The 144,179-nt window shown below is 43.8% G+C and overlaps 2 protein-coding genes across 3 annotated transcripts in view; one reads left to right on the plus strand and one right to left on the minus strand.

Annotated features, from left to right (window-relative positions):
- The first annotated feature begins 654 nt into the window (after nucleotides 1-654).
- On the plus strand, nucleotides 655-95,993 carry TRIM14 (tripartite motif containing 14). 2 transcript variants are annotated; one of them, XM_040417376.1, is made up of 6 exons: nucleotides 655-1,437; nucleotides 36,547-36,642; nucleotides 72,436-72,669; nucleotides 76,878-77,040; nucleotides 79,385-79,477; nucleotides 94,069-95,993. In XM_040417376.1, exons 1-6 carry the CDS (start codon nucleotides 832-834, stop codon nucleotides 94,602-94,604), a joined length of 1,728 nt encoding a protein of 575 aa, XP_040273310.1. In that variant the 5' UTR covers nucleotides 655-831; the 3' UTR covers nucleotides 94,605-95,993. The 2 variants fall into 2 exon arrangements, with proteins under 2 accessions (XP_040273310.1, XP_040273311.1); XM_040417377.1 differs by lacking the exon at nucleotides 72,436-72,669.
- A 3,024-nt stretch (nucleotides 95,994-99,017) lies between these two features.
- NANS (N-acetylneuraminate synthase) overlaps nucleotides 99,018-144,179 on the minus strand; it is a 56,336-nt gene continuing 11,174 nt past the window's right edge. Inside the window, exons 2-6 of the mRNA XM_040417378.1 lie at nucleotides 122,557-122,772; nucleotides 120,949-121,048; nucleotides 109,443-109,597; nucleotides 108,323-108,589; nucleotides 99,018-99,552 (exon numbers count right to left, since the gene is read on the minus strand). Coding sequence (XP_040273312.1) covers nucleotides 99,343-99,552; nucleotides 108,323-108,589; nucleotides 109,443-109,597; nucleotides 120,949-121,048; nucleotides 122,557-122,772 — 948 coding nt within the window. The 3' untranslated portion in view covers nucleotides 99,018-99,342. The remainder of the gene's footprint in view (nucleotides 99,553-108,322; nucleotides 108,590-109,442; nucleotides 109,598-120,948; nucleotides 121,049-122,556; nucleotides 122,773-144,179) is intronic.

Below are 144,179 nucleotides of genomic sequence, written 5' to 3' on the forward strand. Positions count from 1 at the left end.
ACATGAACAATCCCACCAAATAAACTGGCTGACCAGGAAGTCAGTTTTTTTTTTAAAACGGACTCACTGGTAATTGAGCACAATGGCAAGTGATCGGCTGAATTCAGCCAATCATACCATCAACATGCAGTTTCGGCCAGCGCCAGTTCTAAATGTAAGACAGCTTCCTAGCTGTCTTACATTTAGACCATTTTCTGCGCCTATCAAATGAATTTATGTAGACCTAAGGGAAAAACTGAATCGTGACTGGATTGGAAAAGATTATATCAAATAGTCTTGACTCATAAGGAGCCACTTCCAATTGGTAGCACTGGCAAGATGGTTCTCTTTCTTGGGAGATATCTCTTTGCATATTTGTTTCCCATGGAGCATTGCCAATAAGTCTTCATACCCTGGAGTTCTTCCAGTAAGTCTCCATACAGGACTGGTCTCTTCAAGGAGATTCAAATAAAAAAATAAAAGTGCTACAGACATAAGTCAAAATGATCACAAAAAAAACCCTCAACAACTAAATAAAAAGCAATGCAATCAAATGCATCTTAGCTGTTTAACTGTAACATGGTAAGAATTGTTCAAGTGAACCTGGTCAATAAAGGGTTATCCCAACCTATCACGTGCAAAAGAGAGTCTAGTTTCATTTCCTGGTGACAGAAATCAGTCCTCCTTTCATCAGAACAGCACAAAGGCAAAGCCATCGTTTTCAACAGAGGTGATTACAGGTTTTTCAAGACTACCTAGAAGACTGTTGATATTGTAAACTGGCTGTAACATTCTACTAGACCTTCATATTTTTACCACCTGTGAGCAGAACATGAAGTAGGAGGAGAAGTAATGGACAAGCAGGAAGAAAGTGATATTTTACAGAACTGTTTTTGCAGGACAGATTCACATATGATGCCCACAGATACCTCCAGCTCAAGCCGACCAGTTGATCAGTGTGGTATATGTGATTCTAGATGTCCATCACCCGTGTTAATGGTGTCTTGTGGGCACCGCTTCTGTTTAAGCTGCCTGGAGGGTTTCTGGCAGAATCTTCCTAATTGTGAAAGGCCATGCCCCTCTTGCAAATTGCCAAGGGAAGGAAAACCAACAGAACGCCAAAAGCCATTACAGTGTGACTTGTGCCCACCTTGTAGCCCTTGCATTGCCCAGTGGAGCTGTTTGACTTGTGGGGAGTCATATTGCCCTGACCACTTTCAGCCACACATGCTGGAGGAAGATAAAGCCAACCACCAAGTATGTAATGCAGAAAACGAAGATGCTAGAAAGATGGGGGAGATGAGGAGAAGGACACGCTGGTGTCTGGAGCACAGGGAAAGGCCATTGGAGCTCTTCTGCAAGGCATGCAGAGTATGTGTGTGTACACTTTGCCCCCTACTTGGAGCACACAAAGGACACCCAGTGACACTCATACAGCAAGAAGCCACACACAAAAAGGTACACTATTTTATTTACAAAATTTCTTTAACAGATTAATATAAATTATAATGCATACTTTATCTAAGTGCTTGCTAGAGATGTAACCATTTTCATATCTGTAAGTTGTATCAAACAATACTGGAAATGTGTTTTATATTGTTTCCATCTTTGTACATTATGAAGTGCCATACTGGTTTACTGCTGTAATTTAAAGGGGTATTCCAGGGTATTACTATCTATCCTCAGGATAGGCCATCATTGGGTCTGACACCCCTCACTCCCACTGATCATCTGTTCCTGAGTAGCTCCGGAGTCAGAACTACACAGCTCCATACATTGTGTACTGGACAGAGCTGGTTACTGCAGTGGATGGAACTGTGTAGTTCAGGCACCATATCTACTACAGAGAAGCTGAATATCCCTTTAATCCCAGACAAGGTTGTCCAGATTAATAAAATGCTACTCCAGTGGCAGATTGTTAAAGCCAACGCGTTTCGATAGGTACAACAATCTTAATTATAGCATGAATACAATTATTGGAGTGATCTGTATAAATAGTATCATAATCACCCAATACTATTTATACAGATCACTCCACTAATTGTATTCATGCCATGATTAAGATAGTTGTACTGATCGAAACGCATTGGAAGTAACACAATGTGCCAATGGAGTTGTATTTTACTAATTTGTTGAAATAAAATGAAGAAGGATTTATCTTCTGAGTGGTGGCCAACCTTATCTTGGACTAATAATCACGATTGCTGGAGCCCGTCTTGTGCACCAGAACTTTGCTTCCTTTCTGGCAGGTGGCATAAGTCTGACACAGTACCCGGTTAATGTCATACATTAATTGCAAGTGTTGGTAGTTGATCTCTAAAGTTTCATTTATATGTCATGTAAGTCAATAATCCATATGCACATGAAGGACAACAATTATCAATAGATCTACCATCACTGACAGATCTTGATTGTGCATCAGTAAAAATGCAAATACCGTAGCTTTCTCCAACATATATATTAAGAACACATATGGCACTGCACTTGAAAATGGTGGCATATGTTCGATGATTGTACTGAGGGAAATATCCAACAGATCTTCATAACAATTTTGAAGCCAATGGGCATTCGTCTTTGGTTTGAAGAATTGCAACATGTAAATAGACCTTTGCTCTGAAAATGCCCTTATCTGTTTCAGTCTTTTCAGCCTTATCATAACACAGCTGGATACTTCCCAATAGTTGAATTCAGACATGCTCAGAACACCTCTCTACCAAATCACATAGACCACACATGTAATATAACAAAACATCACTTTATTGAAATACAATGTATCAATGACAATAAACACATAGATAAAATCATGCGGATGAGTACTGTGATAGAGACCCCACTTGGCCAGTAAAGTGCATCTAACATTAGATAAAGTGACCAGTGCAAAATGGCAAGAACCAGGAATTACTGTGGGGAAAAGAACTCGGACTACCAACTGAGCAAAAGGTTGAACCCACATTAGTTGGCCCATACGGGTATCAGAATTCAAGTACTGATCAATACAGTCTACTGGTGCAGCCATAATCAATGCATAAATACAAAAATAGACATAAATTGATGCGCCATACTAACATACTGCTGACAAATATGAGAGTAAACATAGTTTTCTTCCATTCAGAGCAGAATAGTTTAAGCAAACAATTCTCATGCTTTTCTCTACCTTAACAATGAACATGGGAGATCCCTGTCGCTCAAGCATTTGCAATAATTTGTTTTAAGAGAGTAACATGGCTCACATTCATGTCAACGCACCTATGCTCTCAACCTGCGAGTATGTACAGTGTCTTGCAAAAGTATTCACCCCCCTTGACGTTTTTCATATTTTGGTACATTACAGCCTTAAGTTCAATGTTTTGTTAATCTGAATTGATGGATCAGAACACAATAGTCTAAGTTGGTGAAGTGAAATGAGAAAAATATATAAATAAAACTACTGTTTAGAAATAGAAAACAGAAAATTGTGCTTATGTATTCACCCCCTTTGTTAGGAAGCCCATAAAAAGCTCTGGTGCAACCAATTACCTTCAGAAGTCACATAATTAGTGAAATGATGTCCACCTATGTGCAATCTAAGTGTCACATAATCTGTCATTACATATATACACCTTTTTTGAAATGCCCCAGAGGCTGCAACACCTAAGCAAGAGGCATCACTAACCAAACACTGCCATGAAGACCAAGGAACTCCCCAAACAAGTAAGGGACAATGTTGTTGAGAAGTACAAGTCAGGGTTAGGTTATAAAAAAAATATCCAAATGTTTGATGATCCCCAGGAGCACCATCAAATCTATCATAACCAAATGGAAAGAACATGGCACAACAGCGAACCTGCCAAGAGACGGCCGCCCACTAAAACTCATGGACCGGGCAAGGAGAGCATTAATCAGAGAGGAAGCACAGAGACCTAAGGGAACCCTGGAGGAGCTGCAGAGTTCCATAGTAGAGACTGGAGTATCTGTACATAGGATGACAATAAGCGTACGCTCCATAGAGGTGGCCTTTATGACAGAGTGGCCAGAAGAAAGCCATTACTTTCAGCTAAAACCAAAAAGGCACGTTGTGAGTTTGCGAAAAGGCATGTGTGAGACGCCCAAAATGTATGGAGGAAGGTGCTCTAGTCTGATGAGAACTAAAATTGAACTTTTCGGCCAAAGAAAACGCTATGTCTGGCGCAAACCCAACAAATCACCCAAAGAACACCATCCCCACAGTGAAACATGGTGGTGGCAGCATTATGCTGTGGGGATGTTTTTCAGCTTCCGGGACTGGGAAACTGGTCAGAGTTGAGGGAAAGATGGATGGTCCTAAATACAGGGATATTCTTGAGCAAAACCTATACCACTCTGTGCGTGATTTGAGGCTAGGACGGAGGTTTACCTTCCAGCAGGACAATGACCCCAAACACACTGCTAAAGCAACACTTGAGCGGTTTAAGGGGAAACATGTAAAATATGTTGGAATGGCCTAGTCAAAGCCCAGATCTCAATCCAATAGAAAATCTGTGATCAGACTTAAAGATTGCTGTTTACAAGCTCAAACCATCCAACTTGAAGGAGCTGTAGCAGTTTTGCAAGGAGGAATGGGCAAAAATCCCAGTGGTAAGATGTGGCAAGCTCATAGAGACTTATCCAAAGCGACTTGGAACTGTGATTGCCGCAAAAGGTCCCTCTACAAAGTATTGACTTTGAATAGTTATGCACATTGACTTTTTCTGTTATTTTGTCCTATTTGTTGTTTGCTTGACAATAAATGAAAAAAAAAAACATCTTCAAAGTTGTGGACATGTTCTGTAAATTAAATGATGCAAATCCTCAAACAATTCATTTTAATTCCAGGTTGTGAGGCACCAAAATACTGAAAAAAGTCAAAGGGGTGAATACTTTTGCAAGGCACTGTATACTCTAAAGTTGCCAATACACCTTCAATAGCTGTTTCGCCAACAGATATCTCTCCCAGCCTCCCATATACATATACCTTTGGCCGTGTCAGTTGAGAGAGAGCAGAAAGCCACTGCCAAGAACAGAGTTAAACTGCACTCCAGACTTTTTCCCACCAATACTTAATCCATTTATTCCATCAGGGTTTCATGATAGTGACAGTGAAATGGTAGCCAGTAGCAACATTTTGGATCTAATGGTCCTTCTTCAAGTTAAGCTAAGTGCTAAGGAGGGTCATGTGGCAACTCTGTCCCCACAGGAGCTAAAGTAGTACAGTGTATTATAGAAGCGATAAGAGGATCGCATGTCAAAGTCCCCTTCTGGGACTAATAAATAGTGTTTAAACAATAAAAAGCAATCAAAAAGTTTTATCTACTGCAAAATAACACCAATGAAAAATACAAGTCTTGCCTCAAAAATGAAGCCCTCAGCTCTGCAGAAAGAAAAATAAAAAAGTTATGGGTCTTGAATTGCTGCAATGCAAAACCATATTTTTTTAAAAAAAAGGGGGTTTTATTATGCAAAAGTCTTAATACTTAAAAAAAACTAAATGTATTTGGGGAAAGACGTAGTCAGGAAATCTGAAGTCAGGGCAGGCAGAAATCAAGTAAAATCTGTTAAATCGAGAAGCAGGTTCTGGAACACAGAAAAGCAGAAACTTCCAAACACCTTCACACAATGAACTAGATTAGCTAGTGACCAAGATTGCTCAGGCACTTTTCTGGGGCAGGAAGGACCTTTAAATACTTCCTACAACCCAGCCATAGTGCTGCCTCACAAAAGAGGAGAGTCACGCCCGTGCACGCCCTAACAAGCAGTACAGGACTCAAGCAGGAAGTAAGCTCCGGTATGGAGCACAGATGCAACAGTTTAAGCTACCTGCTGCCCCCGCGGCACATGGCAGCAGGAGAGAATGAGTGAGCCTGGCCCGGCTGTAGGGACAGCAGCGCATGTATGGAGTGCTGGGATAACAGCTGGAATGGTGAAAGTGGTCAGATATTAATCTTGTGGTTGTGGTACGCAAGTCACCATATGAAAATTAGTTGTCTGGTGCAGTCTGCTTTGTTTTTTAACACATTATTTATGCAGCACTGTCTCTGTACAGCATTAAAATGTATTGCCTCTGGGTAGGTAAAATTTGTTTCACCCAAAATTCTGTATTCATTTCTACATCTTTAAAAACATTCAAAATTTGCAATCCAAAGTCTGGTTTAGTACCAGCTGATACCTTGGTATCAAACCCAACTTCGGATTGCAATTTTGAAATGTTTGTAAATACGCAGAAGTGATTACCAAATTCATTCACCGAAGTCTCGCGTTACTTCAGCTGAAACCAATTTTGCCTCCACGGAGGCAATACATTTTACAGTTTAACTGGCATTTTATTTTTAATTGTGTAATGTGTAGGAGCAGTGATGCTGACCATTTTTGCAGTATACTTTAATTACTGAAATTATACATTTCTATTAATAAATTGCTCTAAAGTGGCCCATTTTGAGCCTTAGCAATGCTCCTCTGTCTTCTGTTTACATATCACGGTCAGTGCTAGCAAGTCTCCACTGTTATGTAAACAGAAGACCGAGGAGCGTTACTAACACTGACTGTGTTATGTGAACAGAAGACAGAGGAGCGTTGCTAAGGCTCAAAATGGGCCACTTTAGAGCTAGTTTTTAATAGAAATGTATAATTTCAGTAATTAAAGTATATTACAAAAATGGTCAGAATCACTGCCCCTATACATTACCCAAATAAACATAAAATGGCAGGTCTCCGGACAGCATTAAAACGAAGTGTTTTTGAACGTATCGACTTCGGATCTATGATTTAAAGCTTGATTCGTTCAACACTAATGATAACTTTCACACATAGACAGACAGACACACACACACAGGCAGACACTCACTCAGTCAAACACTTAAACACTCACCTCCGTGGGGTCCAGTGTGGTGCAGCTCCTCAGTCCTCCAGTGCGCCGTTTAGTATGCCGGGGCCGGAATGACGTCACATTCCGGCATCACGTGGGCGCGCGAGGGAGTAGTGGGGAGCTGCTAGAACAGCCTCCCTTGCCGCCCGCCTACTCTTCTCCGGTAATTTACTGGCAGAGCAGGCACCTGCCATCAGGGTAAGCAGATGCCTGCTCTGCCATATTTAAGAAGGACCTCCACCTCCTGGCCCCACTGTAACGCCACTGGGGGCGGCTCAAGAACCGTTTGCCCAGGGCTGCAGCCCCATACAGGGGGAGCCCACCAGGGCGCCCCCAGCAGGCCGGCGCCCTAGGCGAATGCCTAGTTCGCCTAATGGTGGCACCGGCCCTGTTTGGTCCATATACATTAATTATGGTCAACTGTCCTTCGTCAGTATCTAGTTTTACCTTCAGTATTCTCCCATTCTCATCCCTGTCAGTGGAAAGAACTTCATGCCTCAACCTTTTGTGTATTAGTAAAAGCACCCCTGCTCTTCTGCCCTCTGAGGGAGAGCCTAATACTCGACCCACCCAAAGACGCTGCATGCGCCAGAAATCTACCTCCTCCAGGTGCGTTTCTTGTAACAGCGATATGTCTGCGTTCATTTTTTAAAGATGTTTAAGAATCATTAGTCTTTTCTGAGGGGACCGTAGTCCCTTTACGTTCCATGTAATAATCTTCATAATTTGAAGGGTAGAGAGATTGGTTAGAGATTGCTCCCTGGAGGAGGTCATCTACCTGCATACATCCAATTTCCCATCTTGAAGCCGTAATCATGGAATATGACTAGATTAAGAACCAATAACTCCCCCCTCAATCCCATAACATAAACATTAACAAAGTGCCTCGCCTCGTTAGGTCGTGGCAACCAGCCTAAAGTCTGTTTGGACTTCTCCTTTTTCGCACTGAACTGGTTAAGGCAGCCGGCATCCACTATACCAGATTCTTCCAGTTTTAGAGTCACCATGACCTTGCTCTTCTACCTCAGATTAATTTACCTCCGTAGTCCCCCCTCATCCCCTCCCCCTTGTTCTAACATATTTACCAAAATATAATCTTGTCTAAAGTCCCCTTTCAACCCTTTTAACCCCCAGTTCTCACCCCAACCGAAGGACCCGATACCTTCAGGCCTATGGCCGTGAGTCACTGCAAAAGAGAAAGTTCGCTGCCTTTAGAACTAGACTCAGGGTTAACAGTTCATTCCCATTCCGGACTTGAAGCGTGGGTCTGGTCTCTCTCAGATGATCGCTAGGAAATGCCATCGGATCTCCTGCACAACTTTTCTCCATTGTGGCTACCCCGTGGCGATGGGCGTCCTCTAAGTGGTGTTTCCCCACTCGAGCTTCTAGGGGATTCCGCTTCATCCAATGCTTCTGATGCGTCGCTGGGTGATAGATAGGTGTCAATTCTATCGTCTTGTCTGAAGACTCTCAGAATGGCTGGGTATATGAGGGCAAATTAGATTTTCTTTTGTACCAACTGTGTACATATGTGTGAAAACGCCCTCCTCTTCTTGGCCACCTCCACAGAATAGTCCCCAAAAAGCAAGATTCTATGTCCCCTGATTAAGACGTCTGTATTTAAGCAGAAGGGATTCTTTGTCAGCATAGTTAAGGAACTTGACTATAGCTGGTCTCGGTCTCATCTTGGGGCCCTCTTTGGGAGCCTCTCTCAATGGGCCAATTCTGTGTGCTCTTGCGGCAATTCTATATGGGTCAGCTGATGCGCTGGAATATTTTCAGGTAAACCAATAATCCGCAAATTGCTCCTTCTGGAGCGGTTTTCCAGGTCTTCCACTTTATCTTTCAATGCCTGGTTTAAGTGTAGCATTTTTATGACCTGAGTTTGAGCCTTCTCCAGCTCATCTTCGATGACCCCGACTCTTTGCTCCAACTCCTGGATACGTGCTGAGTTTTGGGTCACTTCGCTCTGCATTTGCTTCATAGTGGCGGCTATCGTCGCTTCCAAGGTGGCCTTTATATCTGGGGCCAACAACTGTGCAACCGCTATCGCCAACTCTTTGCAAGGCATTTCCAGCCCTGGTATTTGCTGGTATCCATCTAGTCGAGTACCCCCGGAGTCTCCCGCTTCTGGTGGGTGGGGAGGCTGGGGCGAGGAACGGGTTGCTCTGCTTCTCACGTCGGCCATCTTGCCTTTCTGCTGCACTCCAGTCTCCCACGGCGGGAGAGGAGAGTCTGTCTGCGGGGAGCTGCTGCGCACTATGAATTTTTCCATGAACCACCAGGGAATGTCAGGAGGTAGGATTTCAGCTAGCTCCCGCGGTAAATAGCTGGGCAGACGGAGCTCACTTACTGCACCGCTTTACATGTGCGCGCCGGAAGCCGCCCCTGTTGTTTTAATAAAATAAAATAAAAATTAATCTAGCCTTATTACCCTGGTGAACAGAACACATCACCCCCACCCCGACTTGTTCTCTTTCCTGCTCAGATCAGCAGGCACAATGACGTTGTTTTTGAGTTTTTACTTCAATTTCACTTTTTTTACATTATTATTATTTACAAGCTATAGCATATTAATAATATAGAAAATATAGATACAAAAATATTTTTTTCATTACTCTTAAGGCTACTTTCACACTACCGTTCAGAGCGGGTCCGTCTGATGTCTGCACAGGCGGATCCGCTGCTATAATGCAGACGTTTGGATCCGTTCAGAACGGATCCGTCTGCATTATACACTGCTCAAAAAAATAAAGGGAACACTTAAACAACACAATGTAACTCCAAGTCAATCACACTTCTGTGAAATCAAACTGTCCACTTAGGAAGCAACACTAAGTGACAATCAATTTCACATGCTGTTGTGCAAATGGGATAGACAACAGGTGGAAATTATAGGCAATTAGCAAGACACCCCCAATAAAGGAGTGGTTCTGCAGGTGGTGATCACAGACCACTTCTCAGTTCCTATGCTTCCTGGCTGATGTTTTGGTCACTTTTGAATGCTGGCGGTGCTTTCACTCTAGTGGTAGCATGAGACAGAGTCTACAACCCACACAAGTGGCTCAGGTAGTGCAGCTTATCCAGGATGGCACATCAATGCGAGCTGTGGCAAGAAGGTTTGCTGTGTCTGTCAGCGTTGTGTCCAGAGCATGGAGGCGCTACCAGGAGACAGGCCAGTACATCGGGAGACGTGGAGGAGGCCGTAGGAGGGCAACAACCCAGCAGCAGGACCGCTACCTGCGCCTTTGTGCAAGGAGGAACAGGAGGAGCACTGCCAGAGCCCTGCAAAATGACCTCCAGCAGGCCACAAATGTGCATGTGTCTGCTCAAACGATCAGAAACAGACTCCATGAGGGTGATATGAGGGCCCGACGTCCACAGGTGGGGGTTGTGCTTACAGCCCAACACCGTGCAGGACGTTTGGCATTTGCCAGAGAACACCACTGGCGCCCTGTGCTCTTCACAGATGAAAGCAGGTTCACACTGAGCACATGTGACAGACATGACAGAGTCTTGAGACGCCGTGGAGAACGTTCTGCTGCCTGCAACATCCTCCAGCATGACCGGTTTGGCATTGGGTCAGTAATAGTGTGGGGTGGCATTTCTTTGGAGGGCCGCACAGCCCTCCATGTGCTCGACAGAGGTAGCCTGACTGCCATTAGGTACCGAGATGAGATCCTCAGACCCCTTGTGAGACCATATGCTGGTGCTGTTGGCCCTGGGTTCCTCCTAATGCAAGACAATGCTAGACCTCATGTGGCTGGAGTGTGTCAGCAGTTCCTGCAAGACGAAGGCATTGATGCTATGGACTGGCCCGCCCGTTCCCCAGACCTGAATCCAATTGAGCACATCTGGGACATCATGTCTCGCTCTATCCACCAATGTCACGTTGCACCACAGACTGTCCAGGAGTTGGCAGATGCTTTAGTCCAGGTCTGGGAGGAGATCCCTCAGGAGACCACCGCCACCTCATCAGGAGCATGCACAGGCGTTGTAGGGAGGTCATACAGGCACGTGGAGGCCACACACACTACTGAGCCTCATTTTGACTTGTTTTAAGGACATTACATCAAAGTTGGATCAGCCTGTAGTGTGTTTTTCCACTTTAATTTGGAGGGTGACTCCAAATCCAGACCTCCATGGGTTGAAAAATTTGATTTCCATTTTTTTATTTTTGTGTGATTTTGTTGTCAGCACATTCAACTATGTAAAGAACAAAGTATTTCAGAAGAATATTTAATTAATTCAGATCTAGGATGTGTTATTTTTGTGTTCCCTTTATTTTTTTGAGCAGTGTAGTTTAAAAAAAAAGTGTGAAAGTAGCCTGAACGGATCCGTCCAGACTTTACATTGAAAGTCAATGGGGGACGGATCCGTTTGAAGATTGAGCCATATCGTGTCATCTTCAAACGGATCCGTCCCCTTTGACTTACATTGTAAGTCTGGACGGATCCGCTTGCCTCCGCACGGCCAAGCGGACACCCGAACGCTGCAAGCAGCGTTCAGGTGTCCGCTTGCTGAGCGGAGCGGAGGCTGAACGCTGACTGATGCATTCTGAGCGGATCCGCGTCCACTCAGAATGCATTAGGGCAGTACGGATGCGTTCGGGGCCGCTTGTGAGCCCCTTCAAACGGAGCTCACAAGCGGACACCCGAACGCTAGTGTGAAAGTAGCCTAAGGCCTCTTGCACACAACTGTATTTTTACCACCATGCCTTGACTGAATGAAGCCATGACCATTATGCAGCAAAAATACTCCATATACTGGAAATGGAAAGCATGCCACCCAGTCATAACTCATGAACACAACGATGCCCCCCTCCACCAGCTCCACATTGAGCTCTTTCTCCTCCACTTGGATTCCACTTGGTCATGACTGCACTTCAGACAAGATAGCTGACGTTGGCTCTGATGTACAGTATATACCATTTGATCATCGGCTCAAGAGACTTGAGGCACATGACTCTGACATCACTGGCTTTATAGTGGGTAAGCTGCTTGTGTCCAGATGTAATGGGTATGTGCAAAGATTCTGTCCGTGTGGTCGTGTGCACTAAGAGCCCAAGGATCTCAAAATTGTGCCCTTTTGGCTTTCCATTCAAATTCCCTCAGCATGTAATATGGATCGGATGAGAAAAAACATGGTTGTGTGCATGAGGCCTTAGGCTGTGTTCACACTTGCTTTGAGGTTTCCATTCTTCTGATGAAAAAAATAATTATTATTTTGAGCATTGGTTGTGCTCAGTTTTCCTTATTTTTTCTGACTTCCATCAGTGTTCGATTATGCCCATTCAACTGATCTCCATTCAAACAAATGTGGATTAAAACAGATCCATTTTCTATTTATTTTGTTTTTCTGATGGATCAGTAGATCCGAAAGCTCAACTCAAGTGTGAACACAGCCTTATGCCTCATTCAGACATCAGTGTTTGTTGCCGTCAGTTGCTCCAGCCGCAGATCACTCTTAAAACCCCCTTTAGTCCTGGCCTTTTGTCTGACATTTCCTGACCTTCAGTTTTTGTTTGGGGCAATTTTCACTAGAGCACTCTCACCAAGCTATTTGTCCCCCTCCCGTTGAACTCCAGGCTGCTGCCAGGACAAATGTTGGCAACCATACACCAAGGGCATTAACTAACCTACAGCAGAAGAACTCCATAGCAATACAGGAGTCCTGACACCCATGTCTGACAGCCACATGGCATTCTCGGCATCTCTTCCGCTTCACCATGTTGCCAACCCTAACAATACAGTATACAAACATTCACAAACATTTCATTTTACACCATGATTAACACAAAAAAAGATTTCCCACCTCCAGCTTTTCTGTCCATCCCCAATCTGCAAGGGCCCTATTACACATTATTCATGCCAATTATCAGGAACAAACAAGCGTTCATATGATCGCTCATTCCCAATATTTGGACCATATGGTCGAGCAGCAGATGAACAAGTAAACATAATAACATAGTTTATAAGGGTGAAAAAAAAAAAGTCTGTCCATCCAAAATTCCTTCCCGACTCCAATCAGGCAATCAGAATAACTCCCTGGATCAACGACCCCTCTCTAGTAGCTATAGCCTGTAATATTATTACGCTCCAGAAATACATCCAGGCCCCTCTAGAACTCTTTTAGTGAGTTTGCCATCGCCACCTACTCAGGCAGAGAGTTCCATAGTCTCACTGATTTTACTGTAAAGAATCCTCTTCTATGTTTGTGACTAGTATCTAGTAAGCGATAGATTCATACTTGCCCTCTCCCTACGGCTTCAGTCCTCCGCAGTGGCTCCAGTGTGTCCATAATGTGTAATAATAAGGCCGGTGAAAACGATCGCCGATTAATGTGTTATCCACTGCACTGGGCAGTGTAATAGGGCATTAAAGGGGTGGTATCACTTCAGCAAATGGCATTTATAATCTAGAGAAAGTTAATATAAGGCACTTACTAATGTATTGTGAATATCCATATTGCTTCCTTTGCTGGTTGGATTCATTTTTCTATCGCATTATACAATACTCGTATTCAGGAATGGGGGCTCTTCACATGCGTGCCTATGTGCATTCCCCATGGTCATGGCCACCAGAGAGGCCAGTACTTTTTCCTGTAGTGTGCAAGCACAGCCAACACTGCTGGGTTGCAAGGTGGTCGCAACCAGTCTTCCCTCTAAGCCTTGGCAGTTGCTGAGCGGGGTCGGCTCAGAGCTGGGCACAGCGCCATCAAAGGTGGACGATAGGAAAACCTAAGATAATTGTCACATCAAAGAGCATACAATGTAGCCCCTGTACCATCCCATACAATATAGTATAATCCCTGCACCATGCTGTGTAATATACAGTATAAACCCTATACCATGCTGTGTAATATACAGTATAATCCCTATATCATGTTGTACAGAATACATTATAATCCCTGCACCATGCCGTACAATATATAGTATAGTTCATACATCATGCTATACAATATGCAGTATAACCTCTACACCATGCTGTGTAATATACATTATAATCCCTGCACCATGCTGTATAAAATATACAGTATAATCCCTGCACCATGCTGTACAATATACAGTATACTCCCTGCACCATGCCGTATAATATACATTATAATCCCTGCACTGCTGTACAGTATACATTAGCCCTGCACCATGCTGTACAATATACATTATAAGCCCTGCACCATGCTGTACAGTATAATTATAATCCCTGCACCATGCTGTATAAAATATACAGTATAATCCCTGCACCATGCTGTACAATATACAGTATACTCCCTGCACCATGCCGTATAATATACATTATAATCCCTGCACTGCTGTACAGTATACATTAGCCCTGCACCATGCTGTACAATATACATTATAAGCCCTGCACCATGCTGTACAGTATAATTATAATCCCAGCACCATGCTGTACAATATACATTATAATCCATATACCATACAGTAAAATATACAATATAATCCATACAGCATGCTGTACAATATACATTATAATTCCTGCACCATGCCGTACATTATACATTATAATCCATACACCATGCCATACAATATACAACATAACCCTACAGGGTAGGTATTATATTGTATATTGAACGGCATGGTGTATGGATTATAATGTATATTGTATAGCATGGCGCAGGGATTATAATGTATACTGTACAGCAAATGTATGGAGGTTACACCATGCCGGACAACATAACCCCTGTGGGATAGATAGATAGATAGATAGACCTATTGTGGGGATTCGCTCTGGTAGGCAGGGTAAGCAGACGCAGAACAGAGGCAAAAAAACAAAACTTCAGTGTTTATTCACACACAAGGCAAAAACAAAGCGACATTTTTCAGTTTTAGTGTTAGTTCACACAAAGGAAAGTCCAAAGAACAAAACAATCACCTTGTTAGCAGTTTTTCACCAGCGGTCCACAACAGGTTTTAGGGGGCCTGTTTACCCGCGTGGGGCTCTCAGCCCTCTAGCACGGCACCATACCTCAGATCCCAAAACAGAGACACCTTGCTGCTAAGCCCAGCTGTCTTTTAAGGACAGCTAGGTGTTGTCAAAACCCAGACCCTACCTGGCTGCAAATCAGCCCAGCAGCACACACTGGGAGGAAAATACCTGTCCTCCCAGACCATACCCTTCACTGTGTCACATACCCCCCCTTTGTTCAACTCAGAGGGGGTGAACACTCGCCAGACAATGTACTCGGGACAGGGCATCCACGTTTCCCTGTAACTGGCCTGCCCTGTGTTCCACTGTAAATGTAAAGTTCTGTAGGGACAAGAACCATCGGGTGACCCGGGCATTTCTGTCTTTGGCCTGGCTCATCCACCTGAGAGGGGAGTGGTCGGTCACCAAGCAGAATTTTCTCCCCAACAAATAATAGCGAGAGACTCGAGTGCCCACTTGATAGCCAGGCACTCTCTCTCCACTATACTGTACCTGGTCTCGGCTTGGGTGAGCTTACGGCTGAGGAAGTCAACAGGATGCTCCTCTCCGTTGAATTCCTGGGACAGTAGAGCACCGAGGCCCACCTCGGAGGCATCCGTTTGTACTATAAATTCCCGCTTGAAGTCGGGCGTCACCAAAACCGGGGCTACACACAGGGCTGACAAAGCTGAGAACGTCTCTTCTGCCTGATCATCCCAGCGAACCATCACGGACTTATGTCCCTTCAAAACTCCTGTCAATGGCGCGGCTATCGTAGCAAAGTGGGGGACGAATCTCATGTAATAGCCCATCATCCCCAGGAACGACTTTACTTGCCTAGAGGTGACAGATCAGGGCCTATTCCGTATCGCTCTATTTTGTTTACTTGGGGTTTGATGACTCCGCGCCCAATGACATACCCTAGTTATTTAGTCTCTTCTAACTCTATCGTGCACTTTTTTGGGTTAGCGGTTAAGACAGCCTTCCTAAGGGAGTCCACCTCAGCCTGTACCTTAGGTAGGTGACTTTCCCAGTCGGTATTGTGGATAACTATATCGTCCAAGTATGCTGAAGCGTACCGATAATGTGGACGGAGTACAATGTCCATTAGCCTTTGAAACATGGCGGGAGCGCCATGTAGACCAAAGGGTAATACCTTATACTGATACAGCTCCTCTGGTGTGATGAAAGCCGTTTTCTCCTTGGCAGCCTCCTGCCAGTACCCTTTGGTGAGGTCCAAAACAGAGAAGTACTGGGCTTGGCCTAACTTCTCAATAAGCTCATCCACTCAGGGCATGGGATATGCGTCAAACTTGGAAACCTCATTAAGTTCGCTACAGAATCGTAACGTCCCATCCGGCTTGGGTATTAAGACTATTAGACTGGCCCATTCACAATAATTGCTGCGCGGCCGCGCACCCGCGCAACATAGAGGGAACACTGGTCGCAATGCCCCCATCCACATATCTCAGCACAGGTCCTATTCATGTCTATATTTGTGACTGAGAATAGCCCTTAGGCCTCGCGCACACGAGCGTTGTGTGTTTTGCGGTCCGCAAAACACGGATGGCGTCCGTGTGCGTTCCGTAATTTGTGGAATGGCACGGACAGCCATTTATATACCTGCCTATTCTTGTCCGCAAAACGGACAAGAATAGGACAGGTTATATTTTTTTTGCGGACCACGGAACGGAGCAACGGATGCAGACAGCACACGGAGTGCTGTCCGCTTTTTTTGCGGCCCCATTGAAGTGAATGGGTCCGCATCCTAGCCACAAAAACTGCGGCTCGGATGCGGACCAAAACAACTGTCGGGTGCATGAGGCCCTACTATTAATGAGAAAAAAACTTGATTGCACACAGAAACTATCCATTTTTTGAGGATCCATTTTTTTATGCACCAAGATATAGGATAAGGTTGTGTATAAAGATCAGCGAATCGAAGTTGACGAAGTGGAATTAGATCCGAATTTCAGGAAAAATTTGAGTCGCACTGAATCCGAATTTTCTCACGTTTTGTGGTAACAAATCACATTATTTCCTAAAATAGCTGCTGCACGTGTGAGGACATGGAGCAAGGAACTCTGGGAATGCGGGATCACCCATAATGCCATGCATGCAGCCAATTAGCAGCCAGCCCTGTGATGTCACAGCCCTATAAATAGCCTCAGCCATCTTGGATTCTGCCATTTTCCAGTGTACTTAGTGCAGGGAGAGATGTCAGCAGGCGCTAGGGACAGTGCTAGGAAAGACTTCATTGTGCTAAAAAAAAAACGATTTACAAGTTCAGGGAAAGATTATTCAAGGTGTAGGGAAAGGATAGGGAGGAATCATTCCACAGCATTTATGTAGAACAGGGTTCAGTAGGGGAGGTTACAGCCTGGCTAATAGGAACAATCCTATTACACCTTGCTGCACTGACTGGAATCCAAATTGCTATTGTACAGCTCTGTAATTCCAGCAAACCGTTTTTGTTTTGTGTTTTGTTTGATACAGCCATTAACAGGGTTTATTACAAAGAAATATTTCTACGCCTTATTTGTAGTGTTGGGCGCGAATAGCGTTTGAATAGCAAATATTAATTGCGAATATCGGCACTTCGAGAATTCGCAAATATTAAGAATATAGTGATATCTATTCGTAATTTTGAATATTCTAGATTTTTTTTAATCAGTAACCTCCCTTCTTGCTTGTGGGCCAATGAGGAGGCTGCAATGTCTTTGTCTGAGCTTAGCAACATCCCTAGCAACCAATAGGAAAGTTGCCTACCTCTTACTATATAAGAACCTCCCCAGCAGCCCTTGTATGCAGTATTTTGCAGATCTGAGAGAGGCAGTAGTGTTATTGCGGTGCTCCATGCTTTCCTGTGTCATTACATTAGTTATTTAGCATATATATATATATATATATATATATATATATATATATATATGTGTGTTTGGGATCATTGTCATGCTGAAAGACCCAACCACGTTTCATCTTCAATACCCTTGCTGATGGAAGGGGGTTTTCACTCAAAATCTCACGATACATGGCCCCATTCATTCTTTCCTTTACACGAATCAGTCGTCCTGGGCCCTTTGCAGAAAAACAGCCCCAAAGCATGATGTTTCCACTCCCATGCTTCACAGTAGGTATGGTGTTCTTTGGATGCAACTCAGAATTCTTTCTCCTCCAAACATGACGAGTTGACCCAAGCCTGTATTTAGCGCGCATTACGCGAATATTACATTGCCAATTTTTTGCGATCAAGAAAAGAATCTCAAATTCGCGAATATATGACGAATATTCTACCAAATATTCATGAAATATTGCAAATTCTAATATTGCCCCTGCCGCTCATCACTACTTATTTGCCCTTGTGTGGTGCATTTATATGTTCTAAAGCATTTTTTGGCTTGTATTAATGGGAAAAAGGGCTTATTAGCCATTGTGTGGTGAAGTTAAAAAAAATTACAGCCCTTTTTGGCGTGAATTAGTGTCACAAAAAAATATAATTTCAGCCGTTCAGCGGTGCCGTTATATGTTCTAAAGCCTTTTGTGGAGTGTATAAGTAGAAAAAAGAAAAATATAAATGCCGTTCAGTGGTGTGCAGTTATATATTCTAAAGCCTTTTGTGGAGTGTATAAGTGGAAAAAAGAAAAATATATTTGCCGTTTAGTGGTGTAGTTATATATTCTAAAGCCCTTTTTGTTGTGTATTAGTGCAAAAGAAAAAATATACTTGCCGTTCAGCTGTGTAGTTATATGTTCTAAAACCTTTTGTGGAGTGTATAAATGGAAAAAAGAAAAATATATTTGCCGTTCAGTGGTGCAGTTATATGTTCTAAAGTCTTTTGTGTAGTGTATAAGTGGAAAAAAATAAGGGCCTTTTTGTTGTTCAGCGGTACAGTTATATGTTCTAAAGCCCTTTTGTGGAGTTTATAAGTGGAAAAACGAAAAATATATTTGCCATTCAGCGGTGCAGTTATATGTTCCAAAGCCTTTTGTGGAGTGTATAAGTGGAAAAAAGAAAAATATATTTGCCGTTCAGTGGTGCAGTTATATGTTCTAAAGCCTTTTGTGAAGTGTATAAGTGGAAAAAAATAAGGGCCTATTTGCCGTTCAGCGGTGCAGTTATATGTTCTAAAGCCCTTTTTTGCGTGTATTAGTGGCACAAAAAAAAGTATTTGCCGTTGTATGGTGAAGTGAGAAAATTACAGACATTTTTGGGGTGTTTTAATTTCCGTTTTATTTATTTATTTGATCTAACAGTATGTCAGACAGAGAAGTGTCAGGCCCTGCACAGGGGAGTGGCAGAGGCCTAAATGTTTCTGGCGCAGGCACAGGTCTCAGCAGAGTAAGGGGATGTGGAAGCAGGAGTCGCAGCGAGAAGCCTGAGCTCCCGGTGTCATCTAGCGGTTGTGTCTTGACCAGCAACCCAGCGGTTCTTGAATGGTTGACTCAGTCATCCACTTCGTCCCAAGTGACATCAGACACCCCCAACCAAGGGTTTGTCAGACACAACCCTTAGTTGGCATGGCCCGGGAGCAGGCCCCGTACCCTCACATGTCCTCAACCTGACTCTGTTCTTTTCTGTTCCCTCAGCCAGAGAAGTATTATATGATGTGGGCTCAGCCCCACTATACAACGAGGACGAGCTACTAGAGGATAGTCAACTGCTACTGGCCAGCCAAGATGTGGATGAGACATCCTCCGCTAGGCAGGCAAGTAGTGATGAGGAGAGAGGCGTGGGAGCTGGTGTTGCGAGCGTTGATGCTCCTGACCCAGAGATCGTTAAGGAGGATATCAGTGATGTGCACACCGTACTCGATGATGATTATGTAGCTGATCGCACTTGGGAGCTGGGTGAATTAGGGGCTTCATCATCATCGGGAGAGAGAATTGCAGCTTGCCCGTGAGGCAGCGGCGGAGCCTGCAAGTCGCTAGTGTGGCCGGGAGTCAGCAGGGTGGCAGCAGTGGGGGGTTGGTATCCAAACGTGCCTAGGGTAGACCACCCGCTTCGCAGGAGCCTACCTTCCCGGAAAGTAGTGGTGCACGGGTTCACAGAAGCAGCGGCGGTAGCAGTCAGTGTGGAATGTTGTGGGTAAAATCACCTACTTGGCGGTGTGGCAGTTTTTTGTTAAGCCGCCGGAGGAGGTGAACATAGCCGTAGGTAGAACATGTGGGCAGAAGGTGAAGGCTGCCAGGGTGCCAATGTTGGAACCACGGCTCTGTGTCAACATATATAGCGTCAAAGTGTCACCATAAAGTGACCTGGGAGAACCGTGGCTCTGATGTGGTAGTCCAGCCTGCAGTAGCAACCGCTGCATCACCCAGTGGCACGCACCCGATTTCAGGCAGTCAAGGCTCCACCATCTCAGCGGAAGGGAGCTGTCTGTCCTTCCCATCATCTGCTGGTCCTGATTCACCAGCTCCTTCTTCTCCTACTCCTCATCAGTCCTTCCGTCAGCAATCGTTCACCGAAGCGATTGCCAAGAGACAACAGTATGCGTGCACTCATCCAATGGAGCGCCGTCATTTCATTGCCAAAAAGGCAGTATCAGCCCTGCACACATATGTAGAACAAAAGGTGGGCCATTCCTTGAGCCTGTCGGTGTCTGCCAAAGTGCACGGCAGTACCGACGTGTGGAGCTGTAACTACGATCATGCACAGTACATGTCCTTTACGGCCCACTGGATGAATGTGGTTCCTACACAGCCACACCAGCAACTTGGCCAGGTGATGCCGCTTCCACCTCCACATTGTCATGCCGTTGGTCCTGCGACAATGTCCGCCTCTGCCTCCTCATCCTCCACCGTGTACTCAGCTTCCACTGCAAGGACAATTCACAGTGCCCCTCCAGCATACCACATGTGCAGGGCATGGCCGTGTCATGCTGTTCTGCACCTCGTTTGCCTGGGCAAATGGAGTCACACAGGGGAGGAACTGCTCCGTGTCCTTCATCGAGAAATCGAATCCTGGCTGTCTCCACAACAACTGAAAATCGGAACCATAGTGACCGACAACGGGAAGAACATAGTGTCGGCGCTGCGTCAAGGAGGGCTGAGCCATGCGTCCTGCATGGCACACGTGTTCAGTCTGGTTATCAAGTGGTTCCTGAAATCTTCCACCCATCTGCAAGACATCCTAAAAATGGCCAGGAAACTTTGCATGCACTTCAGCCACTTGTACACCGCAAAGCACACCCTCCTTGAGCTGCAGCGGCAGAACGGCATCCCCAACATAGGCCCACCCTCCATATGTTGGACCAAAAATACGAACAGAGACAGGCCATAAACAATTTCTTGATGATCCAAGTGGACAGAAGAACTCCTCTGTGTAACTTCGATGTCAGCCAGTGGCAGCTCATGCTTAACAGCTTCAGTTTGCTCAGGCCCTTTGAGGAGGCCACGTTATTTGTCAGTCGCCAGGACTATGGGATGAACAACGTCATTCCACTGCTTCATGTTCTGGAACAGATGCTGGTAAATCTGGCTGCTCAGGGGACTGGAGACGTGGTGCCTAGATCTCATTGCCACATGAGCCCTGTGGGGGCTGAACAGGAGGAGGAGGAGATTGGAGCACAAGCGAAATTAGTGGTTTTTACACACAGGTGACAGGAGAGGAGGAGCAGGAGCAGCCAGAGGAGCTACAGGGCGATGCGGAAGATGAGGCAGAGGACCCAGATACACCGTGGCAGTATGCGGTGGAGATGGAGGCAGGGAGTCCCTCCGAGTCACTTGCACAAATGGCCCGATGCATGCTCACTTGCTTGCGTAGTGACAGCCGGATTGTCACCATTCGGCATTGGGATGACTTCTGTCTCTCCACCTTTTTTGACCCTCGCTACTGGTCCAAAATGGGGGCCTTTTTTACACCCACTGAGAGGGAGAACAAACTGAACTACTATAGAGACATCCTATGTAGTGAGTTGGCCGCTGCCTATCTGCGCCATCGTCCATCCTCTCGCAGGTCTGACCGGGGGGCCCTCTGCGCTCACGTTTCTCTGCCATGGCTGCTGTGGCAGGGTGGGGGGGGGGGTGGTAGGAGCAGTTCCAGCTCCATCAGAAGCAACTTGGGTCTAGAGTCGCTGATGAGCAGCTTTCTTCACCTGCCTAGTGAAGAAACTACTCACCAGCAGCAGCAGTTAGACCTGGAGCAGGACCTGAACCAGCAGGTGGTGGCATACTTGGACAGTACCCTGCCACCCCACATTGAAGATCCGCTGGACTTCTGGGCAGCCAAACTGGATTTGTGGCCGCAACTAGCAGAGTTTGCCCTGGAAAAGCTGTCCTGCTCAGCCAGTAGTGTGGCATCAAAGCAGGTGTTTAATGCGGCGGGGGCCATAGTTACCCCAAGAAGAACTCGCCTGTCCACCCAATATGAATCAGGCTAGATCATCCATGGTGCCACACCAACACTTTGACAAAAGAGACTGGTTTCCTCTGGCTACCTCCCTCAGCTACTATTCTGAAGCTGCCACCCGCCTGATGCCACACATCTGATGCCAAGTGCTCCTTCTTTCACCCACCATCTTCAGCTAGTACTCGTATTGCCACCCACCTCCCCACTCTGTCACCGGGTCACTCTGTGGTCTCCTGATGCTGCTGCCACCTCCTCACTATGTCGCCCTGCCACTCTGTGGTCTCATGATGCTGCTGCCACCTTCCCACTCTGTCACCAGGTCACTCTGTGGTCTCCTGATTCTGCCGCCACCTCCGCACTATGTCACCTTGCCACTCTGTGGTCTCCTGATGCTGCTGTAACCTCTACACTATGTCACCTTGCCACTCTGTGGTCTCCTGATTCTGCTGTCACCTCCACACTTTCACCTTGCCACTCTGTGGTCTCCTGATGCTGCTGCCACCTCCCCACTCTGTCATTGTGCCACTCTGTGGCCTCCTGATGATGCTGCCGCCACCTCCACACTGTCATTGTGTCACTCTGTGGCCTCCTCCTGATGCTGCCGCCACCTATAGACTTTGTCATTGGGCCATTCGGTGGTCTCCTCATGCTGCTTCCACCTCACCACTGTCATACGGCCACTCTGTGGACTTCTCATGCTGTTCCCACCCTCCCCACTTCCTGACTGGGCCACTATTTTGCCTTTCGGCCTGGCTGACATCATCATTTATTTGACCCTTCTTCTGATCTGTCAGAAGGAAGGAAAAATGAGACGCACAACGGATCCTGTCTGTGTAGCAGCTGTAAGGTCTCTATGGTCCCATCAGAATTGGCTTATGATTTGGTAGCCAAAAAGCAGGAGTGGGTACAAAACACAGAAGACATGCAAATATTCCATTGACATGTCATCTCTGTTTTGGATCCACTCCTGTTTTTTTTTGGCATTAGCAATACTGATAGATTACTGAACAAATGCTGACCGAGTGAAGGCGGATGCTCAACAGACAGGATCCGTTTTTTTGGGTTATTGTTCTGACGGATCAGAGGAAGGGCAAAATAATCAGTGACGTCAACACAAACTTACTGCTGACACCCTCTCCACTCTGTTGGGAGGCTCTACTTGTATTTAGCGTTTAATAGAACAGGTTATGTAGACATCTATGCGGAATCAGCTGACGACGGTGTAAAAGGAGTGCGCTTCTTCTTGGCGCTAACATCGACCTGTCAGGCTGAGTTCATACTTAAGTTATTTGGTCATTTTTGGCCCCGTGACTGCCCAAATAAGTAAAGTGTATAGTGATTCTAAGAGCGATGTCTGTCATCTGCATGTGATACTGACTCACAGTATTATTTCACTACCACAGCAGACTCCCTATGCGTGTTACTGCAAGACACAGTGTTCTATACCACTATAAAGGCTCTCTGCAGCCAGGAAATAGCCGTTTTTTAACGCCATTTGCCGAAAATAAGTTCAGATCGAACTGAATTTTTTCCAAAAATTCGGCGAACTGGCCAAATCGAATTTTTTAAAAATTTGCTCATCTCTAGTTGTGTGCATGAGACCATTTTCATGTCAATTCTTTATAAATGGTACAAGAATGGGGTAGATTAAAGTAAGGCAAAGAGACTAAAAGCTTGCTCAGGATAGGACATTCTGATATACCTTACTGGATGTTATACTAAGAGGCCATGCTCTGGTGCCTGCATTGAATTTTGGGCCTCCTTGCCAATTCTTCCAGAATGTCTAGAGACTCTCAAAAAGGGGAGCTTTTCCCAGATTCCTGCAAGAGCAGCATCAGAATGTAAGCTGCGGCAGTGCCCAGCATTTTATGATGGTATAACCCAACACTATATCAAAAAGAGGCTGGGCACTCGCTATATCTGGAGTAAGGCTACTTTCACACCTGCGTTCAGGTGTCCGCTCGTGAGCTCCGTTTGAAGGAGCTCACGAGCGGTCCCGAACGCAGCCGTCCAGCCCTGATGCATTCTCAATGGAGGCGGATCCACTGAGAATGCATCCGCCTGCCAGCGCTCAGCCTCCGCTCCGCTCAGTGAGCGGACACCTGAACGCTGCTTGCAGCGTTCGGGTGTCCGCCTGGCCGTGCGGAGGCGAGCGGATCCGTCCAGACTTATAATGGAAGTCAATGGGGACGGATCCGTTTGAAGATGACACAGTATGGCTCAATTTTCAAACGGATCCGTCCCCCATTGACTTTCAATGTAAAGTCTGAACGGATCCGTTTGCATTATCATGAAAAAAAAAATGAAAAAAAAAATTATTTTTTTTTTTTGTTCATGGTTATGCAAACGGATCCGTTCTGAACGGATGCAAGCGTTTGCATTATAGGAGCGGATCCGTCTGTGCAGACACCAGACGGATCCGCTCCTAACGCAAGTGTGAAAGTAGCCTAAGTGGTACTTTATTTAGTAACTATAAAACCATAAAGATTTGGGGCAATAAATACATATGTGAGGATGAGTCTGGTTTTGGATCCTCCTGCTAAACATAAAGACCACCGTTATTTACAGCAACGAGTATTCTGGGTAGAAAAATCGCAACCAGATTCGAAAGCTTGTGTCATCCTGAGAACCGGAAATACGTAAAGAAGTCATTGGCGCCAGCGAGATACATTCACATTCGTTAAAAGTGGATGATAAAGAACATCACAATCGAGACGCCCTCGACAACAGTTTTTCGATTTACTACATACCTCTGGTGAAATTCGATACTCACGTGAGTAAGCAGGAGTGGGGGACCTGGTGTAGTTACCACGCGGGACGCCGCGGACCATTCACCGGATTCCGCCCATATCGACCTGGGTTGTGAGTAGATACATTGTATAGAGGTTAATCAAAATAACTGTGTCGGGGGTCTAATCGATTGTTTAGCTCAATTCGAACAATATAACTCAACATATAACCGAATGATACGGTTCTGACAACATTCAAATTTTGATGGTGGACATTGTAGAAATACATTAAAATTTAATTGCGAACATTTACTATCGTGGAAACATACAAAACTGTAAGAAAATTTTTCTGCGAATATTGCTACAATAGTACTAATGCAAGAAAACTTATGTGAAAAACAAGCATATGTGATTATTTGATCGAAAGTTATATTGCAGTAAGAACATATCAATTCCTCACAGATCGGAGAACCTACACAATTTTAACTCTATAATTGTATTGTCTATTTATATTATTTATTATTTATTTATATTATCACTTTTCAGTCTGGCCAGACTCATCCTCACATATGTATTTATTGCCCAAAATCTTTATGGTTTTATAGTTACTAAATAAAGTACCACTTACTCCAGATATAGCGAGTGCCCAGCCTCTTTTTGATATATTTTAGCATTTATAGATTGGGTGAATCTGTTGGCTGAGAGCACCCATCCGGGGAACCTGATGCAGTAGTGCTACCTATTTTTATTTAACCCAACACTATATAACATATATTATCAGACCTCCCAAGTGTCCCTTTTGGAGGGACATTCCCCATTTTTGACGCAAGTCCATTTGTCCCTCTTTTCTCCTTAAATGTCCCACTTTTTGATCTGAGGGGTAGATTTGCATTATTACATTTACAATATTGATCCAGAAAGTTTTTGGTTCCTGTCTGTATATTAGACCCCACCTTGTATTTCATTATTTGATGCAATTTAGATTTTAGAAACGTTTCTATTCAAATAATTTTTGCACTATTGTGCACTAACAAAACTATTAAAGTCTATAAATATGCTGGAAAAATTGACTTTCATGCAATAAACAATAAGTGTCCCTCTTTGACCATCCAAAAAGTTTGGAGCCATGTATTATTACTATTGACTATATGTTATTTACGAAAGATCCACTAGTGCACCCCCTCTTTACATACATTATAGCCCTAGCACTTTTAGGATTACATCATGGTACAGGGGTTAAGCAGTTTTATATAATAGTGTATAAATACTGTATATATGTTTGTGTATCAGATAGGGAAATGGGACATTGTCGGTGAAAGCAATACAGCACTGAACCCCAGTAATAATGAGTAGGTGGCAAAACTGAACACAGAAGCAGGTCTTGTCCATTCTGTGTGATAGTTTTAAGAATGCTTGTGTAAGCAGACTGATGTTCTCAAGGCTACCGTGCAGAGCTTTGGCGGTCTACTGACATCTGCTGGATCTTTTGAAATATGAAAAACAAAGATTTGAAAGATCTGACACCTAAACTGCGCACGGTATTGGCAATTTGCCATAGTCTCCCATTATTATTTAATTTTAAGTTTGTAATTAATGACCGCCACATGCTAAAAAAAAAGGAACCTGCTTGAAAATGCTGACAAATGTGCAGCGGGATAGCAAAACTCCTCCTGTTAATTGGCATGCTTAACATACTTTCAGTACAAGTATCTTCGTTAAAATAGATTATCTCACAAAGAAAATGCTAATACAGCAACCTCTTTTTCTAGGAAGCTATTTTAATGGATTTTCTCTTATCATAGATTACAAAAGACTTTTTTTTATGGATGAAGTTTACTTTTGGCTTTGAAGCTAAGTGCCAGAACAGTTATGGAGGCTCACTTCCCCTTTCACCTTTCCATGATTTAAAGCCTTGTTAACAAGATTGCAATGACAAGTAGAGATGGCCTTGCGGTTCGCCCGGCGGTTGTTTCATGGCAAACTTGCGTGTTCACGATTCGCCAAACATGCGAACATATGGAGAAATTCGCGCCCGCCATATTCTTTTACATTGTGAAGAACTTTGACCCATGACACATCCATCAGGTGGTACAAGACAGCTAATTAAGACATTTCAGCACATGGACATACCCCCTACCTTATAAATAAACCAGATCTGGCCGCCATTTTACATTCAGTGTTTTGCCAGTGTAGGGAGAGGTTGATGTGTGGAGCAGGGACAAGCTGTTAGGGACACCAAACGCTAGCTAATAGGGCCACAAAAGTCATTTTAAGCACTAGTATAGGTGTGCTATCGATAGGTGTGATACACAGAGGGGTGCGATATACTTATAATATACTTTTTTATTTCAATCATTTTTATTGAATGTTTTTCAACAATCAAAAAATGAACACCATCATTACATTGTAGGTAATCAATCATACATATAGGTACTCATAGATGGCGGTGCTTTACATTTAGCAGTAGGTAAGTTAATACATGTAAACAAGTATTAAGATAACAGAAAGTAACAGAAAATAAACATTGCCTTGATACGAAATAACACAACTGTCATATAATGATCAGACAGTACTATAGCGATACGTCATAGGGTTGGCTGGGGGACCTGGGCATGAACAACATCCACGACTCCCATTGATACAGGAACCTATCCATTCTATGCTCCTTATATGCCATTACTTTTTCATACGCAGTGTTGTTATGGACTCTGGCTAGTATTTCAGCCACAGATGGGACAATTGCTGATTTCCAATATTTAGTTAACGCTAATTTAGTAGCAAATGTGCCACCGGGATTCTGCACCTAGGTGGGACATCTCGAATACCCCTGAAAAACAGAGCTGTGTACACATTTTTATTGACCGTAATACCACAAAATCTAGAGGCTACCTCGAACATATCTGACCAGATTTTTAAATATCAAAGGGCACTCCCAGAGGATATGTAGCAGTGTGCCAGAGCAACCACATCCACGCCAACAGAGATGAGACGTGCCAGGGTAGATTTAGCTCAATTTGTCAGGGGTATACTTATAATATACTTTTATAATGAGTCAAAAACACATAGATCTATATAGTGATCACCTGGAAGTCAGGGGCCTAGGGGCTAGGGGCTTACTAGGGCCATTTTTATATAGGGTAAGGTTCCGGACGGGTCGCTCTTATCAGGGCGGGTGGTCTGTGGTTCGGCTATCAGGGCCAGAATAGCACCCCCCTGTAGGGCAATATCAGGGACAGTTCTTTGCCCACCCTGTCCTTCAATACCACATCATCATCTAGCCCAGGGATGGATGTTTTTTTGCTTTCCCTCCTGGATTCATCGATGTGCACTGGAACCCCCCGGATTGTGGTAGGACATATGGTTTCTGATTTGGTGCCGCCGAGCACCTGATTTAGTGCCGCCAAGCACTTGTTATTGCCTACTATGCTTTTTGCTTAACTTTAAGGGTTCATTCACACGTCTGCAACCGTTCCGCAATTTTGCGGAACGTGTGCAGACCCATTAATTTTCAATGGGGCGGGAATGTGCTGTCCGCAACCGCATTTGCGGATCCGCACATCCGTGCTTCCGTTTCCGCAAAAAAATAGAACATGTCCTATTCTTGTCCGCAATTGCGGACAAGATTAGGCATTTTCTATTATAGTGCCGGCGATGTGCGGTCCGCAAATTGCGGAATGCACATTGCCAGTGTCCGTGTTTTGTAGATCTGAAATTTGCGGATCCGCAAAACACTTACGGACGTGTGAATGGACCCTAATAATTTAATTTATTTTCATTTTGAGGGAAATCTTTTAGGGCTCATTCAGACGGCCGTATGCTGTCCGCAAAAATGCGGATCAGATTTTTTGCGGACAGTTCAGCATGTCCGTAAAAAAAACGGATAGTATTCATTATTTTTGCGGACCCATAGACTTCAATGGGGCTATGTCCTGATTTTCACGGACAAGTATAGGACATGTTTCATTCGTTTTGCGGAATAGAAAAGTGCTCCATAGAAGTGAATAGGTCAGCATCTAATCCGCAAAAAAACGGATCTGCATTTTTGCGGATAGCATACGGCCGTCTGAATGAGCCCTTAATAGTAACATTATTAAAGGTTACATTTTATCTTCATGTATATTCTAATGGATTGCCTTCCTTGTACAATGTTATAATATACTTTCTAACATAGAAAGTATATTATAGTGCATTTGTATTGTGCGGCAGTTGTGTGCGGTTTTGCTGTGATATACCAGTCGCCCCCCCAAAAAACTGATTGAAGCAGGGGTGGTATATACCAATAATATACTTTCTATATAGTGCATTTAGGTAGCGCAACAGGGCACATTTAAGAGAATTTCCTTTTAAGATGCATAAAAATGTCCCCTGATTAAAGGGTTTCTACCACCACATTTTCACCTAATAAGCTGTCTGACACTAGCGATCTGCTAGTGTCTGCTGTACCTAACCATGCTATTGTAATCCCTTTCTGTGCAGCGGTTACCCTAAAAAACGTAGTTTTATAGCTATGCTAATGAGCCTCTAGGTGCTATGGTCTTTTCAGCACCTAGAGGCTCCGTCCACTCACTATTTCCGCCGCCCAGCGCGCTCCAGCCCGCCCCTCTCCTCTAGATTGACAGCCCACTCGCGCCTGCGTCATGTGCCTCTGTATTCGGCGCAGGCGCAGTGACTGTTGGACTGCTCCCTGCGCCGTAATCAGCACAAGCGCAGTGAAGATGCCGGCGCAGGGAGACAGTAACTGCGCCTGCCCCGAATACAGAAGCACACGACGCAGGCGCGAGAATTCGGCCAAGATGCAGAGAAGTATCGTGTCAATCTAGAGAAGAGGGGCGGGCTGGAGGGACGAGCTGGGCGGCAGACATGGTGAGTGGACGGAGCCTCTAGGTGCTGAAAAGACACCCCCATAGCACCTAGAGGCTCATTAGCATAGCAATAAAACTACGTTTTTTAGGGTAACCACTGCAGAGAAAGGGATTACAATAGCATGGTTAGGTACAGCAGACACTAGCAGATCGCTAGTGTCTGACAGCTAAATAGGTGAAAATGTGGTGGTAGAAACCCTTTAAGACACATTTTTTGTGGGAATTTTTGCCATTGATCCCCCTCTGGTATGTCACTGTCCATGTTTTGGGACTATTTGTGCACTTCTACTAAGTATTTGGTGGCTGCAAATATGAGCAGAAGGTTTTTCAGGTTCGCCTGCCATTAAAGTGAATGAAGCCCGCCGCAAACTTTCGGTTTGCGAACATTTGATCGCGTTCGCGAGCCATCCCACCCGATGTTCGTCCATCACTAATGACAAGGGCATAACAACCAAATGGTTAACTAATAGTAGGCAATGTCCCTATAGTGTTTAGGTATTTTTATATAGTTTAATTCGTAAGTTTAGTTACACCTTAGCAGTGGTCCATTGGGCCCACCAGAGAAAATCATTCTTGAGACTTAACCCCTATATCATCAATAAAGTCTAATGGTTTTTTTATTCCTAGAAACAGAACCCAGTGGCAAATTATTGGCTTCAAAGGAAGCTCCAACCCTTGGGTATGAGAGCCTGGCCCAATGGAGGATCCTGTGGTACATTGGTAGGCCATTCCAATGCTGCACCTAAGGCTACTTTCACACTAGCGTTCGGGGCTCCGCTTGTGAGTTCCGTTTGAAGGGGCTCACAAGCGGCCCCGAACGGATCCGTCCAGCCCTAATGCTTTCTGAATGGATGCGGATCCGCTCAGAATGCATCAGTCTGGCTCCGTTTGTCCTCCGCTCCGCTCAGCAGGCGGACACCTGAACGCAGCTTGCAGCGTTCAGGTGTCCGCCTGGCCGTGCGGAGGCAAACGGATCCGTCCAGACTTACAATGTAAGTCAATGGGGACGGATCCGTTTGAAGTTGACACAGTATGGCTCAATTTTCAAACGGATCCGTCTCCCATTGACTTTCAATGTAAAGTCAAAACGGATCCGTTTGCATTATCATGAACAAAAAAAAAATTTTTTTTTTTTTTGTTCATGGTAATGCAAACGGATCCGTTCTGAACGGATCTAAGCGTTTGCATTATAGGTGCGGATCCGTCTGGGCACATACCAGACGGATCCGACCTAAACGCAGGTGTGAAAGTAGCCTTAGTCACACTCATTAAAACTTAGTTTCTCCCAATCACTGACATTTATTCCTAGTACACGTTCCTTCTCTTAGGTCAGTTAGGATGACTACTATCCTAGATCACTACTATATATAATACTAGAAATATTAAGATTTCAGTGACACAGAAGGTTACATACATATACAATAGCACTGCATTAACCCTTTGGCTACAGGAGGTTTTTTCATTTTTGCGTTTTAATTTTTCTTCCCTATTTTCCGTGAGCCATAACTTTTTTTTTTTTCTGGACACATAGCTGAATGAGGGCTTGTTTTTTGCGGGACAAGTTGTACTTTGTAATGCCACCATTATTATGGCATAAAATGTTGTTGGAAGTGGTAAAAAAATTCCAAATGGGGTGTAATTGGAAAAAAAACGCAATCCCTACACCGTTTTACGGGGTTTGTTCCCACGGTGTTTTGTTTACGGAAAAACTGACCAATGCCCTACATTCTCTGCATCAGTGCAATTACAACGATACCCCATATGTATAGTTTCTTATTGTATAAATAGTGTAAAAATAAATTTAAACTTTGAGAAATTTATTTTTTTAGATCAACATATTCTGAACCCCATAACTTTTTTAGACTTATGTCTACTGAGCTGTTTAGGGGCTCATTTTTTGTGGAACAATCTGTACTTTTAATTTATAGCATTTTGGAGTATGTGTGACTTTTTGATCACATTTTGATCACATTTTGACCCTTTTTTCTGTTCCGCCATTCGCCATATTAGATTTTTTTTTCTATTTTAATAGTATGGGCATTTTTGACCACGGTGATACCCATGATGTTTATATTTATTGTTATTTAGGTATTTATTTTTTAATTATACGGAAAGGGGGGTGATTTAAACTTTTATATTTTTTTATTTTTAACATTTTTTTTTTTTGATCATTATGTGCCTCAGATATGAGCTTATTACATTTTTATTTTATTTTTAATTTTGGTTTATCAGGAATTTATTATTAGCTTATTTTGCTTACTTTTGCTCATTTTTTATCCTGGCCTGCCATCTGGTGGTCAAAATAAGAATAGCAGTTTGAATACTGTTAGCCTACTCAGTAAGGCTACCAGTATTCAGCACCACTACCTATGCCCTGATTGGACACACAGTTTTTGCGCATTTAGGTGCCGTGATCTCACTTGATCACGGCTACTAAAGCATTTAATTACCACAATCTTCATTATTGCCGGACACGGTGCGAGCGGGCGTCATTTTTACACATCGCACCAGCGCCGTATATGTACGGCACTGTTAGCCTTTGTCGAATTCGGGTAAAACATTTTGGGTAGCCAGGGGTGCACCTAGTCTTTCTGTTCCCTGAGGCGAAAACTAAAACGCCCCCCCCCCCCCTTCCATGCCAATTTCTTAACCTAACCCCTTTGCCACAATTAAAGCACTCATTGCCCAAGGCCATTCTGCTGCCCCCCTTTTGCCCCTTCCTGGTGCTGGCTGAGGTGATCGCCTCACCAAGCTTCATTGGTGGTGGACCCCTGTGGGTAGCCTTCTTTAAACTACTCACAATAAGTTTTTGGAATTTTGGCCCATTGTTCATGATAGAACTGGTTTGTAGGCCTCCTTGTTCAAACATATTTTTCCAGTTCTGCCCATAAATTCTCTATGGCATTGAAGTTAGGGTTTTGTGATGGCCACTTCATTACCTTCACTTTGGTGCCATCAAGCATTTTTTGACACAAGTTTGAAAGTATGCTTGGGGTCATTGTCCATTTGAAAGACCCATTTTTGCCCAGGCTTTAACTTCTTTCCTGATGTCTTCAGATGTTTACTCTACGTAATCTTCCTTCCTCATAATGCCATCTGTTTTGTGTGCACCAGTTCCTCCTCCAACAAAGCAGCCCCACAACATGATGCTGCCAATTCTGTGATTCATGGTTGGGATAGTGTTGGTTCCTTGGCTTAAAAAGCATCCTGCTCTTTCCTACATACATAACAATAGTCACTATATCCAAACAGTTCTTTTGTTTCATTTGTTTCATCAGACCTGAAAACATTTCTCTAAAAAGTAAGGTTTTCCCTATATGCATTTGCAAACTGTAACCTGGCTTTTTTTGTGGTTTTGGTGCAGTGGCTTCTTCCTTGCTGAGCAGCCTTTCAGGTTATGTTGATATAGAACACATTTTACTGTTGATATACATACTTTATTATCTGTTTCCTCCAGCATCTTCACAAGATCATTTGCTTGCTGTTCTTGGAATGATTGTATTTTTTACACCAAAGTATGTTTAGCTCTAAGAAACTCCTACTTGAATGGAATGATGGCTAAGTGGTTCCATGGTGTTTAAACTTGCATATTATCATTTGAACAGATGCCCATGGTACCTTTAAGTGTTTGAAAATTGCTCCTAAGGATGTACCAGACTTGTGGAGGTCTACAATTCTTTTTCTGATGTCTTTGTTGATTTCCTTTTATTTTCCCATTATGTCAAGCACAGGCAAGTAGATCTTGAAGGTACGCCATAAAATATTGCAGTGGGTACACCTCCAATCAGAAGCTTCTTTCCAAGATGTTTAAAGGCACAGTTAACTTTTATTCTGATGTTTCACGTTTTTTAAATATAGTAGTGGTCTTAACTCAGAGAGGGAACGGACAGGGGCGGACTGACAACTCATGGGGCCCCCGGGCAATAGGAGATTATGGGGCCCCTGTGTCCCGCCCACCCTCAAGTCACACCCACACACAGCCCCACCCACATATTGCACCGCTCACATAACCTACACTTGGTACAGAATTTCTCTTTACCATCCCCCCACCTTCTCCAACCACCCAGCACCCTTACTCACATAAAACAAGTAATATATATATATAATATAGCTTACAGTGAATTACTGTAAATACTTACAGTTCTGAAGACTCCAGCAGGCTCAGGATCAGTGGGCACCCAGCTGGGCAGGGGGCAGCTGGGCTCAGGGTTGGAAGTGGGCACCGCTCTACAGTTCAGGAATGAGACCTATAAGACGCACCTAGGTTTTAGAGGGGGACAATAAGAAAAAAATATATATTTTTCATTACACCTCAAGTCAGACCAGCAATCAGACCCCAATGTTAATCAGACTTCAGCTGACAGCCCCAATCAGACCCCCAATGTAAATAAGACCCCAATAAGACCTCAAATCAGACCTCAGCTCAGACCCCAATGTAAATTACCCCCAATCAGACCTCAGATGAGAGCCCTATGTCTCTCATCAGCCCCCATTATGCACCTCTCAGCCCCCATTATGCCTCTCAGCCCCCATTATGCCTCTCAGCCCCCATATTATGTGCCCCTCACAGTAGATATGCCCAGATATGTGCCCCCTAACAGTAGTTATGTCAGATTATGTGCCTCCTCACAGTAGTTATGCCAGATTATGTGCCCCTCACAGTACAGATGCCCAGATGTGTGCCCCCTAACGGTAGTTATGCCAGATTATGTGCCCCTCACAGTAGTTATGCCCAGATATGTACCCCTCACAGTAGTTATGCCCAGCTATGTACCCCTCACAGTAGATATGCCCAGATATGTGCCCCCTCACAGTAGTTATGCCAGATTATGTGCCCACTCAGAGTAGTTCTGCCAAATTATGTGCCTCTTCACAGTAGTTATGCTAGATTATGTGCCTCTCACGGTAGATATGCCCAGATATGTGCCCCCTCACAGTGGTTATGCCAGAATATGTGCCCCCTCACAGTGGTTATGGCCAGATATGTGCCCCCTCACAGTAGATATGCCAGACATGTGCCCCCTCATAGTAGTTATGCCAGATATGTGCCCCCTCAAATTAGTTATGCCCACAACCCCCTCACAGTAGTTGTTGCCCCCAGTCTGCAGTTTTATAAAAAAAACACAAAAAAAAACACATACTTACCTTTTTTCCTGATGACGCTCTCCCACACTCACATCGCACTGCTGGCTGTACTGGAGGCCGATTCCCGGGCCTTCAGCAATCCTCCCACAGCCAGCAGCGCGATGTGTGGCCAGCAGGGGGAGCACTCAGAAGAACAGTGAAGCAATGAACAGAGAGCGCTCTCTGCTTCGCTATGGAAACAACAGCCCGTCAGTGACAAGAACTGCCGGGTGAGTGAGTGCGCAAAGCTGTACTTCATGCCGGGCCCCATCAGAGCGCTCCATTACATGTGAGTGCAGAAGAGGACCCTGACGGGGCCCCCTAGTGACCGTGGGCCCGAATGGTCAGTCCACCCCTGAGAAAAACTGTGTTTCAATGAGTGTGGCTGCTGTGGAATTAATGTTTTGAGTTTTCTTACTCCCCTTACATTCTGCTCAGTTCAAGATCCAGATCCCCAGGATGTGGGTAATGCATATCAAGGGAGGCATGCATGTATACATGTTTTTTTTTCCTAATATAGCTACACAAAAAAGATCATATCACAATCCATCTGAAGCCATGTCTCAGACCGTATTCAGCCCTAGACCTCATTCAGACGTCAGTGATTCACATACATGTGCTGTCTGTGGAGTACCCATTGATTTTAATGTGTGTATTTATATATCTGTGATTTTTCCATTGATTGTGGCTTGGTGAAAAAAAACATGGAGACATTCTCTATTTTGGTCCGTGTTGTGGACCAAACATGCCCATTGAAGTCTATGGGTCCATGAAAAGTCCTGGGTCAGTGTTTCACAGACTGTTGGTAGGAAATGCTCTGATAGTTAATTTTCAGCTGAGCAATCTCAGTGGACTACAGATGACACAAGGAGAGCAAACACAGATCCTTCATGAACATCTTCATGGATGAACCAATGACCATCTTGTCACTGATCTCATCACATGAGAATAAGGCCTTAGAAACACTTACTGCTTCTAGGGACAATACATATGACTTGATCCTCTAATGACTTATTGTATTAATGGTAAGACCTGTGTGCATAACAATAACAGCACCATTTTGAATGTAACTAATAGTGCACAGGTCCATATAGATTGATGGTAGGTCTTTAGAATCAGATCAGGTAGTAGACTCAGAGTGCACCAGCTCTACGGTGGAGGTACAGCTACATTGCTTGTTGTATTGTTTCCCTACTGATTCCCATTTGCTCCACATGCCTTCTGGAACTTTTCCAGCACGTTGCATGCTATATATACAACAACTGTCTACTTCTTCATCTTGATTTTCAGTGTAGTATTAGATGGTAGCTCCATGATGATTTTGACCAGGAGACATGTGCTATGATATTTGCCCATGCAAGATATGTTATGGCCAAGATTGCTAGGAAGCCCCGACCTTATGATTTTTTTGCATAAACCACAGAATACAGAAATAATGTCATATAAAATGATCCGCTTATAGCTCTATAGACGTATGCATTTGGTTCATTCTTCCACATGGATTTTTCTGCCTGAGCCATAAGGGTAGGCACCGACATGATAATTTCATACCTCAGTCAGGTGTGGGATGTACAATAAGACATACAGTACAGATATTTATTTCATCTCTACCTGTGCATCAAAACCTACATAGTTCTCAAGGATTCTCTCTCCGTCCCTTTTCTACATGAAAAGTAAGGCACAGTTTGCTATGCTAATAAACTCCTTCCCATTTCTTCTTGCAGATTCTGACAAGCAGATGCCTGGAGCAGCTTGATCAAAAGAGAAACCATGTACTTGGCAACATCCATCATATTGAGCAAGCTGCCACGGATCTCAAGGTATGGGGCATATCTGAAAAGCAAGAAACACTACAGGGTTACGTTCAGGACACAAATGTTTCGAGCACTGTAATTGTTTAGCTCTAAGTTGAGAGATATGTGTTCCGGGGCTCTCAAATGCAATCAGTAAAATCCACTGACTGCGCCTGACACAATTCCTAATTTGTTGTAATGAATGGTGGAGTCTTTGATCTCCGTTACTCAAGTCACTGATCTCTTTCCAGGAAACTGACAGGAGTTGTCTTAAATTCCGCTACTGCCAACACACATTACAATGCAATATTTCTGCATGCATATGCAAAGTTTACCAATGACATCTGTAATCCGTGTATAAGTAAGAAGTAAATTAGGCGGCACTCACCACTAAAAAGTAAATGAAGTCCTTTATTCCTCCAAAACATAAAAAATACAAGGCTGGGGCAAAGACAGCTCATACTCAAGCAGAAAAATTAGCAGCAGCAACGGCCGTTTCGCGCTCGCGCGCTTCCTCAGGCCACTGACATCATCACGCACTCACGTGCCTCATTTATGCATCACCACACGGGGTTGCTATACAGGGAGTGCAGAATTATTAGGCAAGTTGTATTTTTGAGGATTAATTTTATTATTGAACAACAACCATGTTCTCAATGAACCCAAAAAACTCATTAATATCAAAGCTGAATATTTTTGGAAGTAGTTTTTAGTTTGTTTTTAGTTTTAGCTATTTTAGGGGGATATCTGTGTGTGCAGGTGACTATTACTGTGCATAATTATTAGGCAACTTAACAAAAAACAAATATATACCCATTTCAATTATTTATTTTTACCAGTGAAACCAATATAACATCTCAACATTCACAAATATTCATTTCTGACATTCAAAAACAAAACAAAAACAAATCAGTGACCAATATAGCCACCTTTCTTTGCAAGGACACTCAAAAGCCTGCCATCCATGGATTCTGTCTGTGTTTTTATCTGTTCACCATCAACATTGCGTGCAGCAGCAACCACAGCCTCCCAGACACTGTTCAGAGAGGTGTACTGTTTTCCCTCCTTGTAAATCTCACATTTGATGATGGACCACAGGTTCTCAATGGGGTTCAGATCAGGTGAACAAGGAGGCCATGTCATTAGATTTTCTTCTTTTATACCCTTTCTTGCCAGCCACGCTGTGGAGTACTTGGACGCGTGTGATGGAGCATTGTCCTGCATGAAATCATGTTTTTCTTGAAGGATGCAGACTTCTTCCTGTACCACTGCTTGAAGAAGGTGTCTTCCAGAAACTGGCAGTAGGACTGGGAGTTGAGCTTGACTCCATCCTCAACTCGAAAAGGCCCCACAAGCTCATCTTTGATGATACCAGCCCAAACCAGTACTTCACCTCCACCTTGCTGGCGTCTGAGTCGGACTGGAGCTCTCTGCCCTTTACCAATCCAGCCACGGGCCCATCCATCTGGCCCATCAAGACTCACTCTCATTTCATCAGTCCATAAAACCTTAGAAAAATCAGTTTTGAGATATTTCTTGGCCCAGTCTTGACGTTTCAGCTTGTGTGTCTTGTTCAGTGGTGGTCGTCTTTCAGCCTTTCTTACCTTGGCCATGTCTCTGAGTATTGCACACCTTGTGCTTTTGGGCACTCCAGTGATGTTGCAGCTCTGAAATATGGCCAAACTGGTGGCAAGTGGCATCTTGGCAGCTGCACGCTTGACTTTTCTCAGTTCATGGGCAGTTATTTTGCGCCTTGGTTTTTCCACACGCTTCTTGTGACCCTGTTGACTATTTTGAATGAAACGCTTGATTGTTCGATGATCACGCTTCAGAAGCTTTGCAATTTTAAGAGTGCTGCATCCCTCTGCAAGATATCTCACTATTTTAGACTTTTCTGAGCCTGTCAAGTCCTTCTTTTGACCCATTTTGCCAAAGGAAAGGAAGTTGCCTAATAATTATGCACACCAAATATAGGGTGTTGATGTCATTAGACCACACCCCTTCTCATTACAGAGATGCACATCACCTAATATGCTTAATTGGTAGTAGGCTTTCGAGCCTATACAGCTTGGAGTAAGACAACATGCATAAAGAGGATGATGTGGTCAAAATACTCATTTGCCTAATAATTCTGCACGCAGTGTACAAATCTCTAATGCTGCCACGTAGTAACATCTTTAAAAATAACAATAACAAGTACCACATGTATGGATAGATAGCATGATATACATTACAGAAATACACATAAGTCATTTTTTCCCCTCCCCCACGACAGCACCACTGAGAGATGGCTCCGCCTCCATGGACAGGAAACCTGTAGCATAAAAAGGTGGAGCCACTCTCCCACCTCAGTGAGGTTTCCTGTCCTGGAGCAGGAGACTTGTAATAAGTTGTTTCTTCTAGGGACCCATGGCTTGGAAATCCTAGGAAATCCTAGAGAGCCATGGGTCATGCCAGTCTTCCAGGTGCGGAGTTACCTGAGGGGTGGAGGTTGGTCCAGGCCAGCCGTTCATCCTGAGACTGAGGACACCGGTCCCTCAAAGGAGTGTGACCGCGTGGGGCCGCGGTGCAGAGCGGCTGATGGAGGACCAGCCAGAGGGCGGCTGTCCCAGGCGTGCACCCAGGAGGGACTGCAGGCGGAAGCCGGCGCAGTGGAACACGCCGGAGCGCCAAACCGGAAGCCAAGGATTTCCAAGGATTTCTCTCTGCCGGCAGTACTCAGAGGCGCATTGAGGTCGGCGGACCTCACTTAAAACTTTTGCCAGTTTTTTCTCCTCCTCACAGAGTTGGTACAAGCGGCAGAAGGGTGAGAAGCAGACACCTCGGTTGCAGGCGCTCCCAGGGAACATGTGGAACTCTCAGAGTAGAGGTGCTGTTCCCTGCAACATATTTACTATTATCCTCTATGCCTCCAGGATGGAAGAGGATAAGAGACTAGAAGAAGCTGAGACTGAAAAACAGGCGCCGGTATAGAAGACTTCTAAGGGGGTAAGATACAGGATATTTATGAAGATACTAATGTATGTCTTTCGTATCTATCACTTGGTTTTTTAGATGGCACCTAAAAAAGCAATGTCAAAAAAGAAGTATAAGGAATGTGCATTGTTTAAATGCCCCTTGTCTTCTTCTTATACCAAAAAATTATGCCATGATTGTATTGAGAAGACTCTGGCGGAAGAATCCCCAAACTTCATGAAGGGCATTAGAGAGTTAATTAAAACAGAAGTCAAGGAAACCCTTAAATCTTCTAAAAAGTCTAAAAAAACAGTAGAAAGGACGGATTCAGACATAGAGTCTACAGGTATTAGCGAGGAGGATAGGGATGAGAGATCGGAAGATTCATCCTTAGAGGAAGATGAACAAGAGAATTTTTTTTTATTCCCAGTAACTGATACGGAGAAACTGCTTAAAACTATTAGGGCTACGCTTGAGCTACAAGACGTCAGAGAAGACAGGTCTATGGCGGATACAGTCTTTTAAGCATTGCGGGAAAAGAAAAGAAGGTGTTTTCCTTTACATAAGAGCATATCGGCTTTAATTGAAAAGGAATGGAAGAGGCCGGACAAAAAAGCCTTTGTTAGTAAAAATTTTAAGAGGAAGTACCCCTTTGAGGAAGAGGCTACAACTTCATGGGATAAAGCACCTAAATTAGACGTGGCCATTTCTAAGGTTTCCAGGAGATCTTCTTTACCATTCGATGATATGGGATTTTTAAAGGACCCGCTAGACAAGAAGATAGACTCTTGCCTCAAGAATACTTGGGAAGCATCCACAGCTTCTTTTAGACCTAACATTGCAGCTACAGTTATGGCCAGGTCCTTAGCCTTGTGGCTGGAGAGACTAGAGGGACAATTAAGAGATAAGTGTCCTATGGATCAGATTTTAAATTCATTGCCAACCCTGCAGAAGGCGGCGGATTTCCTATCGGACGCTTCCGTTGAGGCGGTTCGGTTGGCAGCCAGATCTGCGTCAACTTCAAATTCTGCCCGTAGAGCCCTATGGCTTAAGAACTGGAGGGGAGGCGACATGGCCTCTAAGCAGCGGTTATGTAGTATCCCCTGTCAGGGGCAGTTTTTGTTTGGCCCAGAGCTGGATCCTCTATTAGAAAAGGCAGCCGATAGAAAAAAGAGAATGCCTCAGGAATCTTCCTTTTCTCAGTTTAGGCCTTATAGACGTCCTTTTCAGAATACTTCCAGGTTTCAGGGAAAGAGACAGCCGGGGGATAGAGATCAGTTCCCCAGACCAAGAGGGTCAGGCGGTAGGGGCTTTATGTTTGGAAGTTCCTCCTCCTCCCAGAAGGACAAGCTGTCAAAAAAATGACGCCAGACTACAGGTAGGAGGGAGACTAAAAATTTTTCCCTCCGCCTGGAGAGAAGTTGCAGGGAAATGGGTGACTGGAGTTGTGACAGAGGGGTTAGAACTACAGTTCAGGGGACAATTTCCTCAGAGATTCAAGGTTACAAAAAAATCCAAAAAACTGTCAAGAGAGGTAGATCTGCTGATAAAGAAAAAAAGTATTAGTACCAGTACCAAGGGCAGAACAGGGGGAGGGCTTCTACTCTACTCTGTTCTTAGTCAAAAAACCGGACTGCTCCTACCGAACAATTATAAATTTAAAACAACTAAACAAACATCTGGTAATAAAAAGATTCAAGATGGAAACCATAAAGTCGGCAATCCATTTAGTTTTTCAGGGATGTTTCATGGCGGTGCTAGATTTAAAAGACGCATATCTACATATCCCGATGCATCCCCACGCCAGAAATTTCTGAGGGTAGCAGTTGTAGAGGACCAGGGAACCAGACACCTACAGTTTCAGGCCATGCCCTTCGGCCTATCAACGGCTCCGAGAACCTTTACCAAGGTGATGGCGGAGGTGGCGTCCTTTATCCGGAAGGAAGATATTCTGTTTCTTCCCTATCTAGACGACTTCTTGATTATAGCAAAAACACGAGAAAAATGCCAAAATTCGGTCCAGAAAGTAATTCAGATCCTAGAGCATCTGGGCTGGATAATCAACTTAAGGAAGTCCAAGTTAGAGCCCAGCACAAGTCAGACATTCCTGGGATTGCAGCTGGACTCGGTGCAACAAAAGACGTTTCTTCCATCAGAAAAGATAGCCAGAATCCAGAACGAGGCCCGGAGAGCTCAGGAGAATCCGAGTATGTCAGTCCGGAAAGCAATGTCCATACTGGGTTTGATGACTGCCTGTATTCCAGCAGTACGATGGGCACAGTTCCATTCAAGGATGTTCCAGTGGGAAATATTGACTACAACAAGACAAAGGGAATTAACCTTGGACTCCCAGATATGTCTCAGCCAGAAGACCCTGGTCTCCCTCAACTGGTGGTTGGAGGTAGAAAATTTAGACCAGGGTATCCAGTGGAATTACCCCGATCCAATAGTGATTACAACGGACGCCAGCCCATGGGGGTGGGGCGCACATTTCAGGGGTCAGTTGAGGCAGGGAATATGGTCCCCGTTACAGAAACAGTTCTCTTCCAACAGGAAAGAATTGAGAGCAGTACTATGAGCCTTAAGGACAGCCCTTCCAGAACTGCAGCACCAGCATGTCAGGATCATGTCGGACAACAGGACGGTGGTGTCATACCTAAACCGTCAGGGAGGTACCAAATCCCGATCTTTGATAAGGGAGACAGAGATGATATTCTCAGTAATAGAAGGGGATTTAGCTCACATATCCGCTCTGCATATAAAGGGGGAGGAGAATGTCCAGGCCGACTTTTTAAGCCGTCATCAGTTGAAACAGGGAGAGTGGTCCCTGGACCCATCAGTATTTGCAAAGATCGTGGATCTATGGGGGATACCAGATATAGATCTTTTTTCCACCAGGGAGAACAAACAGGTAGCAAGGTTTTGCTCCCTCAGCCCTTACGAATCCCCATTTGGAGTGGATGCCTTCCTCCTAGAATGGAAATTTTATCTGGGATATGCCTTTCCCCCTCTTCAGCTCCTTCCCAGAGTCCTCAAAAAAATAAGGAAAGAAAAGTCGGACATGATAGTGATAGCCCCCTTCTGGCCCAGAAGGGCATGGTTCTCCCTTCTCAGGTCCATGTCGGTAGCAGAACCATGGGTTCTTCCCGAGAGTCCGAATCTCCTGAGGCAGGGCCCAGTAATGCACCCAGAGGTAGAATCCTTACATCTTACGGCATGGAGATTGAGAGGGCACACTTAATTAAGGAGGGATTCTCGGAAGCACTAGTTTCTACTATTCTTAGAAGCAGGAAAAAAGTAACTAATACTATTTATGCCAGAATATGGAAGAGATTTCTATCCTTTGCAGGTCTTGACACCAGTATTTGGCCAGAGAGGATTTCCACCAGACAGGTCTTAGAATTTCTACAGAGAGGGCTATCTCTAGGATTAGCAAAAAGTACCCTGAAGGTTCAAGTTTCGGCACTCCTCAGGTTTAAGCGGTAGGAGCCTGGCCATGGATCCCTGGATAGTTAGGTTCTTCAAAGCGGTGGATAGGGTTGCACCAGTCAAGGGACCCAGATTTCCCCCCTGGGACTTGAACTTGGTTTTAAAAGCCTTGACTACTCGTCCATTTGAGCCCATTGAAGATTGCTCAATTAAAAATCTCACACTAAAGTTGGTTATGTTGATAGGTAGGGTGATACTTAGACCAGATCCAAAGTTCATCCCTAAAGTACCTTCTAAAACTAACAGGTTGCAGGAGATATTTCTCCCAGTCTTTTTTCCAGAGCCAAAATCCGAGGATGAAGAAAGATGGCACTTATTAGATGTAAGAAGGTGCCTGATCCAGTACCTGGGGAGATCCAAGGACTGGAGAAAATCCTCATCCTTGTTAGTCTTGTACGCGGGGGCAAGGAAAGGTAATGCGGCCTCAAAAAGTACCATCGCCCGGTGGATTAGAGAGCTAATTTCTTTAGCCTACTCCTGTTCTGGTCTGTCTCCTCCACTATCGTTGAAGGCGCACTCTACTAGGGCGGTGTCTACCTCCTGGGCAGAAAGGTCTACTGTTTCTATTGACCAAATCTGCAGGGCGGCCACATGGGCTTCTCCGTCTACCTTCTATAAACACTATAGGCTTCAACTTGACTCCATCTCTGACCTACTTTTTGGTACTAAAGTATTAGAGGTTGTCACCCACCCTTGATTTCTATGTAATCTCTCTCAGTGGTGCTGTCGTGGGGGAGGGGAACAATGATGATTACACTTACCGGTAATCGGATTTTCCTGACCCCACGACAGCACCCGTCTAATTCCCTCCCCAAGGTGGTGGTTGGTGTTAAATTTCACGTGGTGAGATGCAAAAAAATAAATAAAAAAATCTGTGTATATGGATATTGTATTAACCAAAAGGGGAGTCCCTCTCATACTCTGTAAACCCCACTGAGGTGGGAGAGTGGCTCCACCTTTTTATGCTACAGGTTTCCTGTCCATGGAGGCGGAGCCATCTCTCAGTGGTGCTATTGTGGGGTCAGGAAAATCCGATTACCGGTAAGTGTAATCATCATTTTATCATTTAACCCTAGAGGGCCCATGGCTCTTGAACGTATAATCCACTTTGCTTCTTTTTGTAACAGCAGGCAATGTCTATCACCCCCTTGTGGTGGGTTCAGAAAAAACTCGATACCTGCAAAACTTAGGGATCTTGGATCCCCACCATGTTTATCCCTTACATGTTCTATCAATCTGGGACACCCTTTTTCTGACTTGAGAGTTGATATGTTCTCTGAACCTCTCATACATGCATCTTATTGTTTTTCCAATGTAAAATCGCCCACACTGACGTCACCAAATACACCACAAATGTACTCCTACATGTTATTAGACTAGTCACCTTATGATAAATCCCTCCAAAGCTCAGAGCTTTGCTCTGGGAATCATATTTACAAAAAGAGCAGCTACCACACCTAAAATTGCCCTTAGGTCTCCTATCCTGCAACCAATTACTGCGACTCCTCACTAATCTATCCTTTATGGTGTGACTCCTCCTAAATGTGATTAGAGGTTTATTCTTGGTACAGTCTAACAAGCTGCTATCATTTTTTAAGATGTCCCAATTGTTATATATTGCCCTTCGTATGGTATCTGCCTTTTTTGATTACCTTTATCATTCTTTTTATTTTTCCTATTTTTTCTGCCCTCTAACAATTTGTGTTGGGAGAACTCCCCCGCTTTTTCACAGCTACTTTAAGAATCCTTTTAGGGTACCCCCTATCAAGTAGACGTTTTTTTAAATCCAGGGCCTGTATCTTATATCCTTCCTCGCTACTATTAATCCTTTTTAGTCTGATGAATTGTCCATAAAAAACGTCATCAACGTCGTATAAAAAGTGAGTACTGGAATTCAGATTCGGATTCCAATTTGTCAGATGAATCAAATAACCACAATGACCATCCTAATTTGCAACAGAATAAGGACCCTTTAGACATGGCACCAGGAGGGGCCGAAGAAAGGTCAAGTATTGTCAGAAAATCTACCCGCAAGAAGAAGCAGTTCTCTTGGAGACAGTAAATCCATCTGCGGAATCTACATTAAAATACTACACTGTTAGTAACCCCCCAGACTATGAGCTGCCACCAGGCTGTATCTCAGTCTTTAATAAGGGTCTGGGCTACAGCATGGTGGAACAAAATCTATACATAAAATATATCTTCACAAGATGTTCAGTGATGTACCCCAGTAGGGAAAAGATAAGAAACAGGGAGAAATTCCAGTGAATGTTGGTGCTTTTGGTTTTAATATCACTACTCAGTTTGATGAGATTGAGATTTCTTGCTTAGAGTTTTGACCAACATGGCTATTGATCAATCATGAGATTAGGAATGAGAGTGGGAGCGAAAGGTTTGATGGAGGAGTGAAGTCCACATTTTGTCTGACATTTTGTATTGACATTTTTTATCATGAGGTGCTAAAAGATATTAGAGCATTATTATATCCGGTAGCAATAGATAATATAAGTATTGAAGAAAAGGCAGGTTTGAAGTGGATTCGAACCCAAAAAGATGTGGTGGTGAAACCAGCAGACAAGGGAGGAAATGTGGTGTTGATTACTAGGGAATACTATGTTATGGAGTCTTTGAGACAATTGAAGGATGATCAAACGTACGAGAGATGCTGTATATGGACCCCGTGGCAGATATTCAGCATCGTCTTAGGTTGTTACACAAATATGTGACTCTGGATTTTCTGCCTAGTCGTATGATAGAGAAACTTATACCATTGCACCCTACCAAACCATCTTGGTATTTTTTGCCTAAGATTCATAAGTCGCTTAGCCAACCCCCTGGCCGCCCTATTGTGGCGTGGATTGGCTCGGTGACTGAACCATTATCTAAATATGTGGATTGGTTATTGAGACCACTGTTGAGTAGTGCTCCTGCCTATTTACGTGACACAAATGATTTTTTCTTGGCTTTGAGAGATTTTCACTGCCAGGAGGGTTTCAGTCTGGTGTCTTTGGACGTTGAGAGTCTGTATACCCGGATACCACCTGAGGCGGGGATAGCAGCAGTTATGGATGTCCCGGGCAAAATGAGCAAGAGTGGTCTCTTTTGCGAATTCATTGGAGAAGCTTTGGATTTTATATTGACCAATAAAGTTTTTAGGTTTGGAGATCAATGGTATAGACAGAAATATGGTACCGTCATGGGGACCCGTGTATCTTGTACGTTTGCTAACATCTACATATATAGATTTGAAGATAAATATACACTCACCTAAAGAATTATTAGGAACACCTGTTCTATTTCTCATTAATGCAATTATCTAGTCAACCAATCACATGGCAGTTGCTTCAATGCATTTAGGGGGGTGGTCCTGGTCAAGACAATCTCCTGAACTCCAAACTGAATGTCAGAATGGGAAAGAAAGGTGATTTAAGCAATTTTGAGCGTGGCATGGTTGTTGGTGCCAGACGGGCCGGTCTGAGTATTTCACAATCTGCTCAGTTACTGGGATTTTCACTCACAACCATTTCTAGGGTTTACAAAGAATGGTGTGAAAAGGGAAAAACATCCAGTATGCGGCAGTCCTGTGGGCAAAAATGCCTTGTGGATGCTAGAGGTCAGAGGAGAATGGGCCGACTGATTCAAGCTGATAGAAGAGCAACGTTGACTGAAATAACCACTCGTTACAACCGAGGTATGCAGCAAAGCATTTGTGAAGCCACAACACGCACAACCTTGAGGCGGATGGGCTACAACAGCAGAAGACCCCACCGGGTACCACTCATCTCCACTACAAATAGGAAAAAGAGGCTACAATTTGCACGAGCTCACCAAAATTGGACTGTTGAAGACTGGAAAAATGTTGCCTGGTCTGATGAGTCTCGATTTCTGTTGAGACATTCAAATGGTAGAGTCCGAATTTGGCGTAAACAGAATGAGAACATGTATCCATCCTCTGATGGCTACTTCCAGCAGGATAATGCACCATGTCACAAAGCTCGAATCATTTCAAATTGGTTTCTTGAACATGACAATGAGTTCACTGTACTAAAATGGCCCCCACAGTCACCAGATCTCAACCCAATAGAGCATCTTTGGGATGTGGTGGAACGGGAGCTTCGTGCCTTGGATGTGCATCCCTCAAATCTCCATCAACTGCAAGATACTATCCTATCAATATGGGCCAACATTTCTAAAGAATGCTATCAGCACCTTGTTGAATGAATGCCACGTAGAATTAAGGCAGTTCTGAAGGCAAAAGGGGGTCCAACACCGTATTAGTATGGTGTTCCTAATTCTTTAGGTGAGTGTATATTCTCCACAAGTAATCCTTATCTACGCTACACTCAGTTATTTCTGTGGATGACATTTTCATAGTGTGGTCAGGGACCAAAACCCAGTGCGTGGATTTTGCAACATATTTGAATGAGACTAATGACATGAATATGAGATTCATTATGAATTATGGAGGTACCACTCTAGAATTTTTGGATGTAGCTGTTGTAGTTAGTGGCAAGGCCTTGGTCACGAGGGGATACCGCAAGCCCATGGCGACCAACTCTTTGCTGCACTACAACAGCTTTCATCCTCAGAGTGTGAAAAATCGGTCGCTTATGGACAATTCGGCAGACTAAAAAGGATTAATAGTACTGAGGAAGGATATAAGATACAGGCCCTGGATTTAAAAAAATGTCTACTTGATAGGGGGTACCCTGAAAGGATTCTTGAAGTAGCTATGAAAAAAGTTCTCCCAACACGAACTGTTAGAGGGCAGAAAAATAGGAAAAATAAGATTCACATTTTTCGTTTAAGTATAGCCCTATGGCAGATACCATACGAAGGGCAATATATAACAATTGGGACATCTCAAAAAATGATAGCAGCTTGTTAGACTGTACCAAGAACAAACCTTTAATCACGTTTAGGAGGAGTCACACCATAAAGGATAGATTAGTGAGGAGTCGTTAAGTGGAAAAAAGACGCAGTAATTGGTTGCAGGATAGGAGACCTAAGGGCAATTTTAGGTGTGGTAGCTGCTCTTTTTGTAAATATGATTCCCAGAGCAAAGCTCTGAGCTTTGGAGGGATTTATCATAAGGTAACTAGCCTAATAACATGTAGGAGTACATTTGTGGTGTATTTGGTGACATGTCAGTGTGGGCGATTTTACATTGGGAAAACAATAAGGTGCATGTATGAGAGGTTCAGAGAACATATCAACTCTATTAAGTGAGGAAAAGGGTGTCCCAGATTGATAGAACATGTAAGGGATAAACATGGTGGGGATCCAAGATCCAGTATCGAGTTTATTCTGAACCCACCACATGGGGGCGATAGGCATCACCTTCTGCTACAAAAGGAAGAAAAGTGGATTATGCATTCAAGAGCCATGGGCCCTCTAAGGTTAAATGATAAAAATGTGTATTTCTGTCATGTATATTATGATATCTATCCATACATGTGGTACTTGTTATTGTTATTTTTAAAGATGTTACTATGGGGCAGCATTAGAGATTTGTATAGCAACCCCGTGTGGTGATTCATAAATGAGGCACGTGAGTGCGTGATGATGTCAGTAGCCTGAGGAAGCGCGCGAGCGCGAAACGGCCGTGGCTACTGCTACTTTTTCTACTTGTGTGTGAGCTGTCTTTGCCCCAGCCTTGTATTTTTTACGTTTTGGAGGAATAAAGGACTTCCTTTACTCCACCGTGGTGAGTGCCGCCTAATATACTTCTTATTTATACACGGATTACAGATGTCACTTTTAAGGCTGGAGAACCGCAATACTGTTTGACGCAGATTTACGGTAACTTTGGGATCCGGTTTGCTGTTTGGGACATGAGCTGTGCCGCCTATTCTTTGCCTGTTATATATATTTTACCAATGACATATCCAACAATTTACAATGACGCACAGAAAATGGTGATGCAAGCGGAACAGCTGAGGTTTACAAAGAGGAAAAAATAAGGGAGAATGGATCTGATGGGATTCAAGGTATAAGTTAAGAATAACAATATCTGAGGGATGATTAAAACAATTTTGGTGGCACCGCACCTCCCAGTGTGCACTGTTCATTGTCCTGAATTGTCTAAAAGCTTACATTTCTCACGGGGGTTTCCAACATGCAGCACCAGCTCTCATTGACTCTAATGTGCAGCCATCTTTCACTATGAAATCTACTGTATTTACCATTTCTGCCAGATCCGGAATGCATTCATGTGACGCCATCCATTCTACTCTTTCCAACTTCTTCCGATGTCACACCCATTGCAGCCAGATCCTTTCTTCTGTGCTGTGTTCTGGAGCACCCATCTAATTGGCATTGGTGGGGAGTAGGCATGTCCCTCCGATTCTCCAGCTGTGAGCCTGGTAAGATATGGCGCATGCGCTGTTGAGCTCCCTTCAAACGAAGTGTCTGTGCATGTGTTGGATTTTCCCTGCTTTACTGGACAAGTCTACTCCCCACCCATGCTAATTAGACGGGTGACATCAGAGGAAGGCGAATGGATTCTGATTAGGGTGATAGGGAAAGAATGGTAAATACAGTACATAAAAAAATGAAAGATGGCTGCACAATAGAATGAAAGGGGTTGTCCCACAAAAAGATTCTATGGTTTTCAAACCAGCACCTGGATCTGAATACTTTTGTGACTGCATGTAATTAAAAATTTTCTATAGCGACCGAGTTATTCACTGAAATCTATCTGTATAGCGCCACCTGCTGTTTGCTCTTTTTCTAATTTCTCTGTCCTGCTCCCTGAGATGGAAGCACATGCTCAGTACCATTGTTCATCTGCCAGCAGCTGCAGCAGACAGGACACACCACCTGATAAAGGACACACCCCTGAGATGCCAGTTTGATATAAATCTAGCAGAGCAATTGGAGAAATGAATGGGGAGATCTCTGGATCCATGTGAGGTACAGGGCTGGTTCTAGCTTTGTTAGAAAGAGGTTGCCATGTGCTATATGATGATTTACATTTTTTACATTATTCACGGGATAATCCCTTTAATGAGAGCTGATCACTGCATCCCAGAAGGTGACCTCACACCATACATTTGCGTCAGACAGACCTGCAGATTTCAAATGTGTGTGACCTGTTCAATTGACAGTTCGTTTGGTATACTGTACAACGCGGGGAGGGGGGATTGGGCATGTGGAATAACAATATGCCTGATTCTTTGTTCTCATAGGAGATAAACTAGAACCAGAATTGTCTGTCAGCAGCATCACTCTCCGCATTCAGAACACATGCGTCCTTAAATCGAGTGATGATGTGTATAGGGGGTTCTTTGGCTGACAGATACTGAAAGCGTATAGCCAGTTTTACAACCAAACTGTCCTGCCCCAGAAACCTTCTTTATCTTGCTTCTGTCATATATCACAATTGTAGACCATAAAAAATATAATAGAATCTTTCTTTTCGTACTCTGCCGTCATATCTTCTCACGCTCCCCCCACCAGTGAAATTTACATGGACATGTTTCTGCTTTTTGAATCTTTTACATAACTACACAAGCAGGCAGGGCATACTACAGTGTGTGTGTAAAGGCAACCATACACATTCAATAGCTGTCCGTCAAATGATCATTCGGCTGACAGCTGTCTCTCCCGGCTCCCCATACACATACACATTCGGCTCAGCCAAACATACACTCACCTAAAGAATTATTAGGAACACCTGTTCTATTTCTCATTAATGCAATTATCTAGTCAACCAATCACATGGCAGTTGCTTCAATGCATTTAGGGGGGTGGTCCTGGTCAAGACAATCTCCTGAACTCCAAACTGAATGTCAGAATGGGAAAGAAAGGTGATTTAAGCAATTTTGAGCGTGGCATGGTTGTTGGCGCCAGACGGGCCGGTCTGAGTATTTCACAATCTGCTCAGTTACTGGGATTTTCACGCACAACCATTTCTAGGGTTTACAAAGAATGGTGTGAAAAGGGAAAAACATCCAGTATGCGGCAGTCCTGTGGGCAAAAATGCCTTGTGGATGCTAGAGGTCAGAGGAGAATGGGCCGACTGATTCAAGCTGATAGAAGAGCAACGTTGACTGAAATTACCACTCGTTACAACCGAGGTATGCAGCAAAGCATTTGTGAAGCCACAGCATGCACAACCTTGAGGCGGATGGGCTACAACAGCAGAAGACCCCACCGGGTACCACTCATCTCCACTACAAATAGGAAAAAGAGGCTACAATTTGCACGAGCTCACCAAAATTGGACTGTTGAAGACTGGAAAAATGTTGACTGGTCTGATGAGTCTCAATTTCTGTTCAGACATTCAAATGGTAGAGTCCGAATTTGGCGTAAACAGAATGAGAACATGTATCCATCCTCTGATGGCTACTTCCAGCAGGATAATGCACCATGTCACAAAGCTCGAATCATTTCAAATTGGTTTCTTGAACATGACAATGAGTTCACTGTACTAAAATGGCCCCCACAGTCACCAGATCTCAACCCAATAGAGCATCTTTGGGATGTGGTGGAACGGGAGCTTCGTGCCCTGGATGTGCATCCCTCAAATCTCCATCAACTTCAAGATGCTATCCTATCATTATGGGCCAACATTTCTAAAGAATGCTATCAGCACCTTGTTGAATCAATGCCACGTAGAATTAAGGCAGTTCTGAAGGCAAAAGGGGGTCCAACACCGTATTAGTATGGTGTTCCTAATAATTCTTTAGGTGAGTGTATATACAGTGGATATAAAAAAGTCTACACACCCGTGTTAAAATGTCAGGTTTCTGTGCTGTAAAAAATCATTTCAGAACTTTTTCCACCTTTAATGTGGCTATATAAACTGTACCACTCAATTGAAAAACAAACTGAAATCTTTTAGGTAGAGGGAAGAAAAAAAAAACTAAAAATAATGTGGTTGCATAAGTGTGCACACCCTCTTATAACTGGGGATGTAACTGTGTTCAGAATTAAGCAATCACATTCAAAATCATGTTAAATAGGAGTAAGCATACACCTTCCATCATTTAAAGTGCCTCTGAATAACCCCAAATAAAGTTCAGCTGCTCTAGTTGGTCTTTCCTGAAATTTTCTTAGTCGCATCCCACAGCAAAAGCCATGGTCCACAGAGAGCTTCCAAAGCATCAGAGGGATCTCATTGTTAAAAGTTATCAGTCAGGAGAAGGGTACAAAAGAATTTCCAAGGCATTAGATATACCATGGAACACAGTGAAGACAGTTATCATCAAGTGGAGAAAATATGGCACAACAGTGACATTACCAAGAACTGGACGTCCCTCCAAAATTTATGAAAATACGAGAAGAAAACTGGTCTGGGAGGCTACCAAGAGGCCTACAGCAACATTAAAGGAGCTGCAGGAATATCTGGCAAGTACTGGCTGTGTGGTACATGTGACAACAATCTCCCGTATTCTTCATGTCTGGGCTATGGGGTAGAGTGGCAAGAAAAACATCCAAACCAGGCTACATTTTTCAAAAACACATCTGAAGTATCCCAAAAGCATGTGGGAAAAGGTGTTATGGTCTGATGAAACCATGGTTGAACTTTTTGGCCATAATTCCAAAATATATGTTTGGCGCAAAAACAACACTGCACATCACCAAATGAACACCATACCCACAGTGAAGCATGGTGGTGGCAGCATCATGCTTTGGGCCTGTTTTTCTTCAGCTGGAACTAGGGCCTTAGTTAAGCTAGAGGGAATTATGAACAGTTCCAAATACCAGTCAATATTGGCACAAAACCTTCAGGCTTCTGCTAGAAAGCTGAACATGAAGAGGAACTTCATCTTTCAGCATGACAACGACCCAAAGCATACATCCAAATCAACAAAAGAATGGCTTCACCAGAAGAAGATTAAAGTTTTGGAATGGCCCAGCCGGGGTGATGTGAAGAGGGCTGTGCACAGGAGATGCCCTTGCAATCTGACAGATTTGGAGTGTTTTGCAAAGAAGAGTGGGTTACTCTTGCCAAGTCAAAATGTGCCATGCTGATAGACTTATACCCAAAAAGACTGAATGATGTAATAAAATCAGGTGCTTCAACAAAGTATTAGTTTAAGGGTGTGCACACTTATGCAACCATATTATTTTATTTTTATATTTTTTCTTCCCTCTACCTAAAAGATTTCAGTTTGTTTTTCAATTGAGTTGTACAGTTTATAGGTCACATTAAAGGTGGAAAAAGTTCTGAAATGATTTATCTTTGTCTCATTTTTTTACATCACAGAAACCTGACATTTTAACAGGGGTGTGTAGACTTTTTATATCCACTGTATATATTGTGACACAGTGAGAGGTTTGGTCTGGGAAAACAGGTATTTTCCTGCCAGCATGTGCTGCTGGGCTGATTTACAGCCAGATGAGGTCAAATACCGGACCAGATTTTAAGTGCCGTCCGGGTTTTGGCAGCACCTGGCTGTCCTTAAATAGGCAGCTGGGCTTAGAAGCGAGGTCTCTGTGTTGGGATCTGGGAGCCTTGTGTCTGGATGAAGGCTTGCTATCTGTTTGGCGTGAAAACAGGTTGGTGCTGTTATGCTCAAGGACTCTTTGAGGGAGAATTCCTGCATGGTGTGAATTACCACCAACACCACAAGGTGACTTTTTGCTTGTTTAGTCACTTGCCTAAAGTGTGAATAAAACACTGAACTGTTTGATCTAAAGAAGTTGTTGCCTCTATACTGCGTCCGCTAATCCTGTCTACCACAGCGAAACCCCACAATTGGTGGAGGATGCAGACAAGAGCAGTGAGGCTGGCGTGAACGCCGTTATTTTTGGTTTCTGCATTTTTCAGGCATGGTTGTATGTCGTACATTAAACCAGCTGTATTACAACCAGTGCCCCACGACAAAATGGAGGCTGTTGTAAAGGCCCTCATGGAGGCTAATCTGCAGCAGCGAGAGACAAACCCGCAGCAACGCAAGGCTAATAATCAGCAGCAGGAGACTAACCAATTGCTGCTACAACATGTGATGGCTTTGCAGACAGCAGGAGCAACCCCGAGCGTCCACGATGCCCAGAAAGCAGTCTGTGCCGCGATTCCTAAGATGACCCCCACAGACGACATCGAAACCTACCTGGCGATGTACGAGAAAGTGGCCATCAGGGAAAAGCTACCCCGTGACTAGTGGGCTGAGGTCGTCGCTCCGTTCCTGGTATCCGATTCCTAGCGGGTGTATTTCGACTTGCCGGACGATCAAGCGGTCGACTACCAGAAAGTCAAGAGTGAGATTCTGGCAAAACTGGGGGTGAATGTGTTGGTCAGGGCCCAGGAGGTGCATCAGTGGGGGTTCCACTCGGCTGAGCCTGCAAGACCCCAGAATTTATAATACTTACTTCACCTCTTGCAAAAATGGCTACAGTCTGACGTGCTGAGTCCCACTGCTATGCTGGATCGCCTGTTAGCCGATATGTTCTAGAGGGCTTTGCCATACCCTCTTCAGCACTGGATCGGTCAGGTGTCTCCTGGCAATGCCCTTGAGATGGTGGACCTGGTGGAATGCTATGAAGCTACCAGGAATCAAAAGGAGGGTTCTGTCGGGAGAGGAGTCGGCAAACCCCAGAAATCTCCACCCCAGGCCCGGAGATTTGAGCCAATAAAACCTGCCCAGGATGTACCCTCGACGGACCTTGCTCCGATAGTCTGCTGGCAGTGCTAGGAGCCTGGCCATGTAATGGCTGACTGTCCCTATCGGGTTGAGCCCATGGACACTAACTATGGCTACCGTCAATCGCTATATGCCAGGAGGCTGTGTGCAACAGGTGCCCCAGAGTCTCTAGATCACTTGTGCCAGGTGGAAGTGGGAGACACTCCGGCGGAGGCTCTGCTGGTGAGCCTAGTAAGGGGTTCCCTGGGGCAGTCCACTGAGTATATTGGCCGGAAAGTTGGGGTGATGTGCATCCATGGAGACTTAAAAGACTACCCCACCACGCTGGTGTCTCTAACCACAGTGGCCGGTGGATTGACCCACGAGGTGGCTGCCGCCACAAATCTACATTATGAACTCATAATAGGGAGAGACTTCCTGGGTTTCCCGGAACTGTGGCCTGCTATGAGAGTGACTGATACCCATGAGACAGGGGTAACCCTAGCAGAGTGGCCAGGCTCAGGGGAGAGACCAGAACCCTGGAAACCTGAGACCGAAGAGCCAGCGATAGGGGTGACCGCCACTTCGGTGGAAGAGGGGGAATCAACCCCGCTAAGTGTGATGGTGGGAGACATGGAGGACTTGCCGCTGGGTCCTGAATTGGCAGACCTCAATGTCTCCGGGGATAATTTTTGTACCGCCCAACGTCGGGACCCAACCCTATTCCGCGCCTCAGAAAATCTGTTAATAGTAGATGGTGAACCACAACAACCTGGGGCAGGGTCAGTGTTTCCCTGTTTTGTGGTTCATCAGGATATGTTGTATTGGGTAAACCAACTACGGAGTGAGCCTATTGAACAGTTAGTGGTCCCCAAGGCTTATCGCAAGCTTGTATTAGATCTAGCCCACCAACACGTTCTCGGGGTTCACCTAGGGCTGCAGAAAACTCAGGATCGTATTCTACAGCGGTTTTACTGGCCAAGCATATTCAAAGAAGTGAAAGAGTTTTGTAAGTCTTGCCCGACCTGCCAGATAACTAGCCCCCAGCCAAATTTCTGTAGTTCCCTAGTACCTCTCCCGATTATCGAGGTACCGTTTGACCGAATAGCTATGGACCTTATAGGCCCAGTACTGAAGTCTGCCAGAGGGCATCAACACACCTTAGTCATTCTAGACTACGCCACTCAGTACCCGGAGGCGGTGCCACTGCGACATACCTCGGCCAAACTCATAGCTAAGGAGTTAATGGAGATGTTTTCCTGAGTGGGACTACCTAAACAGGTTCTGACTGACCAAGGTACCCCTTTTATGTCCAAGGAGATGAGAGAACTCTGTAAGTTGCTGCATTTCAAGCAGTTACGGACGTCTGTGTACCATCTGCAAACGGACAGTCTGGTTGAAAGGTTTAACAAAACACTAAAAACCATGTTAAAAAGGGTAGTGTCTAAAGATGGGAAGGACTGGGACCTTCTTCTGCCCTATCTCATGTTCGCTGTGCAAGAGGTACACCAGGCCTCTACTGGGTTCTCGCCCTTCGAATTGCTATATGGCAGACATCCTCGTGGTTTGTTGGACGTAGCTGAAGAGGCGTGGGAACAGCAACCCACTCCGCATAAGTGTCCTTGAGTATGTTGCCAAGATGCAACAGTGGATAGAGACCGTTTTGCCTCTTGTCAGGGAGCATATGGAGGCCTCTCAGCCAGCCCAGAGTTGGATCTATAATCGGCAGGCTCGGGTCCGGATCTTTAACCCGGGTGATCGGGTTTTGGTTCTGGTGTCGACTGTTGACAGTAAGTTCCTGGCTAGGTGGCAGGGGCCCTATGAGGTACTTGAAAAAATTGGAGAGGTAAATTACAAGGTACACCAGCCAGGGAAAGATACTCAAACCGTGGAAAGATAGGGAAACCTGTACTGAAGGTTTTCTAGGGGAAGCGGTTTCGGCCCCTCTGTCTGATGCAAGGGAAACCGCTGCCACAGTAAGAATTGCTGACAGCCTCTCCTCTAAGCAGGCTCAGGAGGCCAGGGAGTTTATTAGCCGGAACACAGATGTGTTTTCGGATCATTCCTGGACGCACTTCCACAATTCGGCATGACATTGTCACTGAGCCTCAGGGGAAAGTCCGGCTAACACCATACCGGGTACACGAGGCTCGGTGACAAGCCATCTCAGAGGAAGTGCAGATGATGCTGAGGATAGACATCATTGAGGAGTCTAAAAGTGAGTGGGCTAGTCCTATAGTGCTAATACTCAAGCCGGATGGGACATTCCGGTTTTATAACGACTTCCGAATATTAAACGAGATCTCTAAGTTTGATGCATATCCTATGCCTCGGGTGGATGAGCTTATTGAGAGGTTAGTCCAAGCCCGGTATTTTTCTGTTTTGGATCTCACCAAAGGGTACTGGCAGGCTATAAAAGAGAAAACTGCCTTCATCACACCAGAGGGGCTGTACTAATATAAGGTGTTACCCTTTGGTCCGCATGGCGCCCCTGCCACTTTTCAACAGCTCATGGACATTGTGCTGCGTCCACATAGTCATTACGCTTCAGCTTACCTGGACGATATTGTCATCCACAGTACTCACTGGGAAAGTCCTCTACCCAAAGTGCAGGCTGTAGTGGACTCCCTTAGGATGGCTGGACTGACCGCTAACCAAAAGAAATGCGCGATACGGTTAGAGGATAATAAGTACCTGGGGTACATCATTGGAAGTGGAGTTATCAAACCCCAAGTGAATAAAATAGAGGCTATTCTGAATTGGCCCCGACCTGTTACCACAAGGCAAGTAAAGTCCCCTCTCAAGTGGATGAGCCAGGCCAAAGAGAGGAATGTTCTTGACGTTACAGAATGAGATGGTTCTTGACGTTACAGAAATTCAAGTTCTCAGTGGAACACAGGGCATGCTGCTTGCAGGGAATTGCGGATGCCCTGTCCCAGGTACACTGTCTGGCAAGTGTTCACCCCTGCAGGGTTGAACAAAGGGGGGAGGTATGTATCACGGTCGGCGTGGCTATCACATACGTGACACAGAGGGAGGGAACGAGGAAGGCCCTGCCCAAGTGAGAGGGAAGATGGTGACCCCTGACTCACCTGGCGGCTGGCACCTGGCTGCCCTGACGTCCCTAGACGGGTTCCTCACCCGTACGCCGATCACGTGCCTAAAGCCCTGGCTTTCCCTGAGCTGAGCCCTAAGTAGTGAACAGGGCGATGGGAACACTAGTCCACACCACTAACTCTAAGGGAAAACACCAAGGGGAGGACAGACAACACAGACTCAACATATATTCCCAGGTGGGCGACAACAGGAGACAACAATAAGCCAAACAGGGATCCGGAGGGTAGCACACAAGAACAACAACCAGGATTAACCACTCCAGTGGGTCAGTATAGATGTCCAGGCAGGAAGCTCTATAACTGGCAACTAGAGAAGTGTGAGGGGAGAATATAAGGAGGTAGGGAGTGGCAGACACGAAACAGCTGAGGAGGAGAAGCTATGGATCCCTGAGAGAGACAAAAAGGATAGCAAGGCAAACACAGAAAACAATAACTAAGAAACACCATGATCTTTAGCTATAGAGCGCGCAGCCACCCGCTGCGACTTCCTGACCCCGGGTATAACGGAGTCAGACGTGGCTCTTGATACCCTCGTGACAGTACCCCCCCTTTAACGAGGGGCCTCCGGACACTCAGGACCAGGTCTCTCCGGATGAGAGGCATGGAAAGTCTGAATTAACCTGTTGGCGTTTACCTCTGACGCTGGAACCCACATTCTTTCCTCGGGACCGTAACCCCTCCAATGCACAAGATACTGAAGAGAGCGGCGGACCCGACGAGAATCAACAATTCTGGCTATTTGAAACTCCAGATTACCATCCACAATAACAGGAGGAGGTGGCAGCGGCGATGGTTCTAGAGGTGGAACATACTTCTTGAGTAACGATTTATGGAAGACGTTATGGATCTTAAAAGTCTGAGGTAGCTCCAGGCGAAAAGCCACAGGGTTAATGACGGCTACTATTTTATAGGGACCAATGAACCTAGGACCCAGTTTCCAAGAAGGAACCTTCAACTTAATATTCCTAGTAGACAACCACACATAGTCATTCACTCCTAGGTCCGGACCTGGCGACCGTTTCTTATCGGCCATGCATTTATATTTACCACTCATCTTTTTCAAGTTAACTTGCACCTTCTGCCATACCGATGAAAGAGATGAAGAAAACCTTTCCTCTTCGGGAACCCCAGAAGACCCCCCCTCTTTGAAAGTACAAAATTGGGGATGAAAACCGTATGCACCAAGGAATGGTGACTTGCCAGTGGACTCCTGATAATGATTATTTATGGCAAACTCAGCTAACGGTAAGTATGATGACCACAACTCTTGGTTTTCAGACACAAAACACCTTAAATATGTTTCTAGGTTTTGGTTGGTACGCTCAGTCTGTCCATTCGACTGAGGATGGAAAGCTGAGGAAAAGGACAAGTGAACCCCCAAACGGGAACAAAAAGCTTTCCAAAACTTAGAAATAAACTGGGTTCCCCGATCCGAAACCACATCGGAAGGGACCCCGTGAAGCTTCACGATTTCACTGATAAACACCTGAGCGAGAGTTTTAGCATTAGGAAGTGCGGGTAGCGCAATAAAGTGTACCATTTTGCTAAACCTGTCTACTACTACCAAGATAACTGTTTTACCCGCCGACAACGGTAAGTCAGTGATGAAATCCATAGACAGATGTGTCCATGGCCTATTGGGAATGAAAAGTGGCAATAAAGACCCTGCTGGACGTGTATGAGAGACTTTCGCGCGTGCACAAGTAGAACAAGTAGACACGAAATCCATTACATCCTGACGCAACCTTGGCCACCAAAAACGACGAGATAAAAGCTCCAAGGTTGCTTTACTACCCGGGTGTCCAGCAAGTGCCGAATTATGATGTTCTTTTAATAATTCAAGACGCAGGTTTAACGGTACAAACAATTTCTCTGAGGGGCAAGAGGCCGGGGCGTCCCCCTGAGCCTCTAACACCTTTCCCTCTAGAATAGAGTGTACAGCAGAGACAACCACTCCTCTTTGTAAAATAGGTACCGGATCACAAACATTACCCCCTCCAGGGAAACTACGAGATAATGCGTCTGCCTTGGTATTTTTTGCCCCAGGACGATAGGTGATTACAAAGTTAAATCTGGTAAAGAATAGCGACCACCTAGCTTGTCTAGGGGTGAGACGTTTAGCCGATTCTAGGTACAGAAGGTTCTTGTGATCCGTAATCACCGTGACGGGGTGGATTGCTCCCTCTAAGAAGTGACGCCACTCTTCAAGCGCCAGTTTAATCGCCAACAGTTCCCTATTTCCAATATCATAATTCTTCTCTGCAGAAGATAATTTTTTGGAAAAGAAAGCGCAAGGACGCCATTTGCCAGGAGACGGACCCTGAGACAATACAGCTCCCACTCCCATCTACCTCGACAATAAAAGGCTGGGAGACATCAGGTTGAATTAGAACAGGTGCCGAGGTAAACCTCTCCTTTAGAGAGGAAAATGCATCTTTAGCGGCGTCAGACCATTTGGAAAAATCCGTCCCCTTCCTAGTCATGTCGGTAAGGGGTTTAACGATCACTGAATAATTTTTAATGAACTTTCTATAGAAATTAGCGAAACCCAAAAACCGTTGTAGGGCTTTAAGGTTCTCAGGAAGATCCCAATCTAAAATTGCCTGGACCTTCCCAGGATCCATGCGGAAACCTGAAGCAGATAATAGATATCCCAGGAACTGTAATTCCTGAACAGCGAAGACACATTTTTCAATTTTCGCATATAATTTATTCGTCCGTAGGACCTGCAGGACTTGCCTGACATGCACCTCATGTGTTTTCAGATCAGCCGAATAAATTAAGATATCATCTAGGTATATGACTACAAACCTGCTGATGAGATGACTAAAAATATCATTAACGAAATGTTGGAAGACAGCAGGGGCATTGGTCAGACCGAAAGGCATAACAAGATTTTCATAATGCCCCTCAGGGGTGTTAAAAGCTGTCTTCCACTCATCCCCTTCCCTGATACGAATCAGATTGTAGGCCCCCCTAAGATCAAGTTTGGAGAACCACTTAGCACCCGCAATCTGATTAAAAAGGTCAGGAGTGAGAGGAAGAGGGTATGGGTCACGGATGGTTATCTGGTTTAACTCACGGAAATCTAAGCAAGGACGCAGGCCCCCATCTTTCTTTTTAACGAAGAAAAACCCTGCAGCCACGGGTGAAGAAGAGGGTCTGATGTGTCCCTTAGCCAGACTCTCGGAGATATAATCTTTCATGGCTTGTCTCTCGGGACCCGAAAGATTATACAACCTGGACTTGGGTAATTTTGCCCCGGGAATCAGGTTAACCGGGCAATCATAAGGACGATGAGGTGGTAGTTTCTGACAACCCTTTTCAGAAAAAACGTCCTCAAAGTCCGAAATAAATGTAGGTAGGGAAGCTATGGAGGCGATTAAGCAATTGTTATTTAAGCAATTCTCTCTGCAATGCTCACTCCACTCCAATATCTCCCTGGCCTGCCAATCCACCACTGGATTGTGCGCTACCAACCAGGGAAGACCCAATACCACCGGAGAGGGAAGGCCCTCCAGAACGTAACATGAAAGACACTCATTATGGTGGTACCCTACCCGAAGGTGTAAATTACGAACAATGTGGGTGAGGTTTCTCTGAGACAGAGGAGCAGAATCTATAGCGAATACGGGAATAGGTCTCTGCAGCGTACAGAGAGACAAACCCATAGTGCGGGCAAAATGGGCATCAATCAAGTTTACCCCTGCTCCACTGTCTAGAAAAACAGAAATAGACTCCGTCTTAACACCAAAAACAATGACCGCTGGTAACACAAATTGAGATGTTCGTATGGAGGAAACGTATACCCCCCGGCTGACATCCTCCGCACAGCCCGGGGTTAGTAGTTTTCCGACGGTCTTTTGTTTTTGAGAAAGGAGGGACAGACATTAATGAAATGACCCCTCCCCCCACAGAAAAAACAAGCCCCCCCCTACGGCGAATCTCGGGAGGACGGACCTGACGAGAAGTTCCGCCTAGCTGCATAGGCTCATCTAAGTCAGTACAGGCTGACTGTTGCTTGGGAGAGGTAACCAATTGCTCCGGAATTTTCGATCTCTCCCTAAGACGTCTATCTATTCTGATAGAGAGGGACATAACAGCATCAAGGGAAAGGGGGGTCTCATACAGCGCCAGTGCATCCTTAACCCTTTCAGATAACCCAGAGCAGAACTGACTCCTGAGAGCCGGGTCGTTCCACTGAGTATCCGTAGCCCACCTACGGAACTCTGAGCAATATTCCTCTGCTGACCGATCTCCCTGTAGGAGTCTCCGTAACTTCGACTCAGCCAGGGCGACTCGGTCAGGGTCATCATATATGAGACCCAAAGCCCCAAAAAATCCCTCCACGAAGAGCCTGAGAACCAGGGGGTAACGAGAACACCCAGGATTGCGGATCCCCCTGAAGCAGGGAAATGACAATCCCAACCCGCTGTTCTTCATGACCTGAGGAGTAAGGGCGCAACTTAAAATATAATTTGCAGGCCTCACGGAACGTTGCAAATTTGTCCCTTCCCCCAGAAAATCTGTCGGGAAGAGCAACCTTGGGTTCAGTGACAACCTGGTTACCCATAGCAACCGCTGGGGGTGCGGTCTGCTGCATTTGCTGCTGTTGTTGGAGAACAGACGCCTTCAATCCTGCCACCTCCAAAGACAGGCTTTGAAGCTGTTCTGCCAAGGCATCAATAGGATCCATATTGGATTCTAAGTAGAGAGAGAAAAAAAGAATAGCAAGGCAAACACAGAAAACAATAACTAAGAAACACCATGATCTTTAGATATAGAGCGCGCAGCCACCCGCTGCGACTTCCTGACCCCGGGTATAACGGAGTCAGACGTGGCTCTTGATACCCTCGTGACAGTATGTAGGAAGGCACAAGGGACCGTCATTGACGGAAGGTATGTGTCACTGAGGTTCCTGGCCTCGGTGGAGTAAGAGGTAGTCTTCATGTGTCAGCAGCAGTTGCTGTTTGACACCTTGCTATTTAGTATAGCTGTAATAGCTGATCCAGGACGGCTCTTACAGGGAGTAGTCAAAGTGCTGGGTGGGTGACTACTCCCCACGTTCTAGGCCGGGTTTTGAGAGGCCTATAAAATACAGCCAGTAGTGTCAGGTGGTGGTGATAATCTCTCTCTGACATTGGAGCTCTGGCAATCTCTGTGGGATCTGAGCCTTGTGCCAGGCTGGAGGCCTGAATCCAGGAGGACTGCTCTGTCCTGTGCTATGCCAACTGGGTATGGATTAACACCCAGGATAAAAGGTGACTGTTTTTGCTGTATGAACTGTCTAGGTGTGAACGAACACCAAAACTGCAAATGGATTGTCGTACTGTTTTGTTGCCATAAGTGTGAATAAAACACTGAGGTTTTTGAGTTACAAACTGGTCTTTGCCTCTATACTGCGTCCGCTTGTCCTGTCTACCAGAGAGAATCCACACAATATACACTGCTCAAAAAAATAAAGGGAACACTTAAACAACACAATGTAACTCCAAGTCAATCACACTTCTGTGAAATCAAACTGTCCACTTAGGAAGCAACACTGAGTGACAATCAATTTCACATGCTGTTGTGCAAATGGGATAGACAACAGGTGGAAATTATAGGCAATTAGCAAGACACCTCCAATAAAGGAGTGGTTCTGCAGGTGGTGACCACAGGCCACTTCTCAGTTCCTATGCTTCCTGGCTGATGTTTTGGTCACTTTTGAATGCTGCCGGTGCTTTCACTCTAGTGGTAGCATGAGACAGAGTCTACAACCCACATAAGTGGCTCAGGTAGTGCAGCTTATCCAGGAAGGCACATCAATACGAGCTGTGGCAAGAAGGTTTGCTGAGTTTGTCAGCGTAGTGTCCAGAGCATGGAGGCGCTACCAGGAGACAGGCCAGTACATCAGGAGACGTGGAGGAGGCCGTAGGAGGGCAACAACCCAGCAGCAGGACCGCTACCTCCACCTTTGTGCAAGGAGGAACAGGAGGAGCACTGCCAGAGCCCTGCAAAATGACCTCCAGCAGGCCACAAATGTGCATGTGTCTGCTCAAACGGTCAGAAACAGACTCCATGAGGGTGATATGAGGGCCCGACGTCCACAGGTGGGGGTTGAGCTTACAGCCCAACACTGTGCAGGACGTTTGGCATTTGCCAGAGAACACCAAGATTGGCAAATTCGCCACTGGCGCCCTGTGCTCTTCACAGATGAAAGCAGGTTCACACTGAGCACATGTGACAGACGTGACAGAGTCTGGAGACGCCGTGGAGAACGTTCTGCTGCCTGCAACATCCTCCAGCATGACCGGTTTGGCATTGGGTCAGTAATGGTGTGGGGTGGCATTTCTTTGGAGGGCCGCACAGCCCTCCATGCGCTCGCCAGAGGTAGCCTGACTGCCATTAGGTACCGAGATGAGATCCTCAGACCCCTTGTGAGACCATATGCTGGTGCAGTTGGCCCTGGGTTCCTCCTAATGCAAGACAATGCTAGACCTCATGTGGCTGGAGTGTGTCAGCAGTTCCTGCAAGATGAAGGCATTGATGTCTCGCTCTATCCACCAACGTCACGTTGCACCACAGACTGTCCAGGAGTTGGCAGATGCTTTAGTCCAGGTCTGGGAGGAGATCCCTCAGGAGACCGTCCGCCACCTCATCAGGAGCATGCACAGGCGTTGTAGGGAGGTCATACAGGCACGTGGAGGCCACACACACTACTGAGCCTCATTTTGACTTGTTTTAAGGACATTACATCAAAGTTGGATCAGCCTGTAGTGTGTTTTTCCACTTTAATTTTGAGTGTGACTCCAAATCCAGACCTCCATGGGTTGAAAATTATGATTTCCATTTCTATTATTTTTGTGTGATTTTGTTGTCAGCACATTCAACTATGTAAAGAACAAAGTATTTCAGAAGAATATTTAATTAACTCAGATCTAGGATGTGTTATTTTTGTGTTCCCTTTATTTTTTTGAACAGTGTATATAAATCTCCATATACATATATATATATATATATATATATATATATATATATATATATATATATATATATATAAATTTTAGTTAGGTAGTCTTAGTGTAGGTTTGTGCGTGCGTGCGTTTTTTTTTTTCTACTCTTTTCTCTATATTTCAAATTTATAACAAGCCCCTTCACTTGTGAAAACACTACATACACGCCCCATAATAAATAAAGTTTTACACATTTCACACAACACCCCAATAAAATAAAAATGGCCTGTACCTCCCAACGAGTTTACTCAGCTGAAGAGGCATACACGTATCTTGCCTCTGATACTGAGTCTGCCAGTGAGGGAGAAGTGGATGCCACTTTGCTCTACTCCTCTGCCCCCTCATCATCATCATCATTTGCTGATAAGGGACCCTCTAGAAGGTGCCCCAGGGTAGCAGCGGAGGCAGCCCCCCAGAGTGACCACTTATGGACCCCACCCCCTGACGATTATCAGCCCCAAATTCCAGATTTTGTGGGCAGCTCTGGAATACAGATAGGCAGTGCGGGCTTCACAGAACAAGATTTTTTCTAAATCTTCTTCTCTGAAGATTTTGTAAATTTAATGGTGGCCCTAACCGATTTGTACGCCCAACAATTTATAGCTCAGAACCCTACCTCGCCATATGCTAGACCGCTAGATTGGACCCCAGTAAGTACAGCAGAGATGATGACATTTTGGGGACTCGTGCTGCATATGGGCATAGTAAAGAAGCCAAACGTCATTTTCTACCAGACTCCAATTTACAGTAACACCATGACCCGGAAGTGTTTTGAGTCAATTCGGAAATTCCTACACTACAATGACAATACACAGTGCCCCCCCCCCAAAAAAAAAAAAATGACCCAACATTTGACGTCTGTTCAAAGTAAGGCCCGTCCTTTACCACTTTAACACCAAGTTTGCTGAGGTGTACACCCCTGATAAAAATGTATGTGTGGATGAGTCCCTATTACTTTTCAAAGGGAGGGTTTACTGACCACCGTTCACAAAAAAAACAGCTCCTCTGCTCATGTGCGAGGTACCACTACCACTGTCCCCAAACCAGTTTTCATCCTGAACTACACATAGGAGGGGTTGATCTTTCAGATCAACTTCTGAAGCCCTACAGTGCCACACGAAAAACAAAAGTGTGGTACAAAAAGCTGGCCGTACACATTGTACAGGTGGCAATGTGCAATGCGTACGTGCTATTTCAATCTGCAGGCCACACAGGAACTTTCCTCCAGTTCCAAGAGGTGGTTATCAAGGCCCTAATTTTTCAAAGCCGGGGCGGGGAGGGTCCCAGTACTTCAGGGAGTCATGGTGCCCGTGTTGTACCAGGGCAACATTTTGTAGGTCAAGTCCCCCAGACAGCAAGGAAGGAAAGTACCCAAAAAAGATGCAGGGTGTGTTCCAAAAGGGGGGATAAGAAAAGACACAATTTACCACTGCAAAACCTGGCCTATGCATGCAGGAGTGTTTCAGAATCTACCACACATCCATAAAGTATTAATTTAATCCTTGATGTACCCTGTAATTTTACCACGTTATACCTAGCTTACATATCCACTTTTCACCAACCACTACATATTAATTTTTGTGAACCACCTGTTAGGTCAAAAGTGCACTTTTAACGCCTTAAAATGTTTGTACGGGGTCCACTTTCCAAAATGGGGTCACTTCTTGGGGTTTTTAATTTCTGGGGACCTCAGGAATTTTTTTAATGTGGTATGGCACCTAAAAATCATGTGGTACCGCGCTCTCAAAGTATTGCTACTATTGTATATCGGTATATTACCTTGTTAGTCGGCGCTGCTTGGTAGAGGTACGCAGTCTGCTGTATTGGATCTGAGGTCCCGCTCTGTCACAAATACTTGTTGTACTATACAACATACGCCCTGACCGGTAGCGTGATGCTGGTAAGTTCAGAGTTAGCGGTTTGCGCTCTCACAGAACAACTAGTGACGTCACTTCTGTAGCTAAGGGTTGCTACAGGTGCCAAAGGAGGTTTTTTGGCACCTGTAGCAACCCTTAGCTACAGAAGTGACGTCACTAGTCGCTCCGTGAGAGCGCAAACCGCTAACTCCGAACTTACCAGCATCTCGCTACCGGCCGGGGCGTATGTTGTATAGTACAACAGGTATCCGTGACAGAGCAGGACCTCAAATCCAATACAGCAGAGCCCATACCTCTACCAAGCAGCGCCGACTAACAAGGTAATATACCGATATACAATAGTAGCAATACTTTAAGATCGTAGTGCAATCGGAACATACATTATTGCATATGTAATAGTAATATGTAACAGTACTCCACCTCCCCTTGAGAGTACAGTACCACTTGAAATATTTATGTGTACTTAGTAAACGCAGCAGTTTGTGTGGTCCTGCTGCGGTACCAGAGCCACACAGGTTTTGCAAACAAAAGTGCGCTACTGAAGCTGCAAGCAGATATGGGGTGTTTGCAAAAAGGTGAGAAAATTGGGAACATATACTGGGGTGCATTTTCTCCTTTAATCACTTGTGGGGGAAAAATTGGGGTCTGCTAGTAATTTTTCATTTTTATAAATGTGTGCTTTGAAATCCTTTCTATAGTACAGGGTGGGCCATTTATATGGATACACCTTAATAAAATGGGAATGGTTGGTGATATTAACTTCCTGTTTGTGGCACATTAGTATATGTGAGGGGGGAAACTTTTCAAGATGGGTGGTGACCATGGTGGCCATTTTGAAGTCGGCCATTTTGAATCCAACTTTTGTTTTTTCAATAGGAAGAGGGTCATGTTTTCTTTGGGGTCATCTGAAGGCAATTGTCTATGCTGTGAAGATACGAGATGTGCAGCACCTAAAACTACGGATACTGGAAGCCTGTGCTAGCATTTCTCCTGCGGTGTTGCTATCAGTGTGTGAAGAGTGGGAGAAGAGGATTGCATTGACAATCCAACACAATGGGCAGCACATTGAACACATTTTATAAGTGGTCAGAAACTTGTAAATAACTCATGAAAGAATAAAGTTACGTTAAAGCAAAGCACACCATTGTTTTTCTTCGGAAATTCCCAATAAGTTTGATGTGTCACATGACCCTCTTCCTATTGAAAAAACAAAAGTTGGATTCAAAATGGCCGACTTCAAAATGGCCACCATGGTCACCACCCATCTTGAAAAGTTTCCCCCCTCACATATACTAATGTGCCACAAACAGGAAGTTAATATCACCAACCATTCCCATTTTATTAAGGTGTATCCATATAAATGGCCCACCCTGTATTTCTGCCTTCTGTGAGACACCTGTTTGCTGAAAAGTACCCTTTCTACCACTTAAAATGATCGTACGGGGGAGCTCTTTCCGAAATGGGGTCACTTGTTGGGGTTTTTCATTTCTGGGGACCTCAGGAATTTATTTATTGCGACATGGCACCTAAAATCCATGTTTGCCAATTCAGGCCTGTCAGCAAAATTCATATTTTGCCATTTGCCTTGTGCGCACATACAGCAGGCTACAAGCACATATGGGGTGTTCCCTGAATGGGGAGCAAATTGGGAACACAACCTGGGGTGCATTTTCTCCTTTAACCCCTTGTGAAAAAAAATTGGGGGCTGCTAGTACAGTAATTATTGTTTCTTAACAAATATGTGCTTTGAAATGCTTTCTAAGTATTTCTGTCTTCTGTGAGACACCTATTTGCTGAAAAGTACCCTTTCTACCACTTAAAATGTTCGTACGAGGGTTCTCTTTCCGAAATAGGGTCACTTTTTGGGGTTTTTCATTTCTGGGGACCCCAGGAATTTATTTAATGCAACATGGCACCTAAAATACAGGGAGTGCAGAATTATTAGGCAAATGAGTATTTTGACCACATCATCCTCTTTATGCATGTTGTCTTACTCCAAGCTGTATAGGCTTGAAAGCCTACTACCAATTAAGCATATTAGGTGATGTGCATCTCTGTAATGAGAAGGGGTGTGGTCTAATGACATCAACACCCTATATTAGGTGTGCATAATTATTAGGCAACTTCCTTTCCTTTGGCAAAATGGGTCAAAAGAAGGACTTGACAGGCTCAGAAAAGTCAAAAATAGTGAGATATCTTGCAGAGGGATGCAGCACTCTTAAAATTGCAAAGCTTCTGAAGCGTGATCATCGAACAATCAAGCGTTTCATTAAAAATAGTCAACAGGGTCGCAAGAAGAGTGTGGAAAAACCAAGGCGCAAAATAACTGCCCATGAACTGAGAAAAGTCAAGCGTGCTGCTGCCAAGATGCCACTTGCCACCAGTTTGGCCATATTTCAGAGCTGCAACATCACTGGAGTGCCCAAAAGCACAAGGTGTGCAATACTCAGAGACATGGCCAAGGTAAGAAAGGCTGAAAGACGACCACCACTGATCAAGACACACAAGCTGAAACGTCAAGACTGGGCCAAGAAATATCTCAAGACTGATTTTTCTAAGGTTTTATGGACTGATGAAATGAGAGTGAGTCTTGATGGGCCAGATGGATGGGCCCGTGGCTGGATTGGTAAAGGGCAGAGAGCTCCAGTCTGACTCAGACGCCAGCAAGGTGGAGGTGGAGTATTGGTTTGGGCTGGTATCATCAAAGATGAGCTTGTGGGGCCTTTTCGGGTTGAGGATGGAGTCAAGCTCAACTCCCAGTCCTACTGCCAGTTTCTGGAAGACACCTTCTTCAAGCAGTGATACAGGAAGAAGTCTGCATCCTTCAAGAAAAACATGATTTTCATGCAGGACAATGCTCCATCACACGCGTCCAAGTACTCCACAGCGTGGCTGGCAAGAAAGGGTATAAAAGAAGAAAATCTAATGACATGGCCTCCTTGTTCACCTGATCTGAACCCTATTGAGAACCTGTGGTCCATCATCAAATGTGAGATTTACAAGGAGGGAAAACAGTACACCTCTCTGAACAGTGTCTGGGAGGCTGCGGTTGCTGCTGCACGCAATGTTGATGGTGAACAGATCAAAACACTGACAGAATCCATGGATGGCAGGCTTTTGAGTGTCCTTGCAAAGAAAGGTGGCTATATTGGTCACTGATTTGTTTTTGTTTTGTTTTTGAATGTCAGAAATGTATATTTGTGAATGTTGAGATGTTATATTGGTTTCACTGGTAAAAATAAATAATTGAAATGGGTATATATTTGTTTTTTGTTAAGTTGCCTAATAATTATGCACAGTAATAGTCACCTGCACACACAGATATCCCCCTTTAATAGCTAAAACTAAAAACAAACTAAAAACTACTTCCAAAAATATTCAGCTTTGATATTAATGAGTTTTTTGGGTTCATTGAGAACATGGTTGTTGTTCAATAATAAAATTAATCCTCAAAAATACAACTTGCCTAATAATTCTGCACTCCCTGTACATGTCTGCCAATTCAGTTCAGCAAAATCCATATTTAGCTATTTGACTCTAGAGCCCTGCCATGCGCCCATACATCATTTTCTGAGCACATATGGGGTGTAGGCGTATTCAGGGGGATATTGGGAACAAAATGTGGGGTGCATTTTGTCCTGTTACCTAATGCCAAGCATTCCTTGAGGGGTGTAGTTTCTGGAATGAGGTCACTATTTGGGGGTTTCCACTCTAGGGGTACCTCAGGGTGTGTTCAATTGCAAGATGGCGCATGTCAATTATTCCAGTGAAATCTGCCTTCCAGAAGCCATTTGGTGCTCCTTTCCTTCTGACCCCTGTGGTACGCCCATATAGCAGTATACAAGCACATATGGGGTATTGCTATAATCAGGAGAAAATGGGCAATAAATTAGTGGGTACACTTTCTCCAGTTCCCCCTTATGAAAGTGAAAAATTTGGGCCTAAACATAGTATATATAAGGCTGAAAAAAATACAGTCCATCCAGTTCGGCCTGTTATCCTGCAAGTTCATTTTTCTGGAAAAAATGTTAATTTTTCATTTTCACAGCCAATTCCACGAATCACCTTTGAGGACAAAGTTCTCACTACGCATCTTAAAATATTCCTTAAGGGGTGTAGTTTCCAGAATGGGGTCACTTTTTGGGGGTTTCCACTCTAGGGGTACCTCAGGGTGTCTTCATATGCAACATAGCTCCCAAAAGCCAATCCTGCAAAATCTGTCCTCCAAAAGCCCTATGGTGCTACTTGCCTTTTGAACCCTACCATGCATCCATACATCATTTTTTTTTAGCACATTTGGGGTGTTGGTGTATTCAGGGGAAATGGGGAACAAAAAGTGAAAAATGTGGGTGTAAAGCAACTTTTTCTGGAAAAAAATTTCATTTTTTTTTTATCCACAGCCAATCGTCTCCTAATTCTGTGAAAAGCCTGATGGGTCAAAGTGCTCACTACACACTTTGAAATATTCCTTGAGGGGTGTAGTTTCCGGAATGGGGTCACTTTTTGGGGGTTTCCACTGTAGGGCCACCTCAGGGTGTCTTAATATGCAACATTCCAATTAATATTCCAGCTAAATCCGCTCTCTAAAAGCCATATGATGCTCCTTCCACTCTGAAGCATGCTGTGCGCCCATACATCAGTTTTTGAGCACACAAGGGGTGTTTCTGTAAACTCCTGATTCAGGGTAATATATTTTGAGTTTAGTTTGACTGTTAACCCTTGATGTGTTTCAGAAAAAATTGATTAAAATTTAAAATCTGCTAAAAAAGTGAAATTTTTAATTTTCATTCCCATTTTCATTTAATTCTCGTGGGACACCTAAAGGGTTAACCAAGTTTGTAAAATCAGTTTTGAATACCTTGAGGGGTGTAGTTTAAAAGATGGGGTGATTTCAATATGTAAGCCCCAGAAAGTGACTTCATAACTGAACTGGTCCTGAAAAAATTGGGATTTGGAAATGTTCTTAAAAATTGTAAGATTTACTTCTAAACCTTTAAGCTTTCTAACGTCCCAAAAAACTAAAATTTAATATTCAAAATGATCCAAACATGAAGTAGACATATGGGGAATGCAAAGTAATAACTATTTTTGGAGTTATTACTATCTATTATAAAAGTAGAGAAAATTGCTAATTTTTCCAAATGTTTGGTAAATTTTTTATAAATAAAAATGAAATATTTTGACTCAATTTTACCACTGTCATGAAGTACAATATGTGACGAGAAAAGAGTCTCAGAATGGCCTGGATAAGTAAAAGTGTTTTAATGTTATTACCACATAAAGTGACTGGTGTCAGATTTGCTAAAAATGGCTTGGTCCTTAAGGTGAAAAATGGCAGGGTCCTGAAGGGGTTAAGTATACAAACATAACAAATCAGAACATTTTCTAACATTGCAGTAATCACCCTTTTTCAACTATGCCTTACTGGGTGGCAAAACCTGGCACCATGAAATGAATAGGCTCCTCTTTTATTGTGGAATATTGTGATGTTTTAGAATAAGACCATTTAGGTGGTAAATTTAGTGAAAGGGACATTAATAAAAGCCACATTGAATGAGATATATAATTCACATGAAAAGAAAGTACTGTGCAATTAGCTGTCTCTCCCATATGGCACCTTGCTGTCACTGCCAGGCATGACATTGTTGACTTGTCTGTTGCGCATTGAAAGATTCTTTTTTTTTTTCCGCCATTGCCTTATCAGTACAAGTCAGCTGAAAAGCCGAACAAAGCTCTAACCTCTGCTGTGAATGAAACATGAAATGCTTGGTTTTGATTCTTGACACTTTCCTAATACTCCCATCTGTGTTTCTAGGCCCACACTTTGGCAAGCAAAGATATGCTGACAGTGAAATTTACAGAGCTAAGGCTGCTACTGGATGAAGAAGAAAAATTAGCAAAGAAATTTATTGAAGATAAGGCAAAGCTGGCACTGTGGGCGTACGAAGGTCAGACAGAATCATGCCATGACCAGCTGTGTGCCATCGACAAATTTAAAGTCCATGTCACAAAAATACGTCAACAGCCTGATGCTCTACAACTCATTCAGGTAATATCATTTCAAAAGTGAGGGAAGCAAAAGTTAAAGGGGTTCTCCGGGAAATGATAATGATGACTTATCCTCAGGTCCCGACATCCCCACCGATCAGCTGTTTCAGGGAACCGCTGCTCTCATCGGAGCTCTGGTGAGCACTGCAACTTTCCAAGGACAGTGCCGTACATTGTATAGTGGCAGTGCTTGGTTTTGCAGCTCAGCCCCATTGACTTGGAAGAGGCTGAGCTTCAACTAGGTCACATGACCGATGTACGGTGACATCACTGGCCTAGGAAGAGGCTGCTGTACTCAAGGCCTCTTCTAACAGCAGGTGTTGCATCACCAGCAGATCTGAAGACCTATACCTGACCTATACTGATGACCTATCCTGAGGATACGTCATAAATATATTTTCCTGGATAACCCCTTTAACCCTGTATTTTACAGATGCTATACATACTGTATGGATCCAAGGACTTAAAGGGAAACTCCAATCAAAATGATCTTTAAATATTTCATAAATGACTTTGTGTACTTTGTGAGTTTCAACCACCAATGATTTCCAGAGAAAAACGGCTCTCCTGAGCTGTTACACCCCTTTTGGTACCACTCAGAAACTTCTAAAACAACATTGTAAGTGTTTGACATTTATTTGAGAGAGTCTTTGCATATAATGGAGCAACCATGGAGAACTGCCAATGAACTGTAAAGAGTCTCTTTACTCTGGAAACCAGTAGTGGTCCAAGATCAAGAGAAGTGAACTGTGGCAAGGGGGTCTGGAGGGTTATTATTTTGGTTATTGGGCACTGTGGACGGCTATATTTAAGTATTCACTTCAGATGGCACTACTATGTTGGGCACTAAGACTGGAATAGTAATGGGAGTACAGTGGATGGCATCACTAAAAGGGGCAGTGTTACTGACACTGCTAGTGGCACACTGTGGGTGGCATTTTGTAAAATAAAAAGTTTTTTTGTTGTTTTTTTTACTCTTGAATTTGTTTTTCAGTACTTTTTATTTAACATTTTTTACCCCTGTTCTTAAGCCCGGCTATGAGACTTGACCATGCAATCATTTGATTGCTTACGTAATACCCTGCAATAGTTTAGTGTATTATGTCAGTCAATGTAAAAGTGACAGGCAGCCCAAAAGACTGTCTCCAGCAGAGCCTAGAAGGTGTGCACACATAGCAATCCTTGGGGCCTTCTTTAAGCCCAGCAGCCCCTCCCTCTGTCTAAAAACCTAGATACTGCTATTGCTAATATACAGCTGACATCTACAGCTTTGTGCTAAGCACATAGTGCCAGCAATGTAAATGTACGGCAAATTGCCCAAAGGGGTTAAAGCACCGACACCTCACGCCTTGTGGGTTTAAAGGGGTTTTGCCAAGATTGATAAAAAATATTAAAATGAGACATCATATAATACATGACTATCTCTTCTAATAAAGCTAGAACCAGCCCTGTACCTCACATGGATCTCCCTATTCATTGCTCCAGTTGCTTTTTAGGATCCTCTTCAGCATGGCAGCAAAGGACATGCCTCCTTTCTCACGAGGTGTGCCTTTTCTGCTGCAGCTCTCTCCCTATTACAGTTCAGGGGCGTGCTCTTTTTGCCGCAGCTCTCTGCCTTCTACAGCTCATGGGCTGTGTTCTTTCTGCTACATCCCTCTCCTTATCGCAGCTAATGGGGTGTGTTCTTTCTGCTACATCCCTATCACATCTCATGGGGTGTGTTCTTTCTGCTGCAGCTCTCCCTGTCCTAGTACAAAGGGTGTATACTTTCTGCTGCAGCTCTCTCCTTGTCACAGCTCAGGGGCATGTTCTTTCGAAGGAGGCATATCCTTTTTGCTGCAGCATTCTTCCTGTCACAGCTCGGGGGGAGGGAGGGGGGGGGTCTATTAATTTGAGGGTATACACATCCTAATTGGAGGAAGGGTTTAGAAATTATAGCTCTTTAATACGTAGCTGCCTCTTTTCAAGGGATCAAAGGTAATTGGACAATTATCTCAAAAGATATTTCATGGGCTGCTCGTTAACTCATCATCAATTGAGCAGGTAAAAGGTCTGGAGTTGATTCCAGGTGTGACATTTGCATTTAGAAGCAGCTGCTGTAAACGTACAACGTGCAGTCAAAGGAGCCCTAAATAGAAGTGAACAGACCATCATTATGCTGAAAAACAAAAATAAATCCATCAGAGAGATAGCAGAAATGTTAGGCATGGCCAAATCAACAGTTTGGTACATTCTGGTTAAAAGAGAGCGCACTGGTGAACTCGGGAACTCAAAAAGGCCTGGACGTCCATGGAAGACAACCGTGGAGGATGATCGCAGAATCCTTTTCATGGTGAAGAAAAACCTCTTCACATCCACTCAAGTGAAGAACACTCTCCAGGAAGTAGGTGTATCAGTATCTAAATCTACCATAAAGAGAAGACTTTATGAGAGCAAATACAGAGGGTTCACCACAAGGTGCAAACCATTAATCATCCTTAAAAATAGAAAGAAGCCAGCCCAGTTCTGGAACAGCATAATTTGGACAGATGAAACTAACATCAATCTGTACCAGAATAATAGGAAGAAGAAAGTATGGAGAAAGCTTGGAACGGCTCATGATACAAAGCACATGACATGGTAAAACATGGTGGAGGCAGAGTGGGCATGTATGGCTTCCAATGGCACTGGGTTACTAGTGTTTATTGATGATGTGACTGAAGACAGAAGCAGCCGGAAGAATTCTAAAGTGTACAGGGATATACTTTCTTCCCAGATTCAACCAAATGCAGTAGGGTTGTTTGGACGGCGCTTCACAGTACAGATGGACAATGACTCAAAACATACTGAAAAAGCAACCCGGGAGTTTTTTAAGGCAAAGAAGCAGAATATTCTGCAATGGCCTAGTCCAGTGATAGGCAAACTGCGGTTCTCCAGCTGTTGCAGAACTACAACTCCCAGCATGCAAAGACTGCCTACAGCTTTCAGCCTACAGCAGGGCATGGTGGGAGTTGTAGTTTTGCAACAGCTGGAGGGCCGCAGTTTGCCTATCACTGGCCTAGTCAATCACCAGATCTCAACCCGATTTGAGCATGTATTTCACTTGCTTAAGACAAAACTTAAAGGGGTTGTCCGAGTTATGAAAAAATATATATATAGCACTGTACATATGATGGGCAGCAATATATAACTAAGCTAAGCAAGTATTAGGTAAATAAAATTATATTTCCTCATTTCCCTGGTTCTCTTCTGGCCCTTTGTTTACCTGCAATAACAACAATCTCTGCCTCTCCCCCTGATCTGCAAAGGGAGTGAGTACAAGAGCTGCCCTGAGTGACTTGTCTGCCTGCTGGGAGACTCAGCAGCATGTTGAATGTGTAGGACTACAAGTACCAGCTGTACAATGACACTGCTGATACACACAGGATCTTCCCCCTACCTTTTCTTGTGCAGAAATCCTCTAGTCTGTGAGCTCCTGTGCACAGCATTTGTCTACTCACTGTCTGCAGCTACTCAGTAAAGCCTTCAGCCCTGAGTCTGTGCAGCTGAAGGGGTTAAGAATCCAGGGAGAGAGCAGACAGCAGCAGTGCAGGGGTGTGTGTCCATCACAGTGACATCTAGTGTACAGACACACATCTGCTCTTTCAGGCTTGTGCACAATCATCATCAGAGCAGGGAGAGAAGATGACATCACAGGTCATGTGACCCAGCAACTGGAGATAAAGTAAGTGAATTGTAAAGTCCTTTAATTTGCCTAGTTAGAAACATACAAAGAACAAAAAAAAATAACTCTGACAACCCCTTTAAGGCAGAAAGACCCACAAACAAGCAACAACTGAAGACAACAGCAGTAAAGGCCTGGCAAAGCATCACAAAGGAGGAAACCAGCGTTTGGTGATGTCCATGGGTTCCAGACTTCCGGCAGTCATTGCCTGCAAAGGATTCTCTACAAAGTATTAAAAGTGAACACTTTATTTATGGTAATGCTAATTTGTCCAATTACTTTTGAGCCCCTGAAATGAGGAGGCTTTGCAGAAAAGTGGTTGCAATTCCTACACAGGATATTTTTGTCAATCGCTTGAACTAAAACTGAAAGTCTACACTTCAATCGCACCTCAGTTGTTTCATTTCAAATTCAATGTGGTGGCATGCAGAGCCTAAATCATGAAGATTGTGTCACTGTCCAAATATTTCTGGACCTGACTGTAAATGGCCTGTGCTTTCATTTAGGATTTCACTGCAGTTGAAAAGGAAATAAAGAGTCATGCAGTTCCAGCAGAACAGTTGCATCCGGTCCCTGTCAAATTTGAACATGTAGAGAAATACTACAGTGCCTTCATAGAAAACCTCAAATCTTCAATCAAGGGACCACCTGCAATCCGAATTCAAAAAGGTATGGGTGCTTTAGTGCCACTTCTCCAAAAGTCCATCTATTTGAGAAGACCACCCCTCATATAGACTTTATGTGATGGATTTTCAGTTTTCTCATATCCATTGTATACTGACCCTCTTTGAGATATCTTACTAGGGTAGGGCATGGCAACATACATACAGTCACAAATTGTAGTTCAAAGGGGTAGGCTTATCAGAACTGGTGTAAAGGAAAACTGGCATAGTTGTCCATAGCCACCAATCAGATTTCACCTTTCATTTTTATGAGTTCCTTTGTAAAATGAAAGATGGAATCTAATTGCTTGCTAAAGGCAGATAAGCCAGTTTTCCTTTACACCAGTTCCCTATATAAACAAAAAGCCCTATATCAATTTACTAAATGTGAAGCTAATTGCAATGCTGGGGTTTAAATCTTATTTTCCACCTCCAAAAGGTTCTTTTCCAGGGGATGGATACTATGATATGTAGATCTCTGTGGTCCATGCTAGTTGGGGGACCTTGTTACAGATGTTACACAGGGGCATATACCTCGATTCATAGGATAAAGTATTAAAAAGCGAAGGCAGGTGTAGACCTCAAAGTTCATTTACTCCTGAATAGCTTCCAAACCCTACTTAGACGTATGGTGCCCCTTGGAATCACTCTATGAATGTGCTATGCTTTGTTGGATTGCATTTCTCCTATTTATTTCCTGGTTCTTCATCAATAAACTAACTGTGGGGAGAATATAGTATATGCATTAAAATTGTGAAATATCTCTCACTACCACCAATGCTTGAAGATGTAATACTTTCATTTTTATTTGAGGATTTTAATTTGCTCTTAAAGGGAACTTGACATCACTATAATACCTCCCCGACTGCCCTCAGTCCCTCACAGCTATAGTCATCAAGTATAACTTTGCCTGTTTCATCTGATGGAAAGCTTTGCCAAAAAAAACTGCTTTATTCATCCCGGGCGACGTATGAAAATTGGATCCTTGAAGTCAAAGGGGCAGCGGTCTTGAGGCTCCAAGTCAAACTTCCTTTCTCTGTCCTCCTGATTGACGTCTCAGTTCTTTTTCTTCAGACACAATGCACCTAAGATCCCTTGCATGGTTTTATTTTCAGTGTCTGCACAGTGAGCCAGTCTTCAGTGTCCCTGGCTTCAGAGGTTTACTGCACAGGCACCAAACGACTCACTGTGCAGGCGCCAACTCATGGAAGCGAGCCTCTGAAGCCAAGTACACTGAAGATCGGCTCACTGCGCAGACACTAAAAATGAAACAGAACGGCGCAGGTGCGGGATCTCAGGTGCATCACATCTCAAGAAAAGAACTCTGCCCCCTTGACTTCAAGCAGCCAATTTGCATACACAGTCTGGGATGAATAAAGTTATTTTTGGCAATATTTTCCATCAGAAGAAACAGGCAAAGACATTGTTGGAGACATGATGACTATAACTGCGAGGTACTGCAGGTGAATGGGAAGGATCTGTAGAAAAAGAAACATGAATCACACACCCACATTAATTGATCTATTGCTTCTCAGCATAGTTTATAAACATGTAGAGGCAGCTGTTTTTATCTGTTTTGATCCAAATGCATAGGCCTACTCACCACGTCAAGGTGGCCTCTCTTTCGAGTTTGTCCCTACTCTTCTTTGGCTCAGTACCACATGCTAACCACTACGACCAACACAGAACCCAAAAGCGACGGGACAACATTGGGCCCTACCAACCCACAGGCTTAGCACTACAGCAACAACAGCCACCATACAGTACTGCCCAATGTGAACAGCTCTAAAAAGCCCACCTTTCCATAATTGACATGATTTTTTCATTCTGTAGGATGTTACGATTACTTAAACTTTTAAAAAAATATTATGTACATGGTAGTCCTGTGGCCACTTTCAGGGCCCAGGCTGGCATGGCAACTGATTGGCACCTATCAATTGTGTTTTCTCCAATGCTGGACATTAGAGTGGGGTGGCAACTGCATAATACTGAGTCGGATGTGGCCACGCCATCCCTTGGATGTAGAATTGATTGGCTGCCGACATGCCGTGACTCCACTCCACCAATGGACTGGAGAACTGTTGGTGCAGGAGTGACTGGGGTTTTGAAAGGCAAGAAAAACATTATTTTTTTTTTTTTTACAGACCCAGCAATTAAATGGGTAGTCCTATTTAAACAATTTATGTACCTGAAAGGTCCAACCATGAAGCAAAACCTGGCATTCTTACAAATGTAGAAATTAGCCATTTCAATGGATGATCCACTCTGTATATTAGCTCTCAGTTCTGACTATTAGATAATAAAGACATTTTTTTAAACAGTAATTTTATATTTCTTTATTCTTAATTCAGATGCTATTGATGGTCCAAGCTCAAGATCAACCCAAAATCCAGGAAAATTAATTAAAACAGCCACCTATGGGAATAGGTCATCACTCTTAAAATGTAAGTGGTGCTGTTATTTTGTATATATACAATTGTCTACTACGTCTTCAATCATAGCTACAGACTACTGTATTGCAGTATTAAATTGCAAGCATCTTTGTACGTCTCCCATTTAGACTCTAGATGTCAGCATTGTAATGCACAATACTTAATAAAACCATTGCAGTTACACACTGCAAACACCAGAGTAAGCACTTGTATATACATTATGAATATTTCTTAATTATGGATAAAATGAATTTCCGGTTTGGATTCACTGTACTGTATATGATTGTATATTGTATGCCCAGAGCTTTTACTTACAGCTGACCGTGCATATTAGGCAACTGTCTCGGAAACGTGAATTGGACATGTTAGAATTTTATATACTCTCTGTTCCCCCAGGAGATACAGCATGTTGCATAGATACAGTTCACAACTCCTTAGAAACAAAGATTCCTCAGAGTTGAAAATCGCTAGAAAAAATAAATCCATTTAAGGGTACGGCCACACATGGAAGATATGCTGTGTATTTTTCACTGCAGAATTGCATATGGAACATCCACAGCAAATACTGTAGTGGCAAAGAGATTTAAAAAAAAAAATCAGATGCTGCAGAAAATTTCCACAGCGAAAAGAGCACATACCTTGATGTGAGGTGCGGATCTTAAAGTGTACCTAAATCTTTATATATACCTAAACTGCCATAAAATACATTTTTCTAATATGCTTTATTTTTTTTTACCTTTTACCAGCAAAATAGGCACTGAAGTTCAGGTGCCTATTGCACTTTAGGATCCGTATTCCCATATAGCGCTGGGTATGGGAGTACGGACTCACTCACACACTGCCAGAGCTGTGTCGGTAAAGCCTGGCATAGATTGGCTGTGTCAGGCTTTGGCAAAGTGGGCACAGACAGAAGAGCAATGTCTTATGTGAGCTACTGCTTGGGCAGGCTATTAGCAGGGCCGAGCGAGTGGGCACAAGCAGGGCCGTCTTTAACGCAGGGCAAAAGGGGCAGCTGCCCCGGGCCCAGTTGCTCCCAGGGGCCCCAAGGCAACTGCCTCTTGAGCCCCGCTGGCCACTGGAGGACCTTTCATGGGTCCATACTTTATCAACTAAGTAGCAGGACATGTAGGGCATACATGGGGGATGTCCCTGCACTTACTATTATTTCTGGGCGCCGCTCCATTGCGCCGATGTTGCCTCCGTTACATTCTCCCGCGCTGTATGCTAACAGCATTGGAACACCAGGGAGGAGACATCAGCTTTCCTCTGTTGGCGTTCCTTCTCCCTGGCTGTAGCTCTGTCCAGGGAGAAACAAAACTTACCTTATCCCTGGCTGTGACGATCTGCGCTGCGATTGGACAGAGCTACAGCCAGGGAGAAGGAACGCACAGGAGAGAAGCTGATGTCTCCTCCCTGGTGTTCCGATGCTGTTACTTAGCATACAGCGCGGGAGAATGTAACGGGGCAGGAGCAGCGATGAACCGGCATGTACAGCGTTCAGTGCGTTCTGTACTCCCATACACAGCAGTGTACAGCAGTATGGATTGTAGGGACGTGGCCTGGCCGGCGATGTAGGAAGACGCGCACGCTTGAGCTCCCGGGCAGCGCTGGCTTAAATCCGACTTCATCCTGTGGCTGTGGTGACTTAAACAGCCGAGCACCAGCACAATACCGAGGGAGATCTCCCTGCTATTCCTGGCCAGCATGACTCGTTCGGGCAGGAAGGATAAAGAGGCGGCGGGACTGACCCCAGTGAAGCAGCATGGCGTGACCGCTTCGCTTAAGGCGGCAGAGGTAGCGGCGCGCCTGGAACAGTATGCCCATGTTCCCCCCTCTAAAGAGACCCCCATACCGGAGGACAGTATGTCCGGAGTCCTGGCGACACAAGCGGCGACTTCGGACGCTCATGATGTAGAGGGAGACTCCTGCTCCCAAGATGGCGGATCCCACGTGGAGGAGCTGAAGGCAAGTGACTGCCCCCATGCTTCCACTGCTGTCCGAACCTACCACCAAGGACATTTATACAGCCATGCACCAATGTAGCGCAGCCTTGATGACCCTTAATACATCTATTGGGTCCCTCCAAGAGAATGTGTCCCTTATTAGGCAGGACATCAGGAAAGTTAATGAGAGAATTGCTGAAGCAGAGAGACGCGTATCCCGCCTGGAAGACCAGGTCCCCCCTATGAAACGTGATCTGGCTAAAGTAATCCATAATATCACCCTTCTAATAAATAAAACGGAGGACTTGGAAAATAGATCACGCCGAAACAACCTTCGCATAGTGGGAGTCCCGGAAAAATCAGAAGGATCCAATGCTGTCCATTTCTTTGAGGACTGGTTCAGGAAGATATTTGAAAAGGACTCTCTTTCCCCCCTATTTGCTATAGAGAGGGCGCACAGAGTGCGTCTCACCCACCACCACCGGGAGGTCCTCCTAGGCCATTGCTAATAAGGATTCTACACTTTCAAGATAGAGATGCCATTCTCCGCAAGGCAAGGGAACACCAGTATCTATTTATAGATAGACAAAGAGTCTCCATATTCCCTGACTTCTCAGCGGAGGTACAGAAGCGGCGAGCACGGTTCCTGGATGTTAAAAAGAGACTAGCAGTATGGGTTATAAACTTCAGGTGACAATTTCGCTGGTAAAACAGTAAAAAGTATATACTTACATGTGACATCATCGGCACAGGCGCACTGAGGATGGAGCGGCCGAGCGAGCGTCCTCCACTCAGTGCGCCTGCGCCAACTGAAGACCGGCGCAAGATTTAAAACGCAGACAGGGCCAGTCAGAGCACGAGCGCATTGGCTGGTCCTGTCAATCAACATGAGGAGGGGGCTGCTAGCAGCAGGTAGCCGCCCTACTTGCTGGTAGAGAGGTAATTTGCATATTATAAGTCAGTTTTTTTATATAACTACTGAACCAAACTGAGTAATAGCCCTATATATTGAGAAATCGCAGCATAAGGATTTTAAGGAGACAAAAAAAAAAATAGGAGTTTAGTGGAGTGACAGAAGCCCTTTAACACTGCCACCAGCAGCTTGTGTTCTTCCAGCAATGGTTGCAGGGTATTCGTTCTCTGATGTTTCTCACCTGACACGCCAGCGTCCATCCATTTGATGAAGCATAAAACATGACTCATCGGAGAAGGCAACCCTTTGACAATCAGTGGAGGTCCCATTCCAATATTGCCGCAAAAATGGAAGCCTTTTCTTCTGATGCAACTTTGTTAGCAAAGGGGCAGTGACCATTCATCTGCTTTAGAGGCCAATAGACAGTAGGGTTCCCTGAACTGTTGTTTTACATACATGTCTGGTAGTCCCTTGGTTCATTTTGGCGATAAGCTGCTCCACTGTAGCTTGTCGGTCTTCCATTCATAGCTGACATTGACCTCTTACATCAATGGCACGTGGTGCGCCGCAGTTTCCACTTCTCTTAATTGCAATGCTGCCATTTCTCCACTCACGATACACTTTAACCACAGCAGCACACAAACAGTTCACAAACTGTGCAGTTTCAGAAATACTGCCACCCTTGGCCCGAAAACCAATAATCATCCCTTTTTGCAACTGTGATCAATCACCCCTTTTACCCATGACGGTAATGAGGGATATGTGTGCAGACAGCCTATCGCACACCTTATATACCCGTAAAGCCAGCTCACCACGTTATTTCTTATATATATATTATATTTGGGGAGTCATATGCCTTGGGGCTTGTGCCCCTGATCTTTTAAGATGCTAGCAACGCCACTGGTCCGTGCAAAGGTTCACCTATGTGCACCTCTTGCTGTCATTCCAGTTCATTGTTGTTCTCCCAAGCACCAGGACATGAAACATTGAACAGTGCTGACATCTCAGCGTAGGCACATAGCGATCTGCCAGAGTGATAAACAAATGTCTCGCAATTCATGGATTTTATCCGTATCAGTTTGACTAGTGGCGAACAATCGAAGAACAGGAGGCATCGCACAATCATTCCACATGACTTGATCTGATTTTTGAGGTTTAATGTGGCTTAAAAAACGTTGCTTTCAATCTGGCTTTTATTCCCCTCCCACAAGCCACATATTGGAGCTAGGTGCTTGAAATTTTGATCATCTGCAGATCTTAGCGACACTTGCTACTTCCTTGATTTGCATAACCTTACAGCTTGTCTTTCTTGCTGTTTCAAGAGTGTAGTATGGATATATATATATATATATATATTGTGCAAAAGTCTTGGGCAGAGTCAGACAATGGACTACTGTATTGTTTACACACATGAACATAGACACAGGTCTCTTTAAAGTGATTGTCTGGTTTCCTGAAGAAATATAGAACAGATGATTACTTACCTTACAGATCCCATGCCGTGGTGTACAGCTCTGTATTTCTGGCTGCAGTGGTCATGTCACATTGACAACATGTAACTGTTGCAGTGATTGGCTGCAGCAGTGACGTCATGTGTTGTTGACGTGATGCCACTGCTCTAGCTAGGTACACAGAGCCCTGCTGGGAGAACCAGAGCTGCAGTGCAGGATCTGTCAGGTAAGTAATCATCTATTCTTTATTAGAGGCATCTTCCCTGAGTTCCTGAGTTGTCCGGTTTCCTCTTAAAACCATACAACTTCTTTAAATATTAAAGATTGCTTTATTAAAGATCTATTTAAATATTTCTTATATTTCCTTGGCTAAAAATAATCATTAAAGCAGATTTGTCAGCTTTATAAGCTGCTCTGTGTACCTATGTATTTACAGCATATTACAGTTTAAGGCCTCATGCAAATTGCAAATTGCGGATCCGCAAAACACGGATGGAGTCCGTGTGCGTTCCGCAATTTACGGAACGGCGCGGACAGCCATTAAAATAACTGCCTATACTTGTCCGCAAAACGGACAAGAATAGGACAGGTTATTTTTTTTTGCTGACCATGGAACGGAGCAACCGATGCGGAAAGCACACGGAGTGCTGTCCGCATCTTTTGCGGCCCCATTGAAGTGAATGCGGCTTGGATGCAGACCCAAATACTGCGGCTCAGATGCGGACCAAAACAACAGTTGTGTGCATGAGGCCTAAGTCCAAAACAACACAAGCTCACACTAAGGCCTCTTTCACATGGGCATTGCGGGAAAATGTGCGGGTGCGTTGCGGGAACACCCGCGATTTTTCCGCGCGAGTGCAAAACATTGTAATGTGTTTTGCACTCGCGTGAGAAAAATCATGCATGTTTGGTACCCAAACCCGAACTTCTTCACAGAAGTTCGGGCTTGGGATCGGTGTTCTGTAGATTGTATTATTTTCCCTTATAACATGGTTATAAGGGAAAATAATAGCATTCTGAATACAGAATGCTTAGTAGGTGATCAATTGAGGGTTAAAAATAAAATAAAAAAATTAACTCACCTTCTCCTCTTGTTCGCGTAGTTCCCGGTCTCTTCTTTACTTCTTTAATGATGAGCTGTGGGCTAAAGGACCTTTGGTGACGTCAGATCACATGCTCCAATCACATGGTCCATCACCGTGGTGATGGACCATGTGATTGGAGCATGTGATCTGACGTCACCACAGGTCCTAGCCGGTAGTTCATCATTAAAGAAGTAAAGAAGAGACCGGGAACTACGCGAACAAGAGGAGAAGGTGAGTTAATTTTTTTATTTTTTTTTAACCCTCAATTGATCACCTACTAAGCATTCTGTATTCAGAATGCTATTATTTTCCCTTATAACCATGTTATAAGGGAAAATAATACAGTGAATAGACTGTCACCTAGTGTGGCGAAACCAACATCGCCACTGGGTTTCGGAGGGGCCTGGCTACCAGCCTCTTGCCTCAGGATTATGGCCCATACTAACTTAAAAGGAGCAGACAGACCGGCCGCAGAGCTTAATCGCTTTACGTCCGCCCATAGGATATAAACGTCCTATGGGTGGACGTCTATTTCTGAAAGCACGTTTTAAAACGTCTTTTCAGAAATAGCAGCTGCACGCTAATCATGCAGCTGCTGATTGGGTTGCCCGCTGTCAGTGACAGCAGGGCAACCCTAAGACAAGGCAGGGACAGTTCCCAGGTGTCCCTGCCTTCCGGATCGCTGCAGACACAGCGCTCACCGAGCGCTGTGTCTGCAGAGAAGGAAGCGCAGTGCGCTTCCTGTTCCGGCCCGGCGGTCATGTGACCGCCGTGACTGGAGAGTGCAGGAGCTGTGTGAAGTCTCTCAGAGACCTCGATCAGCCCTGCTGTGAGGCTGTACAGCGCTGGATTGCTGCTGTACAGCCTCTCTAGGGGTGCATTTGTCCTGTAACTGGGGCTACTATGTCAGCCCCAGTTACATGAGAAATCAACAGTGAAAAAAAAAAAGTATACATATTAGGTATTGCTGCGTCCGTAAAAACCAGCTCTATAAAAATATCACATGACCTAACCCCTCGGGTGAGCACCGTAAAAAAAAACAAAAAAAAAAAACTGTGTCAAAACAAGCAATTTTTGTCACCTTGCATCACAAAAGGTGCAACACCAAGTGATCAAAAACGCGTATGTCCCACAAAATAGTACCAATGAAACCGTCACCTCATCCCGCAAAAAATGAGCCCCTACATAAGAAAATCTCTCAAAAAATAAAAAAACTATAGCTCTTAGAACATGGAGACACTAAAACATCATTTTTTTGGTTTCAAAAATGCTATTATTGTGTTAAAGTGAAACAAATAAAAAAAAGTATACATATTAGGTATTTCCGCGTCCGTAAAAACTAGCTCTATAAAAATATCACATGACCTAACCCCTCGGGTGAGCACCGTAAAAAAAAAAAAAAAAAACTGTGTCAAAACAAGCAATTTTTGTCACCTTGCATCACAAAAGGTGCAACACCAAGTGATCAAAAACGCGTATGTCCCACAAAATAGTACCAATAAAACCGTCACCTCATCCCGCAAAAAATGAGCCCCTACATAAGAAAATCTCTCAAAAAATAAAAAAACTATAGCTCTTAGAACATGGAGACACTAAAACATCATTTTTTTGGTTTCAAAAATGCTATTATTGTGTTAAAGTGAAACAAATTAAAAAAAGTATACATATTAGGTATTTACGCGTCCGTAAAAACCAGCTCTATAAAAATATCACATGACCTAACCCCTCGGGTGAACACCGTAAAAAAAAAAAAAAAAAAACTGTGTCAAAACAAGCAATTTTTGTCACCTTGCATCACAAAAGGTGCAACACCAAGTGATCAAAAACGCGTATGTCCCACAAAATAGTACCAATAAAACCGTCACCTCATCCCGCAAAAAATGAGCCTCTACATAAGAAAATCTCTCAAAAAATAAAAAAACTATAGCTCTCAGAACATGGAGACACTAAAACATCATTTTTTTGGTTTCAAAAATGCTATTATTGTGTTAAAGTGAAACAAATAAAAAAAAGTATACATATTAGGTATTTCCGCGTCCGTAAAAACTAGCTCTATAAAAATATCACATGACCTAACCCCTCGGGTGAACACCGTAAAAAAAAAAAAAAAAAACGGTGTCAAAACAAGCAATTTTTGTCACCTTGCATCACAAAAGGTGCAACACCAAGTGATCAAAAACGCGTATGTCCCACAAAATAGTACCAATAAAACCGTCACCTCATCCCGCAAAAAATGAGCCCCTACATAAGAAAATCTCTCAAAAAATAAAAAAACTATAGCTCTCAGAACATGGACACATTAAAACATAATTTTTTTGTTTCAAAAATGCTATTATTGTGTAAAACTTTAATAAATGAGAAAAAGTATACATATTAGGTATCGCCATGTCCGTAACAATCTGCTCTATAAAAATAGAGGTGAACGCTGTAAAAATAAATAAATAGAAACTGTGCTAAAACAACCAATTTTTTGGTCACCTTGCCCCATAAAGTGTTATAATGAATGATCAAAAAATCATATGTACCCAAAAATAGTACTAATAAAACTGGCACCTTATCCCCTAGTTTCCAAAATGGGGTCACTTCTTGGGAGTTTCTACTGTAAGAGGGTGCATCAGGGTGGCTTCAAATGGGACATGGCATCTAAAAACCATGTGGAGTTCCTTTCCTTCTGCGCCCTGCCGTGTGCCCATACAGCAGTTTATGACCACATGTGGGGTGTTTCTGTAAACCGCAGAATCTGGGTAATAAATATTGAGTTTTGTTTGGCTGTTAACCATCGATGTGTTAAAGAAAAAAATTGATTAAAATTGAAAATCTGCCAAAAAAGTGAAATTTAAAAGTTTGATCTCCATTTTCCTTTAATTCTTGTGGAACGCCTAAAGGGTTAACAAAGTTTGTAAAATCGGTTTTGAATACCTTGAGGGGTGTAGTTTCTACAATGGGGTCATTTATGGGGGTATCCACTATGTAGGCCCCACAAAGTGACTTCAGACCTGAACTGGTCCTTAAAAAGTGGGTTTTGGCAATTTTCTTAAAAATTTGAAGAATTGCTTCTAAACTTCTAAGTCTTCTAACGTCCTAAAAAAATAAAATGACATTTCCAAAATGATGCCAACATAAAGTAGACATATGGGGAATGTTAAATAATAAATATTTTATGAGGTATCACTTTCTGTTTTAAAAGCAGAGAAATTGAAATTTAGAAAATTGCGAATTTTTCAAATTTTTGGGTAAATTTGGGATTTTTTCATAAATAAAGGTGAAATATTTTGACTCAAATTTATGACTATCATGAAGTACAATGTGTCACGAGAAAACAATCTCTGAATGACTTGGATAAATAAAGGCGTTCCAAAGTTATTATCACATAAAGTGAGATATGTCAGTTTTGCAAAATTTGGCCTGGTCAGGAAGGGGGCAAATGGCCCAGATGGCAAGTGGTTAAATCTGTCTTTGCAATTGTATTTTGTTATGTGAGGGTACCCAGATAGCTAATTTTATTGTATTTGTGTATTCTGAGTGCCATTCACCTAATGATATGCACTCAGACTTGAGCTATCTGGGAATATGTTAAATGTCTGTGTTTGCTGTGGGGGTGTGACATTGTGTGTTTGGGTGGTGATTCCTGTCCTGTTGTATCCACATGTGTATTAGCGATTTCCCTTTGTCCTGAGAGATAATTGAATTACTTCTTGGGTGTCTCCAGGGCAGAGAGGAGGAAACCATGATGCGTTGTGGGGATGTGTTGTGTCTGTGTATCCTGAGTGCTACGTATCTGTCCTGTGTCACAGTCTTCCTTCTGGTCCCCTAGGGGCGTGTACACCAGATGGGGACCTGCATAAATATGGGCGGGTAGCCCTCAATAAAGTGTTCCTGTTTTACCCTTTATCATGTTGAGGCTGATGTTTGGGTAACTGATCAAGGCTGGGGATTGCTATACGCTGGGAGATTTGCTATACTCCCCTGGCTATAACTACTAGCTCTTTTAAGAGCTGTTCCTGCTCTCTGGTTTTAGGAGAGGTTCACCCACTGGAGCCTGGAGCCTTGTCGTAGGTCCAGGGTGGGTAGGAGACGGTGAGACCTCAACCAAGCTTCGGCGGTTCGTGGGGTCTGCAGTGCGTACGGTGTCAAGTGGAGTGCTTGGAGTCCTCGGAAAGCACTAGGAGCACCTATCAACGGAGGTACCCGGTCGGGGTGTTAGGAGATCCATTACATTTGGTGGCAAGCAGTGGGATGGCATCCTAGTGTGAGGAGAAGCAGCTCGGAGACACCGTTCGTGGATTTACTAAATTGAGGGCAACGCTAGTATCCGTACAGCGCCCCTGGCTACAGCAGGATGAAATCGGCTAGTCTTCGGACAGCGTTCTATGACGAGGAGGAGGAGGCAGCCGCAGACTACAGGGATGCAGACAGAAAGGAAGTCTGGTATGATGCCCTGGAAAATGCCCAGCGGCAGCGAGGTGAGAGTCTCCCCAGTTATGAGCAGCGGCTACAGAAGCGTGTGGCGATGCGGATGGGTCTCTTGGGAGAGCAGCCCCTGGATGACTGGGTAACAGAGCTCCAGAACCTGGTATGTAAGGAGCTTTGGCTAGAGGACGCTTACCAGGCCCTAAGGTGGCATGTCATTCAACATTCCCCCTGGATGGCTGAGCACGACAGACCCGAGGGTGAGGAGTTTGATGGACCGGGGTTACTATGGGATGCCTTGGAGGAGGACATTGATCTTGGCAGCACGGAGGAGTCTAGGTTTTGGGATATCTACGACTACCGGATGGGCATGCATGTTTATGCTGACGGAAGGGAGGTGAGCAAAGACATGACCCACCTGGTAACAAGGGAGTGGGAGCTGGAGCAGACCTACCAACACCTGCTCAGCTCCATTCATCCCCAACCTACTCGACAAGCAGAGCCAGATCTGCCCTCCTGCAACTGGGAAGACTTGCCGGCGATACAACCTGCTTCCCTACCAACTCCCAAAGTAGGGAACTTCATCGACTGGTTCTGGGAAGACCTCCCGATGGCAGGTGGAGATGGGACCGAGGTCTCTCCACCGGCCCTACAGAGATGCGGGACGGCCGGTTCAGATCCCCCACCAACCCTGCAGGAATGCCAGGAGGAGGAGGTAAGCGATTCCTCCACTCCACAGCCGATCTGCAACAAGGTCCTGTGGATAGGATTCCCTGACCACATCCCAGTAGAAGAGCTGGCATCTGGGCAGAGCGCAGTCAGCCTCTGCCCTCCCCTATCCTCTTCTCCAGAGCCGGACATTCCACAGGCTACCCCAGCGGAAGAGCTGGCATCTGGGCAGAGCGCAGTTGGCCTCTGCCCTCTCTTATCCAGAGCCTGACTCCCCACAGGCTAACCCAGCAGAAGAGCTGGCATCTGGGCAGAGCGCAGTCAGCCTCTGCCCTCCCCTATCCTCTTCTCCAGAGCCGGACATCCCACAGGCTACCCCAGCGGAAGAGCTGGCATCTGGGCAGAGAGCAGTCGGCCTCTGTCCTCCCCTATCCTCTTCTCCAGAGCCGGACTTCCCACAGGCTACGCCAGCCGAAGAGCTGGCATCGGGGCAGAGCGCAGTCAGCCTCTGCCCACCAAGTACCTACAGCTCCAAGCTAGAGAGCAACAAGGAAGCAAGGAGTAGCAGATGCCCCCTCAACAGCTGGGGACATACAGAACAGAGCCAGGCCCCAAAATTCAACAGGTCCAGTATTGGGTTGTGGGTGGACTGCCAGACTAACTCAGATACCGACCGGCATGAGGTCAGGTATCTGGTTAGTCTTCCCTGGGAGGGGGAGATACGTGGCGAAACCAACCTCGCCACTGGGTTTCGGAGGGGCCTGGCTACCAGCCTCTTGCCTCAGGATTATGGCCCATACTAACTTTAAAGGAGCAGACAGACCGGCCGCACAGCTTAAATCTGTCTTTGCAATTGTATTTTGTTATGTGAGGGTATTCAGATAGCAAATTTTATTGTATTTGTGTATTCTGAGTGCCATTCACCTATTCAGATAGCAAATTTTATTGTATTTGTGTATTCTGAGTGCCATTCACCTAATGATATGCACTCAGACTTGAGCTATCTGGGAATATGTTAAATGTCTGTGTTTGCTGTGGGGGTGTGACATTGTGTGTTTGGGTTGTGATTCCTGTCCTGTTGTATCCACATGTGTATTGGCGATTTCCCTTTGTCCTGAGAGATAATTGAATTACTCCTTGGGTGTCTCCAGGGCAGAGAGGAGGAAACCATGATGCATTGTGGGGATGTGTTGTGTCTGTGTATCCTGAGTGCTACGTATCTGTCCTGTGTCACAGTCTTCTTTCTGGTCCCCTAGGGGCGTGTACACCAGATGGGGACCTGCATAAATACGGGCGGGTAGCCCTCAATAAAGTGTTCCTGTTTTACCCTTTATCATGTTGAGGCTGATGTTTGGGTAACTGATCGACGCTGGGGATTGCTATACGCTGGGAGATTTGCTTAACTCCCCTGGCTTTAACTACTAGCTCTTTTAAGAGCTGTTCCTGCTCTCTGGTTTTAGGAGAGGTTCACCCACTGGAGCCTGGAGCCTTGTCATAGGTCCAGGGTGGGTAGGAGACGGTGAGACCTCAACCAAGCTTCGGCGGTTCGTGGGGTCTGCAGTGCGTACGGTGTCAAGTGGAGTCCTCGGAAAGCACTAGGAGCAGCTATCAACGGAGGTACCCGGTCGGGGTGCTAGGAGATCCGTTACACCTAGCAACCATGCGTGAAAATCGCACCGCATCCGCACTTGCTTGCGGATGCTTGCGATTTTCACGCAACCCAATTCACTTCTATGGGGCCTGCGTTGCGTGAAAAACACAGAATATAGAGCATGCTGCGATTTTCACGCAACGCACAAGTGATGCGTGAAAATCACCGCTCATGTGAACAGCCCCATAGAAATAAATGGGTCGGTATTCAGTGCGGGTGCAATGCGTTCACCTCACGCATCGCATCCGCACGGAATACTCGCCCGTGTGAAAGGGGCCTAAGAGACTGGTGTATTCTTTTAGCACTGAACACTTTTTGTGCCATTTGTGGCCATTAGTGGTTTGGACCTGTAGTTGTAATATGCTGCCCTTACATAGAAAAACAATCGTTTTCACTATTAGGCACCCGAGAGCACGTTCCTAGGGCATCAGGAAGTTGAGTGGCTGCACTTTACTAAGTGTGGCCTCCTAAAGTCAGCTGCATTGCCATCCTCAGGATAGTAATGCAGTTAGATACTGCAGTGGGGTACTGGAGCCGATGGTTCCTAAGCCTGAGGCCTATAAGGCAGTAAATCCCGGTGCAGGAGGGGGATGATGACGTTATCGTGTCCACATGCACCAGGACGCAGCACGGTGACGTCAGTACAGCTGGTTGCCTGCGTCCCAGCATCCCATGCTGTAGGCTGGAAATGGCTTGCAGCCTGCATTGCAGATGCTGGGCAGCGTGACTCTCGTGAGTATTAGTTTTTTCCTTTACTAGCCACTGAACATTACTAGTGGAGGATATTACTACTGGAGGGGTATTGTAGAGCATTACAACTGGAGAGGCACTGTGGGGAAACATTACTACTGGAGCCATTGCTACTGGAGGAGCACTGTGGCAGACATTACTACTGAAGAAGCACTGTAGAGGACATTACTACTCTGGGGGACATAACTACTGGAGAGGCACTGTGGGGTACACTACTATCAGGGGACAATGTGGGTGACATTAGTGGCGGTACTATAGGCAGCATTAATGGGGCAATATAGAGGAATTTTTAATATTTGGGCATTACTGAAGGCAGTGGGGACTTTTAATACTGGGGCACGTTATGAAGGATTTTTTGTACTGTAGACATTATTACTGCAGACACTGTAAGGGACATTATTAATACTGGGGGTACTATAATGGCATTTTTACTAGGGGTACAGTAGGGGGTATTATTGCTGGAAGCACTGTAGGGGTATTTCCATTATTAGGAGCATATTAGGGGACATTATTTGTGAGGGCACTATACAGGCATTATTAGTGGGAGTATAACGTGGGGGGAATTATTAGTGGGGACATTATTACTACTTGTGGTATTATTTTTCAGCAGTATAGTATTTGGAGGCATTGGGGGAGAACAGCAGGCACAGTATTGAGTGTGGCAGCAGGATGGCAAAGTTGGGGCACCAGGATGTGGAGTTTGTGTTGACAACGGGCGGATTATGGAAAAATGAGGAATCTAAGATGCCTGTGTAGGAAACTCTGCAGAGTCAAGATGTGGCTGAAAGAAATTGTTATGGTGGTCTGGGCCAAACAGAGAAGATGTGGAAAGAGAACATTTACATCAGAGGAGATGTCACTGTATGTAGTGCTGTATTATCCAGCTTCTGTGGAGGTATTTTTGTGCTTTTGGGGCAGGATATTGTGCTGCATTGTGGTATTTGGTTCTGCTGGGGCAATATATTGCTTTCTACAGCAGAATCAAATACAATAGTGCAATACAATATACTACCCCAGCAGAACCAAATAACACAGTGCAGTATAATATACTGCCCCAGCAGAAGCAAATACTACAGTTCCCAGCAGAACCTACTTATGCTGCACTATTGTATTTGGTGCTGCAGGGGCAGTATATTCTGCTGTGCTTTTGTATTTGGTTCTCTACATTTGGTTTGCTACAGAAGTGTAGAACAATACACTGCCCCTCTATCGTATTGCTGGCCCGTCTATGTTTTAGCCCACCTAATAGAGTTGACTCTGCCTGCATGTGTTGGCCCCACCTTCTGTCAATTGGGCTCTGATAGGAAGTATTCAGGCTTGGGTCAGCACCAGTTATAAATACAGCCCTGGCTGACATATCTGCTTTAGAAAAACTAGGCATAGTTAGTGTGACCTGTATTAAATCTGTGGAATGGAGGGAAGGTGGGACCTCAGAATTAACTCCTTTGGTGGACCTAATGTACCCCAGTCTGACAGTGAACAGGAGTGCACAGCGAAGGGGCTATGGAGTTTGAGATGGCATAGCTCAGCTCATTAAGTCAGTATCTTAGGATAAATCCAAACATCCTGGAACTACGGTTGCTTTAAAAAAAAATATATATATGGGGCCTCCACCAACCTTAATCCGATCCTGTTTACAACATAGTGTCATATGCACTTTAATAACATGTTAAATGCATCAAACATAGTTTATCCACTTTAACTCTGTACTTTTATTCACATTCTTCACAGATGCCAGAACACCGACTTTAGATCTGGACACAATGCACCCAAAACTGAGGCTCTCAGAAGACCTACTTACAGTACAGTGTGCTTGGTTAGGAAAATTTAACGCTAATCATCCACCAAGGTTTGATAAACTCATGCAAATTCTAAGTAGAGACTCCTACTTTTCTGGCAGTCACTATTGGGAAGTAGACGTCCTTCAGGCAGGACAGGGATGGTGGATCGGAATCACATACCCATCTATACAAAGGAAAGGAGATACAGAGTTGAGTCGTCTTGGGTGGACCAGTGGATCATGGTGCATTAAAAGATATGATTATGAGTACTGGGCCTTCCACAAAGGAGAGAGGAAAGTGATTCATCTTACTAACCCTCCAGAAAAAATTGGGATTTTCCTGGACTATGAATCTGGAGTTCTATCATTTTTTGATGTCACGTCTGGAATGAAGCATTTGCATACCTTTCGATGTAGATTTACTGAACCTTTGCATCCAGCTCTTCGATTATGGGCTGGGTCAGTTACAATGTGTAGACTGACTTAATACCGAGGCTAGGTTTACATCATGGTTTATATCCTCTGGTTAGTAGAGACGCTAAAAACATATACAAATGAATGCCAGTGGCACCGCTTACTTCTATGGGTCTGTGTGCCATGTCCAGTTCATTTTGGACATGGATAACACACAGATGAAATACAGTTGTGTGAATATGCCCTGAGATTTCTGTTTTAGGATGGCATTGCTGTACCTTCTGCATTTACAATTTTTTTTTCATTAATAAGAATTCTGTTCCCTTAAATTTATTGAAAAATATGGATTTTATAGGTTGCAGAAGATGTGAGGATCTTATATAATATGTGACCCTGCTAGAGTTCTCTGTACAGCATATGTTTATATGGCTTTAACTATCACTAAAGGTTGGTTTACCATAATCTTTCAGAATATACATAGGCCAGTATTTACTAATGAGTTTGTGCCTAGACCTTGTCGTAAAATCTGTCAAAATTTGGCACAATTATCTAGCCATGCACCAAATGTACAGTATTATCCAGCATGAGCCACTGTGATACATTTGGTGGATCTTTACACTGCCTGGTCTAAGTTTATGTCTGAACCTTCCCCTCCTAGTTCTAATCCAAGATGGTTGAGATTTAAAGGGATAGGAAAATAAAGAGCAGGGGGCCGTAAGAGTCTAGAATTAAGTATGCTTTGTTCAAATATCAATTTTGAGAATGATGTTTGCAGATCAACGATTTTGTATCTTGAATTACTTCTAGCTTATATGTAGGATGTTAATATATAGTAAATGTATGCTTCTTCTGAAAATAGCTTTATGCAATAAAACAATCCATAAAATAACTCCAATCACATAGAAGTGAGCAGAGTAATTGTTTGTTACATCAACGCCCAACACACACGTCAGCCAAAGTGATCATATTATTCCATTGTTCTACACCAATTACCCCTTAAATAGATGTTCCAAGACCCCTAAACATTTTAAAATGAATCAAATGACAAAGTAACTCAACTATCCCATATGAATGATGCAGCCAGTCACTGGTCTCAGCGGTCTCATTCGCTAGTCTGGGATGTCTTTGATGCAGAAAGTAGTGATTGGCTACTGTGATCACACAGAGATGACACTGTTGCAGTGATGGAAACACAGAACAGTGGGCAGCATCAGGAGAGGGCAAGCAAACTCATGAGTTAGTCATCTTGTTTTTCTATAATAATCCCTGTTACGATCTAAAATTTTGGGGGTATTGGGAAACCCCTTCAAACAAAAAATTACATTTCTGCAGCCAACTAAATGTTGGTAGATCATAGCAGCGATATATTGCAATCTAGGAGAGTTACAGCAATTTGGGACTGTCTCACTGAATCTTCACCCTTGGGTAGGCTTAGATACATTTTTAGAAAAAAAACATTACCGTCTCTGTAAGGCTAGGTCTACACGACGACATGTGTCGCGCAACCGACACATAGGGCACAACCACACTGCAACATATGTCGTGCGACAATTTTTATAAAGATAGTCTATGGTGTCGCAAAGAGACATGCGGTGACAGTCACAGAAAAATCCATCTCGAATAGATTTTTTATGACTGTCGCGTTGCAGTCGCAGCGCGACATCATAGACTATCATTTTAAAAATTGTCGTCATGTAGACCTAGACTAATTGTATAGAACTCTTGTTTTTAATGTTGATTGAGTGTGATTGGTACTTAGAACAAGGAGGGAAATATTTCCTTTATAGGGCAGATAAGTCATGATTTTGACCTTCTTTAGGATCAATAAGGGAATCAGAGTTCTAAAGTTTAGCCATACCCCATCCCTTGTATTATTTCCGCCATAACTATGTTTGCTAGATGTAAGGTAGTGAGGAGCCTTCTTTCCTAACATTGTGGGTGAGGAGTAACATGCCATATCATTGAAAGTGACTTAAAAGGGGTTAGCCAAGATTTTATTTTATTAAATGTCCACATCCCCCAGCAGGACATCTGTGGTCACATGTCACTTGGGGACACATTACAACTAAAGTAAGTCATCGACTGCAGAGCAGCATGTTACCCCAGCCATGCAGGAAGTTTAAGTGTGGGAACCGGAAGTCCGGGGAAGACCGCTCTTTTCACAGGTCCTGCTGGGGAAGGAGGGATTTAAAAAAAACGGGCAACCCCTTTAAGAGCCAAGTTAAATGCAATTTATTTTTATAGGGAGTTTATGTTTTAGACAATGAAGACTTTTGCTGTATGTAAAGCCATGATCAGCAGTATCTGAAATTATAAAAAAGTAAAATGTTTATGTCAAATGGTAAAAAATATAAAAACTGTACAAAACCATCATTAAATGAGTTGTACCAAGCTTTCAACTTATTCTCCATACACAAGATGAAGATCAGGGTCTCGTGATTGGTGGAGGTCTCATTGGTCAGGTCTCCACTGATCACTTATCTATTATACTATGGATAAAGGAGAAGCTTAAATCTTGTGACAACCGCTTTAATGGCAGGCATTAAAAATCAACTTATTTAGAATACTTCCTTAGGATAAGGCAAAGGGTGACCAGAGCTGGCTTTAGAGGTTTGTAACAGCGCATCACCTGACATTACAAGCTCTGATGACCTGCGTCCCTAGTGCTTGATCCCCAAACTTACACTTGGTGCACAAAGATATGGGAAGACAACTGTATAGGATGCAGCTATACTCTTTTAGTGAGGAGGCAGTTTTATTTCGGAACTACATGGTGGAAATCAAAAGTCTGTATTGCACAGGGTACCAAGCTACCTAAGCGCTTGCTGTGGAGGAACGGACTCCAGGGACCACCACTGACCAAAGTAGGTCTGCGTTTGCAGTTTATTTGCATGTCGCTGAGTTCAGTATTGTAGCCAAGTCTATTCAAGTGAAGTTTCATAGTCAAGTGTGTTACTGTGTCAGAGGTGGAGAAGCCACGGTGCTCAGTTCTACTAGACGTGGGAGTCCCATATCCACCGATCGCACATCGATCAATGTGGCCACCTCTAAGTCGCCTTTTCCTCATTTATTATTCTAATTTTTGTATTGTAATGTAAGCAGCTAATGTTCATTTATTATTTATCTTAGAGGGATTTCCCACTTTCTGGCAACTCCCACTTAAACTGATTTTTTTTCTCACATAGCTGTCCCACTGATAGAAATAGGCTGTGCTGGGGTGCTCAGCTATGCTGAAATAAATAGGGCTGAGCTGAAATACCAGAGACAACCTGTGGACAGTTTTGGCACTGTTTTGGGGATAAAAGCAGACATGTTTTTCTAATCCTGGTAAACCCCTTTACTCATAACCGGCCATAAAAACAGCATTGATCTCAGTAAACTCCTTTTTGTAAAGGGTCATTTATTCATAAAATGTATCCTGTTAACAAAGTGCAAGATTTAAGCAACGAACTGAAAAGGGGCAGTTGGAAAATTCCACAGTATTCAACATATTCTTAAAGAGCGTCTGTCAGCATGATCAACCCTAATTAACCAGGCACACTGGCGGTTAGGGTTAATCATGCTGAGGGAAAAAACTGTCTTGTAGCAATCTGTTAAGCCTTTCCTGGGAAATTGGGGCTGGCCTCATCACCATCATCTTTCCCTCTTAGCCATTCCCTCCTATTGACAGGGCCAGGCATCCTCACTGTCATCCTGCCTGGCCCTAATATCTCATACATGAGTTAGCGAGCGATCAGTCATGTGCATTTTGGATTTTATTAAGGGTAGGGGGGGGAAGGTAGCTGAATAAGATCTACTGCACATGCGCCGACTGAACTCTCACCGGCACATGTGATTCTACTGCACATGCACCAACTGAACTCAAGCCGACATATGTGCAATTCTACTGCACATGCGCCATCTGAACTCTTTTTGGCATATGCATGAAATTTCATGGTCCCGAAGGAGGACAGTGAGGATGCCTGGCCCTGGGAGTTGCAAAGGGAGAAAGGCGGTGGTGAAGCAGCTAGGTCAGCAAAAGAATACACATTTCTCAAACACCGTGCAGGGGAACGTTTCACTAAGCACGATCAATCCTGCCTGGATTGATCTTGCTGACAAGATGCTCTTTAAAGTTTTTTTTAAAACATTCAAACTGCATTTGAATGGGATGATAAATCATGCATTATGGATTCCTTTTTAAGAAAAGTGAGAATTACAAACCAAGCACTGTGGCTGTAGAGGGTGATGCACTGAATGTTAACATGCCAGGAAACAATATATCCCAAAATGAGTAACCAATATTTCAGTAAACATGCTGGAAACTAAATAAATAAATTAAGATGAATTCATATGCATGAATATGCAGGTCTATTGAGGGATATTTATCTACTCATGCGCCATGTGCAACAAATCTATACAAGCATTACATGAAGGAGAGATGATGATAGGCTACCGCTAGCCTTACAGCACAGTGTAGTGAAATCATTTCATAGGAAGCGCAAAGCCACTGCCAATTATTTATTCGATTTATTTTTTCCAATGTATATATCAAAGTATAAGAATCATTCACAAAATGCTGTGATTTGCAAATGTCAAAATCTGCGTACAAAACATAGTGATTGCCATGCGTTTGTCACAGCCTTACAAGCAACACCATTTTCACCCATTTAGACTAGACAAATCTAGTACAACAACTCGATCGGACATGCCACTGAATCGTTTTGTTACAAAAAAGGACCCAAAACCCTGTGCAATTAACTTCTACAAAGAACATGTCTTGGTAAGGTAAAAGGTGAAAAACTGTTGGGTAGTGGTCAGGCTTTAAACTCTTAACACTTCGTTCTTGTGTTGTAATTCTCGATGGCTGCTTCTGTGACAGATTCGTCCTCCTCGATGTCTGTCTTAACCGTCTTGCCTTCTAGGTCATAGATCTCCTCGGGAGGGAAACCATGTGGCTCGGCCACCTTCACGGTCAACATGTTCAGTGTTATCACAGTGCCTGCAGGGATTTTTGTTTTTGCCACTACGGATTTACCAAGCTGAAGAGACAAAAGGAGAAATTATTCACATGGGTAGGAAAGCCTTTCTGAGGCTAAAGTAAAAAAATAAATCAAATACAGCCATTTTTTATTATTACTTCAACAAATGCCTTTTTCGATATATTTTTTATTGCCCGGCTTGATACCAGGTTGTCAGTTTTTCTATCAATGTGGACCTCCATGTGCCTCATATTAATAGTAAGTGACCCCATCAACAGGCAACATACAATTAATGTGTGGATAATTTTTTGTGTTTTAATTTTTTCTTCAAAATTTCGATTTGATATAGAGTATCGTGAGGTTTCGATACCAAGTAAAGTATCGAAAAGTCCAAATGCTGGTATTGTGACAACTCTATAACCATTGTGCATGGTATTGCAGCTCAGCCCCATTCACTTAAACAGGAATGAGCTGCGCCTAGGCCATGTGATGTGACCAAGGAAGAAGACACATCACTCACAGATGCACCACAGCCTCTTCACACAGCTGATAGTCAGGAGTCAAAGGAGTCAGACCCCCTGCTTTTCTGATATTGACGACCTATCCTGAGGGCAGGTCATCAATATCAAAATCTCAGAAAACATCTTTAAAGCTCTCCAAGAACAATAGGAAATTTGTAGTTTGTGTGACAATCATGGGACTAACTGTCCTAACCTTGATGGATTTACCCAATACTGTTTACTAGGGATGAGCGAACTTGTGTTTTCAAGTTTGGCGTACAAGGTTCGGGTTCTCTAAGAATTCTGTTATGGTCTGTGGTAGTGGAATCCATAACAGAATTCTTGGATAACCCGAACCTTGTACGCCAAATTTGAAAAAACAGGTTTGCTCATCCCTACCGTTTACCTAATGATAAATGCTGTTATAGGTGTCAAAGGGCCTATTTACATAGGCAGATTATAGGGCCTATTATCAGGAATGAGCAATTGTACAAATACTCGTTTCCCCATTTAAATGGGCTGCCTATAACAGTCAAACACAAGATATCCTTTGACACAGTTATCTCTCCCAGTCCCTTCTATACATAAGTACGCTTTAAAAGGACAGGCCCTATAAACATATTTAGTTATTCCGATGCAGTCATAGATCTATTAAAGTGTATTCCAATGATATAAGAGTAACGCTGTCCGCATTGTAAACCACGTAAAAACAATTTTATATTCATCTGTCAATCACATTTCTTTATGCCCAAGGGGCATTTTTCTCATACCTTTGTGCCCAGCCGTGCCCCAACTGTCGATTCCTACCACCGCCCAGCTCATTATTATTCACTGCGCTGGGCGGCTCTTACATTCCCCGATCCTGTCAGCGGAGAGAAGAGTTTCTTGGCCGGCGCAGGCACATTAACTATCTGAATTTCTGATGACATCAGCGCTCTGAAGCGCTGGATACGAATGCCTTGGAGGAGAGATCGGATGCAGGCGCATTCAATTACAGGCTTGGGAGGGTGCCGGCGCATGCGCAGATGGTCCGATTGAGGCCGATACCCACAAGTCTCTATCGGGCATGCGCGGGAACTGACAGGATCGGGGAATGTAAGAGCCGCCCAGCGCAGTGAATAATAATGAGCTGGGTGGCGGTAGGAATCGACAGTTGGGGCGCGGCTGGGCACAAAGGTATGAGAAAAAACGCCCCTTGGGCATAAAGAAATGTGATTGACAGATGAATATAATTATGTTTTTACATGGTTTACAATGCGGACAGGGGGTACTCTTATATCGTTGGAATACACTTTAATAGATCTATGGCTGCATAGGAATAACTAAATATGTTTATAGGGCCTGTCAGTGTCCCTTTAAGCCACTGCCAGTATACTCTGATAGCAACATTTCTCTCACGAAGAAAAGGAGTGGGCACCTTGGCAGGTCCCTATACACAGAGGCGTAGCTGTAGGAAGTGCAGAGGTAGCAGTCGCTACCGGGCCAAGGAGCCTGAGGGGGCCCAAAGATCCTTGTTCCACATAAGACACTGGTATTATAGAAAATGCATGCTAGTCAAGTTACACCTCTCGCTGGAGGGAAGGGTTTAGGTCAAGAATTTGGCATGGGGTGGGGGGGTGCTATTTAAATTTTTGCTCAGGCAGCACAAAGGCTATGTGCTTCCCTGGCCACAAAAGCACTGAGGGAAGGGGGGCCCCCAAGCTGAACTCTTGCACCAGGGCCCATGAGCCTTTAGCCTATACACTTGCCTATACACCTTAGATGATCATCCGGTCCAGTTAAAATGCCTGTTATGGCGAAATTAAACCTAAATGTGTATGAGCACCTGAACAAAAAGTTTTAAAAGATGAGCCGCTAATAAAGTTTAAACATCTGAGTAAATGTTTATGAAGGCTGTCCAAAATGGAGATATGCTGGTTATAGTAGTGACCATTGGAAAAGATATTGTACCAGACATCCGGTCAATGATCCCACTCTGAAGGATATTATAGTCAGCCTCTTCACCGTTTGAAATGCTTGCTAAGGCTCTGTTCACACTGCCGTGTAAATTACGGTATTCTGTTTCAGCATAGGAACAGAATACAGGAACCGTCATATCCAGGATATGGTGGACATCACCAGTGCCTGATGGATCAGATTCACTATAATGGGGTTCCCTGCGTTTCCAGCATGAGTATCAGCATTCTGCCAGACAAAATACCACTTATATTATATCTAGATGTATCTTTGCAATACTGTTCAGGTTTGAACACAGAGAAAAAGACTAAATACTAAAGCTGGCCATATGCATTAGATCTAAGTCAGCTGAACCTGACAATTTCTGTGGGTTCAGCCAAGCATCTACCGACGCACCCCCCCCCCCCCCAAAAGTGTCTTATAAAGCGAATAGTGCAAGGACACTGATACATCGCCGGCCGCTATGCTGCACAGCGCGGACTGTGATGTATCAGCGGGGAGGGAGGAGGGGCTGGAGGCCAGCAACTGATGTTGCGATCGCGGCGGGGCCCGGTGCAGTCACTGTACTCTATTACACCGGACCCCGCGCACAGCAGTCTTAATATGTAAAGTGTAGTCATTTAATCCTTAACCAGTGGGTTAGCTTTGTTAAAGTAGAGCAATTTTCTGTAGTAGTATTCACTGTCAAACTACTGTAGCAGGCCAGTCGGCAGCATAACGTCACTCACTCAGTCACGCGCCTGCTCCTCCCATTTTATTAATGAAGCAGGCGGAGTAGGCGCGTGATGGGAGTAAGTGACGTTACGCTGCCGGATGGCCTGCTACGGCAGTTTGATAGTACTACTACAGAGGATTGCGCTACTTTAACATAGCTAACCCACTGGTTAAGGATTAAATGACTACACTTTACATATGAAGACTGCTGTGCGTGGGGCCCTGTGCATTGGGGGTCACTATTTACATAGGGACACTGTTATGGGGGAAGGGGAAATCTGTGGATGACACACATTGCTATATATGCGTCATCCACAGATGCCCCATAACAGTGCGTCATCCACAGATGCCCTCCATAACAGTGTCACCCACAGATCCCCTCCATAACAGTGCGTTATCAATAGATCCCCCATAATAATGTCATCAACAGACCACAATTAGTTCAAACCCACCAAAAGCACACCTTTTGGTTCAAAGTATTTTTTATCTTATTTTCCTCCTCAAAAACCTAGGTGCGTCTTATCATCAGGTGCGTCTTATAAAGCGAAAAATACGGTAATTTGTTTGGGGGCCTCCTGATGGCTAATGTCAGAGAAAATAAGGATTGGGCATGCTGGATTTTAACTGTCTGATCCTTTTTTTTTTTCTCAAGGAGATTAGACATCTCTGGCAGCAGCTTTCTCCCTCCATATCTATAGGAGGATCTGAAGAGACAGTTATCTTGTGTATGGCCAGCTTAGAGCTCAGCAACACATCTGACAGCTGAATTAATTCTGATCAATACTACTAATTTAAGTGCACAGTGGTGTATGTACAGTACGCTGGTGGTGGCAGCACCGAGACTGTACAGGTATGTAAATAGGAGATAGGAATCTATTCACATCATGTTTGAGCCTTTCATCAGATGCATATGTTGAGAGGATGCTTCAGTGAAATGCCTCTAGGTAAAAAAAAGTAGAAGTTCAGATAACTGGCATCTGTCGGTCGAATGGGCCCCTGAGGATACATTTCATAGGAGATAGCCCGGATGTAGGATATAAACACAATGTGAGTTACCACACAGTTCTAGTGATCAGTGTGGTTAAAATCTAAGGCTACTTTCACATTTGCATTCGGGGTTCCGCTTGTGAGTTCCGTTTGAAGGCTCTCACAAGCGACCCTGAACGGATCCGTACAGCCCCAATGCATTCTGAGTGGATGCGGATCCGCTCAGAATGCATCAGTTTGGCACCGTTTGGCCTCCGTTCCGCTCAGCAGGCGGACACCCGAACGCATCTTGCAGCGTTTTCGTGTCCGCCTGGCCGTGCGGAGCCAAACGGATCCGTCCAGACTTACAATGCAAGTCAACGGGGACGGATCCGTTTGACGTTGACACAATATGGTGCAATTGCAAACGGATCCGTCCCCCATTGACTTTCAATGTAAAGTCAGGAGTCCCTATTAATATACCATCAGATCAGAGTTTTCTCCAATCCGATGGTATATTTTAACTTGAAGCGTCCCCATCACCATGGGAACGCCTGCCTCTATGTTAGAATATACCATCGGATTTGAGTTAGATCGTGAAACTCAGAGCCGACAGTATATTCTAACAGAGGCGTTCCCATGGTGATGGGGACGCTTCAAGTTAGAATATACTAAAAGAACTGTGTACATGACTGCCCCCTGCTGCCTGGCAGGTGCTGCCAGGCAGCAGAGGGCAGACCCCCCCCCCCTCCCCTGTATTTAACTCATTGGTGGCCAGTGCGGCCAGCCCCCCCTCCCACCCCTATATTTAACTCATTGGTGGCCAGTGCGGCCCCCCCCTTCCCCCCCCGTTTTTAACTCATTGGTGGCCAGTGCGCCCGGCAGGTCACAGACATCGCAGGTAAGTATAATGCTTCTAAAATTGATAAGTAACCATGGCAGCCAGGAATGCAGTAGCGTCCTGGTTGCCATGGTTACCGATCGGAGTCCCACTGGCCACCGATGAGTTAAAAACAGGGGGGGGGCCGGCCGCACTGGCCTCCAATGAGTTAAATACAGGGGAGGGAGGGAGGTAGAGGGGGGGGGCTGCCAGGCAGCAGTCATGTACACAGTTCTTTTAGTATATTCTAACTTGAAGCGTCCCCATCACCATACTGTCGGATCGGAGGAGTTTTCACGAAGTGAAAAATCAGATCTGAAAAAAACAGTTATGCAGACTGATCCGTTCTGAACGGATACAAGAGTTTGCATTATAGGAGCGGATCCGTCTGTACAGACACCAGACGGATCCGCTCCTAACGCAAGTGTGAACCTAGTTTTCTTTGAGTGGACACATCAGGGGCAAGTAGATGTCCATCGACAAATTTGATCTGTTACGATATTCCATTGAAATTGGTAGGATCTATCAACTAACCTAATGCGCATGGTTTAGATATTTATTTGCAAGCACATTTTGCAATAATGTCTAGATAATATTAAGGTGCTTGTTACCATGTCCATGGCCTTTGTGAGTAATACAAGGGTTGAAAAAGGTAAAAAAAAAAAAAAAGTTTTGTTGTTGTTGAAGTTCTATAAGAAATATCCAGTTTTATTAAACAGAGGTAAAATCTTGAAGAAAAAAAAAAAAAAAAACATGGAGTAAAACTTGATTCCTTGGGTCAAAAACAAGCATTAAACTATTACTGCCATTTTATTCTATTTATTCAGGAAGAAAAAAAAAAAAAAAAACCATACATGGTGGTGAAGAAATGGGTTCTAAGGGAGAATTAGGAGAAACCCAAAACTATCTAATAAAATAAATCTGACAAAATATTATTTACTGTGATTTTTCCGATGACGAAGGTCCCAGAAAACTAATTACAGGCAGGAGAGGAAATGACAAGCAGTCTCACCCTTTTAGTTAGTCACTGACTTCGTACAAGTTAGTCAGTCAAACACTCAACCCTATCCATTTTGGGCTTACATTTAAATGCAGAACATTTTAAGACATGCCACACAATTTCATAACTTACATGTATTACTAGCTACTGAACAACCAATTCCAATTCTCTAGACTCTGAAACATGGCGGTACTAGGTCAGCCAAAGTTCTAATTAATCCCAAGGTCTATGAGGTTCTAAGATGTTAGAGAAGCTATTTTTTCCCCTGCTAGATCTTGCTTTGCACATGGGGCCATCACCACACTAAAACAGGGACTTCTCCCAGTTCTGTTACCCTATAGCTTGAAAGCACACAATATACTAATATGTAGTTTTCTGCTGTAGCATTAAAGCGATTGTCTAATAAAGGCAAACTCTAAGATACGGCCCTGCCCAGGACTTCCTTCTATATGCTAGAATTAAGAATCATGTTGGTAAACCTGGCCTGTCCATGAATTAAATGGCTGCCCACTCTCCTGAATGACTGTCAAGTTATGCCACAATTCCCCAGCATTGGCCCTGCTGAGGATATGAATAACCAGGTGTGGCATACCACCATAACAACACGACAATTGCTGGGGACTAGCAGGCAGATTCTAATAATGAGGTTATCCTGTGCCCAAGGCTTTTAAATAGAGTATACTATAGCTGCAGGGGCGGACTGGGAACTTAAAATGGCCCTGGAAGAAAAAATACTAAAAGTGGCCCCGTTTTGTAGTTGGATCCAAATTGATGGAAGGCAGGGCCAACAATACCATATTGTGGCACATTATACCACCCCAACAGAGCCAAACACCACTGTCCATCCCAAAATACTGCCAGTAGCACAAAAGACTTCCACTGGCCGACCTTCAGTAGGGCCCAAGTTGCCCCATGGGCTTCGGCCCACCGGGTAATTTCCCTGTAAGGTCTATGGCCAATCCACCTCTGTATAGCTGGATCCTACACTGCCCTGAATTTTGTAGGCTTAAGCCCAGGAGAGGCAATTCTGATAGTGTTAGATTTGCATCTGCAGAAGCCATCTTGTCATTAGTAGATGGGCCCAACACAATTTGGACCAAATTTTTTTACAAAGAGCTTCAAATTTTCATATATAGTAAGTATAGCAATAATGCAATTTAGTGTAGTTCACGTTTCCAATGTTTGTATGCGTCTTTGCCAATGGAGCAACGTGCAGCTACATACAGTATATAGTGTTAGGGAGCCATGGTGCTGGAACAGAGGGTGGTTTGCAATATAAGGGCCAGTTCACACTTGTTTTTTGGTGCTGTTTTTGGCGTGTTTCAGTCTTAAAATCAGCTCCAAAAACACCTCAAAACAGCCTCTCATTCATTTCAATGAGAAGCTACAGTTTTGTTTTCTTCCACATGGAAAAAAAGTAGCAACACGCCCTATCTTGGACAAAAAGCAGAGCCGATTCTCCCATTTAAATGAATGGGAGGCGTAAAAAAAAAAAACTCTGTACGCGTCTGCATGTTTGTTTGTTTTTACCGCAGATCAGCAACAAAAAACACCAGCTGAAAAATGCAGTTTAGGATTGAAGTAAACACCCATTGGTTAAATAAAAAAAATATATTAAAAAAACACCTAGATCTTGAACATGACAGATCCAAGCAAGGCCTGGCAGCCTCATTAGTATTCACTTCAGTGCAGTGAATACTAATTAAGTTATGTTGGATATCGATTGGGGAGGGACCTTCTTCCAGTACATAGACTTTTAATAAAGAAATTTAACAAGTCTTCATCAGGATTTGAACCATAGACCTTCTGTATGGCAGGCAGAAGAGTTAACCTTACACTCTGTTGGGCTGAATTTTCTGTGCTTAAAAAGCTATTTTCTTCATGGGCATAACACTAAATATATAGTATATTATTAAATGAAGGGGGGAAAAAAAAAGTCCCATTTACCAATCATCATCCATAATGCGTTCGCCACTATATTGTACAGCTTATTATGATTACAGTGATACCAAATATTGTTTTGTGATATGCACAATGGAGTGCAGGAAAATGCGGCATTACAGAGAAACAATAACTGTTAGCAAGTGCAAATTGATAAAAAACTGTTAAAGGGATTTTTCGGGACTTTGATACTGAGGACAGGTCTTTAATATCAGGTTAGTAGTGGTCCGCCAATCGGCACCTCCGAAGATCAGCTGTTTCGGGCAGCCACCAGTGCCATAAAATATACAGTAGACAGGGCCAGAAGCAGAAAGCTCCATTCAGATGTGTAGTGGCTTTGCAAAGGTACTGTAGTGGGTACTTCAAGTGAATGGGAACTGAGCTGCAGCATGCCCATGCCAGAAACTACACAGTGGACAGAGCCTTCGTTCCACTGTATAGTTACCGTTGCCAGTAGCTGCCCTGATCAGTGATGGTGCAGGGTGTTGGACCCCCACCAACCTGTCAATGATGACCAACTCTGAGGATAAGTCATCAGTATCAGGTTGTTAGGCCCATGGCTGTCATGTCAATTCACAACCCCGTGATTGCTTTGCAGGGTGAAGGGGGGAGCTATGAGGTGAAAAGGAAGTCCCCTTCCTAACCATTTAGATGCACCCAAGGGGTTAAATAACTGGGATCAGTTTTCTCATCCTGGCTGCTAGAGCTGTATAATACAGCTGGCACCCCCAAATGATGGTGCAGTCAGTGTTGACTGTCTACTATTAGTGGAAAAGAATTAATAATGAGATGGTTATACATGATTTGGCACTCTAAGGATGGTTGTCAAAAGGAAAAAAAAAAAAAAAAAAACATTATAGGTCTAGATGTTACCTTATTGTGGCAAGCCATTTCACAAGGCAGGAGACGTTTTACTGGAAAGCCCATTGCCTTCTCTACTAGCCTTATAGACTTCACTAGCTCAGCTAGTTCACTCATTTCAAGGGAAGCATTGTGGTCAGTTCCTTTCCAAGTCTTGTCCATGGTTACATGGCGCTCAACTACTTTGGCGCCCATTGCTATGGCTGCAACCGTAATAGCAATGCCAGTTTCATGGCCAGAGTAACCGATTGGGATGTCTGGAAAGGCAGACTTAAATTCCTACAAGAAAAAAAAACTGATTAGGATCAGAGTGTAACATTTCTATATATTTTTTTTTTTAAATAGAAAAGAAAAAAAGGCCGCAGCACATCCAGGTGGGGACAAAATGTGTTCTTTATTCACCCATATAGCGACTTTCTCAAGCTTGAGAACAGTCCCAGTAAGAGGACTGAAACGTCGCTATATGGGTGAATAAAGGACAACTCTTTTTCACCACCTGGATGGGCTGCAGCATTTTTTCCTTTTCTATACTCTGGCACTCTGTTTACTGTGAGATTGATTGTGCTGCTCGGATTTTCATTTTTTGCTATTTTTTTTTAATAGAGATACTGACATTGAAAATTAAAAGAAAAAAAAAAAAAAAAAAAAAATATGTATATATTATAATAATAATAATAATAATAATAATATTATTATATTTAACAAAAACTTTAAAGGAAAACTACCAGAAGAGATAAGAAAAAAAATGCCATTTCTTCTAGAGCTTACAAACCCAAAGCTGATGTACTCTCATGCCCTTCCCAATCAATAAACTAAACAAGGTGCGCTCTTGGTCTAAAACCTAGTCCCTCCAGTAAACAAATTACTCCGCATATAGGGGGTCATTTATTATACTGAAATATGCCTATATTAGGTGTATTTCAGGCGCAGATGGCAGCGCAATGGTTAGTTGCGCCGATATCTGCGACTTCGCCCCGCTCACGCCAGGTCTAAAATTGTGGGTGTGGCGTGGACAGCCTCAGAAGCGGTCTTCAATTTAGAACTGGCGCTGGATGCGCCGAAGTTATGGAGACGCCTTGCCTCTGCATAACTTTGGCAGATCCAGCTGAGATCTACAGACATTGAAGCTTACCGTTATTACACGTAGATTGACATCTTCTGGAAGAAGGGGATATGCACTTGTACACTGGAGAAAACAGAAGTTTGGATTAATTGGTTTTACAAGCTCGTAAACACGACGCATGGTATCCATTGACTGCATTCCACTTGATATCACCATTGGTCGACCTAGAGAGAAACAAAAGATTTACATTGTAACGTGAACCTTACAAATACAATGCGCTGGAAGAGTGTAATTAATTTGAAGCATATAACATAATATAGGATCAGTAATTAAAATATAATTTGAACGCATAACAGCGTTTTTCAGTTTACGTATACAATGAAAGTGATATAAATAACTATATGTTATCCTAACTTTCAATTTTGGTGCAGTTTGGTGTTCTCTACTCAGATCTATATTCTACCTGGCCAACCCATCCATGACTGTACGAGTGCTCCCATACCTCCTATTCAATGTTACATGCTCTAAATCAAAGAACTGGGGCATGCACAGTACAAACTTACCGAGCCCACTACCTCCCCATCCACTGTACATCCAAGACAATGTGTCGGTACATGCGCAGCAGGAGTGGGCTGCATTGAACAAATTAAATACTGCATATGCGCCGATAAAATATCGTAGCCAGATAGAAATGTTGGATTTCTGCAAAACTCATGTCTCAGGCAGATATGTAAATGATCATAAGTGTGGATCATGCCACAAGACGACAGAAAAGTGATTCCCTGCAGCCCTATAAAAAGGCTCTCAGAGGCTTATTTGGGGTAGTGTACCTCTTGGTGAGAGAGTTGTCTGCTAGACATGCCTCTATGATGCCCTCAGACATTCTGCCCAGTTGACAAACCTTGAGACGGGGAGCATCATTGAACTGAGAGAAGCAGATGGTCATTTTGACAAATTATTTACCTTCTAGGCCATTCTGACCTAGCTGTTAGGAGGTGTTGGGAGCAGTGGTTATGTGAGGACACTGACACACAGAAAGCAGGCTCCAGACGGTCGAGACAGACCAGCATTAGAGAGGATGGTTTGAGCTGCTTGTCAGTGGATATCATTTTTGTTGGCCACCATCCAGGCACAGGTGGCCCCTTCATTACACACCCCTGTCTCTGCATAGACAGGCACTTGGCAGAAGGAAACCCTTATGAGTTTTGCCACTTACAGCCATACACCACTGCCTTCATTTGCAGTGGTGTTGTGAACGAGAAACCTAGTGACAAATCCAGGTTCTGTTTTTCAGCAGGAAAATGGTCGCCCACACACACAGAAAGGGTTTCCCAGTTTGCAACACTTCCTTAGCCTGCATTTATGGGACCAGCTGGGATGCCAGCTTCGGCAACCTACATGTGGGCTGAGCTAGAACATCTGTGGACAAAAGTGCCGCAGGATACCATACAGAATCTGTGCCCCTCCTCCCAACTGCATCTCATGTTGCATCCAGGCTAGAGGTGGCCCAACAGGGTACTAGAGCCTTCAATTGTACAGGTTTTCTCCAATAAACATATCCATCTGCTCTAATATTACAATCACTTACTTATATCATCATTACATTCATACATAGAAAGTTTCACTTTATTCCAATAACTCCTTCTTGGTGCTTTATTTTTTGGTCAACAAGTGTACTGTTGTGGGCGCACAATGAACGGGAATTCAGTAGACTAGGCAAGTTTCTACTGTTCAAGTCCTGATCCTTGGATTTGGAGCATGAGCAATAGAGACAGGGACAGGAGCGTGTATACAGTCATGGATAGGTTTTTCAGGTGACCCTTTTTCTACTAGAACATACTATAGGAGCTTTATTACTACTGGGGTCTATGGACAGACAATTTTACTTTTTGGGCATACTATCGGTGTATTATGGTGACCTTTATAACTAGTGAAGGGCACTATGGTGAGCTTTATTACTACTGGGGGGCACTATGGGGGCATTATTACTACTGAGGGAATTGCATTATGTTGGGCTCTACTAGTACTAGTGGGGCCACTATAAGGGGAATTATTACTACTGGGGACTAGAGGGAACATTATTAATACCATGGGCACTATGGGGTCATTATTACTTCTGGGACACAATAGTAGATATTACTACTATTGGGGGCACCATTACTACTAAGGGCACTCTGGGAGAGAATTATTATTATTGGTGGCACTATTTCTGTGGGGGCCACCCTGACACAGTATCAGCTTAGCACAGTTATTTTTGGGGGACACTGTGTTTACGACACTATTATTGTCAGGGGCAGTATTTGCTGGGCTCAGTTATTTAAGGCACTGTGTAGAAATTATTATTAAAGGAGGCACTACCTGTATGTTACTAGTATTTGGGGGGGGGGGGGTTCTGTTTCTGACGTATAGTATTGGAGAGCACAGCAGGTACAGTATTGAGGATGACAAGATAGGAGGTTGAGAAGGTGGAAAGATGATAGAAAATTAGGAACCCAAGATATCTGGAAGACATGGCTGAAAGAAGTCATCATGGTCTGGTCTGAATGGAGAAAATGAGGAAAGGGAACATTTACATCAGACATCACTGGAGGTATGCAGTGCTGTATTTTTCTGTATGTTTGGTAGCGCAAAATTGAAAAAGTAATAGTCATCCACCAAGGGTCCTAATGTGGTGTCCATCATTTTAACAGGAAGATTAGAGCTGCGTGCTGTGTTATTCTGTCAAATCTGAAGGAACTGCTGACAGAGGCTTAGAACGAGCCTATGAGTCTTATTTCTGTCAACATTTATCACTGTTTGCTACCTTGGAGGTAATCTGTTCAAACGTCTTGTCATTAAGCGGTACCTGGCATGAAAAGTTTCAGAACCACAGGTGTAGACTACATCATATGATTACAGTAGCAAGTAAGATGCCTGGCCCTGCCAATCATGGGGAGCTTTGCTGCTCCGAGAGGCTTGTACCCAAACCACAATGCACTGAAGACCTAATTTACACATCACTAAAAAGTGATTCTCAAGAACAGAGCCAACTGAGACATCTTTTTACTCATCAGAATCCGTGCTAGCATGCATTATGCCTAGTTTAATAGGGTTGATTCTTGGTGACAGATGCTCTATACTATCTTTTAGACCTGTATGATCTTTGTAGGTCATTGTCCTTTTGCTGTACGTGGTGATCCCCACAGATAGACCCCACCTATCCTGCAATGATGGAATATCCAATGCAGTTACTAGACAAGTTGCAGAGCTCTCTGTACTTATGTACATACAGAAGCCTTATGGACAAGATGACATGCTGAAGCCTTAGTCCTGGAGCTCAGCTTTCAGGGACCACAACACTGTTTATCAGAAATTCTAAGCACTAGATAAGACCTGTTATTGAACAAGTGATCAATGTGATCATGTTGGAGTTTTTTTTTTGTAATTTATCTGCTATCAACTCTAAATATTCCTGACAAACAATACAAGCTTAGGTGTCTGGATATACTATAGCGAAAGTCCAAGAGAACTAGTATGGGAAATCCATGATTTTGACTCCTACACCCAGCCCCCACCCTTTCCATCTAGAAGAAGTGTGGGAGTCCAACAACTAGAAGAACCAATTATTCTTAAAGAATGACAGCTGCTAAGTGGGAGGTCATCAGCAGCTCACATTCCTCGATTCAACTTCTTGAACATGGTTTTCCCAATCATGTATCCATATTTTCCGTCTGTTTCCCCATCTGCCATTGAAAAGGAGAGGAACCCCAATGATCACGCCTCATCATACTGCTGTTTGACCAGTAAACCTCTTCGAAAAAGCGACATATAGACTGGCTTAGTGGGCAACAAGCATCTGAGGCTACTTCTTATCCCATACATGAAGTTCTGTATCCGACAATTCAGACATGCTGTCAAACAGCATCATAGACATCATCATCATATTTTTTAAAGAAGTCCAGCATTTTGTGCTGATTCATTTAGATACAGATACAGAGCTCTAAATCCCCTGCACTAAAAGTTGTAAAATGTTGTCTTTCTACAGCCACCACCACTAGGGGTATTTGGAGCTTTCAAAGATAATAAAAAAAAAAAAAAGTTTGGCCCACTATAAAGACACTGAACAAATAACATTGGAGGTAAAAGGTCTTCTAACTACAAGGGAGGGAAACTTGTTACTCTGCTCCTTAAGGCTAGGTTCACACCTGAGCGTTTTACAGCGCGTTCCTACGTGCTGTAAAACGCTCAGGCAAAAACCAATGTTTCCCTATGGGCATGGTTCTCACCTGAGCGTTTTACAGCGCATACGAACGCGCTGTAAAACACCCTACGCCCCAAGAAGTACAGGAGCTTCTTTGGGGCGTATTGTCGCGCGTTCCCGCCCATAGATTCATTGGATGCCTCTGTGTTCAATCACACAAAACGCGCGTACTACGCGCGTTTCCAAAATACAAAAATGCCCCAAAATACGCCTCAAAAACGCCTGTAAAATGCGCTTATCGAATACGCTCAGGTGTGAACCCAGCCTAAGTCACCAGAGAAATCTCTATTACTTCGGTTTTTCTATCACTTGTACCCAATGCAGCATTCAATGGTAATTGCTTAAATTCTAACATCATAAGTGTGTCATTATGTAAATGCTCCCCTCCAATGCTCCAATTTCTGAAGTTATTATGTGAAGTCTTGCGAGACCTTGCAAAGTAATAACTTAGTCTCATCGGAGCCAATACATTCTAATACTGTAAGGAGAGCTCGCTCCGTACATTATTGAAACAAAGTTTTATGCGAAACGACTTTGGATGTTTCATCCGAGGTCGATTTGCTCATTCCTACTCACAATCACTAATGGAAATCACTGACCAAACACTGACTGTGAATAAGGGCTAAGGAGGAGAGAGTTTGGGGCCAACGGTCATGTGATGTCAGCAAACAGTATGAGACTACTGGACTTCTGCAGTGAGCGAGACTTGAAGCGGGTGAACGGAACATATCTTTTTTTTTTTTTGAATCAGATAATTTTTTCAAATTTTTTTTTTTTTATACAGGTACATCAACAACCCACCCAACCCCACCCCAGCCCCTCCCCCCTCCCCAAAGCACGACCATTTAGAAGACACTGAGTACAGTCCATATCAGTTGTTGGTAAGTCCGCTTGAAGACATCACAGTCCTTTCTTCCGATACATGGTAAATGACTCGAGGGCTTCCGTAGCTCAGAATATATCCAGATAATGTCTCGGCACAAGCATCCATTCATCATCTGCAATCCCATTTTCTGACATATTCATAAACATTTACCACCCACCCCTAACACACCATTCTTGCACTCTAAGACAGATTGTAATGCGAAATCCATGAGGACCAAATCGCTTAAAATTTTTTCCTCGAGTTCCTCTTTAAGTAGACATATTCCTCCAACTAAGGGTCCATTCACACGTCCGTTTTTTCTTTCCTGATCTGTTCCGTTTTTTGCTGAACAGATCTGGACCCATTCATTTTCAATGGGTCCTGGAAAAAAAAAACGGACAGCTCAATGTCTGATTTTTTCCAGGACCCATTGAAAATTAATGGGTCCAGATCTGTTCAACAAAAAACGGAACTGATCAGGAAAGAAAGAACGGACGTGTGAATGGACCCTTAACCAGTGTGTGTACCCTACCCACTACTTCCTGAACTGTAGGAGCAACCTCATCAATCCAATGAAATGCTACGCACTTCCTTGCCTGATACAATATTCTCATAACAGCCACCTTCTTTTTCAGCATGATTCTTGGCACCTTCACGAAGCCAAGTAAGCTTTAGAAGTCCCACTACCTCCTCAAGCGTGGACAGTTCCACATAAGATGGATCAAGTTTGCACTCGTGACATTACAGCGCGGGCATACATCGTCTCTCCTATAGCCCATTTTGAATAGTAGCGCAGGTGTTCTATAAACCCTATGCAGAAGCTATAACTGGGAAATCCTATATGACTCGCTCAATGACAACGTCGGTAAGTCAGTGAGAATTTCTTCCCACTTTTCCTCTGTCAGATCCTCAATATCCGCCTTCCATTTCTCATACAATTTCAGTGGGTTGGATTTATTAACTTCCATCCTGAGTGTGTTATAATAAAGGGATATCACCCCACTTGTGGTACCTGCTCTCACTGTGTAGTCAATGATAATACATCAATTACCTGTACGGGGGGGTGGGGGTTAGGGGTGGGGTTGGGCTGTGGTGCGCCTAAAAATTATATATATATATATATTTTTTTTTCCTTTTGTCCCACCTAACCGCTTTTGATAATGTCGACTAGAATTATTACCTGGAATATACGCGGTCTGGGGGACAGAGGAAAAAAACAAGCGGTCTTTGACTTAATTCAGCTACATTTACCAGCAATAGTATGTTTGTTAGAAACCCATCTCACTGAAGAGACCTCCAGGATGGTCGGCAGGGGATGGGCTTCCCATTCATATCATTCTACTTTTTCCAGCCACTCCAGAGGTGTTACTGTCTTGGTACATAGACTGATTGATTTCGCTTGTGAGGCATCCTCTATTGACCATCTGGGGAGATTTATCTTCTTATACTGCAGATTAAGGGGGAAGACATGTATTTTGGCTTTTGTCTACATTCCACCGCCATTTTCCTTTTTGGTTCTTAATTCCTTGTTATTATTTATCGATAAATGGCCAGAGTGCCCAACAATGATTGTTGGCGACTTCAACTGTGTCATTGATCCTCTACGTGATAGGGTCTCTACAAGTGTCAAGGGAGACAGTCCGGTTCAGGGGTCTCCCCTGGCACGGTTTTGTTTAGAGGCTGGTTTTGAAGATGTTTGGGGATATTTAGGACAGGGGAAAAGGGCTTTTTCATGCTTTAGTAAAGCAGGTAAATCTATGTCTAGAATAGATCTTGCACTGATAAGTAGTAAACATGTGAAATTGGTAAAACAAATGAAATATGAAACAAGGTCAATATCGGACCATTCACCGTTGGTCCTCGAACTCTGTTTAACCCAGGAAAGATATACACAAAAAACCCCCTTTAGATTAAATCCTTACTGGCTATCAGTGATAAAGACACATGAAATGGTTCAGAATGAGGTTGTCAGTTTTTGGGATAACAACTATGGTTCAGCAAAAATTCAAGTGGTATGGGATACCCTTAAGGCATATATGAGGGGAATGATGGTTAGTAATATTGCGAACCTCAGAAAGGAGTATGGGAAAAAACAGAAAAATTTAGAAGAACTTGCATCACTGGCGACAATCCTTCTATATGAATAAGACGGAGGAGAATAGGGAAAGTATGCAAAGAGCCACACAAGTATACTCTAATTTTTTACTGGATAAGGCCCAGCAATCCCTTTTTTTTAAAGGACAAAAATACTTTACGGAGTCAGGGCGACCTGGTAAACTCTTGTCCAGAGTGATCTCAAGTCAACAGTCTAAAAAATACATAGATAAGGTTCGACTGAGTAATGGTAGGATGGTTAGTGGACAGGGTCCGATAGAAAAGGCCTTTGTGGACTATTTCCTGGACTTGTATAAAGCTGAATCTAAGATCACAGATGATAAGATGGATTCCTATCTTGATGGGATTGCCTTCTTAACTATTACTGAAGCGCAAAGGAAAGCACTTGAACTAGAGGTCTCAATTCAGGAACTGGAGGGAGCTATTAAACTATGCTCAGCCAACTCCACCCCTGGTTCAGACGGACTTCCATATGAATTTTATAGTAAATACGGGGACTGTATTCTCCCCAGATTGCTGGAGGTCTTTTCTGAATCAGTGGAGGATGGGAAGCTGCCAGACTCAATGATGGAAGCCGTGATAACATTAATTCCAAAAAAAGGATCCACTAGATATAGAATCTTATAGACCAATCTCACTGCTTAATGCAGATGTAAAGCTTCTTGCGAGGGTTCTCGCCACAAGGCTTTCTAAGGTTATTTCCTCTATTATCCATCCGGATCAGAATGGCTTTATTCAAAACAAGGGTACCCATCATAATCTGCATCGGCTTTTTTCCAATATACATGCCCCTGGGGGGACCGCTCGCTCCATCCTGTCTTTGGATGCCTCTAAGGCCTTTGACAGGGTGGAGTGGCGCTTCCTCTGGAAGGTTCTGGCAAGGATGGGCTTTGGGGAAAAATTTATAGGCATCCTCAAACTACTGTATAGATCCCCTAGGGCAAAACTAAGTTTAAATGGGATCTTGACTACTAGTTTTGATTTAAATAGAGGCACGCGGCAGGGCTGCCCACTTTCCCCATTATTATTTGACATCTATATCGAACCCCTTGCGATGGCTATTAGGCAGGACGATCGGGTTAAAGGATTTGGTACGTTAGGAGTGCAAGACCGCATCTCCTTATATGCGGATGATGTTCTTTTCTTTATAGACCATACGGAAATAACTCTTCCTAGAATTATTCAAATGGTTAAAGCATTTGGTGAGGTGTCCGGTCTTCTTATAAACTGGTCTAAGACCAGTTTGATGCCAATAGACCCCCTGTCACAGGGGGAGGTTCTCGTGACACAGTTGGATATCGTTGACACTTTTCAATACTTGGGTTTGATTATATCACCCCGGGTGGCAGATTTTGTACAACTTAATTTGATCCCCGTAATGGCAAGGATTAGAGCTAAAATAGGGACTTGGTTGAAACTTCCCCTATCTAGAGCTGACCGAGTTTCACTGGTCAAGATGGTGATACTACCACAACTTCTCTATGTGCTCAGGAATTCACCTATTTGGATTCAAGATAAATACTTTAAACTCATGGAAAGAATTATTAATGATTTAATATGGGGAAGAAAACGAGTTTCGATTAAAGTTGGAATATTTGTATAAATCATTGGAGTGTGGGGGTTTAAATCTCCCCTACTTTAAAGGGTATTTTATTGCAGCTCAGTTATTGATGTGTTACGAATCTGAAAATAGTCCACTGTTGGGGAAGTTGGTAGGGAGCTACGCTCACAATAACATATTTACCCTGTTGGAATCCGGGCTATTGAAGACCTATGAGCAGGGCTACAGAGAGATTATAAAACTACTCCTGAAAGTGTGGGCTACTACTAGGACATGGTTAAAGGTAAAAGGGCTCACTTACATTCACGCCTCTTTGGCATAATGTGTACTTACAAAGGTTAAATGATATTGCAGTTGACACATTTTGGCAAAGGAACAAAATTTTGTATATTTCACAGGTAGTTAAGGATAGTGACATTAAGCCATTTATAGAGATGACACATAATACAGAAAATTTTTCATGGTTTAGGTATTTTCAATTGCGTTCAGCACTATCTAGTCTGGACGATAAATTGGTGTTGGATATAGATAGTTCATCTTTCTTGAATGATTGGGTAGGGGGTACACTGTCTAGAATAAAGATTTCAAATATATATAAGCTATTACTCAAGGCACGTTTTAGTGATATACACTCACCAGGACAAAGAGTGTGGGAGGTGGACTGTCCAAATTTACAACCAGAAGGGTGGGAGAATATTTTTGGGAATTTAGGTTCACTATCCCTGAACTTCAACCATGTCGTAGTACACTTCTATATTTGCCACAGATTATATATTACCCCTTTACGGATGAACAAATGTGGACTACGGGATACGTCTAATTGCCCTAAATGTGACACTTCAGGAGCGGACTATCTCCATATGATCTGGACCTGCCCAGAACTCATAAACTATTGGAATAGCATCAATAATTTTATCAGGTATAAACTAAAAATACGAATCCCTTTTGAACCTCAACTATTCTTGCTTAACGATTTTTCCAATATAGATAATCCTAAATATCAAAAGATCTTTCTAGGTAGGATATTGATGTTGGCCAGAGTTTTGGTCAGTCGGACCTGGTTTGCTCGTCATACTTCAGATATAAATACATGGATAAACCTTACTGATAAGGTTAAAAATTATGAGAAAATCATCCTTAAACAGAGGGGAGCTGATGACAAGTGGACTAAGATATGGGGTGGTTGGAGGACTTGATTAGTTGTGATAAATGCTGCTGCTTTTTATGCTTTTTTTTTTTTTTTTTGACGCACCACAGGCAGGGGGAAGGGGGGGGGGTCAGGGAATAGGGATATGGGGGAAAGAAAGGGAAGGGGGAAAAAAAAATAATTTTAATACTTTTCTGTATTCCTTTTTGTCTTGTAATTCGTTTGATATATTAATTAATAAAGATAATTAATTTTAAAAAAATGATAATACATCTGGGCGCTTGTTGGACCTTCCCCTGCTTTTCTCGAGTCTGAATAGCATGCCTCAGCTGCAAATATACATAAAAATACCTATGCGGAATACCAAATTCCTGCCTTAAAACTTCAAAACTCTTCAATGACTTGTCTGAGAACAATTGAATCATTTTGCCTAACCCATATTGCTCCCATTGTTGCACTCCACTAACCTTGTTTAATTCAGCGTATAGGTGATTAGGCCATATAGGCGTGTGGGTACTATACCCAGCAATATTCATCCTTTCTTTAGTTTTCCACCATATTTTATGCATCATACTTATCAGCGGATATTGAGTACCACGAGTATGAAATGATCCCTCCTCCAGAGCTGACAATAAACAAGTACGGTGAGTTTAAGTATTGAATAATGCGACCAGCATTCAATTGAGACTCATCCCCCCCCATCCTCTGAAATGTTGCAACTGGGCTGCAATGTAATAGGTCCAAGGGTCTGGCACTGCTAACCCCCCCCTGTGTTTTTGGCCGCTGAAGGGTTGAAAGTTTAATCCTAGGGACACCTCCCCTCCATATCAAGTCTCTAAAGACTGCGTAAACAGTGTTAAAAAACCTAAGCGGGATCCAGATTGGTGCATTATGAAGGTGGTATAGAAGTTTTGGCATCAATATCATTTTCAAGAGATTAACCCGACCAATTACAGACAAGGGTAATTTGTTCCAGGCTTGTATCTTTTTCCGAAATTCAGGGAGCATTGGCACCAGATTCAGACGTTCATAGTCACCTAAAGTTGCCGTTACCAAAACCCCCAAATATTTTAAGGATGAGGCCACCTGCAACCCTCCCGCAGAGGGTGGCGGTATATAATTACTACCATCTAAGGGCAATAAGGCAGACTTTGACCAGTTAATCACTAATCCAGACATATCCCCAAATTGATTAATGATTGCCATTGCAGCAGGAAGAGACTGCTCCCAGTCATCCAAGAATAAAAGCAAGTCATCGGCATATAAGGCCACTTTTTCCATCCTAGTTCCATATTGAAGACCCTTGACTGTAGCAGCCAGCCATTCTCAGAGCCTCCGCCAAGGGTTCCACCGCCACCGCGAAAAGAAGCGGTGACAGTGGACACCCCTGTCTAGTACCCCTAAACAGCATGAACAGGTCAGACATATCGCCATTAATCCTCACCGCCGCTCTAGGGCATGCATACAGTAGTTGAACCCATGAAATAAATTCAACTCCAAAACCCAAAAGGGACATCTAATGGACATTACAGTGAAAAAGACGACTAAAGGAGATTTTTCTTTAGTTACCGGATAACCCCTTTAACTTTATTCTATAGTTTCAAACCAAGTTGATAATATACAGTGAAAGACAAAGAATACACCTACCTTTCTCAGCGGTTTTTTTTATATAGGGGAAATTATTAGTGTCTCCTGACCCCACTTTAAGGAATGGAACGTTAATTTCATGAAGGAACTCAACTGCCATCTAAAACAGAAAATTAACAAGAGGTCAAATATAATCAGTGCTTTAAAAATACATTTTCTAAAGAATACAACACAATATGTTTATTGATTCCCCCCCCCCCCCCCCCCCCCACTTTTTCTTATTCAGTACTCTGGTATAAAATGAATACTGTACATGGAGAATCTTTAAAATTCTAGTAACTTTAAAATAAAGAAGAGTTATAAAGGCGGTAAACTAACCACCATATGCAGGTCTAATGTCTAGATTCTGTGGGCAATTGATATCGACAGTATTTTAAGTCATTACTAAAACTTTACTAAACTTAGGGCTAGGTTTTGGCTTCTGCACCACAATGGTGCATGACATTCTATAGACCAGTGTTTTCCTAAGCGAGGAATCCCCTGCTGAAAAAACATAACATACCCCCAAGGCAGTGATCATACACAGTGATACAACTATTAAATCGGGATCTGTCACTAGCAAGCTCCCTAATCAACTGTTTCCATAGACAATTAGTTTCCCTGATTAAAACTGTTTTTTGAGGGTTGATCCGAGGCTCTGTACCTTAGTTATGACACTTTCTTAATATGCAGATTAGGCCTTTGGTGCAATGAAGGCGTCACCATTGCAGAAAGTAGTGGAACTTGAGTGCAACAATGGTGACACCTTACTGATCCCAAGGCCTAATTTGTATATTAAGAAAAAGTATCATAACTCAGGAATGGAGCTTCGGATCAAAAAAAATAACTGGATTTTAAAATCGGGTGAACCACAGCTATGTGTCTATGCAAACAGTTTAATAGAGAGGTCACTGGTGGCAGATTCCCTTTAAACGCACTGCATGAAGACAGTGTGAGATTTTCTTTTAGACAGTTTTATAAATCTGCCCCAATTGCATGTACGCCCTAGGGTACATGTACCACAAGTTGTCGCTATAGGCTATTCAAATGAAAAAGTTTTAATGCACCAGTAAAAGTTGCAGCAGAGAAATACTTTCAGTCTTTCCAGCACAGCACAATGACCATTTCCTTCCTTAAAGGGGTTTTCCGAGACTTAAATACTGATTACCTATCCTTAGGATAGGTCACCAGTATCTGATCAGTGGGGGTACGACATGTGGGACCCCTGTGGATCAGCAATTTGAGAGGACATCGGCGCTCGAGTCCTTCTTGCAGCTTTTCCTAGGCCAGTGACTACATGTTTATCGGACACATGGCCTAGGAGCAGCTCAGACCCATTCAAGTGAATGGCGCTGAGCGCGATACCAAGCCATACAATGTATGGCTCTGTGCTTGGTGAGCACAGAGAAGGCCGCGGCACTCACAGGAGCGCCGATGCCTTCTGAAGCAGCTGATCGGCGGGTGTCAAACACCCAGCGATCCGATCCAGAGGATAGGTCATCAGTAGTAAAATCTCCGGAAACCCTTTTAAGACTCTGTATCTGTATGATGTGGTGCAGCAGTTCCAGTATCTTCTATGGGTAGAACGTAGGTGCTGTGTGCCCCCAGTCTCAGTAGGTGTAGTCTTACCTCATCCATTCCAGAGGCTGTGAAGCATATTCCTATTTCATTTGCATACTTCTGCAGCTCCCGGAACTGATCATGACTGAACTCCAGATGGCGCTTGTGCTCCCCGTATGTCTTTCCCCATGAATGTGGCGAGGTATATGGTCGTTCTAAAACTTTTTTATTAAATTTGTATTCTAGCTCACTCTTCTGGAATTTGGCACAGTCAGCCCCGCACTCCTGTAAGAAGAAACAAGCATGCTGTATGTAAAAGGTAGAAAACCAACAAATGATTGAGAGCGTGAATGACTTAAGATGATATTAAAAAAAAAGTTACCTCAGCACTCAGTGTCTCCAATTCAATGTGTAGATTTATTCACCAAGAAATTTATTCTTGGTGAATAAGTCTACACATTGAATTGAAGCCACTAAGTGCTGCGGTAACCTTTTTTATTATTATCTGCTGGCGATCTACAGGCAAGAAGAACCTAACACTGCAGGCACCGCCACCTAATGGACCTAACAATGTTTTATATGTAACTAAGTGCTGCTACACCTTCTTGGTTTTTGCTGGTGAACGAGCTAAGAATCATCTAGCAAATTTGAGGTATGTTTGTCTGTTGGATCAATATAAGGGATATAAAATCCGATAAAACTCCGGTAAAAACTGTAAAAGAAATTATACTATAAGGCCTAGACACATAAAAAGACTCAGGAATCAACAGTTTCACTCTAATTAATCAGGCCTAAGTAGGTGATAACGTAACCCAGATTCACATGTAAGGCGGTTGCATAGCAAATGTCCCAACAGAGTTAGTAACTATGTGAACGTGAACTAACAGGTGTAACGTGAATTCAATAGATTTGAGATTGAATACGCTTTTGCAAGCTAAGTGAATAAATATTTTTACTAAGTGTGATTAACCCCTTCCCGACCTTTGACGTACTGTTACGTCATGGGAACCACCGAGTTCCCGCAATTTGACGTAATAGTACGTCATAGTGATCTGGCGGGCACCGGAGCGGTGTGCGCGCGATCACTGCAGGGGCCCGGCAGTCCTTGGTAGCCGGGCCTCTGCTGTATCCACCGGCATCACTGTAAAAGCTGATGCCGGCGGATTAACCCCTTCTATGCCGCGGTCTGCGCTGACCGCGACATAGAAGAGGTTTGTGTCGGGTGAGGGAGCGCATCGAGTCCCCGTGCTGCTGTGGCGGGGACCCGATGCGACACAAGGCAGCCCGATGCCGTGCAGAGACTGCCCAATGCCTTGCACGGCATCGGGAACTGCCTTCTATGGGTGCCGAGGAGATCCAGCCTCAGGCTGCGTCTCCTAGGCAACCTGTTAGTGTATGACTCAGTGTCATACACTAACAGGCAATGCATTACAATACAGATGTATTGTAATGCATTGCAGAGGGGATCAGACCCCCAAAAGTGAATGTCATAAATAAAGTTTAAAAAAAAAAAAAAAGTGTTTTTTATAAAATTAATAAAGTAATAAAAAGTAAAAAAAACACCCCTTTCCCGTTATTTTATAATAAAAAACAGAAAACAAAACCCACATATTAGGTATCGCCGCGTCCGTAATGACCGGCTCTATGATCCACCCTGTCCGATAAACGCCATAAAAAAAATAAAAAAGACATTTTTGTCACCTTACATCACAAAAAGTGCAACACCAAGCGATCAAAAAGGGGTATGCCCCCCAAAATGGTATCAATAAAACAGTCACCTCATCCCGCAAAAAAATGAGCCCCTACCTAAGACAATCGCCCAAAAAAAAAAAAAAAAAGCTATGGCTCTCAGACTGAGACACTAAAATATAATTATTTCGGTTTCAAAAATGCTATTATTGTGTAAAACTTAAATAAGAAAAAGTAGACATATTCGGTATTGCCACGTGCGTAACGATCTGCTCTATAAAAAAGTCACATGACCTAATACCTCGGTTAAACACTGTAAAAAAAAAAAAAAAAAAAAAAAAAACCACTGCCAAAACATCAATTTTTTTGTTACCTTGCCTTACAAAAAACTTAAAATATAGAGCAATAAAAAAAATAAAAAAAACATATGTACCCCAAAATAGTACCAATAAAACTGCCACCTTATCCCGTAGTTTCCAAAATGGTCACTTTGAGTTTCTACTGTAGGGGTGCATCAGGGGGGCTTCAAAATGGGACATGGCATCTAAAAACCAGTTCAGCTAAATTTACCTTCCAAAAACCATATGGCGTTCCTTTCCTTCTGCGCCCTGCCGTGTGCCCGTACAGCAGTTTACGATCACATGTGGGGTGTTTCTGTAAACCGCAGAATCAGGGTAATAAATATTGAGTTGTATTTGGCTGTTAACCCTTGCTTTGCTACTGTAAAAAATGGATTAAAATGTAAAATCTGCCAAAAAAGTTAAATTCTGAAATTTCATCTCTATTTTCCATCTATTCTTGTGGAACACCTAAAGGGTTAAGAAAGTTAGTAAAATCAGTGTTGTATACCTTGAGGGGTGTAGTTTCTAAAATGGGGTCATTTTTGGGTGGTTTCTATTATGTAAGCCTCACAAAGTGACTTCAGACCTGAACTGGTCCTTAAAAAGTGGGTTTAGGAAATTTTCCGAAAAATTTCAAGATTTGCTTCCATACTTCTAAGCCTTCTAACGTCCCCAAAAAATTAAATGTCATTTTCAAAATGATCCAAACATAAAGTAGACATATGGGGAATGCAAAGTAATAACCATTTTTGAAGGTATTACTATCTATTATAAAAGTAGAGAAATTGAAATTTGCTAATTTTTCTAAATTTTTGGTAATTTTTTATTTTTTTTTATGAATAAAAATGTTTTGTTTTATTTTTACCACTGTCATGAAGTACAATATGCGACGAGAAAACAATCTCATAATGGCCTGTTCAAGTAAAAGCGTTTTAAAGTTATCACCACATAAAGTGACATGTCAGATTTGCAAAAAATGGCCTGGGCAGGAAGGTGAAAACAGGCCCGGGGTTGAAGGGGTTTAAATAGAAGATAAAACAGACCAATCACAAACAGAATAACAAAAAGAAAAGTAAATAATCACTAGCCTACATATGCAATATGGGGTAGGACTCCGGTCAGCTATGCTATAACACATGGCAGTCTAACACATGATCACACATGACTGACACCCCAGGAAGTATAAGAGATGGGGCAAATCAATACTTACATCCTACCTAGGATGAAGTTCCAAGTGGAGTTGCACCTAATTGTCCTTGTTCTCATCAGCCCCTCCTCCAATAACACATGTCTTTGAGATTACTCAGGAATGTGGTCTTACCAGCACAATGGAGGATGGATACTAACTAACTATAACCCACTACATTACAAGGAAAACTTTATTATACAGAATATTAAAAGGTAATAAGAGACAGAATTAATGGGGACAGAACCAATCAGTACTTAAATATAGCCTTACAATACAATAGGGAAATTCCTGTGGCTCATAACAGCTACACGGTAATCTAAAGATGGCTGTACACATAGCTGAACTTCATTCTAAGTCCAATTTTAATGACCGGATGATCATATGTATATCTGGGCTTCACTACTCTCACCAGATGGCAGAGGTCAGGTGAAAGTGGGATTGCGCATGTTGGATTTCAACATACATGATTGTTTGTTCCTGCGGTAGAGAAGCTATGCAAAAGAAGCCTGGCAGCAGCTAAGAACTAGTTCACACTTCAGTTATTTTCATCAGTGAGCCCAAACCAGGAGTGGAGTCTACTCAGATAAAATATGATGGAAAGATTTTCTCCTGGTTTTGGCTCACAATAACTGATGGAAATAACTGACCAAATAATTCAAGTGTAAACTAGGCCTTAGTCCTTTCTCATATATGCACACCGTGTATGCAGGTTTATTATATTGGAGCCAAAAGATGAATGAGCCAAAATCTATTTCATATAAATGGCCAGCTTTAACGGCAAAGGAAGTCTGAAAGACAAATCCTGTCTCATCTGAGGTTCATGTAACTGCTCTGTCCCTAGAGCCTGCTGTGTATTGCTACCCTGCCTCCTAAGATTAGCTGATAAACCCAGCAGAAAGCCTGTGCATGTCCATAGATTCATTATAGTCTACTAATCGAATCAACTAAACAACCAATGAGAGAAATCGTATATGGTAATTGAAACACATATACCGAGCTAAAAAGAGTTCCATAAAAGGGACAGTTTGGATTTCTACATTTTATGTCAGTCACTGATCTACGTTATTTATTTATTTTATTCCTCATTATTCCTGAAAAACGGATGACCTGATCTCAGGATAGGCCATCAATATCAGATCAATGGGGGTCCGAATCCCAGCACCCCAGCCAGTCAGCTGTTTATAGGGCCCATGGAGCTTGGGGAAACGCTGCGGCCTGTGACACTACGTCAGTCATATGGCCCTTGTGCAGCACAGTGAACAGGAATGAACTGCAATACCAGGCAGAGTTTTACAATGTACAGCGCTGTGCCTGGTATAAGAGGAAGAGGCTGCAGCACTCGTCCGAGTGCCGTGGCCCCATTAAACAGCTGATCGGAAGAGCTAGACTCGGACTCAAACTGAGCCTTTTAATGGTCCTATAACAATGCCCATTACAATAAACAAAAAATTACGCAAATCCCTTCCTCTCCACAGTCACTTCAGTAGATCATGTACTTGCTACACCCACTTAGTAAGCAGGATTCTGAGCGTCTGCCTAACATTAATTGCAGATGGTTTCAGAACACAACAGGACATCCTTACTTTGTAATGCTACAAGCCAAGAAAAAATAATAAAGTATATAAAAAAAAATTGGCCAAGTGATATAATTACTTATTCACCGTGTTTGCTGAGCAGCAAGGATGATGCAGCCCATTTGTATCAGGACATAGCTTCGGTATCATCTTAAATTGTTTCTGTCACTAGAATTTTCACTATTAAACTGGCTGAAATTAGCGATGTGCTAATGTCAGCTGCACCTAACTCTGCTATTCTTGTGATTATTTATGCCCCCATTACTGCAGAATTCTGTAGGGGGGGGGGGGGGGCGTTGCTCCTGCTCCTAGAGGCTCCGTTCTCCCACCTCATTACACGCCCTCCAAGTCTTGATTGACAGGGCCAGGCAGCGTTCGTATCCTCCTGCCCCACCTGTGCGCTGGAGAAATCTCACGCCCTTCAGTATTCGGCGCAGGCGCGGTGAGAAAGCTGGCAGCCGGCGAGCGTCCTTCCCTCACCACGCCTGAGCTGCATACTGAACGGCGCAAGATTTCTCAGGATAATCACAGCGAGGGGTTTTGTCTGGGAAGGCTGGTATTTTCCTCCCAACATGTGCGGCTGGGCTGGTTTCCAGCCAGGTGAGGTCAAATACCGGACCGGAGTTTAAGTGCCGGTCCGGGATTTGGCAGCACCTGGCTGTCCTTTAATAGGCAGCTGATTCTAGACCGCTGGAGATAGAACTGCCAACAAGGCGATTTTTTGTTCTGTGGACTATTGTGTGAACTAACACCAAGACTGCAAAGTGTCGTTTTGCTTTTGCCTTATGTAAGAATAAACACTGAAGTTTTGCTTTACAAACTTTTTGCCTCTGTACTGCGTCCGCTTACCCTGCCTACCAGATCGAATCTCCCACAGCCTACATAATGTTAAGGGCTTGTCCACATCTGCATTGTACGGGGCTCTGTCGCAAATTCTGTCAAAGACTGGACAAAAAAAGCCTTAAATCCAGGACTTTTTTGTATGGTAAACAGATAGAATCCTGAACAGAAACTGAATGGACTCCATAATAGTCAATGGAGTCTGTTCAGTTATGTGTCCGATCCAGCACTTGCGTTATTTTTATTGTTCTGCTCATCTAACGGAGCAGAACAGAAATAAATAGTGGTGGTGTGAACGAGCCCTAAGAGGTGGGTATTTAAGCCAGGGTACTATTACTTGTTACGTCAGACAGGTCAGTCATAAAAGTGACGGCTTCCCTGACAAAGAGTAGGCCGCAACAGCCCTCTGGTTATAGATGGCATACAGCTGCATGTAGGTTCATGGGAGCTACAGGCAGGGTCCCATTAGCATTGGGACCCGGTCCTTGTCCAAACCAGTGGATCCTATGACATGTCACACGGGAGTTACACATACAAAATTACTATGCCTTTAACCCTTTCTACCCCGAGCCAGTTTTCACCTTCCTGCCAAGGCCATTTTTTGCAAATCCGACATGTGTCACTTTTAAAAACACTTTTACTTATCCAGGCCATTCCGAGATCATTTTTTGTCACATATTGTACTTCATGACAGTGGTACAATTGAGTAAAAAAAAAAAACATTTATTTATAAAACATTTCCCAAAATCTTTTAAAAATTAGCAAATTTCAATTTCTCTACTTTTATAATAGATAGTAATACCTCCAAAAATAGTTATTACTTTACATTCCCCATATGTCTACTTCATGTTTGGATCATTTTGTGAATGCCATTATTTTTAGAAGCAAATCTTGATATTTTCCGAAAATTTCCAAAACCCACTTTTTAAAAAGGACCAGTTCAGGTCTGAAGTCACTTTGTGAGGCTTACATAATAGAAACCACACCCCTCAAGGTATTCAAAACTGATAAAGGGTTAACAAAGTTTGTAAAATCAGTTAGGTGTTCCACAAGAATTTATGGAAAATGGAGATGAAATTTCAGAATTTCACTTTTTCGGCAGATTTTCCATTTTAATCCATTTTTTCCCGGTAACAAAGTAAGGGTTAACAGCCAACCAAAACTCAATATTTATTGCCCTGATTCTGTAGTTTACAAAAACACCCCATATGTGGTCGTAAACTTCTGTACGGACACAAGGCAGGGCGCAGAAGGAAAGGAACGCCATATGGTTTTTGGAAGGCAGATTTCACTGGGATAATTTTAAGCTGCCATGTCACATTTGAAGACCCCCTGATGCACCCCTAGAGTAGAAACCCTACAAAAATGACCTCATTTTGGAAACTACGGGATAAGGTGGCAGTTTTGTTTGTACTATTTTAGGGTACATGTGATTTTTGGTTGCTCTCTATTACAATGTAACAAAAAAGCTGTTTTGGCACAGTTTTTATTTTTTGTTATTTACAGTGTTCATCTGACAGGTTAGATCATGTGGTATTTTTATAGAGCAGGTTGTTACGGACGTGACAATACCAAATATGGTTGTTTGTTTCAGTTTTACATAAAGCATTTTTGAATATTTTTTTTTTTTTTTTTTTGTGTTCATCTGAGGGCTTAGGTAATGTGATATTTTTATACAGCAGGTTCTTACGGACGTGGCGATTAGGGCTGCAGCTAACGATTATTTGAATAATCGATTAGTTGTCGATAATTTCATCGATTAAATCGGGAAAAAAAACACCAAAATGACAAAAAAAAAAGGGGGTTATATGATTTTACTTGAAAAAGTATGTTCAAAGGCCATATTAAAACAATTTTAGGACTTACATATTTATAAAAATTTTGCATTACAATGTAAAAAAGACAACATGTCCACATGGTCAGGGCTTAGGCTAGCTCTCTTCTTACACACTATGTTACCTGTTGCAGAGAAAAGACGTTCCGACGGTGTGGATGTACAGCTTATAATTTATTGCACATTCAATCTCGAAGACTCGTACTCCTCCCTACTACTATTATCCTGATTACCTGGCTGAGTTATGGAGTGTGGCGAAACCAACCTCGCCACTGGGTTTCGGAGGGGCCTGGCTACCAGCCTCTTGCCTCAGGATTATGGCCCATACTAACTTTAAAGGAGCAGACAGACCGGCCGCACAGCTTAAATCTGTCTTTGCAATTGTATTTTGTTATGTGAGGGTACCCAGATAGAATACACAAATACAATAAAATTAGCTGAGTGCCATTCACCTAATGATATGCACTCAGACTTGAGCTATCTGGAAATATGTTAAATGTCTGTTTGCTGTGGGGGTGTGACATTGTGTGTTTGGGTGGTGATTTCTGTCCTGTTGTCCCCACATGTGTATTGGCGATTTATTTCCCTTTGTCTTGAGAGATAATTGGATTACTCCTCGGGTGTCTCCAGGGCAGAGAGGAGGAAACCATGATGCATTGTGGGGATGTATTGTGTCTGTATCCTGCAGTGCTGCATATCTGTCCTGTGTCACAGTCTTCATTCTGGTCCCCTAGGGGCGTGTCCACCAGATGGGGACCTGCATAAATACGGGCGGGTAGCCCTCAATAAAGTGTTCCTGTTTTACCCTTTATCATGTTGAGGCTGATGTTTGGGTAACTGATCAACACTGGGGGATTGCTATACGCTGGGAGATTTGCTATACTCCCCTGGCTATAACTAATTTCCCAGCGTATAGCAATCCCCCAGTGTTGATCAGTTACCCAAACATCAGCCTCAACATGATAAAGGGTAAAACAGGAACACTTTGAGGGCTACCCGCCCGTATTTATGCAGGTCCCCATCTGGTGGACACGCCCCTAGGGGACCAGAATGAAGACTGTGACACAGGACAGATATGCAGCACTGCAGGATACACAGACACTATACATCCCCACAATGCATCATGGTTTCCTCCTCTCTGCCCTGGAGACACCCGAGGAGTAATCAATTATCTCTCAAGACAAAAGGGAAATCGCCAATACACATGTGGGGACAACAGGACAGAAATCACCACCCAAACACAATGTCACACCCCCACAGCAAACACAGACATTTAACATATTCCCAGATAGCTCAAGTCTGAGTGCATATCATTAGGTGAATGGCACTCAGAATACACAAATACAATAAAATTAGCTATCTGGGTACCCTCACATAACAAAATACAATTGCAAAGACAGATTTAAGCTGTGCAGCCGGTCTGTCTGCTCCTTTAAAGTTAGTATGGGCCATAATCCTGAGGCAAGAGGCTGGTAGCCAGGCCCCTCCGAAACCCAGTGGCGAGGTTGGTTTCGCCACACATCTCCCCCTCCCAGGGAAGACTAACCAGATACCTGACCTCATGCCGGTCGGTATCTGAGTTAGTCTGGCAGTCCACCCACAACCCAATACTGGACCTGTTGAATTTTGGGGCCTGGCTCTGTTCTGTATGTCCCCAGCTGTTGAGGGGGCATCTGCTACTCCTTGCTTCCTTGTTGCTCTCTAGCTTGGAGCTGTAGGTACTTGGTGGGCAGAGGCTGACTGCGCTCTGCCCCGATGCCAGCTCTTCGGCTGGGGTAGCCTGTGGGGCGTCAGGCTCTGGATAAGGATAGAGGAGGGCAGAGGCTGACTGCGCTCTGCCCAGATGCCAGCTCTTCTGCTGGGGTAGCCTGTGGGATGTCCGGCTCTGGAGAAGAGGATAGGGGAGGGCAGAGGCTGACTGCGCTCTGCCCAGATGCCAGCTCTTTTACTGGGATGTGGTCAGGGAATCCTCTCCCCAGGACCTTGTTGCAGATCGGCTGTGGAGAGGAGGAATCGCTTACCTCCTCCTCCTGGCATTCCTGCAGGGTTGGTGGGGGATCTGAACCGGCCGCCCCGCATCTCTGTAGGGCCGGTGGAGAGACCTCGGTCCCATCTCCACCTGCCATCGGGAGGTCTTCCCAGAACCAGTCGATGAAGTTCCCTACTTTGGGAGTTGGTAGGGAAGCAGGGGGTATCGCCGGCAAGTCTTCCCAGTTGCAGGAGGGCAGATCTGGCTCTGCTTGTCGAGTAGGTTGGGGATGAATGGAGCCGAGCAGGTGTTGGTAGGTCTGCTCCAGCTTCCACTCCCTTGTTACCAGGTGGGTCATGTCTTTGCTCACCTCCCTTCCGTCAGCATAAACATGCATGCCCATCCGGTAGTCGTAGATATCCCAAAACCTAGACTCCTCCGTGCTGCCAAGATCAATGTCCTCCTCCAAGGCATCCCATAGTAACCCCGGTCCATCAAACTCCTCACCCTCTGGTCTGTCGTGCTCAGCCATCCAGGGGGAATGTTGAATGACATGCCACCTTAGGGCCTGGTAAGCGTCCTCTAGCCAAAGCTCCTTACATACCAGGTTCTGGAGCTCTGTTACCCAGTCATCCAGGGGCTGCTCTCCCAAGAGACCCATCCGCATCGCCACACGCTTCTGTAGCCACTGCTCATAACTGGGGAGACTCTCACCTCGCCGCCGCTGGGCATTTTCCAGGGCATCATACCAGACTTCCTTTCTGTCTGCATCCCTGTAGTCTGCGGCTGCCTCCTCCTCCTCGTCATAGAACGCTGTCCGAAGACTAGCCGATTCCATCCTGCTGTAGCCAGGGGCGCTGTCTGGATACTAGCGTTGCCCTCAATTTAGTAAATCCACGAACAGTGTCTACGAGCTGCTTCTCCTCACACTAGGACGCCATCCCACTGCTTGCCACCACCCACAGGGTTTTGTAAAAACAGCCAATCACATGCATTTACAGTATTTCAAACCTCCCCAGCAATTGTACACAAAATCCCCTTCCCTCTGTCTGTAACGCAATAAACAAAATACAATGAGCATTGTCTGAGACGCAATTAACTAACACAATGAGCATTGTCTGAGACGCAATCCACAAAATACAATTACCAAATGTAATGGACTAACTTGAACCCTGGTCTAATTCGTGGGGGTGAGAGTTCAAGTTAGTCCAAGTCCTTTGTGAACAAATGAGGCCTGGCTGATGAGAGGGCCCATAATCCTGGGGCAAGAGGCTAGTAGCCAGGCCCCTTCAAAACCCAGTGGCGAGGTTGGTTTCGCCACATGGGGGAAGGGGGGGGGGAATCTGTAGATGGCACGGTTATGGGGGCATCTGTGGATAGAAGGCACTGTTATGGGGGCATCTGTGGATAGAAGGCCCTGTTATGGGGGCATCTGTGGATAGAAGGCACTGTTATGGGGGGGGGGGGGGGATCTTTGGATGGCTGGCACTGTTATGGTGGCATCTGTGGATGGCACTGTTATGTGCCATCCACAGATCCCCCGCATAACAGTGTCCCTGTGTAGGGATTGTGAATGACCCCCAATACAGGGGTGGGGGCTGACATTTTGGTTTTGTAATAGCAGCGGGGCCCGGTGCAGTCACTGTATTCTATTACACCGGGCCCCGCTCACCTAATCATATCTATCAAGTAGGGGGATGTTAAACTACTTATAGTGCAAAATCACTCCAGACCCTAACTTACTAGTATTAAACTATAGCAGGAGGCCGGGTAGTTGGACAGGCGGCGGCAGCTGCGCAACTCGCCAAGTCATGCGCCTGCGCCTTCATTCATAAAGTGGGAGGAGCAGGCGCGTGACGTAGTGAGTTACGCTGCCGCTGCCCGGCCTCCTACGAAGTGTACTAGTAAGTTTTACACGCTCGCATAGCAACAAACCGGCCGATTATTCGATAACGGGAATCGTCGACAACGAAGCCAGTTATCGAATATTATCGATAATGTTGATTAATCGTTGCAGCCCTAGTGGCGATAAATAAATAAATAGTATAGGTATTAGGTAAGTTTTACACTTAAAAAAAAAAAAAAAAAACATTTTAGTGTCTCCAGTCTGAGAGACAGTTTTTTTAAATTATTTTCTGGCACTATTTTGGGGTGCATATAACTTTTTGATCACTTGCTATTAAACTTTTTGTGATGTAAGGTGACAAAAAAAAGGCTTTTTTCAACACCGTTTTTTTTTTTTTTTTTTTTTTTTACGGTGTTCACCAAAGAGGTTAGGTCATGTGATATTTTTATAGAGCAGGTTCTTATGGACGCGGCGATACCCAATAGGTCTACTTTTTTTATTTACTTACGTTTTACACAGCATTTTTTAAACCAAAAAAAAAAAAAATGATTATATTTTAGTGTCTCCATATTCTGACAGCCATAGTTTTTTTTTTATTTTTGTGGGCGATTGTCTTAGGTATGGGCTCATTTTTTGCAGGATGAGGTGACGGTTTGATTGGTACAATTTTGGGGGGCATACATCTTTTTGATCACTTGGTGTTGCACTTTTAGTGAAGTAAGGTGACAAAAAAAAAATAAAAAAATCATTTTTTTTTAGCCCAGCGTTTATTTTATTTTTTGGACTGTGGTCAACTGAGGGGTTAGGTCATGTGATCTTTTTAGAGCCGGTCGTTAGGGACGTGGCAATACCCAATATGTATAACTTTTTTTATTTATTCAAGTTTTACATAATATCATTTTTGAAACAAAATAAAAAATAAATGTTTTAGTGTCTCCATAGTCTGAGAGTCATAGTTTTTATTTATTTTTTGGGCAATTGTATTAGGTAGGTTATCATTTTTTGTGGGATGAGATGACTGTTTGATTGGCACTATTTTGGGATGCGTATGGACTTTTCTATCGCTTGCTATTACACTTTTTGTGATGTAAGGTGACAAAAAAAAAAAAAGGCTTTTTTTGTGGCACTGTTTCTATTTTTTTTTTTTTTTTTATGGCATTCACCTGAGGGGTTGGGTCATGTGATATTTTCACAGAGCTGGTTGTTACGGACGCGGCGATACCCAATAGGTCTACTTTTTTAAATTTATTTCGCTTTAACACAATAATAGCATTTTTGAAACAAAAAAAAATGATGTTTTAATGTCTCCATGTTCTGAGAGCTATAGTATTTTATTTATTTATTTTAACATGTGAAACAGATTTTTTTTTTTTTACACTTTGTGTTCCCCACAAGGTCATACAAGACCTCTATGGGACATTTGACTTAATTTTTTTTTTTCACTCTTGATTTCTCCTGTAACTGGGGCTGACATAGTAGCCCCAGTTACAGTGGAAATACACCCCCCAGAGAAGCTGTACAGCAGAATACAGCACTGTACAGCCTCAGTGCAGGGCTGATTGTGGTCTGTGAAAGACCCGAAAGCTCCTGAATTCTCCCGGCCCCGGCGGTCACATGACGCTTCCTGATCTGAGCGGTGAGCGCTGTGTATGCAGCGATCTGGAAGGCAGGGACACCTGGGAACTGTCCCTGCCTTCTCTCTGGGGTGCCCTGCTGTCACTGACAGCGGGCAACCCGTTCTGCAGCTGCACGATTAGCGTGCAGCTGCCATCTCTGAATGGATGTTCCATTCAGAGGTAAACATCCACCCATAGGACGTTTATTTTAATATTTTTTTTCCGGTGCTGCCAATTTTTATATATTATATATCATCTCTCTCCAAAAGATGAGCCAGCACTCCAAAGGATAAAGTGAAAAACGGTGGACCCTTTATTGACCCCCCTGAAACATTTCAACCGCTCAATGCAGTCTCTATCAAGCATGCTTGATAAAGACTGCATTGAGCGGTTGAAACGTTGCAGGGGGGGGGGGGGGTGTCAATAAAGGGTCCACCGTTTTTCACTTTATCCTTTGGAGTGCTGCCTCATCTTTTGGATATACATCATCTATTTAGCTGTTGAGCCTGCGGCTTGGAGGATTTTGCACCCGTGGTCTATTGGACTAGTGCTGCTGTCTGAATTTTTGTTTGTGTTATATATTATATAAGAAAAGCATGGCGTGGCAGCCTGGTCTGGTCGTGACTATCCAAAGGAGTGGGGTTTACACAGGAGGAGGGAGTTGCGAAGCGCGTGGAGGGGGCATACAAAAATCTTCTGTGGGGCCAATCACTTCTAGCTACGTCCCTGATTCCAATATTGTGCATGCAACAGAATGTCCATTTTAGTGAATGTGATCTTTTAGGTAAAGCCGGTATATGATCAACAACGTGAATCTAGCCTAACCAGTATGGCCAGGTACATTCACTTTGGTCTGATGACAAGTCCCTGATAAACAATGACAGTTCACAATACAAGATCAGGTTTCTGTGCTATAGATGAAATTAGGACTGCCAGGGAGACCTTAGAGGGGGCAGGAAGAGGACTCCTCAAACCCAATGGGAGACCATGGTAAGGGGCCAACAACAGCTTCCTGAAGTCAGGAGAATAGGTCTGGAGCACAAAACTGAGAAGCAAAGTCAGGCTCTGGGAGCGCAGGAAACCAGTTTAAAAATCTACTAAAAACAATTATATGATGTGTTTCGCAGGTGGACCACCTCCTTCCTCAGATACAAACAAGATATGGCATGGAGGCAATTTAAACCCAATTCCAGAAGATAAGTGCAAAAACCAGAAATGGAGCATCAGAAAAAAAATCCTTAATGTTGCCCCCTTTCAACAGCTTCGTTTAACCCCTCAGGCACCAGGGTATGTATACGGAAGATCCAGTTTGCCTCCCTGTTTACCAGGCGGGCAAAATTATTTTTTACATGCAGAATTATTAAGAATCAGCAGTTTTAACCCCTTAGTGACCAAGCACATTTTAAAAAAAAAATTGCATTCCAAGAGCTAGAACTTTTTTGTTTTTTCATAAATGTACTTGTAGGAGGTCTTATTTTTTGCAGGACAAGTTATAGTTTTTAATACACCATTTTAAGTACATGTAATGATTGATTAAAGCCAGCCGTTTAGCTAAAAAACCCTTTGTTTACATCAGTAAAAACACGTATGGGTGGTCACTAAGGGGTTAAAAAGTGATGACTCTGTTATGGGGTAAAGAAAAATGTTAGGATGCACTGTGGTTACACCTTCCTAAACTGAGGTTACTCTGGTGCCTATTCAGCCTGTTCTTCTTGGGCTGAATAGTGTGACCAATGTACTGCAAATTGCATGGTCAGACGAGAAGACAAACTACAAAAGTAGAGGAACAAGTCAAAAAACTTTATAGAAAAACATGCATCAGTCACTGCAGATCTGAAAGATGTGGAACCAAGGCCTATGCCATTACAACAAAAGGAATTAGTGATACCACACCTAAAACAGCCAAGTGCAGAAACTGCATGGTCTGAACTCGGCTCTGACAGCATAGGTCTTAAACAGCTAGAGACCAGAATAATTTAATGACTGACCCCTTCTAAATGTAGTAGCGGGTATTGGTGGAACAACTTTTTTTAAGAATGGGGTCACAATGAAGCAGATAATTCTCCGAAACTGACCAAAAGGGACGTTCTGGAGCCATTTGGGATAGTGGTTGCTCCGATAGTCAATATAGCTACTAACATCCACCATCTTGAATAGAGTCCTGGTGATAATATTGTTAGTATTCGTTTTTTTAAACAATCAGGTCCAAAAACTCAACACATGTAGAAGAAAAATGATAAGTAAACGTTAACCTCAAACATTAGTATTCAGAAAATTAACAAAATTAATAGCCTCCTCAGAGGATCCACCGCAAATCAGAAACCAAATAGTCAATGTACCTGCTGTAAAAAAATATTATGGTAGGGGGGGCAGCGCGATGAACAAAGACTTGAATCACCCCATAAACGAATTAGCATAACTCGGGGTGAATCGAATCTCCACAAAGGAGCCCCGTTTCTGCTTCTAAAGACTGCCCTCAATTAAGACGATTATATTCCTGGATAAAAGGATCCCTTTAAGGCCTCATGCACAAAGCAATGAGAGACTCATCAACCGTGACCTCCCTTCCAGGTACATAGGCCTGCACAAATTTGGCCCCAAAGTGATCGATGACCGGCCTGATTTTGTACATGCTGCATGTTACAGGCATTTCCGGATGGACTCAAACCGGGTATGTGTCATGGCCATACAGTAGAGTGGGGTCTGGTAGAGGACGTCCCCACTCCAGTAATGCCTGACACTAGGTTTCTTGACTAGGCCCATATGCAGCACAAGGCCCCAAAACGTCCTCATCTCGGCTGCACTGACCGGAGTCCAGCCACCGGGCCTAGCCAAAAACATTAGTGTTGAGCAATGGGTGTTGAGCAATGAACTGTTGGGCGTACAGGTTTGTTTGCTCCACCATCAGATTCATAAAGTGGTCACTGAAAAAAAGACTAAAGTAGTCGCATTCAGTGAAGCCCACTGTGGAAATCTGGATTCCTGGTTGGCCTACAAAATCAGGAATCACGGGCTAAAAACGCTCTGGGGTATACCAGACAAATTCACCGATAGGGGGCTCCGATAGGGGGGCAAGCTGCAGCACACCTGGGGGGGGGTCTAGGGTCAGGGTTAAAAACATGGGGTGGAAAGTGGGCGGGGTTTCAGCAAATCAAGCACGCAATATCTCGGAAACCAAAGCGGCGCAAACGTTCATTTTTGCGGCACAAATGAATAGTGTATTTATTTTTTAAATTTAAGAACATGGGGTGCCAACTTCACACAGGTCAATAAAATATTGCCTCCTGTGGATTTTTAACTCTAAGGCCTCTTTCACACGGGAGTCATGTTTTTTGCCCGGATAAGATGCGGGTGCGTTGCAGAAAAATGTGCGACTTTTCCGCGCGAGTGCAAAACATTGTAATGCGTTTTGCACGCGCGTGAGAAAAATCGGCATGTTTGGTACACAAACCCGAACTTCTTCACAGAAGTTCGGGTTTGGGTTAGGTGTTGTGTAGATTATATTATTTTCCCTTATAACCATGTTATAAGGGAAAATAATAGCATTCTGAATACAGAATGCATAGTACACTAAGGCTGGAGGGGTTAAAAAAAAATAATAATTTAACTCACCTTAATCCACATGTTCGCGCAGCCCGGCTTCTCTAACCATGTTATAAGGGAAAATAATAATGATCGGGTCTCCATCCCGATCGTCTCCTAGCAACCGTGCGTGAAAATCGCACCGCATCCGCACTTGCTTGCGATTTTCACGCAGTCCCATTCACTTCTATGGGGCCTGCGTTGCGTGAAAAACGCACAAAATAGAGCTTGCTGCGATTTTCACACAACGCACAAGTGATGCGTGAAAATCACCGCTCATGTGCACAGCCCCATAGAAATGAATTTGTCCGGATTCAGTGCGGGTGCAATGAGTTCACCTCACGCATTGCACCCGCGAGGAAAACTCGCCCGTGTGAAAGAGGCCTAAAGGTCTGAGAATCCGCCAGATGATCGCCAACACTCTTCAGCGATTATCCGGCAGTGTAAACGTGCTGCCGATTACCAGATGAACGAGGGAAATGCTCGTTCATCGGGTTAGAGATCATTCATGCAGATTATGAGATCGCTGCAAGTAAATGTGTCTCCTCCACTGACGAGTAGATGATTGCCTGGAAGAAACACTTCCTTCTTAACAATTGCCTGCTGTATCGCAAAAGTGTAAAATATTCTTCATCTGATAAAATTTTCAGTGCCTCTCTAATATATGCGCCTCTGTCTAAAATAACCGCACCCCCACCTTTTAGCCGGTCTTATGACTATACTGTGATTGTTGTTTAACAAGGAAATCAGAGCTTTCGTCAGGACTTAAAAAAAAAAAAAGAATGGCAGTTACACTTTATTTGTATAATGTATAGGGGCAGCGATACTGACCCTTTTTGTAATTTATTAATCACCGATATTGAATATTATGGAAAACAGGGCAAGTATTGAAGTAGTATCACTGAGTTGTATAATTACTCTTAAAACTTAATATTTATTCATGATATCTTAAAATATATGTAACTATATCCCCACAAAAAGAACAAAAAAAATCTACGAGACTAAAAATTGATAAATGGATATCAAATATCAGCATCTGGGACGTGCATATGTGCAATAATGTGGATATTCAATTGGTGCCACATATGTGGTTACTCACAATACTGTAGACCCCTATGGTAGGGGGATTGCATTCACCATATCGCTCAGTAGGAATTTGATGGATGCTTGCTGCAGGATCTGAAGTCCTCCAGATGGTTAGGAAGGAACATGCAGGTTATTACATACAGTCCGCTTTTAGGCATCGGGGAAGCCATCCCTCAATTTCCATACTGTCCCTGCCTAAGAGCGGAGTAATGGCCCAGGATGGGGCGGCCCCACTTATCAGTGGCTTTGCCCTCACTAAACAGTCCCTACCTATCCAGCAAATCCCAATAGCAATGATGCCAGTTCTTACGATCAGTTGTCCCATATGATGATCAATATTCAAATGTCCCAACACGTTTCCCCTATTAAATGTAATGGTTCATCAGGGGACCATTGGCAAAAATTATGGAAGGGCCAATGGATGGTATTGACCTGCGGTGCAGATCGCTTCCCACCACAGGTTTAAGTACCCTGTATGTGCTGGCTATTGGCGTCCGTCAGAACCAAGAGCTCAGGCGCCGTACCAGACGCACGCGCCCGTCGCCCCTTAGTATGCACCTATTGCATGAATAAAAATAAGGCTGGATCAGTACGTCACTCAATAACAGCGCATGCGACCGCTCTGTACTAAGGGCATAGATGTTACTGGCAACGGGGATCCATGCGCTTAACAGATATTTAAAAAGGATCCTCCTCTCTCCACTCCTCAGTTTGTGACAAGATCCATAGGACTGAAATAATTCTATATACAGTGAAACTTTCACTTCTATTACATACATATGTGCGCCTAAATCTACACGTTTGTGTAAAATATATTATATATACACATACACATACACACATATATACACACACACACACACACACACATATAGGGTGGGGGAATAATGTAGGTGCTGTCATGGGCTCATGGAAAACATATTACCGGTAAGTGTAATCTATGTATTTCCAGTACGCCCCATGACAGCACCTGTGAGAGACTAAAATAGATGCCTTGGGGGGGGGGGGGGGACACTACAGCCTGCAGAACAGAACTTTTCTTCCCAAGACCAAGTCCTGACTAGATAAAAGGTCCAACATGTAATGTTTATAAAGGGTGTTTGGAGAGCTCCAAGTCGCAACCCTATGAATCTGATCAATGGAGGCACAGCCTCCCTGAAATTGAATGAACTGAGAGGCCTTCCTCCACTCCTTAGTTGACTAAGTATTTGCAAACACACCTTCCTACATCTAGTTTATGGAACCTCTTCACCTTCATTTTTTGGGATTCTAGCAGAATGAAGATATAATGATCTCTTGGGATCCATGAAAAAACCAAAACTACCTTTGGTAGAAAAGCTGGGTCTGGTTTAAATACGATCCTGTCATCCAACACTGAGGTATAAGGAGGAAAGACAGATAAGGTGGAAATCTCCCCCACCCGTCTAGCTGAGGTAATGGCCAATAGAAAGGCTGTCTTGTATGATAACATTCTTACAGGGATGGAATCTATAGGTTCAAATGGACTTTGAGTTATACTAGAAAGGACCACATTAAGATCCCAAGGGGATGATCTGGGCCTAATGGATGGATTCAGTCTGGAGGATGCTCTTATAAACCTCTTTATCCAGGGATGAACTGCCAATCTAACCTCAAACAAAGCACTAAGTGCAGAAACCTTAACGTTTAAGGTACTAGGTATTAACTTTTTATTAAGCTCTTCCTGTAGAAAGTTTACAATCAATGGCATATCTGGGGGGTAAGGATTGATCCAGGTCTGATCTGGAAAAAACTGATAAAGGCTTTCCAGATTCTCAAATATATATCAAAAGTAATCATTTTTCTGCTAATCAGAAGCCCATCTTACCCCTGGATCTAAGGAATTCACTCAGTATCCAGGCCGTTGAATGTAATTTTGCTACTTCTGGAAGAGGTAGAGGCCTTGATACAACAATCTTCCCTCTCTGTAGGTACCCAATGATCTGAAAGGGACAATTTCCTCAGCCACGTGAATCATACTCTTTTCGGCCAATAGTGACCATTAATATTACTGTAGCATCCTCCCTCCCGATTTTCTGAATTAGTCTGGGTAGCAGGCCCAGAGAGGGAAAGCATAACATAGACCTTCCCCCCATGGCTGAGACAGAGCATCATTCCCTTGAGAATGCTCTGCTGGATTGAGAGAAAAAACCTCTTGCACTTGCTGTTCTCTTTGGAAGCAAACAGGTCTATTGATGGGGTCCCCCACGCTTCCTGACAAAGGCAGCACTCCCCCTGTCTGACCCTGTGCCTGCTTAGGAAGTCTGCCTGCCGCACCGTCAGAAAATATCCTCACATGTCTGTTTATTAAAAAGGAGGAATTCCTTAGAGCACAAACTATTGCCCTCAGCTCTCTCAAATTCTGGGACTGCTGGCTTTGGGTAGACAACCACTGACTTTGGGTGGGGGGGAAGGGGGGTGAACTAATCTGAGTGAACTCCCCACCACCTGGGGCTGTCATCTATTTGTAATTGACTTTTATCCATTCCCTCTTTGCCTCCCAATTTTTTCTAAGATAGGTGTCAGCTCTTTTACCCATTGGGTCTTTAAGAGAATCCAAATCCTCAAACTGTATTTCGCCATAGCAATGTGCACCTACATATAGGGTTGTGCTGATTGAATCCCCCACAAATCCTCAAACGGAAGGGACGATTTTTTTTATTGACTTTCGCCACAGGGGCATCCACACACGGTATATCTTCTCATGCCGCTACTTCCTGATCCTTGTTCCCGCTCTTTTTATCAATTCCTTACCACAGTCCTGTATGGGAAACACTCTCGCTTTCCTTGGTCTCAGACTTTTAAACATTAAATCCTCTTTTGACCTGGATTCTCTTTCCTCTTCCATTTTCATAGTAGACCTTACTGCTCTTAATAAAAAGGCCTGTAGCCTCTACTTTAAATAATGGCCTCCCAGCAAGGTCCTCAAAGGAAGAATCTAAATTTTCTATTAAGCTTTCTTCCTCCCAATCAGACTCCGTAGAGTACAATTCTACAACCTGAACTTTCCTCTGTCTCTAGAGGAGCTAAAAAGTGATTAATTAAGCTGTTCTACCGAACAATAGACTTCCATTTTAACCAGGTTTTGAATGTTCTGGAAGAGAGATGGGGATTCTTCCGCTACCACTCTTCCAAACATGCTTGACAACAGGCTTGGGGGTAAGATGGGCTTAAAGAGGACTTTCATCGGTCCAAACATTGTGAACTAAGTATCATGACATATACAGTGGCGCCCAGGGATCTCACTGCACTTACTATTATCCCTGGGCGCCGCTCCGTTCTCCCGTTATGTCCTCCGGTATGTTTGGGGACTTGGTTATAGTAGGCGGAGCCTGCCCTTGTTCTCCTGGGCGTCTCCTTCTCCTAGGCTGTGAGCTCTGCGCTGCGATTGGCCAGCTATACAGCCTAGGAGAAGGAGACGCCCAGCAGAACAAGGGCAGACTCTGCCTACTATAACCAAGTCCCCGAACATACCGGAGGACATAACGGGAGAACGGAGCGGCGCCCAGGGATAATAGTAAGTGCAGTGACATCCCTGGGCGCCGCTGTATATGTCATACTTAGTTCACAATGTTTGGACCGATGAAAGGTCCTCTTTAACTTTTTTGCAAATCCCGCACTCTCTGCCTTTTATCTTGTGGGTGACCTTCCTTGGGGGCTCCTTAACCAGCATTAACACATAGCCCACAGTGAATAACATAAGAAACAATAATCTCCTAACTAGGAGATAGTGGGTTACAACCCCTCTTACGCCCCAGGAGTAGCATGCCAGATTGGGAGTGCTGCTCCTGCCTTCAGTGCGCTGTGGTCCATCTCCCTCTTCCTGCATAATCATCAGTGGAATTACAGGGGGACTCTGGAAGGGCAGTAGTCACCGTACAGCAACCTGCTACGCTGCTAATGCTCCCTTTACGTGATGGCAGTCGTCTCCTTTCAAAGGGCGCGCACCACCCTCCATGTTTCTGGCTCCTCCCCTTCCCTGCACCAGCGTCACATCCTGCGCGCCAACTCACTGCGCGCTGGAAACAGGGCCTGCTAGTTACAAGCCGCTCCAATGTGCAGGGAGAGGACAGATTCCCCTCCCCGCTGGAACTTCGCTCAGCCGCAG

Source organism: Bufo bufo, chromosome 2, assembly GCF_905171765.1.
Source record: "Bufo bufo chromosome 2, aBufBuf1.1, whole genome shotgun sequence".
Classification (NCBI taxonomy): Eukaryota; Metazoa; Chordata; class Amphibia; order Anura; family Bufonidae; genus Bufo; species Bufo bufo.

Bases quoted from the DNA above. Each gene is read 5' to 3' on its own strand.
- TRIM14 (XM_040417376.1), top strand. From the start codon at position 832: ATGGACAAGCAGGAAGAAAGTGATATTTTACAGAACTGTTTTTGCAGG. The intron at 1,438-36,546 runs GTACACTATTTT...TTCTTCTTGCAG, and splicing joins AAGAAGCCACACACAAAAAG to ATTCTGACAAGCAGATGCCT. The intron at 36,643-72,435 runs GTATGGGGCATA...CTGTGTTTCTAG, and splicing joins AAGCTGCCACGGATCTCAAG to GCCCACACTTTGGCAAGCAA.